This window comes from Ixodes scapularis, unplaced genomic scaffold (genome assembly GCF_016920785.2).
Source record: "Ixodes scapularis isolate PalLabHiFi unplaced genomic scaffold, ASM1692078v2 PGA_scaffold1__304_contigs__length_218370807, whole genome shotgun sequence".
NCBI classification, from domain to species: Eukaryota; Metazoa; Arthropoda; class Arachnida; order Ixodida; family Ixodidae; genus Ixodes; species Ixodes scapularis.
The window spans coordinates 23,670,781-23,789,857 of NW_024609846.1; the positions used below are offsets into that span (position 1 = coordinate 23,670,781).

Genomic DNA, 119,077 nt, shown 5'->3' on the forward strand with positions numbered 1-119,077 from the left:
CCGTGCTCGTGACAGTGTGTCAGAAAAAAACATAGTATAAAAATGTTATCTCCAGTAAAGTACGATTTTTAACCTTTTCTGTGGCTTCACCTGCCAAAAAGTTTTGTTCACACAGATCTCATTATGTGCTCAGCAAACTTATCTGGAACACATGCTAAGCCTACACTGTAAAAAATGGACCGTAAAGTGTTGAAAACTATGGTACTGGACCACACCATTATAGTCATTTGAACAAAGTAAAACATACAAAGTAAAAACAAAAAGGTCGGCCGAGTATTTTGGGACAGTTATGTGGCACTGTTCAACTGACTTTAATCGCGCATATCTAAAGTAAATAAGCAGTTATGCACAGAAAATTTTGTCTGCGGCGAGGTCGGCTGCTCTTGCAACACCTGATGCATTAATATTCGTGACCGTGCTGTCAAAGAAAAGTAAAAAGATGTTATATCTATTTGCATTTTCATTTATATTCCGACATGTCAATTAACTCAAGAACCTTTGTGTTTACGTATGTTTTCTTGTTTTTTATTCGGGTTCCTCAATCAGGGTTGATCCCAACGACATCTGTAAGAACAGATATACGTAGTTTTTTTTTGTTTTTTTTTACAATCTGAGCTTATAATACGCGTTAAAAAATAATGAGGCAATAAATACATAAATTGGCCATTGACTAAAGCTTTTGAAACACTGATCTTTTGAATACGCCTAAGTAGCCTGGCACTTAATCTTGCAAGTTAATAAACCTCCCCCTAATGAACTTCTAAATTCACATAGACACTTTTACCAAACTCATACCAGGCTAAGGACCGAACAGCCATTCACCGAATAACATATTTTGTTAACTTGTAAAATGCAAATAAAGAACGAAAGGGAATATCTGCCAGTTCTCAACTATAGTCGTTTATAAAGCAACACATTATAACATTTTACAATTGTAACGAAGGTTGCTATACAGGGAACCGCATTCAAAACTGTATAATAGATCATTGCTTTTTTTTTTTTCCTCGTTCTGCGCTAATAAATTCCTCTCAAATTAGTTGTCTTTATGTTAAGCAACTTGCCTATCTTGGAATATACACACTGCAATTATTATGTAACAACAATATTCAATCGAGCCACTTTTAACAAGACCTTTACATCTTCGGGATATTGAAAATGTTTAAGTTCAGAATATAGGAACCGTGCGCATCTAATTCAAGCCCCGACCAGGGCGCCCCTAGCGGCAAACGGGTCCATCGCATCGGGGAGCTTCTGCCAGTCGCTGCGTTGGTTGTGCGTTGTAGTGGGTTAGCGTTGTAATTTCTGAGATGGCTATTCCGCACCAAGAAAGCCGCAACAATTGCTGCGTGGTCGGCTGCAACAGTACGTCGAAGATCGCACACGGCACGAAGTACTACATCGTCCCTTCGAAGCCGTACGGCCGTACGAGGCGGAGTATTGGGCGACCTGCAGGTGCGACTTGTGCGTCCATACAGGTTAGTGGCGTTTCTTACCTTTCTGTTCGCGCTTTGTTTAAGCTGCTGACGAATAATACAATTAACTTTTTTCTATTCTAGCGACGATGGAACAGCATCGACACCGACGGCAAACTCTAAAGTATGCGGCAAATACTTCACCGGAATCGAGAAGCGGAGTGCGGTCGCCCCCCTAAGCCTACACTTGGATGTTTCCATCAGCCTACAGGAAGATAGTAGTGGGAATCGCGTAACGGCGCGAAAAAAATCGCCCGGTTATTGTCAAGCTGATTCAGAAATAAACGTACATAATTACCACGGTCCACTCAACGCCAACTACATTTTTTTGCGGGCACGCTTAATTTTGTTGGCGGAGTACGGCGCTCCGTGACATCCACTTGTCCGTCGAAACGGACCTCCTTCACGTCGTACACGCGGCCAGATTCACGAAGGAGTTTTCCCTTCTTCATATTGGTACCACGGAAGAAGCTTTCTAGATTCGTAACCGCCTTAAACCCCGTCGTAATCACCCCGGGAACAGTATCCGCTGTGCTAGCTGTGCTGCTCATCGCCATTGCTTCCCCCGATGATTCCGCACCGGCTACCGAAGAAGTTTTCCGGATTCGTAATCGCCCTCTGTCCTCTGTGGTGTTCGTTGCTATTACTTCCCGATGATTCTGCGCCGACGGCACCGGCTACCGAAGGAACTTTCCGAACTCGTAACTGCCTTAAATTCCTTCGTAATCACGACGGGGACACTGTCTGCCGTGCTGTTCGTCGCCATTGCTCCCCGATACTCCTGCGGCGGCTACCGGTAGGTCGCGGCGAACAATAGGCGACCGCCGCGACACGGCCGGCATGCTCGCTTCCTATATATCTCTACTGGACCCAAAGCTGCACCCTTGGAACTGATTTATATTTTTGTTCTGTAAAAAGTGAAAGTGGAAATAAAAGCCTTGTTATTTTTAATGAACATTTTAAGTCTTTTTGAATGAAGACTAGTCGCCAGTGGCGTCGTGAGGCAGGTACAGTTATTTCTTAGAGTATATAGCTCATCCAAAGTTATAACGGAGACAATGCTATGAAAAGAAAATTATATTTGAATTTTTTAAACGAAAAGTACCACTCATTAAAATATCGTTTGATAGCACGTATTCGCACACTACAAAATATATTTGAGTAAGCGAAGGACAGGAAACACGAAATAAAAAAAATCAGACTTGCTTTTTATTCTACAATATCTCACCATAGCATGCCTCTAGCATTGATAAGAGCTCTCGCTGCACAAGTTTGTATGCAAGCAATGGACATTCTAAAACAAGGAGCTCAGTCTGGAGCCAGTGCTGAAATATATGTTAGAGCAGATGAAGTACACAAAGGAACTAACAAAAGAAAACACTGAATGATGCCAAGAAGCACAAATGAGCTCAATACCTTTGAATAAACTCCAAGGTGATGCAAATCTCTTCTGTGTATGCAATGTTGAAAACGCAGTACGCGCTGAATAGTACAGCCAGTGCGTGGTCGAACATGTGAATTTCGTCCATCACAGTTATTCCATCAATTGAGATCGAGTACATGCTGGCTGTGTAGAAACTTTTCCCTAGAAAAGAAAGGATAAAACAAAGGGCGTGAAGGCAAGTATAAAATGTAGGAAATTGCAGAATTATAATTGTAGTTTAAAATCATTATAAAATTATAGGCAATATTGATTACTTGGGGTTCGGAAAGTGATCAGTGAATGCTCACTGTGAACTAGAATGTATGGGGAGATGGGTGGTGGATCTCGAATCATGTCAGTTACAGACTGGCCTTACTGACAGTCACCATCACAAAATTCTTCCAAATCACCGTGTAAGTGGGACTCGCTGCGAGGCTCGGTAAATACCTGGCCCATAGATTTGTTTTCTAGGGGGTATTTTAGTTCCTCTTTAACGGGGACATGCGGAGCAAGCCGGTCCTTTTGACCACAACTACGTCCTATGTACATACTCACCGTTTCCACACAAGGAAAGTGCTGTCTCAAATATGCAGATTTTATGTGTTCTGGAAGAAATGTGGTAGATTTCAGGTTCGTAACATCATTGTATAATGATGTTATGAACTAAATGATGTTATGAACCTCGACTCAACCAAGCACGTTTTGAAGGCTTTCAGCAAGTTTGCCGACTATGTATTGTTTGTACAAGAAATGCCGACGTTGAAATTCATAAATGGTTTTTTGAACTGTTGATACCGGCATAAGAAGCTTTCCGTTGAACTTCAGGCACACAAAAAAAGAAAAAAAGATCGTATTTTACGGCCGTTCTTTTTTTTTTTTTTTTCCGCAGACAGAGACATTAACACGTCGTAGTTACCATCAGGGGATTGCATCACGTTAACAGAACCGTCTTCATTAGAATCCGCACTAGTCGACCGAGTCAGAGTCCTCAACCTGAAGCGGGTCTACAGGCGATGCGCCGTCGCCCGAGAGACCCGTCACCCGTAAATGCGCCCAGTTCAAATGTGCCGTGAACTATGATTTCACACCTTCTGACAGTTGGAGCACGAACACGAAACCAAAATACCGTCGGTGATGCGACCTTTTAGATGTTTAAGCAAAGCCTCCCTTGTGTGGCACTCCTCTAAGCATGCTGGCAAAGTGCACTGAAAGCTTTCCAAACTCCTCGAAGCAAATCGTACTTACCCTTAGGCGTTCAAATGCCTGTCTTCTCAAAATATGACACCTGAGAGCATCATACGTAACAAACTAGCGACAGCATCCTTCGTCCACACACGGAAGACTTCGAGAGCTGAAAACGTGCTCAACGAATTGCGCAACCAGCAAGCGTGCCTGAACATAAACTACAAATTCTGCAAGTAAACATCTTTTAGGGTGTTGTATTTATGCCACCGTTACACTATCCTTGCCAAGCAAGCAGCAGATTGATAATGAAATACCTGTCTCGAGTATCCAGTTGCCTTCCGCTCCAAATTTTCACGTGCCCAAAATCCGGGAATGCCACGAACGAACGAGGACAAAATGGCGCGGAGACGGGCGGGAAGGCGGGAAAATGAACGGAACGTTCGCTCCTTCCACTTCTTCCCGCGTTGTCCTAACCACAGGTCCTAACCAACGTTGCTTTCTTTTGTCGACGCTCCTAGCTCGTCGCATTGTTGCTCTACTGTTTGTTCTTAAGTCTTTTTTTTTCAGTTAAGGCAGTGACGTTCTGCGTTGGCGCGGACAAAGAAAGGAGGTGAAGAGGCGAGAGGAGGCTCTCTGGGTTCCCGCAGCTTCCGAAGGTCAAGCGTGGTGACCAATTAGCGATGCGCGTCTTTTCTTTCTGTTTTCTTGCTCCATGAAGTTTTGCGTTTCCCTCTCGCTCTTTTTTGCTCGTTTACGGTGCATTTCAGGTAATTCCTCTTCACGGCGTTCTTGCAGTTTTTATTAGCGTGTAGCGCCGTAAATTTGACGGTTATTTTTTACAGTGTACTCTTGGCTTGTTCTATTTTTTTTTTTCAATGTGTGCGTGCATAGCTGGCGCTATGCACGCACACATTGAAAGTTCACATAAATATGCGCAGTTCTCTCATATATAAACTTTTTTCTGCATTCAATATTCCACGAGTGTTCTGCATAAGTTTGACGAGGACTGTACAATCAAGCCTGCAAAATGGCACCCCCCACCCTCCCCTCTCCTTTTCACTAAAGCAATTCCAAGCGTTTTTTTTTTTTTTTTTCGCTTTTCCTAAGCCGGGGTCTGCTCATATATAAAATGAAGGAGACAGTCTGCAAACACGAATCATCGCAATATCCCTGGTTCGAATGCCGCGCGCCAAATCCTTGAACTCACTGCCATGCGGCATTACGCACTCTTTTTGCACCCTTTCAGCCATGGACTCAAACCGCAACTGTAACCGAAACCGAAAGCTATTTAGGAACGAAATTTTTTCTGTAACCGTAATCGAAACAAAACTGCATCTATACGAAAACCTCCGCCTCCAAACCCCGTAGAAAAGTGGCGCTACAATACAAATCCACAATTTTTCTAGCGTCACGGAATAGAAAACATGACGTCGCTGTATCAGCCCACAACAATGAAGACACGGGACATATTCCGGCAGTCCGACGTGCGGACTGCCGGAATGACCTTGGGGGGAGAGGGTTTTCGTAGCATCGGAGAGCGTTGAAAACCGTCGCCTCCGACCGTCGTATTGCGCGGTCGGACGTCGGATCGGACGGTTTCGTCGTACACGGACGGTTTCGTCATACACGTGTTTCGCGCTTCCTTGTTTTTCGCATTTACGTTATGTTTGACTTTGTTTTTCGTTTTCGCATTTACGTTATGTTTGACTTTAACCAACAGCCAAGCTTCCAATTTTATTTCTTTATTCCACTTTGTAGTATTTCACTAGAGTAGGGCTATAGTTCTGCTGGGCGGCGGAGAAAAGCTCACCGCAAAACCGGCAGATGAGGACAAAAGCTTACCGGCCGTTGAGCGGATGCGGAAAAAAGCTCATCGATTTTTTTTTTTTTTTTTTAACTTAGCGGATTTTGCTTTGAGCGTGGCAATTTAACACAATTCGCATTCGTCACTTCATTAAAAATATGTCCTCTTTTTTTTTTTTTATATTCTTGAAGTTCATTGGGCATACAGTATATTACTAATTCCTCAGAAATTGGTAATCACATATTCTGTATATTAATGAAGCCGCAAGTATAAAATCAGAACATTGTACACCGGTAAAAAAGGCAATTTATTGACAACTGACAGTGCACGCCGTCGGTAGCCCTGTCAAATAAAGAGGTTTGTTCCTTGCGAGCTAATATGAATAGCGGTGTGTGAACCGTTTCAGCTCCAAATATTGTGTAGTGCCTAATAGATAAGTAGGTGTTTGTTGATGTAATCAGTGTCGGCTACGCTGTTTTTTTGTTTTTTTTTTTTGTTGTTAATTTCACTAACAAAACTTTAGCTGCGAGAACAGCTTCGTCCTGTCGTGTTTGTTGTCTTCACTCCATTGCCGTTTGAGCCGTTTTAATCATGTATAACGTTTACCAACTCGCCATTTGCTACCTTACAGAATATTGTTGTACTTTACTTATTTTGTAGGAAACAACGATGACCTTACAGAATACTACTTCTTAACTTCTTATATAGGTTACGAGTAACAATTAATGGTGACGGTGTGCAGCTCTGAGGGACATAAGTGGCTCACCGTAGAAGGGCACGATCACGCAAAAAAGGCAACCTGTGGAAACACGAGCACGAACGGCTAGAAAACGTGCATGTCCGTGGAAGAACGAAGCTTATCCTATTTTCAAAGGTTAACAAAAGCTCCAAAGAGAATTTCAGGCACCGCGTTGTTGCGCATGCACTTTCAGATTTTCGGCATTGACAGTTTTGATTTTTAGGTTTAAGCAGACATTATTAAGTTTTCCTTCCTTTTTTCCTTTTTCCACAAAAAACACTCGCCCGAAATTATTAATTTGGGAGCAATATACCCAATAAGCTTAACAAATAATACAAAAAAGACATTTTCTTTTTTACAAATTTGACGTATTTTAATGATAATAAATCGGATTTATGCACGATCCAACAGCCTCCATATAAAAAGAAAAAAAAAAATCGGTGAGCTTTTCTCCGCATTCGCTGGTTTTGCGGTGAGCTTTTCTCCGGTGAGCTTTGTCCGAGATTCAATTCTACTGCTTCCTTCAGTGTGGGCGAAGCCTCTTCTGCCTAAATGGTTCTTTCAGAACCCAGTGGGAACTTTGTGAGGGTTGTTTACAAAAGCCGCGGAACAACAAAGTAGCGATGTTAATTTTTATTTTTTATATATAGAATGCGATATGATCCCCGAGTTGCGGGGAAACATATATGCTTGGCTATCAAACTATAGTATAACGCAAATAGATGTAGTGAACAAGTGTTGGAGCAACGTGTTGGAGCTAGAAACGTGTGTAACTTCTGACCATTTAGACGTTTTTTGAGTTCGTGTTATTGTGAGTGTCCCGTTGTTCGATATCTGTGACTACTTTAAAGTCGTTTATTATAAAACGGCTGTCTATCATTTCAATAAAACAAATTATTAAAGAAACCGGATAGAAAAAAAAAAAAGAAGAAAGAAACGGATTTCAGGAGCGTGTAGCTGGTAACCGAAACCGTAAAAAATTTAAACCGTAAAAAAAACCCAAACGAAACCAATATCAACAGGAATCGTTAACCGTAACCGAAACGCTATATTTTTTTCGGTTTGAGTCCCTGCTTTTAACAAATGGCAGGTGTTCGGTGTGGCCCAGGTACGGATTTATAGGACTGCATCTCATCAACCAGCTAGCCCAGACATACGTTTTATAGGTCAGGGCTTGGTGTGTGTGTGTGTGTGAGTGTGTGTGTGTGTGTCTGTGCGTGTGTGTGTGTGTGGTTGGGGGGTACATAGAGGCGCATAAAAATATAATTAGAAAAGGGGAAATAAATTTAGGTATTATGAAACTCAAGGCGTTATGGAATTACAATAGATACAAAGTGGTTAGGGCATATGAAAAGGAGTCGGTGCAACGTCCGCAGGGGCAAATTTGGGGTCAAAATAAAAGTATTTGCTTAGATAATCCGCCCTTGGCACATAATCCGCACCCCGTGCATTGTTCGCACTTAGTGCCTAGTCCGAATGTAAAAAGTATCATACACAGCACACCTTGACAGATGCCTACTTGTTTTAGCGCGCAAAGAAGCTTTATCGTACATAAATCAACCTTAATATAGTCCGTTACTCATAAAAATCCTTCAGGACTTGTCGCAGTCAAGGATCTAAAAAAAAAAATCAAAGCCTTCCATAGTCCGAACTTGTAGATTTTCCGCATCGGGTGAATTTTTAACTTTTAAACATGTATATAGTTTACCGTCTGGTAAACTTGTACACTCATGTTCCTAATTTTTTTTTTTTCATTGAAATACTGAGGACGTTGCTAAGGAAAAACAGTTGGCCGAATCCACTGTGCTGCTTCGACTGCACAAATATAGTTTGTTGACCAAATAATCACCACCTGACTAAGAACGACGCATCCCGTTTAGGATTTTTTTATCCCACTTAGGCGCGTCGGGGAAGGGGGGCGGCCGCCCCTTCTAAATCCGCCCCTGCAGGTGCGGGGGGGGGGGGGGGGGGGGTTGAAACACCGTAATTCTCTCCCCCGCCTTCCTGGCTTCGCCACTGCTGCTTACTTCCTTGCTTCCTTGTATGCGCGGGGGATCCACAAGGGCAAGATTCTAATTAGAAATATCCCAACAAAAGTTGTCAACTAAAAAAAAAAAAAAGTTTCGTGTTGGCGTTGCGATTGATTTCGGTCCGGTGACACTTTTTGCACTCTCAACTGGAGTGAATCTACATGCAAGTCCTTCCCGCAAAATACCGTCCGTTCGTCATGAGTGTTGGTGGTCGTAATTATGTTAAAAAAGATGCTGCACGGTGCTTTGCCTTCGATCACTCGCCTCTACCTAAAAGACAAGGCCTTCGCGCATGACGTCAATGTTAGTGGCCCTCCGAGTTGCCCGTGGTGGCAAACACGCCGAAGTTCGACGAGAGCAGCGCATCTTGGCGTCGCCTTCATGCTAGCGTCGCGCTCGTTGTGCGAGACACTGCGAGACGCGCTGGCTTCGTTGCTGACGGACTTGTGAATATCACAATTGTAATAACCTTTCTACGTTTAGGCAGGAGGTTTCTTGCCTGGATTGGACTAAGGTGTATGAAAGTGAGGATGCAGAGGAAGCGTACAATGCGTTTTTAAATAAATTCCTGCAGCTATATAGGACGTGCTTCCCATATATATAGATCAGTTAAGTAACCAAAGAAAATTCGCAAGCCATGGATTACTCCAGAGCTGCTATCTATGAAAAGATCGTCTGCTAAAGACGCCGGCTCTCGGCGCCGTATGCTCGTTCGTTGGCGGCAGTTGGCGTCGCGACCGCTTGCGCCATCTCTTGTCTTCCGTGCGAAACGGCGCTGTATTGTTTGAAGACCGGTGGCTTCGCTGCGTTTCCATAGGAGTTAGGCCTTTTTCTTTCTTTACTTTTTTCTCAGGTAAATTCGCTCTCTACAAATTAAAAAAAAGTACCATCTGTGGGCAACGCTGCACAAAGTCGTAGCGAATTTTGCGGTCGATCTAAAGAGCCTGGTCGCTACTTGGGACAAGCTGTGGAAGCCGAGGTGATGCTTGCGTTCTTAGCACCAAAAAATAGTAAAAGCTGTGACGCTGATGACATGCAAATAGGACCAATAAAATACGTGTTATGCATCATATCTCCCTGATCGACGTATATTTTCAATTTGTGCATGCAGGCCGCGGGTTTCCCGCAAAAAATGCAAATCGCAAAAATAAAGGTTTTTTTTTTTTTTTTTTTTTTTTTTTTTACAAAAAGGATTGCAAGAACGTTTTTGGGAATTATAGGCCTATTTCAATCTTATTCGTTTTTTCAAAGGGTTTTGAGAAAATTCTGCTCTCCCGCCGGATGGTGACGTTTGCAAACAAACGATATAATTACTCCGTCGCAATTCGGATTTTGTAAATGCCGCCGGTCTACACAGCTGGCCCTTCTGAAGCAAAAGGAATACGTTTTCCGTAGCTTTGAGGATAAAAAAATAATTATTGGCATTTTCATTGATTTCACGAAAGCCTTTGATTATTTAAACCACGACTTGCTAATAAAGAATCTTGAAAGGTACCGATTTCGCGGACAAGTGTCAGCTATCATTTCATCATATCTTGCTCATCGTAAACAATATGTTCATATCGACGGGTACTTTTCAGATATCCAACCTATCCTGTGCGGCGTTCCACCAGGCAGTATTTTAGGCACTTCGTTGTTCAACTGTTAATGACATCGTGAACGTAGATAAAAATTCCAAATATGTCATCTAACCTGACGATACATGTTTGTTTTCCACAGGTATGTGCTGTCATGACCTAGCACATAGGGCGAATCAAACTCAGCAGAAGTTTAGTAGCTGGAGCCACGCTAAAAAATCAACGCGAGCAAGACTAAGGCTATTTTCTTTCAACCGAAGAATAAAAATGCAGCTATTACAAGAGATATCGTTTTGAATTCGAGAAAAATAGAATATTTGACCAGTTTAAAGATTCTTAGAGTCGCTTTCACGCAACAAATGACTTGGAATAAACATCGAAACCAAAGTTGTTGTTTTTTTTCTACTTTTTTGTATGTATGTGTGTATGTCTGTGGGTGTAGCGGGTACAGCAAGCCTCTAGGCATGGGCAATAGCGTTTTTACTGTCACCCTGGTTTTAGATACCGAATAAAGAATTATTATCTTGATAAAGCTGTCACGTATGATTGGCATAATGTATCGTCACCGCTCTATTTCGCCAAAAAATGCTAAATTGTTAATCTATAACTCGTTATTTCTTATACATATACATTACTGTTACCTCGTCTGGGGAAATACTACAACGGCAAATTCGAACAAACTTATGCTATAAACAAGAAAAAAAAAAAAATACTGCGAATAATATGTAATATATTCTACATGATCACCCTAGTATAGACCTCTGTTCACAAACTTAAATTTAATGCATATTCACAATATCTATAAATATCGATTATGTCTAAGTTATAGGTCTGAAACAAATGTTATCAATCTTAGTGAACTAGCGTCCTTATCACCGAAATTGACAGCATATCGTACTCGTAGCCAAGACGGCTGGGAAGTCCCCACTGCCCAGTTGCAGTACAACCTATGGTGAGCAAACGCTATCCAACGTGCTTCCGACCCTACTCAATTACCTTAACATAATATTTATCCTTCAACACCAACAGTAAAATATATCAGATTTGTTTTCTTGTAGAGTGAATTTGCATAGCAATGACTAGGTAAATATTCAACTCAATGTCCTCATTTATAAGGTGCAGTTCTATCCGTTGAGAATTAATTTAGTGAATGAGACTATAGTATTACATAGTCGTGTTATATATATAAGCCCTTGAATGTGCACTTGTTGCTTTATAGACGCTTTACACACGCGCCAAATTACAGGCGCCATTGCTGACCTTCTCTTGTCTTACCGAAATGCCGAGCAACTGAAACGTAGTTGACGATTTTCTACAAAGGCCGATGCTTTAGAAAAGGACACAGTTGAATCTAATGTGGCAATAATTTGGCCTGCTATGGTAAAGATGAAGTGAAATAAACGAAATAAGAGGAAACAAAAACTAAAGGTCAGTTATGGCGGCGTCCATGCACAGATGCTGCAAAGCGTCTATAGTTATCCGTCTGTTTTGCAATAAAACATTGAAATGTTCTATAGTGAATTATTGACCCGTGTATTTTTTATTTCGTTTGCACAGCTTTTTCCTTCAGTCCCCTTCCATCATACTTGATGGAGAAATATATATTATTATTAACTATACTGTGCAGGCCACGGAGTAGGGAGCCTATCATTGAGATCAGTGGAGCCTACATACTCGCCGACTCCCGGCGAGTATGTAGGCTCCCTAGCCACGGAGGCCTCCTTACCGCCACAGCACTAGCGCCGTCCGCAACAAAAAGTAGTTCTAAACTCTTTTTTTTTTTTTTTTTTTTTAACGGCAATTGAGGTTGCGCGATTTTATTTCTATCGGAACTATGCTACACGACACGGAGGGAAGACAAAAACATGTTTCTTTTCAAAGATACTTCGAATCAAGCCTTTTTTGATAAAAATGTGGCTTTTGAACGACGTTTGAACGAGCGCAGCCCTGTAATCGACCACTTCTGCTCAAAACGTTGTTCTGGCATTAGCACCCGCTACAGATTCGCAGGTAAATTGAGCATGTGGTTGTGTCATGAAGTGTTCCCGAAGAAGTTGATTGGTTTCGCAGCGGACGACTCTTTGCCAGCAGACGACAGCCGCTTCCTGCGGGCCTCACGTTTGGCGCAGTGACACAAACGCTCCCGTGACGTTACGTTCATAGAGTTATCATAATGTACGCTAGAGGTTCAAGTGGCGCTAGTGTGCTGACGCAAATTGAAGCAGACAGCAACCAGTCGAAAATTGACTTCCGGTAATTCATTTCTATGGGAAAAAGTGAGTGAATTTTCTCCCTGCGCTTGATCATAAGAGCAAATATCCCAAATAATTCGTACGTACTATGTACCTTGGAACATTTCTCAGTCAGGCCGACGAAATAATTGGTCAGTCATGGCGTTTTTCTTTCGAATTCATCGCATTAAAAACGGTGCTAAAACGGCTTCGTACGTGTATTCATGTGCACTGTCGGACACTGTTAGCGCGAACGCGGCGTCGGCGATTTCCAGCATGGGGGATATACATGCCAAACGAACGAAGGACATCTGGGAAATGAAGAGCGGCGGCAAGAACTACGCAGTAACACTGGATCAGTAACTCGCAGTGCATGTACGATCAAAATAAATTGAAGGCCACGTAATCTATTCCGATTTTAAATAAGTAAGTATACTAGCTGCTTTATTCTTTCTGCCGTGAGCGAAGCTGCTTGTTCTACGTTGAAAATATCACCCGCGCGCTCGATATCTTTGAGAACAAGTGCGCGATAAAAGCTGCCCGGCAGAGAAAACAATACGAAGAGACACCTTTCATAGCCCACGAACTTTATTCTCTACGTTTTGAAGGTTTTTATCCGCTCATGCACGACGGGATCATTTTCATATAGTGACAGGACTGGCATATTATCAATATACGAGCGTCACCGGAATGCTGGCGAGCCTTGAACACACTCTATATTCGTTTCGATTGTAATTTTGTTTTGAATCGTCGCTTGTTTTTACACACCCGCTGCGGAACACACGTTTGGGACTGAAATGTAGCGAAGTTAAATTTCGTTCACTGATGACGAAAAATGCGCTAACTAAAGCAATTACACTTTTACAGTGTTAATCAAGGTACATGCTATTCGGTACGACCCAAATAACCTAAGTGTTTCGTGTTATTTTCTGGCGAAGAGACAAAATGCACGCGCGTTTTCCCATAGGAATGCACAGGAGCACCGCAAAAGTTGACTGGTTGCTGTCTGCTTCAATTTGCGTCACGGAAGTCGCATAGACACTAGCGCCAGTTGAACCTCTAGCGTACATTATAATAACTCTATGGTTACGTTACGTGCCTCGCTCCTTGGGTCGCGGAAGCCGTAGCCTTCACAGTTCGCCAAGTTATTAGAGGCACTTGTGATGACGTTGGTACCTGGAACGCGTCTCGAACTCATGTGTTTACCGCGCCCAAAAAAGTGGTTCCTCGATTTCCGCCTGATTACGTCATAAAAGTTGCATGCTGTCGCCAGTCGCGATCCTGGCGGCGTCCCAATAGCTGTGGTATATGTGGCAGACGCCTGTTCTGCTGCAGGTCGCTCTTCAGTGTGACAGAGAAGTTGGGACGCCGTGACGACAGCGACACTCGTGTTGTGCTACTCCAAGCTTCTCCATGGCCTTCGTGATCCCGGAACTCGCGCTTCGGGATCTCGGAGGCCATGGCTTCTCTTTAGCATTTCTACGACCAACCGCCAGGATCGCGACTTGCAACAGCATGACAGCATGACACTTCTGCTTCGTTGCCACTTCGGTCTAACTTCGGGACCACTTTTGATGTATGGGCAGCATAGGACGCAAAACACACCTATCGAAAACGGGCTCCAGGCACCGTACACATATACCCATATGTTCCTCGCTCCCACAAGCGTCGCGCGATGTATGATCTCTTTGGCGGTGCCGGCGGTGCGGGGAGTGTTCCACAGAGCCCCGCGGCCCCGCGTTCCAAAAGCCCCTTTTTTTAGGGAGCCTACAGCCTACATACTCGCCGACTCTGTACTTTTTTTTGCTGTAGTGGCGCCATCTCTCGACAAACGTTTTCAACTAATTACATTTTAGAAGTTGAAGTGGTTGTAGAGAATCGAAGTAAACGAAGTTTCACAAAAAGTAATATCAAGCAACATAAAACTTACTAGCGGAAATATTCCAAATAAGGCCGGAAAGATATATTTTTTTTTTGTTCTGGTAGCTGCTTTTCTTCACTGCACGCGAAGCATTCGAAAAAGGCTGGCAACAACAAAGACGCCTCGCCCTTTTTCTTTTTTTTTTTTTTTGTGCGCGCTGCTTGTGCCGTCATTTGCAAAAATAGCTGGCAACCGTGGAGCCGATCAAATGGATCGTTGACATCGCATATTGGATTTTTTCTTTGTTCCGCCGGTACAAGTGTGTAAATAGTTTTGTCTTTGCGTGAGTTGAGCGCGAAAGTTTCTTCGAAGAGGAAGAGTCGACGAGAAGTCTGCCCAAGTCTGGCGGGGACGCTGCACGCGGAGAAGTGAGCCCTAAAAAAAGAAGCGGCGCGGGTAGACTGTGCGGGCGAGCCATCTTGTTTTTTAACGGACCATCACCTTTTTTTTTTTTTTTTTCAAAAATACAAAAAAAGTAATTATCGGCATTTAACGCGTGTGCGAGTCGCGCAAGCTCGCGAGATACGAGTTTTGTGGCGGTACGGACCGGCCTGCAAAAAGTGGTGAAAATTTTTGGCGATGTTTTTTTCTTTTTGTATGTGTTTGCTTTCGGCCACCAGAAGGCCATTTTTTCCAGGCTCCATTCGGCTTTCCTTTCTTGACAGCTGACAGCATTAGGGCAAATTTTTAGGGGTAACGGGGCTGCCCAAAGTTATTTGTGGGCATCCCTGGCCAAACTCGGACTCCGGTGGATCCATGAGAGCGGCGGATCGGCAGGCGGCCCAGCGAAATGAGCAGGTTCTTTTTATTGTTTCCATTTGAAATTTGTTTGTTTGATCGCGTCGGGGCACGGGCGCCCTTTTTTCAAACGGCGTCTGATGGACGGTGTCTGGTGAGGCCTGGTCCTCGTCGGGGTTGATGGAAGGTCGCGCAGAGCCCGGGCGGCCCTTCTCGTGGACTTTAGTAGCCGCAGAGCCTCGTCGCGGGCGCTCTCCCTTTGTCTCGGCCGGGCCGGGGCCGTCGCTCGAGTAGCCGTTCGCGGCAAGATGTAAACAATGGACCCTACCTTCGGTTTCTCATCGGGGCTGCCAACTCAGATTCCGCTCTTCACGTCTGCGCACCGGCTGTTCAACTTCTACAATTTGGAGAAGGAGTCGATGCTCTACGGCGATGGCCCAAGGGAAAACAACGCAACCAATGCCTCCGCTCCCGGTCCCCCTCCGAACGCGCTGTGCGTGGCCAACGCCGGCGGCGCACATCACAGCGGGCACGCGGCCGCAGCAGCCGCGGCCGCAGCCGCCGCCGCGGCCGCGGCCGCCAACAGCGGCAGCGTGCACAGCGTGAGTACGCAGAGCAGCCCCGTGCCGCAGCAGCAGCATCCTCAGCAGCAGCAACAGCAGCCTCAGCAGCAGCAGCCTCAGCAGCAGCAGCAGCAGCAACAGCAGCCTCAGCAGCAGGGAGGCGTCCCGCCGTCGGTGGTAGGTCCGCTACAGCTCGCTCAGCCACAGCCCAAGGCTCCCGCCAAGCGGGGCGAGTTTCCGTGCGAAATATGTGGAAGAGTCTTCACGCAGAAAGGGAATCTGAAGAGTCATATGTACTGTCATTCTGGTGAGAAACCGTACAACTGCGACGTGTGCGGCAAGGGATTCACTCAGAGGTCGAGCTTGGACTACCACCACACGCTGCACCTGGGGGAGAAGCCCTTTGGGTGCGAGGTGTGCGGCAAGCGGTTCACGCAGAAGGGCAACCTCAAGACACACATGAACTCGCACACGGGGGCCCGGCCGTTCCGCTGCGAGATCTGCGGGCGCGGATTCACCCAGAAGGGCAATATGAAGACTCATTTGGCGACCCACTACGGGGAAAAGCCGTACGCGTGCGAGGTGTGCGGCAAGCGGTTCACCCTCAAGGGCAACCTGAAGACCCACGTGATGGCCCACGAGGGCGTCAAGCCCTTTGCCTGCGAGGTGTGCCACAAGAGCTTCTCGCAGAAGCTCAGCCTCGAGTACCACATGAACAGCCACATGGGCCGCAAGCCGTACGCCTGCGAGGTGTGCGGCAAGGGGTTCACCCAGAAGGGCAATATGAAGACTCACATGCGTTCCCACTCGGGCGAGAAGCTTCACACCTGTCAGATCTGCGGCAAGGGGTTCACCCAGAAGGGCAATATGAAGACCCACATGAAGATTCACCTGCGGCCGCCCTCCCTCGACAAGCCCTACTTCTGCGGCATGTGCGGCAAGTCCTTCGTCATGAAGTCCAGTCTCGAGTGCCACATGGCCACCCACGTGCCCAAGAACGGGGCCGCCATAGGCCCCGCGGGGAACCACCCCAGCCACCTGACGCTGGGGCCCAGCCACCTGGCCCTGGGCAGTGCGGCCCAGCAGCCCAGCCACCTGGCCCTGGGCAGCGCGGCCCAGCAGCAGCAGCAGCAACAGCAGCAGCAACAACAACAGCAGCAGCAGCAGCAGCAGCAGCAGCAGGGCTCTCCGGGCAGCCCACCGCCCACCATGGTGCCTCCCCGCAGCCTGACCAACATCCAGGCCAGCATCCAGAGCATGGGGGGCCTCAAGGGCATGATGCAGCAGCAGCCAGGGGCCGGTGGAGGGAGCGGCGCGGCGGGGGCGGGCGGGCCCCCGCAGTCGCAGCAGCAGGGGGTCCCCGCAGCGGGCCCCGGCAACGGCGCGGGCGCCTCGGCCATGTGCGCCATGGGGGGCGCACCCTCGGCCGGCGACAAGCCAACCGTCGTGGTGCCCGGGGGAGCCGTGCTGTCCGCCCTCTGAGCGGTGAGTCCTTCCTCTGGTCTTTTTGAGCCTTCCTGCGGAGGCTGACGTGGCCTGATGCGTCGCATTAGCTGCTTGCCAGACCTTCGTGCGACCTGCACGCCTTGGTTACAGAAAGGCAAGGAAAATAGGTGCTGGTTGGGCCTCGTAGCGCACTCTATGGTAAGGCCTGGGAAACCTATGGTCCGGTAGGACATCATCTCTTGGACATAGTCTCTGGCTGCTGGGTCTGCCTGTCCTGTACTCTGTCTGCAGGCTCTAACGGCTACAAACCTTTAGAGCTTGCCATTGTATAGGGGTACCTAAAACCCTCGGCTCTCCTGAGGAACTGCAGGACTCGTAGGGGCCATGTCCTGGGCCATCAGGTCAGCGAGGGATGGCTTCTGGTGGCAGTATTACAAGAGCTAGTTGCTGCTCGACCTATTTCGTTCTGGGGGACTTGAGAGCCAACACTGCCAAGAGGTAGAGCTTGCATGCAGTTACTGGGAGTGAACAGACTTCAGCAGTGCTTTAGACTCTTGCCACAGGCCCACGTGATGTAGGGGCATCTGCTGTACTGGCAGCCATGCTTGCACCTGACAGTGATGGCATTGGTCCCAGGTTTGGGCCAGTTTTAGCTTGCGGAAGTGTGAACCTTGTTAGGGTGTTCTTCAGCATCTCCTTGGAATAACAAGTGCTGTTTCAAAAGCTTGATGCAAGTGAAGGGGTGGTTTAGGTAAAGTGGACACACTGATATCTGAAATGGATGGGTCAAAGCAGAGCACCATATCTGTATTTTTAGATGTGTCCTTCCGAATGTGTACACTTTGGCAGCTGCTTAGAGAAGAGGGTCCTGTGTACTTTAATCGATAGGGAGGATGGTTCAGGCTTGCTGTGGTAGACTGTCCATGGGTTTGATATTTTACAGTCTTTGCCTTGCCATTTCTAGCAGTACAAAAGGGCCCAGGCATTGTAGCGTACATTTTCACTGAGCAAGCCATGATGGGAGCGGTATTTCCACCTCAGGACCTAGCCTTCGGAGGGTGGAAATTTGGGTTACAGGGTTCACACGAGTCCTTGAAAACACTTTAATTTGAGAACTACATTTTCCAGACCTTGAAAGTCCTGAAATTCCTCGCGGTGCTTTAAAACCCTTCAATTTCCCGATGATAATCAGTTTTTTGTTAACAATAATAGTTTTTTTTTTTCAATAATTAAAGATAATTATTAGTTTTACGTGCATGTTGGCATACATTTCAATATTTCAACGAGAATGTATTCTTAACTGGCACTTTTAAACACATTTAGGAGATGCCTGTTAAAGGGGCCCCTGCAATCGTATTTAAGCATCTACCTTTTTTGTGATTTCCACGTCTCTTGGGGTTCGGGCAAGCCAGCGGGCACGGAGAGAGTAACTAAATATCAGTGCATCATATTTTAACCGGACGACGCGGAAACCTCCTCCACCTACGGGGGCGACCTGCGGTACAGAAAGCGCGCGATATGTGACGTCTTTGGTCCTGGGCTTACTACTGGTCAGAGCCGCTAAGAGCTTCTTTTTAGTCGAAATACGAAATATAACTGGCGCAAACCGTTTCAATTATTTATAAAAGTAGCTTTTGTTCAGTATCTTAGATAAGAAAAGAAACAAATACAGTTTATGAAGTACGGAAACCCGTCGACATGCCCGCCACCAAGTGGTGGAAAAGGCAGTGCATACTAGAAAGGAGTAGTGGGATCAGGCGCCGACACGGAAAGGTCCCGGATGTGCGCAGCAGCGCTGCGGTCGTTTACGGACTGGAGGATCCGACCGACTCTGAGCGTTCCGAAGGCCTTCTGCGAGCAGCTTTGTCTTACGGTTTGGCCGTTTCGCGGTACGGCAGCGTGAAGTGGCTCCCATTCTGAACTGATCTTTACTCCTTGTTCGCTGTCGTTTGTGGCCGATGAAGTGTCATGCCGAATTAGTGTTAGTGCTTTAGTGGCGCCCTCTCGCACCGTCGACACGGAGTGCGGCAGCCGTGAGTGCTCGCTGAGCTCACTACCCCTCTAGTTCACAGCCACTCCAGCGACCAAGGAAGTCATGAAGGGGGTTATTTTTTTGCTTGTTTTTGTAATTTTAATTTGCCTATAACTTTTAAAATAAAGCGAAATTCGAGAAAAGCAAAGTTTCATTAAGTTACTACGTTCAGTGCGCTCAGGTTTGGTGGAAATTAAAAACAAGTAAAGTGCTTGCAGGGCCCCTTTAAGCACCTGGCCACAGTAGTGGCAGTCTGATGGTTCAGGGTCCGGTTTCATCCGTCTGCCATCTTGCAATCTTGTCCCTCGTTCGCCTTGTCCTCTCAAGCACTGTTAGCTAGTTACTCCTGGTTTGTTTGTTCCGCATCTGTTTTACGCTACACATGGTGGGCATAGTTTATTTTGTGCGCGATGCCGGATGTGCAACTACAGACACCGAGAAAGTAGAGGCAGGTGACGTCACCTACAATTGTCATGTCGAACAGCCTAAGGAAAATGGCAAAAATGAAGATGCAGTGATTTCTAAAAATCAACCAGGAAATAAAGGAAAAGCTGCAGTAGCTCTTCTGAACTCTTTACTGGCATCCCTTTGGCATATGCCCCTTTTTTTAGGTATCGTGCCATAAAGAATTTTCGTGGTGCGTTTCAAAAAGTTAATATATTATAAATTTACTAGATAAGTATTGGAAGGAATGCTTGAAGATATCTTTACAGGTCTTTAAAAGTCCTTGAAAACCCTCGAGTTGTTTTTCTTTGAAGCCTGTATGAACCCTGGGTTAATAGAAAACACTATAACTATTAGAAAATATGCAGATGAATGAACAATACTTGATTGAATGGAACAAAGGTAATGAAGCCACCGAAAGACGATCTTTGGCAGAGCCGGGACTCAGAACGTTGCGCTCGCGATGTCTGGTCAGGTATGTTAACCGCTACACCCCTCTGCCTACCCGACCGGATATTTTGGCCCTGCTCTGCCAAAGATTTTGTCTTTCGGTGGTTTCATAAGCTTTGTTACATTCAGTCAAGTAAGGTTCATTCGTCTGCACATTTTTGAATATTTCCTCTTTGGACACCAGTAAGATGAAGTAAAGTTCCTCGTGATATATGAACACACTAAAACCTGTACCCTAAATTAACACCACTGCAGTGAAACGGCTTATTCAACCTGTAAAAAGAGTTGGATTTTTCTTCCTGTGCTTTCGGGTTATTTCACGTTTTCCGGCGAAGTTGGTCGATGCAATGGCTCTTCTGTATAATCTCTAATGGAAGAGTATAGGCAAGTGAAAACTAAATTTCCGATGTGGGAAGCAGCTCGAGGTATCTCGATGCTTCCCGAGACGCAACTTGCCGAGGCTGGCCTACGGCTGGGTCACAAACGATTATCAGAGTTCACTGTGGAGAGCTTTTGGCCGAAAACTGGTTCAGGTTCCCCCACACTGAGGACACATTTTCCGGCAACTTGTTTTGCAGTTGCGTTTGTGGGATGCAAGTGTGTCTTCTGTCGCAGGCTTTCAGACTCTCGAAGCTCTCAAACGGTCCAAATTCTTAGACAAGGCCTTGGGGTGTTAGGAGTGCCAAATCCAGAGCAAATAAATGCAAGTCGTGGACCAATGCGATGAAACAAAGCTGGAACCGTGTCTATTATTTTCATTCATAGTGTTTTATAGCAGTGATACAAGCATCCAAAAATCAGAAAAGTCTAAATGTTTGTCAGAGTTCCCCTTTCCTCTTTTGAAAACACAATGAAAAGGAATTTGACATCTCTCTCTATAAGAAAAAACAATACATCTGTTTAAATTTGTCGGCGAAGCACATTTTGTTTGACCCCTCTTAGTTCCTTTCCTCAGGCTTACTAGCATGTTTCTTCTTATCATAACCGGTACGTCTACATTGTTGCATTTATTTTTACTATCTATAGGTCTTCGTTTTCCGATTAAACCTGATTTTACCTGAAATTTATACGCAAACAAGTTTTGTCATGACCTAGTTTCTTTCTCCTAAGAAAAAAAATGAAATAAAGAGCGCCCTTTTTGTAAGCTGTGCGGGGACATCAAAAGTAAAGGGTACTAACATATAGACGATTTCCAAAGGCACCACCACATTTCAGCTGTGTGTGGTTGTATAAATCACCTCTGCAACCAATTTGGTAGTTTGTTCTTTATTCATATTTATTTTGCTTTGAGCAAAGTAGATAACTAGAAAACTTCTGTGGTGTGAGTATGAAGGGAAAAGAAAGAAATAACAAATTATGTATCGAATTTTGGTCTAAAAATAGAAGCGGTTAATTTCGAACTTCTAACAGTATGCATCTTGTCCATCCGGCTGCTGGGGTTTTGTGGTTTTTTGTTGAGCTTCCCACGTTTGAATGCACTCGCCTCCCCACAGGGTGCTTTGTCGTTGGCTGGTAAATGAGGGTTTCATCGGTTGGAAAAAAAGGTGACGTGACTGCCCATTTGTTGGGAAGGGTGATAGTCTTGGCTGCCTAATTTAAATGACAGCTTTTATGTGTGCCTAGATTTCTATGGAAACAATGGCACGCAAAAGCCCAACAAAATCAACAAAAGTAAAAAAAGTTTGTTGCTCAAACGTGTATTTTTTTTACGCGAGAGTTGGCTGTCTTAGAATTACTCTCGCATTCTTTTCATGAGTCACGTGCGGTGGCGATGCAGAACTCGTTTATTTCAGAGGGAATTAGTTGTGGGCATAGTGAATTCATTAATAAAAGTAGAATTCGTAAATTACGATTTTAATGACCATCGAACACCAAAAAACATTGATGTAAAGGGACGCTCGAGTGCTTTTTGCAGTAGCTTGTTTTTGATGGCATACTGTGTTTATGATGGCATAATAAAAATGCCCAGTTACAGATGTCGAGACATTGTAGTAAACTCTCAGCAATAAAATTACACGGGCGCTATTTTCTCTTCGGCCCCCACCATCTTCTTAAAACTTGACCAATGAAAATTCATTGCAAGGAGATTCCTAACATTACTATTATGGCTCTTTTTAGGCATGTGCATTTTTAAACAAAAACATCAAATCTTTGGATTCAAGGAACGTGATACGGTGATTATGCAAGCAGCAGCAATAAAAAAGGCTCGGTCAAGCCAGTTCATTGTCACCCCTGCCCTTCGGGATATTCACAACTCCAGCGCGCCGCTCGCCCTCAAGCGGACGAACGGAGGAGCGGGGACGGTAGCGGCGGCGGCGGCGCGGAGGCGGTGGCCAGTGGCAGGGACTGTCGGCCTTGATGCGTGAAGCCGTTTTAACGAAAAAAGTTAGCGCGTTAAAATAGGAATTCTTATGCTCCGTCTTGCAGCAGCTTTGCACGAAGGACCGATATGTTTAATTTCATGAGGAACCTTTCGTGAGTCGCATCCGCTGCGGATTTCTAGTCTTGTGCATGACCGCCAGCTCAATCTGTGCTCAACGTGACGGCGGCAAAAGCTCCCACTAATAATGTAGAGCTATATAGTACGGTCTACGGAGTCTATTCTTTGCTATAAGTAGGAGAAAACTCGTTGCGCAACAGTATGTTGAGCAATACAAATCGGAAATGGGTTTGCGTTTTAAGGCTGTTACAAGGAACATGACCATTATTTATTCCAAGCACTTTAAAAAGACAGAATGCCCGTACTTGCTTTCAGGTAATTAAAAAGCAAATAAAGAAATGCTGGAAACATTTTAAGCGCGTCTGTGTTAGCCTGCCGTTCGTGACGAGAGCTTAGAAAGCTCAGTTTTGGCCAGAGGGACCGCAATGTTGTAAACAACACTGTACAAAAAATGTACGGTATATTAAAATATTTATTTTTGATAGAGCAATAAATAAACCCCCTAAACACGCCGATTATGTTAATGGCCAGTTTTTGCATAGCGTACGACACCCTTAAACTTCAGTTGGACGTACCGCGCACTGACGTTCAACCGGCGCTACCAACTTTCACAAGCGCTTGATAGCCGGGTTATGCAGCTTATTAAAATAGCTTAAGTGAGTGTAAATGACTGTAAAAAAAAAAAAAAAAAAAAGTAATCGTTTTTTTTTTTGTTCTACTGCAAAACGTAGTAGCTGTTTTTTTTTTGTTTTTTTTCTGTACTCTTTGATGCATACTTTAGCTGTTTAATATCTTATATTGCGTCGTCATCAAGCATCTTGTGAAAGTTGGGGCCGTCAGTTTGATTACGTGTTACAATACACCAAAGACCAAGACGGTGAGCAGCGAGTTGTGAGGCTGTGACGCGAAGACACCAATAGTGTGAACGCTGCTCTTCCGAAGCTTGACGGTCACCGTTCGCGGCCCTCTTTTTAGAGCACTAATGGCCAGGCAAGGCGCAAACTTATCTTCATCACCCTCAAAAATATTCTGCCACAAACAGTAACGTGGCCGGTTCCTAAAACGGGCTTGCTCACCACAAAGCTTTGCAATTCGAGGTTTCTGCAACCTCTGAATAACAGCATGCTCGTTTTCCTAACGTGCATCGGCATCTCCGTCACCTGTAATAAGATCCCTCCCTAACCGCTCATTCACACTGGAAGCGGATCCGTGTTCGCAAAGCGGTTGCGAACGCGATTGTATAAAGATCCAGTACAATTGCACGCACACCCGATGACATCAAGTGCGCGTGCAATTGTACTGGATCCTTATACAACCGCGTTCGCAACCGCTTTGCGAACATGGATCCGCTTCCAGTGTGAATGAGCGGTAACCGCTTCGCATTTGTAGACAAATAAGTCATTTTTAGCGCGCTGCGTCAGCAAGCAGGCGCACGGGATATCCTGGAGAATCTATCCCCGTCTCTTCCGCCATCTTGGAACTACCGCCCCGCCACCTATAGGGCGTTGGAGTTGCGAATACCTAAATGAAATGGAAAAGAATTAGAGCGGAGCAATTCAGGTTTTGATGCGAGTTATGTGGAAGGAGGGAGAAATGTATTACATGTAATCCGAGGACTAATGTACGTGGACGATATAAGACACGAAGGAGATAATTGTGATGCATTACAGGAAGTAATGCATCAAGGGGACGGCTTGGGCCTGAGTTTTGGTATTGAGAAGTCTGGAGTAATGATGTTCAATAACGAAAACAGGGAATACCCGATAATATGCGGCAATGAAGTAGACTATGGAGAAAAATAGAAATATCTGAAAGTATGGCTCAATGGGAAAAAGAAAACATCTAGAGAAACACAAAAAAAAAATATTTAGAAAAGGGAAAAATTTGAGTAGTTTGAAACTTTATAGTACGTTACAAGTCAAGAAGGTAGCGACAAATGCCCCTCGTAGGGAATCGTATATCCCTCCGCATCCAATAGTGTCCCATCGTTTCTGCGACGTCGCGGCCAACGCGTGAGGAGGGTCTCGCCTTTCTGTACATATTTGCTTTATCTTTCGACTTTGACTTAGCATTGTGGAAGCCACGAGAGGGAGACTAGGGTTTTCCCCCTCTGATGGAAACAAATAGACTTTCGGGGATTAGGTTCCCCCTCTGATGGATACAAAGGCCGCTTTCAGGGGCTCGGTTCCCCCTCCGATGAATACAGAGGTCGCTTTCTTGAAAAGTGGGATCGGAGACAAGTTGGGCATCACTCTGTAGCCAATATCTACCTATTGAAGCGGAACAAGGACCGTTTCCAGTGAACTCTTCTTTCGACTGCGGGCGGATTTGAAACTGGCGCATCATGCTTGTGGGAGGAGAAGCTTCTCCTACCTTAACTTGTAACCGGCTATAGGCATTAGGGAATTATAGTGGATATGAAGTTGACAGAATTATATGTAAAGGAGTAATGGTGCCAGGTTCAATCAGGATTGGAAATTTGACAAAGGAGCGTTGGCAGGTTGGCATTGGGAGCACATAGGAAGACATCAAATGAGGGAGTGCAGGGGGACATGGGCTGGTCATTCTTTGAGAGCAGAGAGGCAATTAGCAAATCGAAATTTGAGGAAAGGTGAACTGTAGCCTGTCTCCCAGTGGGGCCGGTGTTAGGATAGCGTCGACGAGGTCTGATCAGAGGAAAATTGGCGGCTCTTGCGCCAGACGAAGGAGGCGGGGGTGATGTTCTTAGTTTTTTTTTTGCCCAATCCCTCGAAGGTATTCCTGGAGGTATCGCACACTGCCTGGTGATAGTTACAAAAAGGCAGAGGGGAAGTAAATTGGCTTAGGAGGGTGGGGGGAGGAATAATACTTTTGGTTTCGAGGCAAGGTCTGCCGCCTGTCATAGAGGGTACAGCCATTAGCATCCATCCATCCATCCATCCTGCCTTCCTTCAAGAAGAACAGACCGATTGAAATAAACGTCGCTCGTTTTATTCGTTTGCTAAAACATAAGCCGACATGCTACGTCGCGTTGAATTTTCCTAAAGTAGTCTTATTTGGCGCCGAAAAACTCGGGAACGACGACGCGACGAGGCCTAGAGACGTGAAGGTGCCACGACTCGACGAAGACGCTAGGGCAAGGCGAGGTCCAAGAAACGACGAATGAAGGCTCATACGAGGCTTAGATGGCACACTTGGGGCGGCTTCAAACCAAGGGGTGAGTGGTGCAATCCGAAACCAATGGATTCGGCGAAGAAATGCGGGCCATTTCAACTGTAAACCTGAAGTCCGAACAAAAAAAAGGAAAAGGCTCATTGAGATCACTGACGAATCAGAGATATCCTGGCCAGAGAACTTGCGGAGCTGGTTGCGCTAATTGAGCCTCACGCGATGAACGCGGATCTCTCCAAAGAGTACCAAGTTGTTCGGAGAGCCGAGGTCTCGTCACCCTGATGTGAACGAGAATTGGGCATCTCCGGCGTAGAACGTCGTCGGTAATCGGGAACGGCGTGGCACAGAGGGATGTTCAGTTGAGCACCCAGCCCGAATGTCATGCTAGGCAACTTAAGCGGCCACAGCTAGAGCTTCAGAGGAAACAAGTTGCAGTGGCTGCCCTTCTGGAACGATTCAGGCAAGCGATATACAAGAATGACGTGCTGTCGGGCGCGAAAAAAATTCTTGTACCTATGGTCGACGTTGACGGCAAAGGCAGCGTCGTCAATAAGCGGCATCCAGGCCACTAAGCAAAACTACACCTACTTTGTGGAGTTTCTGAAAGAAAGATTTGACTAGCAGGACGTGCCGATTCAAGAACATCTAACTCTGCTCCTGCATCTGCCACCCACGAAAACGCTAAGCGATGGTGGCTTCCTCTGTCGCCTACATGACCACATACACAGGGACATTGCTGGATTGAAAACCCTTGGCATCGGCAGTGACAGCTACGGGCAATGCTTTGTTCTGCTTTGTTTGGCGTGTTGCTTAAGGACTGGACGGTGGAGTTTCACAAGACACATATGAGCAGAAGAGTGCACCTGATGACTTGACTCTCGAGGCTACCTCGGAGTCGCTCCGTTTGGAGTGTGAGAGCCGAGAGAAGGTGTATGACAGTATTGCGCGAGGCCAACCTCAACAACTGAGAAGTCATGGTGCCAAAGAGCGACCGAGCAGCAGCGCCACGCATTGCAGTACAATACAATGATTCCATTGGAAGGAAAAAGGCATCTGTAGTTCAAGGAGAGGTGCTACTGATGTGCGAAATGTGGACATAAAGCTAGAGAACGTAGAAATCTGTCCATTCACTGTGCCAACCGTGGTAGACGTCGCATCACCCTGCTTTCTGACCGATGGCATTTAAATGCCAGCAGCAAGAACGCCGCGCTGTTAGAATCTGCCCAGGTAGGGGGGACGGTCAAGGTTGGAAACAACTTGCTCACTTGTTCAATGGGGGGAGCCAGCACTCGTTCGTCACTGAGCACCTCGCGCGAGAGCTGAAGTTGAAGGTGATCTCTCCGCGTGGCAGAGCAGCTGACGTCGCAAAGAAGAAGCAACGTCTCCTGTGATTGTGGCTGAGAAGCCAATACAGCCACAAAGGACACTGGAGGTTCTAGAGATTGAGGACATCTGTGCCGACTGACTAACCCTACCAGACAGCGTGATCAAGACCAATGGCTTGTCGTCTGGAACTAGCAGGTGTCACCCTTACACCTGCCTGCAGAACTACATAAGTTATTGAAATCTTGGGGGGAGCTGACCACTATTGGAATACTGTGAGCGGTGAAGTCTGTAAGCAGCAGGGATCATTGGTCACAGTGAAGACGGACTTTGGCTGGATGCTGAAGGGTCCAATTCAGCAAGTTGCCTGTGCAGTGTCCTTCATCATTGTGGCCGTCTGGCACACCGGCGTTGTAGAACAGTTGTCAAGCCTTTCGAACAAACTTCTATCCTTTGGCTGGGAGCTAGAGAGCCTCAGAATCTCGGGGAACAACTGTGTGCACAGAAAAAAGAAACAAAAATTAAAAGAAGATTTTCTGTCAGTCAAAGGACGTTGTTAGGCGAACCTTCCTTGGAAGATTTTGGATTGCCCCTGAAGAACGACGAGGCTGTTGCACGACAACGCCTGGGAACTGACAACAGAATGCTAACTCAGTATGGCACGGTAATCTGCAAGTACCTAAAAGAAGGCCTTGCTGAAAGGGTTCCAGAAGCTGAAGTCGGCGACAATGAGAACCGGGTCTACTGCGACGGATTGTCGACAGGTTCAAGCCTCAATCTAGACCTCCTCCAGATGATTCTCAGATTCCGTCAGTCTGCCATTGCCTTTACTGCTGACATAGAGAAATCCTTTTCAGATTGTGGTCAAGTAGGAGAATCGGGATGCCCTCCATTTCGTCTGGTATGCAGGTTCGCCAACAAAGGACGCTGCACGTATAGAGGTGTGGTCCGTGACACGTGTTCCATCTGGCACTTTGAGCAGCCCCTTCATGCTGGCAGTGATTGTCAAGCACCACCTTGCGACGTGTCTGAAGACTTGTCCGCCACTGCGAGTAATCTGGAGAACTGCCTTTACATTGATGGCTCGATTGTCGGTGCCGACATGGTGGAAAGAGTTATGAGCTTCTACGAAGAAGCCCAACTAATTTTGAACTTGGCAGACATGAAGTTGAAGAAGTGGAGCTGAAACAGTGACATGTTGCAACAGCGATTTGGCGAAGGCTTGGAAGTCCTTGCTGGGAGGCCGCTGCATCAGGTGCAGGTGTGACACGGGTTTTGGGACTCAAGTGGGACAGAAAGAAGGACGGAGCTCAAGTATGCCTTAGGAACCACACTGGAGCTTTCACAGTCAATCGCAACAACAAAGCGCATCATCCTGCAGGCTTCAGCAAGGATTTTTGACCCCCCCAGCCTTCTCGGCCCAGTGACGATAACGGCCAAGATGCTGCTTTGAGAACTGTGGACACTTGGACTGAACCGGGATGCACCGCTGCCTCCAAGCTTGAGCCTGAGGTGGAATAACTGGGTCTACGCTCTTCCCCGTCTCAAGAATATCTTGATTCCTCGTCGTTATGCTTCTAACAAAAGGGAAATCGAGCTGCATGTCTTTGTGGATGCGAGTCCCCAGGCCTATGGGGCAGTTGCATACCTACGAAGTGTCAGTGATGATCCGACGACAGTGACGTTCGTTATAGCTAATTGGCACGTTGCGCCCATCAAGTCCCTGCCTCTTCCACGGCTGTAACTGATGGGAACATGGCTAGGTGCTTGAATATGCAACTATTTGAGGGAAGCCCTGGAAACAAATCTTTCTGCAGTAACAATTTGGAGAGACTCCATGGTTGCTCTTTACTGGGTGAAAGAATGAGCTGCTCTGTGGAAGGCTTTCATGGCAAACTGTGTTATTGAGATAGAGCAAAAGACAACCCAGTAACTGGAGATGCTGTCAAGGAGTTGACAGCCTGGCAGACCTGCTAACCCAAGTTGTCCCTCTGCACTCGCTGGAGACTTGTGACCGGTGGTGGAGGGGACAGATGTTGCTGGCACAGTTCCCAACAAACTGGCCTTCTGTGCCCATTGATGCACCGAGTCTAATGGTGGACAATGAAGAAAAGGCTTCAGCCGTAATAGTGAGTTGCACCACTGTGGACACCCCAATGCCTGTTGTAACCGTCGAATGGTTTGGCAAGCTGAATCACCTGCAGCGAGTAGCTGCCTGGGTGCTTCACTTTCTGAGTAAGTGCAGACTCAACAGAAAGATGCAGAGGGCCCTCTCAACACCGAAGAGGTACAGGAGGCCCCTGAAAAATGAGCTACACGTGTGGCTGGGAGGGGCGTGATGTAGAGTTTGGCTTTAACGAATTGACCAGTTGGCAACCCTGGTTTTCGTGCAACTCCTTCAAGGAGAGCAGACCAAACGAAATAAACATCATTAGTTTTGTTATCCAGAAGGATAGGATTGTGGCAAAAAGGTTCTGGGAACACATCAGTGCATAGGGAAAAAAGACCGAGGGGTACCAGCAGACACTAACCACAGAGGAAGGGACAAAGGTAGAGGTGGAAGAGGCAAGAGAATACATTAGACACACAATCGAAGCAGCATTTTCGGAGTTAGAATCAGATCAGGCCGTATTGAATGGTAGCGTCTACACAACACAATAGGAGGACCATAGTGAAGAAGAGGAAATGACCACTGGGGAGTGGGAAAAAGCAGAAGGAAGGGTTCTGACTGGAACTGCGACAGGTCCAGGCGGCACACCAATGAGATTGATAAAAGTTCTAGGCAATACAAGCATATAGAAACTAAGGCAGGTGATTGACCAGATACTTGTGGGAGGAGAGGTACTTAGTGACTGGAAATTGAGCAGGATGAGATTATTATATGAGGGCAAGGGAGACAAAGATAGTATCAAATCATACCGACCAATCACAGTAACCTCAGTAATATACAGGCTAGCTATGCAAATAGTAAAAACAAAGAATGGCCAGAGAGAAAGCAGATTCTAGGGAAGCTTCAAAACGGTTTCAGGATAGATAGACAACTAGATGATGTTGCCTCAGTGCATAGAGATAGCAGTGACAAGTCAAAGGCCATTATGGGTAGCATTTTTAGACATAAAAGGGGCATATGACAATGTGAATAGGGAAACACACTGGAACCAACTGAAGGGATATGGACTAGAGGGAACCATGGTTAAGTTTCTAGAACGGGTGTATACGGAGAATAGGGTGGTTATGAGATGGGAAGCCGAAACTACAAAACCAGCAGCAATAAAAAGAGGTCTTATACAGGGTTGCCATTGTCTCCCCTGCTCTTTATGATATACCTCAGTGAGATGGAAAAAAGGTTAGAACGGTGCAACCTAGGTTTTGACCTGACTTACAGGGAGGAAGGACATAAAGTAAATCAAGTATTGCCAGGGTTAATGTATGCAGACAACATTGTACTCGTATCAGAAAGTTGTGAGAGAATACAGGAAGTGATTAGGATTGGCAGCAGGGAAGGGGACAATTTAGGACTAAAATTTAGTAGGGACAAGTCTGGTATAATGGTTTTCAACGACGAGAAGGGGGAGCCCCTGGAGATTGAGGACAGATTGATAGAACACATAGAAAAGTACAAATATCTGGGAGTATGGTTAAGTGAAGGAAGACTGTATCTAAAAGACCATGAAGATATTGTAATAAAGAAGGGGAAACGAGATTCGGCTATCATGAAACACGGGGTACTATGGAACTATAATAGATATGAAGTCGTTAGGGGTGTATGGAAGGGAGTCATGGTGCCAGGACTGTCACTTGGGAATGCAGTATTGTGTATGAGGTCAGCAATCCAGGCAGGTATAGAGATGCAGCAAAGGAGTGTGGGCAGGTTGGCATTGGGGGCACATGGGAATACACCAAATGAGGGAGTACAGGGGGATATGGGTTGGGCATCTTTCGAGAGTAGAGAAGCAATCAGTAAAGTAAAATTTGAACAAAGACTAGCTGAAATTGAGGGTACACGGTGAGCAGCGAAAGTGTACAAGTATCTATATATGAAAAGTCTAAACACTAAGTGGACAAACCGAACCCGCAAGCTGAGCTTTAAATACATTCAACGAGATGGAGCCGATCAGAGCATATCAGTAGAAAAGGGAGTAAAGGAAACAGAGAGGAAATTGTGGGAAGAGAGAATGCAGGGAAAATCAGCTTTAACAATATACAGGGCACAAAAACAAGAAATAAAGAAGGAACAGCTGTATGATAATTCAGTGGGGAGCTCTTTGTTGTTTGAAGCTAGAACGGGGGTGCTACGAACGAAAACGTGTAGGGCTAAATTCCAGGAAGTAGACACTGTGCGAGTTACGCAACCGCGAAAGGGAAACTTTAGGACATGTAATTTTAAGGTGCACAAGGCTTTGTCCCACCCTCTTGGGGGATTACTATGGATTCGGAGGGGGCACTGGGTTTTCCGGACAAGGATGGACGAATGGATAGGGAAAGAATTGCGGTAACTAAGAGGAGATTGGAAGATTGGTGAAAGAGATCTAGGGAAGGATAAAAAATAAATAAAAATAAGCGAAAAATTCAATTTAAAAGAGGGGGGGGGGGGTTGTTAATAACAAAATTGATACAAATTAAAAAAAAAATGAAAAAAAAAAAAGATGACGAAATGTTAGGCTAGGTGGCGCAAGCTGCCGCCCGTTACCATTACCATCCATCCATCCATCCATTGTTTGCTAAAAACGTAGCTCGATATGCTTCGTCGTGTTTGGTTTCGTTGAAGTCTTATTATGCGCATGGGCCAGGCCCACGGTTGTTTATAGCTCACCTCAAAATGCTGTGCAGTATTGTAGAAAGGAGAAGTGTGTGAACCTAAGAAAAATAACAACAAAACTTTTCTTCTACAAGTGCTTGCACAAATGAGGCATTATGTAGAGCTGCACTGTCTTTCCCACACTTTTGATGTGCTCCCCTTTGACTTCAGATGAAGGGCTTTCAGCTGTTCTAAAAGGGTTTTTAATAGGGCTATTGAGAAAATGTATGTGGAAGCATCCGTCTTGTAATTGGCAATTGCTTGTGCTTCACTGTAGCACCTGCATTCCTGTTCTGGGCGACATGCGAGGTATGAGCACTTTGTAGCTTTCATTCTGTTTGTGAGGTGCCGTTCCTCTCATATTTATAGTTTTGAGTGTATTTCAAACCTGGCTGGTGTAGCTAAACTTCATTGCACTGGCAGTGTGTTGTCAGTATTGTGGGGCTAGTGGCACACAGAAGGCAGTATTGACTGTCTATAGAAGTGGCACATAGAAGGCAGTATTGACTGTCTGTATTGATTGACTGTTGACGATTGACTGATATTTCAGTGGAGTGCTTCCTTTTTACCTCTTGTTGGTTTGCAACATCCACAAAAGACGAGAAATGTTAAAAAAGAAAAGCTTAATCGTTAACTTTTGCTAGTAACTTCATTTGAGGCTGGGTGGTATTGACATCACATTTGTCTGGAAGTTATTTTAGAACAGGAAAAAACAAACAGTCTGAAATTTTAAGGTTTGTTTAGGGTAGTCCAGAGCCGTATATTTGGAGAGTTTGGCCAGTGGGTGTGGCGACAAAGGCGCCGGAGAGGAGAAAAGTGAAGGAAAGGGAGGAGAGCACCGAAGGAGCAAGAAAGAAAGAAGGGAGTAAAGAGGAGACGACCGCCATTTTGACGCAACACTGCCGGCGCGGAGCACTGCTGAGGCTACGCGTCGTCTGCTACAGGCTTATTTCTTTTTCACCTGACTCGAAGTTTGCGTTCAAACGTGCAGCTGTTTCGTCCAGTACTCGATGACAGCTCTCCTCTTCTGATGGGTGGAAAGGTCCTAAAGGGTGGTGCGGGATGCGATCGGCCCGGGCTTTCAGGGGACGGAAGAGGGGTCGCTCTTGAGCCATTAGGGGTATGAGACTGGTAGAGGGGACTCCAGGAGTTGAAAAAGGGGAGTATGACTCGGGGCACACCCCCTAAATGAGAGACGAATAGAGCGGGGGACCTGTCCGCAGTTGGGATCGCTCGTAGGGAGCACGTATGCAAGCACAGATTGAGATTTCTGCACAATTTGTGCCAGGCTGCTCACCTTGGTGCAGCATGCTACATTTAACCAAAACTGAAGGAGTTTGCACCAACATTGTGTGAGCAATTGCGTTTTTTGCCTTGTCAAACTGACAACACGGACCCCCACTGCAATGCTAGATCGTTGTGCAGACGTACCAAAAAAAAAAAGATTTTTCTAGACTCAATTTTTTTAAACTGTGTTCAGTTTTGACAATGACAGTGCTCTGAAGTTTTGCAATAGTCTCATTTGTTTGCTGGGCTAGTCAGCCTCGTCGAGTGTGCTTCTCCTTGGGTACTGGGGCACTGTGGAGAAGTGACACTCCGGTCTGCACTGCTTGTACCAAGTGTTGCGTCTTTTGCGTAAAATTTGACATCAAAACACTCAACCATAGAAAAATGAAACCTGGTGAATGTTGACATTAATCCGGTTTTCATTTTTACTTTGCAGTCAACACTGTGGCCTTTACGAAAGAGCATGTTAGACTGTAACGTCCTGACAAGCTGTGTGAATTTTTGTTTTTGTTCATTTGAGTTTTAGGGAAGGATACCTGTGTATAGGGATTTCTAAATCCCCTTGACAAAGTATAGCTGGGCTTTCCTACAAGTTTAATATTTACGTCAAGTTTAATATTTACCCAGAGCACCGAATTCCATTCAGTCCGGAAGCCAATCCCGCAAAATCCAGTTCTGATTGGCTGGTTTAGCTCGTGGCGGAAGTTACCTGTCGGCGATTTTGTGGATTGGCCCAAAACAACAAAAAAACATATGATATGCTTTTGCGTTTCCGCATCTATGGGGGGTATGCATGTTAGGAGTTAGGACCGGATGGAAGGTGCGTTTGTTTTCTCTAGCTTTCTTTTTTTTATATCAAGGAGCCGCTGATCCGGTTCGCCAAAGAAGATTGCCGGCTCGTTTGCTCACTCTGGTTATGCTGGTGCTGTGTTTCAAACTCTATGCTTCAGATGCTAAACCTAACACTCAACTTCGATGTGTTTCGTGGCGACTCTACGCTTCACTTGCTATACCTAACACTCAACTTGATGTGTTTTGAGGCAATAAAGAAAGACAAGTAAGTGGGGAGCAAGTCACTTACTGCTCAAAACGGAGGAGAGAACTTCAATAAAGAAAAAAAACAGCGTCGCCGCAGGCCAGGAACTTGGACTGAAGGACTCGCTCAAGAGCGAATGCCACACTGTACGCACTTCGCTTTGACCGCACAGGGCAGCCCAGTATTGGGGATCGTGACTGCTGTTCTGCGACTCAGTCGGAAGGCTTGTTCACCCATGTGCATCCGAGTACAATTGAGAGAGACACGACCGCTTTTTAAGCCTTTTACGATGGCGTAGGACCTGCTCCACAGCATCTGGTCGTACGCTGTCAAAGGGGCTTAAAAACCAATCTTGTTTTTCTTGTTCGTGGTCGGTAGCAAGTATGTGAACGGGCCTTGAAACGAAACTTGGGGGTTTCGATACTCTGGAAATATTTGTTGACTCTAGTGTACACCTTTGACTGTTAGAGGGCATTGTCAACAGGTACTATTTTCATAAAATTAACGAGCTTTAGTGGCCAACAACTGGAAGCTTGGAGATGCCCTTAGAAAATTTTGATGTGTTTTTTTTTATTTCGAAAGCATATTTATCACCTACATTATGGTTTCATATCTTAACTTTGTCTACATGTAGGTGCACATAATTAAGTGATGAATGATTCATTTTTTTTTATATATGAATAACATATCTTTAGTGACAAGACATTCAACTTAACACTCAAAATTATTCTAGTATATTTCTACTTAGTTTACCGTTGATTTCATAACTCATATTGCCATTTGCATGGGCTCGTTTTATGTACTTCATCTATTGCTTCTCAAAAGTAGCTTCTGCAATGGGGTGCTTTTAGGCAGAGCTAACCAGGCGGATGAGTGCTTGGAACAATTAAACTGCCTTGCTATGACATGGAAGCTTAGTGAATGGTTGCACATAAGTGAGGGAGGCAGGGCATTCTCTTTTAGCTGGACAGGCAACAGATAAACTTCATCCTAGTATTTACAGCTGAATGCATGAGAATGAAGTATGTACACGGTTCTCCGCATAGGTCACATTCGCTGCCCCAAACGTTGCTCCAAAGGACCAATCGCATCGCAACAATTGAAATGAAGGGCAGTTTTTGACGGGGGAAACATTCCCCATAAAGCGGTATTCACACATAGAAGGAATCAGCGGAGGGACCCGCGTGACTTCGGCTGCGGGTGCAATTCCCTCCTCAGCCTTGTCTATCGCATTGACGAGGTGCCGAAGGGAAGGATGTCTGTGTTTACAGTCTAATTTAGCGGTTCACTCATGACGCCATAGCAGACGAATTTGGTGGTTTCTATTACACTTGACACCAAAGCGTTTAACGACAGAATGTCGTTCAAATGAAAATGATCTGCCAAGGGAGGAATATGCCCCCGGGCACAATTCCCCCTTGCCTCTGCCATGACAAAGCCGACGTCGCAACACAAAAGTTTGACGTTTTCGGTCCGGGCAGAAATCCCCGCGATTCCTCTCTCGCGTGGATAGTGCTTTGTTATTGAACGGTTGATGCCGCGACTTTTTTGGGACTGGCGGGCGGAGTGGGTGAGAAAAGTACCCCCCCCTGAGGTCCCTTCCGGTGTTGCAGGTGCGGCTGGGACCCCCGCGTGGCCAGGCCGCCTTCCCGTACCACGAGACCCCAGCACCCCCGGCCCCCACTCCCCTTCCCCGAACCCGCCCAATGTCGTCGGCCGACGCGTCGTCGTCGCCCTGGGGACTCCGCGCCGGTTCAGCTGTCTTGTAGCCGGGCGCCAGGAGAAAACTGCGTTTGTAACCGCACTGGCTCGCGTTCGAGTGTAAACCCTTTCCAAGAGCAACAAAAACGAGCAGAGAAAAAGAAGAGGCGGGCACCCGCAAGGGGGTGCCCGCGTCGCACCCGCCGGCCGGTGGCGCCGGCGGCACTCCCGTGTTTTCGGATTCAACTACCTCGCTGTCTCAGCCTACCTCTCGGTCGCTCTCTCGCAGTCCTTTCGTTTCCTTTCTCTCTCTCTCGACCTCGTTTGAAACGTCGGGAGCGGTCGCTCGGCCTACGTGGCATCCGTCCGGGGGAACTTCTTCGTACGACGGCTACGACCTAGTCGTACGGGATGACCGGGCCCCTCTGGCACCGCGCTTTTCATTGGAGGATCCTCGGTCGGATGTGGCATCGTGCCGCATGACTTTGGCCGGACCTGCTCCGGGACGAGGGTTTTGCGGCCATCGCACGAAAGATCATGGAGCTCGCGACGCTGAGGCGGTCCACGACCAGCCTGCGCAACGTCGCCTCTCCCGGAGTGCACGGTGGCTCGTTCCTTCTTCGTACCTCCCCTCCCTCTCACTCTCTCTCTCTCTCCTCATGCCTTCCCCTCGTTCTCTTGGGCAAGGTCTTTTTGTTTTTTTTCTCTCTCCGGTGACATTCCCCCCATCCGACCTCCTCGGTGCAGGATTTTTCCTTCACCGTTGCGGTTCTTTCCCCGTTTCCTCGCCGCCTTGCCCGTGCGCGCCAGAGGCACCTTTTGTTTTTACGGGCATTGGGAGTTGTTGGTCAGTGCCTTTGGGGAGAGAAGAGGAGGTTTTTTGTAACTACAGCTGTTTGAAGGGTGCAAACTAAGCCGCCAGGTCGGCCTAACAAAAACATTGCGAGGCGGTGACGCCGTCGCCCATTCGTTTAGATTTGGGGCGGGATAATCGTTAGTGGATGTTTGGAGGGGTGAAGTCTAGTTACAGGATCGCGTTAGTTGCCCTACTTGGGAAGTGGGTTTTGGAACGAGGGTAGAACTTGAAAGTCTTAAGAAAGAGTCTGGGGGACACGCTTCTCTGCCCCCGTCTGCTCCTCCCGTGTGTCGCCTCCCAAATGAGAGAGAGAGGCCACGCTTAGCGTCGCGACGTCGTCGTCGGCTCCTTCGGGCGACACCCTCTCCCCTTTCTTCCCCTTCTCCACCCTCTTTACTCCCGACGTCGAGGCAACTTCTTGCAAGAGAGCAGCACATCCGCAGGAGGGATTGTTGTTGCATGGTACGGCTTGATCCGCGATATCTGCGAAGACGAAGAATACTCTCCCACAAGGACTCGGACCTAGATGAAGCAGGAGACGCAAAAATAAGTGACTGAAGCTGAGTGGCTAAGATGAAGAGCGGAATTGATGAGAAACCCAAGGAGGTTTTTTTGTTTTTTTTTCTGTAAGAGCAGACTCTCGTCGACGTCGCCCGTGAACGCGGGTGTCGTCGCAGCGTTGTTGTCAAGTGACACGTGAATGTAGTACGTTTTTTTTATGCATTTCTTTTGGAAAGTGTTGTTTATGGTCATTGTGGGGGATGCAGTTTGCAGAGTGCGTGAGAGTGCATGTCGTATCCTCGCTTTCTTTCTTTCCGCCGGCTGTGTTTCTGCCGCTGATCCTCTTTGTCGGCTGTTTCTCACCGCGCTTTTCAGTAAATTTTAAATGTTGGTGTTAAGCATTACTTCAGTGCCCTTCCTGTATTTGTTTTTGCTCGAAAAATATTTGATTGATGTAATTTTTGTCATACTTTCTGTCATTTCAAACTAAATAGTCCCCATTTTCTTGTATTACATACTTAAAAATTTCAAAATGTTGACGAGATCTGTGCACGAGGAATTCTACCAAAGGCCCCTTTGTCGCATCCCCCAGTTTCTCTCGGTGGCACTCCAATGTGGCCCCCTTCACGTGCGTGCCGCAGTATGATCCCATACCATTCACACTCCCAATTGCTCCTCCGCTTTCTTTCTGTCTCTCCCCCGCCCGTTCCCGAGTGCACGCAGACATGCAGACCACAAGACACGTACAGATGGAACCGTGTTTTCCTTTGGGTGTTTGTGAAGTGAGTGAGACACAGACGGACCGGTTGGTGTCCCCACCCCCCCCTGCCCCACCACCCCGCCCCCAGAGCCCCGAGCCACACCCGGCGGCAACCCGGACCTCGCCCCCGGGTTCGCCAACGGATGGCTTCGCACGAGGAAGACGAAGAGGCCGGCCCTACGTCGACGTGGTCGAGCGACTGACGCGCAGGACTGCTAAGAAACCCCTTTTTTTCGTCCCCGATCCCCCTTCCCCCGATTCATACGTCTGTAGATGGAAACGCGTGAACGACTGAAGATCACGGAGCGTTGAGGTCGTCCCCAGGGACCCAGCGGGGTGGCCGAGGGTGACGGGGCGCGCCGCCCCACACTGCCGAGCCGGTGCGTTGGACTCTCTGTGGGCACGGCGGCGCGTCCCCCGGCGAAGACAGACACACACACAGTTGCAGACGAGACACCAGCACAGACGAGAGCGTGTTTTTTCTTGGAGGGCAGCTGCATCCCCCGTGAGAGTGTGTGTGTGTGTAGGTGCACGGCCAGAGCGTTTGGTTCGCCCAGGGCATTCCTGCACTGCCCTCATCCCTGGCGTGTGCTCTGTATTTTCTCGAGCCTCTTGTTTTTTTTTTTCCTTTTTCTCTCTCTTTGGGGCCTCTCTTTTTTTTTTTTTTTTGTAAAACGGCCGTCTAAAACTTGTCTTTGTTTTTCCCCCACGTTGGGATGCACATTTGTACGCTCTAGCTATGTTCGCATTTGTTTTTTGTCTTGCCTGGTGTGTGCGTGCGTAGGACGTGTTGTTTCTGGTGTACCAGTCGATGCATTGAGAGAACTTTGTACGATCTGACGTCGCATGTCTGTCCTGACCTGTTGCCTTTTTTTTTTCGATCGCCAAATTGTTTTGCGTGTGGTCTCGGATGCACCACTCGAAGGAGGGAGAGGTCTGTGGCACATTTTTTTTTCACCGAACCTCGGGGAGCTAGGTATATATATGTGTATACAAAAGAAGAGTACAGAAACCCGTAGAATGAAAATTAGCGTACTGGAAAGGCATTAGGACTGTAGCTGTCTGACTGTGAAGATTGTGGCTTGGCCCCCGACTTACTATGCAAGACACTGTCTGCAGGGTGTGTGTGTGTGCTTCCACAGCTTGGAAAGCCGCCCGGTACGGGCTGTCCCCAGTCCCACCAACGTGCACTGCTTTTTTTGTTTTTCTTCCACTGTAGTTGTCATCCATTTTGTTTTGATTGGACGCAGTTGCCACGTAAATTACCTTTTCTGAGACGCAAGGTCGTCCCTTTGTGTTTGATTGAAGCCCCTAACCCGACCCTGTTTAGCGTAGCCATGTCCAAGGCTCGATAGCACGTGGGCTTGCGTCGAAGTGTCGTTGGTCCCGCGTGGCACCTACCAGAGTTCCTCTGCCCTTCCCCGGTGGTCTGGCCCCTGCACAGACCCCTTCTTCGGCCCCCCAGCGCTTCCCACCACCCGTGAGAAGAACAAGATCCGGCTAACCCGGGCCGACGCTCGGCCTCATGCCGAGCGCACCACCCGCCGAGTCGTCGCGTGGCTTCCCGCCACCCGTCTCCCGGCCTGCCACCGAAAAACATAGTCGTCGACAGCTGCAACAGCTACTAAAAAACTTCAAACCGAGGACTCACAAAGAAACGTGAACACTGTCGTCGCAGCGGTGGGCACGTTTTGTTTCTCGCACGGCGGAGGGGCGGTTTGCTCGCATCGGGACTCGTATTGGAAACGGTGGGGATGCGCAGCCCCACCTCGTGTAGTCGGATTGCGGAAGGAATCACGAAAAGACCGGCGGCAAAAAGAAGCGGGAAACTATTGACTATTGGGAGCGGAACAATGCGGATTGTGCGGTTTTTTTCTTTGCGATTTGTCGGGTTTATGGAGCAGGCCCGAGCCGGAGCCCTCCCCTTCCCAGGTGGCTCGGTCGACGTGCGGCACGCCGGAGTCTGCGAGGGACATCGTGGACGGTCGACAGTGCTGTGCGGTGCGGGCGCCCTCTGGTGGTGGTGGGGGGGAAACTTCGGTTGTCGGTGCCCCAGGCAAAAAAACGGGATTTGGTGCGGCGTTCAGCGGGGCACTGCGCGTGCCCCCTCACAAAACGGAAAGAAAGTTGTGCGGCAGCAACGAGCGAACCCCCCTCCCCGGACTCGACTGCATTCGGGTCTCTCTTTACGACTTGCTTCTCTCTCCTTCCCGGTCTGAGAAAACAACAACAACCCCCGCGTGGTTGGTGGCGTGTCGTCGCTTGTCACCTCGTGTGTGGTGTACATAACTTTTTAAACTGCTGTCTGTGTTTTTGGGTTTTTTTTTTCGTTTTGGCTTTTTATTTATAGGGAAGGGGGCAGGAGGTGGCCTCTGTGTGCCCCTCCTCCCCTTCGTCCCGTTCATTTGGCCCCTCCCCCGCAAAGTGGGGGGGAAGGCGGGCGTCTGCCGAGGGTGTACATACAGTGCCAGCAAAGTGCGTGTTGCTCCGGTTTCTTCTCTCTGCGCTTCGCTCCCCACCTCGCTCTCTCATCTGCGGGTCCCTCCGCCGCATCCCGGTTTTTTCTTCCATCCCCCACTTCCTAGAAGTGCCGCCTCTCCCCTCCTTTTCCCATTTTGCTACGTCCTTGTAAAGAGAGAAAAAAAATCAGTTGTGGTTTCTTCATGTACGCATCTATCATTCCATCTCTCATCTCATTGCAACGGTTCCTCCGGAGTTCTGCGGCAGTTTCGCGAGGGACGGCCCAGCCGCTTTTGTTTTGGCTAGGTTTGGAATCCTTTCGAGCGTCTGCCTCCTTCTGGGTTTACTTCTTTTTTTCTTTTGTCCTCTATTTGAAAACCAGTTTTCTTTGTTCACCCCTCCGTTTTCCTTCTAGGAAAAGCTAGACTTCAGTCGACACCTTTTTTGTTGCTGGCCCCTTTTGAAGCGAATTGTTGACTCTCTCTGTCTGGCAACTGGACTTGACACCGTCTTTACACCTGACACCAGTTACTGTATTTTTGCTCCATAGTATCTTGTTAAATTTCCTTTTAATTGCCGGTACATTTTTTTTTCCCCTCTAGTTTTTGATCATCCGCATGTGTGCATGTGACTCAAGTGATCGGTACAGTGTTGCACGTTGCCGCCTCTCCGGCACCGTAGTTCCTGCCGTTGCGTTCTCGACGAGCGATCTCCTCGAGCTCCAGTGTAAAGCTCTCGTTTTAATTGTTTTTTACTCGCGTCGATAAGTTTTTATGGCCAGTTGGAGCAAGTCTCGTGGGATCTTGGGCGTTTAGGGTTATCAGGCCGTAAGTCGCTTTCGAAGTGTGCTCGAGGTCTATGGAAATTTGGTTTCCGATTTATTCGGCGAGCAGGTTAGTGGCAAATCGCCTTTGAGAGACCTCGTCTGCATCTGGACGCAACTGTTCTTGGGCAAAGCCTCGAATTCTCGCGTCGATGAATTTGGACAATTGGGTGTTTCAGATAGCCCCGCTTTCTACGAGCCACTCTGACGTTTGTTACCATCGTTTCTCGACGTACCTTTTTCGGAGAGCGGTGTCGAGTGTTCCATCTAGCGGAGGAGGAAAAGGGAAAAAGGGCGTCCATTTTTTTTTACCAGTAGCTGGTAGCGTTGTGCAAGTACGTCCATCATGCGCTGCGTTTTACCACTTTACCATGGTATGCGAGGTTTTTCTTGTTTTCTTTCTCGGGTACCTGCAGACCTTCAATCATGTGTGAATGTGCAAGCGCATCCTCATAATGGCCCCCCTCCTTCCCCGTCTCCACTACCACCCTCCAGGCATTGCTCCTTCCTTTTTTTTTTTTGATTTCAAGAGAAAAAAATGTTAGAATGTCCCTTTTCATTCTGTTCTAGTGCGTTCATCAGCTTTTGCCACCCCATCTCTCGTTTGCTCCTCTGCTTTTGGCACCATCTCGTCTCTCGAACAGTGCGCAGTAACGTTCCTGTCGTTTTGCCCAAGTGCGTTTTTAACATCCCCCTTTCGAGAAACCCTCCCGGAGGCAGAGAGAATGACGACTACGACGGAATTGAAAACGGCACAAAAAAAAAAGCAAAACAGTGCGAAAAAGTAAAAAAAAAAGAAAAGGAGAGGTGGTCCGCAGAGCGCCGCCTGGCAACGCGCAACTCTCTTCTTAAAGACGGTAGGCTGGTTATGTCCCCCCATATCTCGTAGTTTTTAACGCTGTTGATGTGCGTGTGTCAGGAATTTTTAGGAGAAAAAAAAGTAATCGGTACGTGTATAATCACCTGTTTGTCGATGTGGCTGCCAGGTAGATAGAAGGCCAAGCCGCCAAAAAACAAAAAAATCTTTCTTTCTTTTTTTTTTTTTGCAGCGTGGTGGTGTTTTTGCAGGGACCAGGAGGCATTGACTGCACAGGATGCAAATTGTGGAGAAGGAGGGTTGGGATTGAACGAGGGAAACGTTGCGATTGGTCGTAAGCTACGGACGGAGCGTCGTTGGCGCAAGCTTGGCAGGCAGCTACCTTCTGTCTAGCTGGCAGCGAAGGAAAACCATTAGTGTCCGATGCAAAGTGTATTCATGCGAATAGTGTAACCTCATCTGTTTTTTTCTCTGTTTTTCGAATTACCAATAAAATCATACGAGTGGCGTCCGTAGCCCCGAGTGGCGTTTGTTTTTTTGGGCCGAGGTGGTGCATCTGAGGCTTGGCTTGCTCCAACAAGAACCCGAAGAAACTTGGGATGTACTGCAACGTGGCAGGGCCTCTTCCAAACGCCCTAGCACGTGCACGTTGCCTTTTGTCGTGCTTTGGGTGCACGCTCGAGGCTCAAGAAACGCCCCAGCTTCGTCGCAGCTGAAGCTCCTTCCCGACGTCCTCATCTTGTCCATCACCCCGGTAGTTCTATTGAACTCGACGTTTTAATGCTCCACTTTTTGCAGATGTTCAGAAACTGAAGACGGGAACGAGGGCAAACGAAACCCGGATTTCTCGGCATTTGCACAATTTACTGGAACATACTGGTGACAAAATCGTGAATGCTAAAGCATTAACTGTCCTATGGAGCGAGCCGACGTCGTCAACTTTGAAGCCGTGCCAGACAGCACCTAAACTCCTTCCTCAAAGTGAAGCTGGCTCTCAGCTTTGAAATCACACGAAAAGTCTAGCCAAACGACACCTAGTTTCCCCGATCCCAAAGGAGCGGAGTGAAGCTTCAGTTCCATTGGCTGGTGCGTGTCATACTTTCCAGGAACGAGGCTCCCATTGGCCACTGCGTGTCAGTTTCAACGACCACCACCCCATGGCGCTGAGTGTCCGCACTGGTAACTCCACAAAGCGTCCAAGGTCCGAGCGTGCACTCTGCTGTCGACGCAAATACGCCGCAGACGAAATAAGGGAGCGGAAGAATGACATGCATGCTATTTCATTCACAACTCATAAAAAGTGCTTAGGTGTACCTCGAGCCTCTTCCCCCCCCCCGTTATTTGAAACGTTAAAAAAAAAAAAAAAAAAGTTTTGATATGGGTGGTAAGGAAGTGTAGTCTGCTGCATTTAGGCAACATTGTCGCAAAATATTGGATATGCTCAAGTTCAGTCGACCTGTAGACCTCTGTTAATCTCCAGGACAGTTAATTGATTGATCAGACAAATGAGTACATAGCGCTGAAATGCTTCCTCTCTTTGTACGCATTATGTATTTGTACAAAAACAAAGTTGACTGGTAAGTGTATAGCTCCATGTGCACTCATTAAATGTAAAAACCTTGCATGATTAGATGCATGTGCAATCATGTAAGGTTTTTAGGTACGTATGCGTAGTAACTGCCTCTGGAAATGCAACGCGCAAGAAAGGTACATGCATTGTAAATCTAGCAGATGATTCAGTATTGTTTATTAAGCGGCGCCAGCTCAACTCTAGTAGATTTGCCGAATTTTGAGCGCTCCACCACCTAGCATGTGCAATTTCGCTCGACTAAACAATTCAATTAAATACAGCAACAATAAAAGCGCTCCGCGCCGGCCGTTTCACAATAGACATGTACTCGACCAACAAATTCCACCACGGAAATTTATATTTTTTTAGAATTTGTTTAGCCGTGGGTTTTAACTGATAAAATTTGGTAAGTATGGCTAGGGTGACGGCCCCTCTTTCCAAACCGCAAATTAATAAGAGTTAAATACGAAACAGTTAAATTAGAAAGTGCACCGACTGGATGTGTCTAGTTAATTCAACACATTTCGGGAGAAATAAAAAAAAAAGTATCAATCTTTAGTGTTGTGTGACTGTATCATCAAATATTTCTCAATTTCCAATCGTTTGTCTAGCCAAGGCGTTCAAATCGCCCAATAACAGTATTCGTTTTAGTCAATTAGCTGAACTTCCTAGTTTCGCAAGTGCAACGGTAGCGTTTGCGTTTTTATGCGCGTGGTTTCACCCTGAAAGCTTGCTTTCCCTCTTCGCGACAGAGTAATGCGGGGAAACGTCCCTGCTGGCAAAGCACCTTTCGGGAGATTTTATTCCCATCAAGAACTTAACAAAAAAGCACAATACCTTTTGTGTGGGTTTTAAACTTCTCGAGTAAAAATCGATCCGCGCGTCCCTAATCACAATTTCTTAAAAAAATAAAAAAAAAAAAAAAATAAGACGGAATAGTCTAGCGTTTTGTGGAAATAAATTACAACACCAAACAGGTCCTTGTGACTACGCATTAACGCACCAGTCCAGGAGAATATTGATGGAATACAGTTCACCTGCACCCCAAGCGTTCCAATGTGTGGGCGCACCAGACGGAAGAAAGCGGTGCGAAGCACACGGCGGATTGACTTCAACCGTCCGCGAGCTCCCGTCCTCGCAAACGGAACAACGACCGAACGACAACAACCGGAACTCCTGCCGGAAAACGAAAGCAGACGCCTACGAACGCAGCGCATTCGGTGTCGCCTCCTGGTGTCGACTGTGAGAAGCGCGTCTCGCTCGCTTACTCGTGTGCATCCCTCCGTCGGTCCGCCGTGGACGAGGAAAAAATAAAAAAATAAAAATAAATATCGCGAGTTCTTGAGGGTTTCGGCGAACGTCATCGGTAACATCGGTGTGGGGCCGTCGCTTGGCGCAGTTGTCCCCCACCCCCTGGTCGCGTTATGAGGGCGTCCCAGCGAGGCACGGGCTCGCCGTCGCCCTGAGCCGCAGCGTACGCGGCTCCCCGCCGTTGCGCTCCGCAGCGGCCTTGCCCGGTCCGCCGTGCTGCTGTGGGGAGTACCAACTCGGTGGACTGAAACCGCTTAGGCCTACGCGTCAAAATGGCCGACCTCGAAGCCGTGCTGGCCGATGTCAGCTACCTCATGGCCATGGAAAAAAGCAAGTCCACCCCGGCGGCGCGGGCCAGCAAGAAGATCGTCCTACCGGATCCCAGGTGAGCGGTCCCCTCTTGGTCGCGGGCGCGGAAGTCGCCACCGCCGCCGCGCACTGCGACGGGTGCGTCGCACTCCCGGAGTCGGACGATCGGCGATACGTTTTTTTTTTTTGAATCCCCCGTTACTTGACTAGTTTGATTTAGTTCTTCCACCGTCGCACCCTGGGTGTTTTTGTCCTTCTAAAGAAGGAGGAATTCATTATGAAGCTTCGCTCGGGCTGTGTTTATTCGGGAATCGGTGGAGCTCAGGATGAGACGAGAGCTCGCGAAGTGTGTCCGCTGCGATGGGTCCGCCTGCTCGTCTTCCGGTAGTGGACTCCGGTGGAGTTCGCGACGAACTGCGAGTCCGTGTGCACTCGTGCTGAGAGCCCACGCGCATGTTTCCGTCGTCGTTCACCACAACCGTCGCTACTAAAAAAAAAAAAAAAAAATTAAAAAACAAAAAAACACGCACCATAGGGGCGCGCACTGTTTTTTTTTTCCTTCGTCTTTTTTCTTTTTGTTTTACGCAGCTTTTAGACGCTGGGCCGTGTCCAAGGTCCAGCCCACGTCCAAGCCCCTCTGCAGGTGCATGCACTTGCAGTTTTTCTCACTCGCGAATAACACCCCCCCCCCCCCCCCCCCCCCCCCAACCTCCTTCTTTTGCTTAAATATAAAAAGAAAAAAAAGAAAGAAACCAAACATATGAGGGAGGAAATAATCCCTTTGGATACTTCACGTTTGTTTGCTTTTCCGGATCACTATATTTTTTTTTTGTTCCTCCTTTCCTTTTCCGGAAAATGGTCGGTAGCTTCGCTAACGTTCATTCTCGCGTATTTTGATTCTTTCCTTTTTTTTTTTTTATCGTAAAAATAAATTTGGGAACGGAGGCGTGCTTTGGCGCAGCGTAATCCATTTGTTCAACAGCGCGAATGCCTCTCAATCGGGTGGGAAGGGTCGACTGGACTTGTCAGCTCCGTGGCCCCAACTCCGCTTGGCCCTGGCTCGCGGCCGCGGTCGACTATCCTCCTTCTGCTCAGCGTTTTGTTTTCTTTTTCTTCGCCCCCCCCTCCACTCGCCGTCTTTTCTGGACCGCCCTTTCTTGGCCCGTCAGCACCGAGAAGCGAAAGCCCAAGGAGGTAAAGAGCCCGAAACCGACCGTTTCCGAACGCGCCACTGGTCCGCGCCGCCTCGCCGCATTCGGTGTTGTCATTCAAACAATCACCCGGTTCGCATTTGCGATAACCGTGCACCGCATAAGTACGCACGGAACGCCAGTCGAGCGCGCGCCACACCTCAAGCGTAACCTTTGTCCTACGCTCTGTTCCGTACAGCGTATCCATTGTCGAAGATTAAAAATAAGAAAGACGGCGCTTCATTCATTTTACGCACCTGACTCGGAGCGCGGTGCTGATTCAGTCTGCTTACTAACAGCTAGCCCCACCTCCGTGCCGCACCTCAGCCGTAACCTTTGTTTAAAAACAAAAACAAAAAAAAAAAAACTTGTGCTGCGTAGCGCATATCTGTTGTCGGCGCAGGAATAAAAAAGAGCGCTCCATTCATTCCAGGCGCCTGACTCGACATGCCGATTCAGTTTAAACTCATGTTATTCACGGCCAGGCACGTCACACCACAGCTGCGAATTGGTGCGGAAAACGAAACTCGACAAAAGATAACGGTACTGGACGAGACGTGGCATACTTTACGTAGGAATCAAGTGAAGATGAGATTTACGCTATCCACGACAACATTACTCGTACATTTTGTGAATACGTGTCCGACGTCATGTTGCACCTGCGCGCAGTGATGAGAACACCTCCATGCAAGCAGTTTAGAAATATTTCTGTTTGTCTTTACTTCTTCACTACGTGTGAACGACCCATCTGAGGCAAGCATATTGCAGCAGCACCTGTGTTGTGCAAGCTACTTTTTATCTTCTTGTTCTGTTCTCAGACAGCACGTTCCTCACTTCTAGAGAAACGATTGTACTCAAAGCTTTGAAAATTCACGCAGGCAGTTCAAAGAGAAACGATATCCTGGAGATACATTTCATTGCCAAATTTTTGTTAACGTTATATATAAACTGAACCAGTTTCAGTGGTTTGTGCTTCCTTTTATCATCTGTTTACGTTCTGGAAATTTGAAACAATAGCATATCATCTGTCCTAAGCTTCGAATTCAACCCTCTTTGTTGTTTTGTTATCTAAAAGTTGGCAGAATAGGTAAACCAAGCTTGCCGCCCTGTCGTTTCATAATTGACACTAAAATAAGAATTGTGATTTCCACAAACAGGCTTCTGTCTGTTTCTTCCTTTTCTTACGAAACGCTCCATCTGAGTAATATCTCTTTGTAGAATTTCGTAAACAACTTTTGATTTCGTTGACTTCCAGTGCTGTCGCACCAGGCCACTGCAGGGGTTGTGCCACGATTTTTTAAGCCGGTTTTTTGAAAAAGAGAAGGAAATACATTATCTGCCTCTATTTCTGAACTTGCACAGTGCTAGTATGCTTGTGTGTAAACTTCAAACAACTAAAGATAAGCCCTGTGCACCTCATCCTCCTTCGGAAACTCTTTCTAATAATAATAACCGTAACATAATGACCACAGTTAGTAATTTCGGTTCTGAAGTACCCAAGGAAATAGGAGCGACGAGCCAGTGGAAATTGCAAAAAGGTCTTGGGGTTACAGTCTGGCGCACACCGCACGCCGAGAAACAAGAGCCAGGAGAGCGCTCAAGATGAAGTTGTCAGCGTAAAGGTTACAATGCATGAGAGGAAAAGGTTGATGGCAGCTGTCAGCAAAAGATCAGCTCTGAATTGGGCTATTGCTGCGTAGGCAACAAAGTTTGAATTTGTTTGTGCATTTAGGTTTGAAGACTGCGAATATGATCAGATTGTAGGCATCAAATCTGTTATTAACAGTAATATACACTTGTCTGGCATCAAGATACTGCTGGCAGGGGAGAAGTTTGATAAGGGGCAGCAAGGGCTTGTGGAGCGGAATAACATTGCAGTTAGTTTTTACAGCCCTGGAAGACGTTATGAAGCATGGTATTTGGTACCGGCAATATTCGTTATATTCAGTTCTGAAGGGACTTAAAAACAAAATTGATGGTCCACTTCACGAAGCTCCTACAGTCAGTAATAAAATGTAACATTTATTCATTGGCATTCTCATAATTTTTTAATGACCTGTTTGATTACCCTTCAATTGGCTTAGGTTACCGAAATATTTATTTGCTAGAAAAAACAACTTCCCTCGGTAAAGTCGTGAACACGATCCTCCTCAGTTTCGACGTCGGCACATTTGAAAATGTTTTCGTCGTCACTGATGCAGCAGCTTTTCGCTGCTACGTCTTAACATTTGTGAGAATAACAAGGGTTTTGTCTACTGCTGGCATAGGCTAATACAGGCACGTAGCCAGGGGGGAGGAGGCCCATGGGGCCCGGGCCCGCCCCCCCCCCCGAAATCTTCCGTTTTGCTGGGACCTCCCCCTCCCCCTCATACAGCATTTTGTCATGGGCGGGCCCCCCCCCCCCCCCCCCCCCCCCCCCCCCCCCGAAACGAAATCCTGGCTACGTGCCTGGGCTAATATAATGGGATCTGACAGTGTACCTTTCTCGGGCATGAAAAGGTCAAGTGTTACCCTGTCATCATTGACTGTCTTCTATTTCGTAGCCTGTGCTATCTGCCGATTTGAGTGAAAGTTTCAGGCTTTGTTGATGAATAGACTTTACATAGAATTTTTTTTCCTAAATAGCAAACTAATGAGCCGCCAATGAAAAAAAGTACCCTTTACATGAAATTTTGCATTTTATTTTGTATTTTCATTCTTTTAGGAGTGCATATGCTTGCTTAGTTTAAAAATTAGAACAGCGCAAGGACACGGACAAGAACAAGAAGGTAGACAAACAAGGCACAGTCACGGTTCTTGTTCGTGTCCTTGCGCTGTTTTAATTTTAATTCATGAAATACCAACTAGCCCAAACTACTACATTAGTCAAGTTCATTGCTTAGTTTGTTCATAATATTTGCCAGCCTATTTATATGTCAGTTGTACATGAGTCTCTGATTGCATTCTTAACTGATAATTTCATGTCAAGAATTATTTCACCCTGTTAGCCAAAAAGCAAAAATCTAGAAAGGTATTAATTTGTCACGAAACAAATATGAGCGAATATTCCCTTTCAGTCTCAGTAATGCGGAGCAGAATAGTCGACGCCATTTCATCTGGTTACCACCTCTGTCTCCTTTTATTGCTGTTTTCCATTGTCTGCCACCAAAATCAGTCGTCTCTGCCACCAAAATAAATTTTAAAAAGTTTTGTGTTAAGGGGGACACTACCCAGAAAAGTCAACTTCTGTACCGCTTGCTTGATTTCAATCAAATTTGCGGTGGAAGTTTATATGAGTGGCAAGACCATCCCTGCCACATTTCATTCTCCTATGTCAATTCTGAAACTTGTTACGAATGTTACAATATGGAAGTCAATGTGTTTGCTTAGAAAAAAGCTATTGTTTTAAAATAAAATAAAGGATGGTGATTTTTAGGTGTAATGTAGTCGTAGGAATACCCATAGCACATACCTAGCTAGTTATTTTGCTATATTGCATTGCTTTTCATAGGTAAAACTCCATAAGAAGATAAAAAGTTTTTTGTCATGGCACATTTTTTTAACTGTAGTTTTTTTTTTTTTTTTTTTAACTCTTAAAGTAGAAAAACTAACCAGCCAGGCATGTTCCTCACAAAGTTCTGTCCCAGAAAACCACTGAAGAATAATCCTCAACTATGTAATAGGAAAACAACAGTTTTCCTAAAGTGGAATTTATGCCGAAAAGTGCAATGGAGAAAAATGCATTCAAAGTGCTCCAACCCCTTCCTTTTCTTTAGCATTGGTGGACCGAAAATAATTTATAAAAATTAACTATGCAGTGTAAACTAACGAAACTTTCTGGGAACACTCTCTAGATGTTGGTGGATGTGAATATGGCATTTTTTTTCAAAATCAACTTTTTTTGCAGAAATTGTTTTTTTTTTTTGGATAGTGTCCCCCCCTTAATTTTAGGTTTGCTTTTTAAATAAAGATGTTTGAAAGGCATCAGTACTGCCAAGAGCCATGGTAGCATATCCCCATTAAATGCCTGCGGTGAAGGGGGAGAGGTTTGCACCTCAGCACCACAGATGCAGTTGAGCCTGGTAGGCAACCTCCTGCGGAAGCCTCAGATTGTAACGTTTCGCTGAGTTAACCGCTCGATCCCGACCCCTGCACGTGAAAGGACGCCGCGGGGAGAGGTCGGCCAACGCGGCTGTTTCATTTTCCGACGTTGCGGCTACTCCCGCCCATGCAGACAACGAAGCCGCACTTTCAGACGCTCGCTCTGAAACTTAACACGTGGAGTGACCGCAGTGTTACCTCACTCAAACCGGGTGTTCGCCTCTGCGTCTCGGGGCAATGGTAAGCGCTGGCCGGGATCGCAGACCCTCCTCCCCTTTTTACGGCCCTCGGGTGTGACACAATAAAGGGGTAGGCCACCCGGTCGTAAAGCGGGAATGGCCCTGGAGACACCTCCTTCTGCTTCCGTTGACCCCCCCGAAGTAAATAATTGATAAGCGCTTGGAGTGTTTTACTGTTCCCCGCTCTTTAAGGCTCCCGGCCTGTCCTCTACGTTTGATGCGTCCTACTCTCTTTCCCTCCCTATCGATGCTTCCAATTTGGCCGCGTGGAATCGCAAGATGTTGGCATCAAGTGGGATATTTATTGCGGCTGTGAAAGTCGCTCTGATTGAGTTGCAGTCAAGGTTACTTGAGCTGAAATATTGTTAAGTTACAAGTAGAGTTCTGCATTTAGCGTGTCAAGTAGCTAGACACATTACCTACTAAATAAAGACTAGCGCAAAATACTGAGTAAGCACCCACTTAGAATTTGAAGATAATTGCAAAAAAATGGGCATGGGCACATGTTAGGTCATCAGTTTCACATATATATATATATGTACGGTACATGTTTTTTTCATATGTTTCAAAATTTGGGGGTGGGAGCTTGGTGTGGAATGGGCGGATGCATAGCATTCTATGGTATGTTACATTCAAGTTACACATTAATATATGCTGTGGTGTTGAGGTGCGCTGCAATTCCTGGCCAATAGTTTGGTCGATTTTGGAAAGATGTTGGCTCTTTTCCGTTTCGCTTCGGCACGCTGCTTTGCTGGAGAGCGTGTTAGGTTGTGGCAACACATTGTGCTGATGCTGAGTGTAATTCGACGCGAGTTTGTTGTATTTGTCAACCAATCTTTTGAGAAGCAACTGTAGCTGAACCAAATTCAAGTTACGTCTGGAATTATCAGAAAGTTACAGCTAGTTACTGAAAGTTCATCGTAATTTTGGTGGTACAGTTGAACCTAGATTTAACGAAGTCACCGGGACCCGCTAATTATTTCGTTAAATCGGCAACTACGTAAAATCGAGGAAGGGAGACCTCGCGCATAGGCTGTGCGGGGAATCCGAATTTGTTCGTTAAAACGGGAAATTCATAAAATCGGGCTTCGTTAAATCGAGGTTCAACTGTATACCTAATTACATATATTATATCTATGCCTAGCAAGAGTGAAGTGTTTCTCAATTGTTAAGAAGAAAACTAGAGCCTTTTTTTTTGTTTTATTGGTTTCTTGCCACACACCTGTGACAGTCACAGTTTTACTTGCGCCTTTTGCTTAGGTAGTTTTGTCGTAATTTAAGTTTCCGCCAGCTGTTATACTCTCTCACGCGAACAAACAATTTCCAAAAAAGTTGTGTATTTCTTTTTTTTTTTTTTCTCTGTAGGCAGCTTACATGATGTAGAGCTGACCCATGTTTCATACATTGTCTCATTACGGTCGGTTTCATACATGGCTTGCCCTGACGTCACATCACATACCATGTAAGAGAGAGATTGAAGCTGGCTTTTGTTGGGATTTTGGGTGATGCGTTAATCTTCTATAATTTTCTGGGAGGAGAATAGCGGCGTCTGTGCAAATCTGGGAGACACAAAAGAGGGTCCTGGTAAAAGGGGAGCTCCTCCTTCCCCTCTTTTCTGGTGGTCATCGAAGCGATCTGTGGATGATGTCACGTGCAAGCCATGTACACTTTCATATATTGTCTCATTACGGTCGGTTTCATACTTGCATCGTTGCAGGCCATCAGTGTGCTTATCTGCTGCGGAAATAAACCTTCGTTAACTTAGCCTTTTGCTGTAACTCCTGCCACACGCCTATTCTACCTCGGGTGCAATTATGCCCATTTGCACCGCATAATTGTAGGGAAAATAAACACTTGACCTGACTGAAAGCGCTGCTCTATTTTCTGGACTATAGCCTGCACTCATTATATAGTCCGCAAAACCGATTTCAACTTAAAAAAAAAAAAGAAGAAAAAAAGATCTTTTTTAGATAATTTTTACCTGGCGTATAGTCAGTCCGCAGGCGCAAATTCCGGTTGAGCGCAAGGGAAACAGTGGGGCAATATCACCTTGTTTCATTGTTCCCTTGAAACAGAAAATGAAAGCCCGGAACCAACGACTTTGTGTATGGTCCGCACCTTGTTTATAATCCGCACAGCATAAAATATCAACCTTTAGAAAAAACAAACCATGTATAGTCCACACAGCACAAAATATTGACTCTTAAAGATGTGTAGTTTGCATACTATATACCTAGATAGAAACGTTTTTCGGTCAGAAATAACAACCAGAACAACCAATACTTTAGCATAAAAAACAGTGTCAGATCCTTTTATCCACCCATTTTTCGTAGGTGAAAGCCAGCTCATTGCGTTTGTTGACTGAGTATTAACTGAATATTGCATGTCCGTGTTCACAACATTTGAGATAATAATGTATATATCTATGTTTCATTTCTAAGTTTACGTGTTTTGCATAATACTTACTTCTGTAGTAACTATGACTTACACTGATATCTGCGATATTGTACTGATATTAATATGCAGTGCAGTATGTGGCATATCTTTTCGTTCATGTTTTTATCCAACTGTATTGCCCCCTTTCCCCCCATGTAATGCTGAAAGGCCTTTGAAACATTTTGAATAAATAAAAATAAACAAAAATGGAAGTTTAGAAGAGCCAGTTTGAATGTCACTGCTTTTTATTTGCTAGCTTTATTAGTGGAACTCTGACTACTACTACTGTGAAAGCTGTTACGTCGGCCGATTTATTTGTACTAATCGCTCGCACCTTTAAAAGTCTGATCGTCCAGTGCCGCGATATATTATAAATAGAGTTCTTAGTTTTCGGATGAAACCCGATTGATTGCATTCTTTGATTATAAAGAATGCAATTGAAATGGGGCTATAAATAAAGGATGGGAACCTCTCTCGTGCTACGCAGAGAGGCACAGAGGCACGGATGCCGAAAAAGCAGCTGGAAAACAGGATTGACGTTAGACATACCATCACGCTCCACTCTCCCGTATCTTATTTCGCCTGCTCCTAGATTAATTACTCGCCTTCTCATTTTTGTTTTCGAAGTGTAGGTGCACCATCTGTCTGCCTAGTAAGTGCATGTATGATGGGTAACCGACATCTCTTTTTTTTTCATCAATTAAACCCGTTATAGAAGTGGCTTCTAGGAAGGCACGTGGGAAGGCGGGGCTCTCATGGCTCTGTTTAGGCGTTTCTCCGGATTTTTTAGGTTTGTTTGGCTAAAATGTATTTCAGCTTAAGTGCGAGCAACGGAGAAGCCACAAGAATGAGCGCAATGCCTTGAGTAGGCCCGCTATGTATGTTCGCACGCTTGTGGATTTGAAGCGTTGCTCGAGACACCGTGCTTTATAGCTCTTGCTTTCACTGTTATTAGTACAAACCATGTGTTTTATGTCGAGAATGACCAAAAAGGTGTTTGCTCGGTTATCTTGCCCAATCCGACTTCTTGCGTTGTAACTTTAGTAGCTGCAGGGAGCTACGCAAGGGGTAGGTTCCTAGCTTCGTCGAGTTGCAAGTAAAGCGCACGTGATTAAAAATCTGTCTTTACGTGCCGTCGGCACTCGGCCTTGTGTCTATCATTCCCACCGACATTTGGATTGCCTGGATCGGAAAAGCCCGTCTGAGAGTCTGCCGGTCTGTTCGCTCTGCGTCTCTTGCGGCCTTGCTTCTTTGTTGTCCAGGCTTTACCCAAATTGTCGGCGTGCGTTCAGATGCCGGAACTGCCGGCGAGAAGGGGGCCGTGGGCCTCGCGCGGGGGCAGTCATTAGGACGTGGCGTAACTTCCTTGCCCCGAGTAATGCCGGCCTCTGACCGATGAACGAGCATCTGCCATGGTCGGACACGGAGAGCCGAATTGGCGACCCACGAAGGAGGAAGCATTTTGTTCCCTCCTTCCTGGAGTGTGTCCCAATGATTCGAAGCTTGGCAAAGACCCTTGGCACGCTTGTGGCAGGGTGGACTATCAGCCTTTCATTTTCAAACCGCCATGTTGTTTTTTAACATATCTTGGAGAGACTTTATGGCGCCCTGTGTGAAAGGGGGAGGTGCATTTAAGGAGACCAGTGATCCACCATTTTCACTCATTTCCCTTTGTAGAGCATTTGGTGGAATGCGTATGCTGCAGGACGTCGGACAACGAAGCTAGGTTCCGGTGGCTCCGGCGACCATAACCAAGCTCCCGAGTGGGCGCTTTTGTGCCCATCGTGGATCGTCTTCGGTGTCCACTAGGGATGCAAAACTATTGGCCTCGAGATCGATCTGGAGGTGGCGTTACTATCGCACTATCATCATCATCATCAAAGCGGGTATAGAAGCATGGTTGCCCCATAGACTCTCCATGTTCGTGCGCGAGGCGGCGTAGATTCTTGCGTTTATTTTTTCGCACAATATCGGTGGGAAAACAATTTTAGTGGAAAATGGTGCGGTACCGTTCGCTGCTTCTGTGAAGATTGAATTGTGTTACCAGCATACAACCTAAATTTAGCTAAACGCTTGCGTGGATACGTTGTCTGCTCTAGGCGGACGTTGGCAAGCATGGATCACCACGACGGATTCCTGTTTCCGGGCAAGCTGCACTATTTATGCTAAATATTTGTTTCTTTCGAAATAGATGTATCGATTCATCTGCATGGGAACTCAATAAAACAATTAATTCCAACTCAGATAACACAGTACAGGTACTATGGGCTGTGAAATCGCAGGTTCTATGCATTTTTGTGTTTGCAACTTTTAGCTTTTGCTGTAATAGAAATATTTAGCATGAAGGGAAGTTAGTGCTCTATCGGAAATTACGGTGCTATTGAGTTCTGCTGCAGCCAATGTTTCCCTCTACTGTGCCATGGTGTGGGTAAGTTTTTCGGAGTAGGAACAATTCTACTATGTTGCGATGAGGAGAGAGTGTCTCTTCTAGTTACGATCCAGAAACTGTTCGTTGGCAATACAAGTGAAACAAACTATTCTAATATATTTGCCGTAAGTGGAAGAAGCGGGTGTAACCGAACAACGCAGTAGCGTACGTGTTATTAGATGCCTTTCTCGGTTGTATGAGTTCACCCACTTCAATTTTTTTGGTGAGGGCCACGGATGTCAAAATGCTAACATTGTAAATTTCTGACTAAATAATCTTCTATTCAAACATAGTAGGTCCTGCAACTCTAGCAAATGACCCGCACCACGACACAGACTGCATCGGCCGCAGCGACACTCTTTTACTGATCAAGGCTAGCGACTCTCACTAGACTTTCCGATCACCCTCCACCCTCACCTAATGCATATTGGGACTGGGCAGTTCATCGAATAACTTTCAGATTATTCAAGTAATGCTTTAATTGCGATTTCTTTTTTTGGCATTGAATTGGAAAATTGTGTTAGAGAAAGTCTGAAAAAAGTAAAAAAAAAAATCTGCTTTAATATTTCTGATTTTTTTATTTCATTTAGAACACAATCTTGCATGGTAAACCACTTCAGCATGCTTGTGATTGTCATCGAGGGTGATTATACTGTTTAAATAATAACTTAAAAATGAAAAGGCTTCGCATATTCATATTTCTGTAGGCGTCGCAATGTGAAGTTTAAAATGGGAATGCAATGTGCCATTTATGACATAGTAAAAATACTTAAAAAAAGTGTATTTTATTGTTTTTTATGCAGAAGCGCAAGTGAAAAGTCAGCTAACGGATGTATCAATTGATTAGTCTATTAAAGGGTAGCGATCAGTCGGATTAATTTTTTAATCCAATTACAACTCCAATCAACATTCAATGTTTTATGAAAGCTATGGTTTGTGCGAGATTACAAAAAAATGTGGGACCAGCGGTTGTATACAAACCACACCACTAAGATTATGGAAGCATACGACTTAAATAGTAATCACTTTACTGAATTTCCACGCATGTGAAACAATACAACACAACCTTTAGTAGGAAGAAACAACAAAAACAACAAGCCTAATGAGGAGGGCTCATCCCAGCCGGAAACGGGCTTTCATGCTTCTGGATGTGCGCCCGTAGCAGACGGTGCACAGCGGTATCCCCGCTTTTGCATATTTCCAATTTCAGCCGCACAGTGGCAACACGATTCAACATCGAGGCAAATAGAGGAGCAGACCTTATTCATATTTGTGCTGCCATCTATAGGAAACGTTAGAAGCAGTGTTCAACCTGCCTCAAAGATTTTGGCACGCCATCTTTGTTTTGAGACGCAATGGGAGGTAGCTCGGAATGTGATGCATCTAGATTGCCTTGACGCATCACGTTACTTAAAGCGTTCCTTGTCAATCTGAGCGCCTCTGATACAGCATTCATATTGGAATTCTAAAATTTGCTGATCTGCACAAATCTTTTAATGTAAAATTCCCTCTTTTGGGCTTTTTTCGTGGTGCAAAATGTTTCCTTATATCTCCAGGCTTATGTCAATTCTGACCCCTGTACCCCTGCCGAACACTAGCGCCTTGTACAGTGAAATCGTGAAGCTGCGCCTCTGTATAATGAATTAAGAAATTTGTGGAATGCATCTTTTAAGTTCTTTTGTTTAAAAATACTTTTCGCTAGTTTGGAACTAAGAGATTCAACAAACGCTTCATGATTGTATACTGTGATAGATAACAGACCTTGTGAAATGTCAGCATGCAAGAATTAGTCTTTTCTTAAACCAATGGTCACCGCAATTTTGAAACTCCTCGTCCAGAATTGGGTCGAAATGCAGATGAAGAGGCCGCCATCTTTGAGGCTGGCAGCCGGGCATTTTCGACATGAGCCGATAGGCGGCGTTAAAAATGCTTAAGGTCTTGATTTTTCATAACTATAGATAATGTTGGAAAAACTATTGATGGACAACTGTCGGTAGTACTATTGACACTTGGCCCTCAGTTGGCTATCATTGCTATTGATAATCAACTAGAAAGCTATCAAATGCTAAAAAAAAAAAAATGAAAGCAAAACAAAAAAAGAGAATGACGGACATGTACGGGTTTATTAATTGTGTGTTAACTACCGTAAAATACTGAGCATCCGCCCGTTCCACAACAAGTGCCCACCCCTCGATTTTGTAGCATTCGAAAAATACACAAAGAACTTATCATGTAAGGGAGTGCCCATCCCCAGCTTTACATGATTATCTCCAAATTTTGAGTGGGCATTTGCTAGGGTATATTGTTCGAAAACCACTTAGTTACAGAATTATTGAACGTCGACTAAAAGAAACCTATGGATATGGAGTTTTGTCAAGTTGTAATATATCTATTGGAGTAATTAAAAATTTGTACCTTGCCTGCTTTTTTTTTTTTCTTCTGTTGACCTTTTTTTGGGTTAGCCTAAACTCACTTTTGGGTTATCCTAAACTACCCTAGATATCCCAACTGAGTACTCTGTTGAAGTGAGGGATGAACTTCAGTTTGCAAGTTTCAATTATTATTGATAGCATTTGAATTGTTCTGCTTCAAATGTATAAGAATTTAAAATAATTTTATGAGTTTATATTTTAACATTTTTATTTTTACTCAGTCGGTTCCACCCGTTGTAATTAAGTGTCCGACCAAACGAGTTGATGGTGAAGTGTGATTTCTGTTGACCTCATTGTTGGTACTTGAGTTTTTAGAACCCCTAGAGATTTACGACAGTCCTTGGAATTTCGCTGAAACACAGAGGCTTCCAATTATAAACTATGAATTTTACTATTAAAAGTTTTATGACGGTCGTCTACCAATAATATACTATTGATAGTGGTACCAATAACTTTGTGATAGTTGACTATCTAGAGCACTAGCTATATTTTGTTTTCTTCACCATTCATAGTTACGCTTAGCTTCCACTACTGATAGTACCATAGATTATTTCTCGTTACTAGTGCCCAGGCTGATGCAACGAAACCTTCCTCTCTCTCTCTCCTCTGGATGAGCGCAAAGAGAGGAAGAAAAGATGACCATACGCTCTAAAACTGTTGTTTTTTTTTCACAGAAAAAGGTGAAAGGTTGGGAACAAACATACGTGGATTTAGGGCAACTACGCACATCAACCAAGCGCAACGAAGGAAGCCACACCAAACTATGCACATTTCGGTACACATTGAAAAAACACCCACAGTCTGCACGCACCTGACAGCCAGGAAAGTGCAATACACCTGAGGTCTAGGCGACTGTTGCGATCGGTACCTGGGGACAACCTTCTGTGGCATTTCTGGAGATAGGAAAGGTGTGCTCAACTTTCATCAGCTCTCAAGCATGCGCTACTGTGAGTGCATGGCCTCAGAAAGTTGTCCCCAAATATGTTGAGCACGCAGAGTGAAAGCAGATGCTCTGAGCAGGGCACCCAAACCGCCGTCGGTACCAGCAGGCTGAGAAACGGCTCTCGGCCACTGGCCACATTTCCGGGGTCGTCGTGGGGCAAGACTTTGACGTCCTTCGGCGGCAGCAAAGCGCCGTTTCCCTCGCCCCAGTTTACGATTTCTGCTCTCTGAGTTTGATGGCGGATATTGAAGAGCGGCACCGGTGCCTTGCCGGATGTTTTATGAGGGTTGCTGCAAGAATAATGCAACATCTTTTTTGGGGGCCCTGAGGGAGGAGGGAGGTTTTTATTTGAGGGCTGTTTATGCTATCGGGGTAGGGGGAATCTTTTAATATCTTTGGGGGGTGGTAGCAGGAGGGGGTGGATATTGAATGGCGCTTCGAAAGTTTGAGAGTTGATTGAGGCTTGTTTGGTTGTCTCTCGCTACGCTCAATGTGCTGTGCGCAGTGGTCAGTTGCGAGTTTGGGAAATGTTTAGTTCTGCGTGGGACATCTACGGAGCTTGGGTGACTGCTGACGATGTGCCTAGTTTTTTTTTTTTTTTTACTAAAACATGGCCAGTAAGGGCTTGGCTTTTAATAGAGAGATACTCACGGTTCAAAAGAGGGCGATTTTCTATGGGAGGACGGCGGGTCGAAAACCTAACAAGGGACGGCAGTTCTGGGGTGGGCATGAAAAATTATGATGTCGCACAAAGGTCACAATTTCGCCGGTGAAATGTAGGTGCATCCGGTTTGATACTCCGAAAATTAATATGAATTTTGGCGTGTCAATAGCTCTGCAACTCCAGTCAATTTAATTTAATTTGGGATTATGACTGTTCCTAGCTAAACCAGTGTCCCTAAATTACGAGGCACAATATATTTTTTTTTCTTCAATATTTTCTGTAGTTTTATAAATATAACGGATCAAAGTTTGGTTTCGGGTGTCTACCAGCAAAAGCAAAACTATCTGCTAGAGGGATGGCAACACTGATCATCAACCCTACGGCTGCGACGTGATGTCATTGTGGTACGCGGTACAGCCAAGCAACCGCAGCTCCATCGCTACGCGACGTCACAAGGGTCACCGCCCAGTGTGCCTTGGCTGATAGCTAACCCACTTGCCGCCCGCTAAAGAGCAGCTGGTCGCATCATTAAACTCGTTTTTAGTGGAGTACGCTGCTTCACTTCGGCGCAATATTTCAGCTGTGATCACATTTTGTTCCTCTAAAGCAATACCAGCCATTTACTTTTGTTTCGTTTCTGACCGGAGTTTCCCCAGAAGAAAATATTTGCAGAGTTACATTCACATACTCGCTTTGTAATCGTGCAATGTCCCCATTCGCTTAAAAAAAATAATTCAGTGATCGAGCCCTGAAAAATAGTTTTTTGGAAACGCAATCATACACTACAGCCGTTTTAATTTGTTTACACTACCTATTTATTTATTTTTTAAAATTATTTTCGGTCCTCTGATGCTAAAGAAAAGGTAGAGGTTTGAGCACCTTGAATGCGTTTTTCTCATTTTTCCTCTTTGGCATAAATTTCACTTTAGGAAAACTATCGTTTGGTGACCGGAAAAAAGGAAAGGCTCACTCATTGTTTTTTCTAACTGGAATTTAACGTGCAATGCAACTGTGGCAGTGTTTTTTTTACTTTGCTGGTGTCTTTTTAAAAAAGGTTAAGATTTTGTCGACAACATAAAAAGCAAAAAATTTATTTGATTTTTCGGTGCAATGTTAGCATAAAATAATTTACTTTATGGAAATTTTGTTTGCACAGTTGCACTCTCCAAGCATTCTGCTGCAGATCTAGTGAAGAAAAATGTTAGATATTACATTAGTTCTCCAACAATAGTTTTTCTAAACTATGTCAGTGTGTTCCTTATAGTGCCTATATATTTATTTACGGTATAGGCTGTAAATTTAATTCAGTTTAAAGGGGTACTCTGGTGTTTTCTTTATATTCCCCAATTTGCCTGATAATTTGCTAAATGCACCAACAAACATTGCTGAAATAATAACCAGAATAGTGGGCAAAATTTTTTCATTTTTTTTTTCAAAGTTATTGAATTTATAATTGGGTTGTGTGTGTGTTTATACAGCCTAGAACTTGGTCTGCCTCACAGGGGCGACGAGTCTCCCAGCTGTAGATGAGAAATTTAGCCAGTGCGGTACAGCCGCTAGCCTGGGGTTTTTAACGTGCACCACGCAGTAGTGATACACGAACGCACGCCGGTACGATGCTCATCCAGATCGAAACGGGCAGGGGTGGGGCTCGAACCCAGGATCTTCGGGTTCTGCAGCGCGAGCTTTCGCTCCACGTGCTCCGAGCTGGTGTATTGAATTTATAATTTAGCTACTTGCCGTGTTTTTCAAAGGAAGTTTCTACTGGCAACAATAAAAAAAAGTGTCAGGGGAAGGCAGTTGCTCATTCTTTGGTCTGTAGGGTTTGTTCCCAAGTGATTACAAGCAGTTTTATGGTGTCAAATGAATGCTTTGGAAGCTTGCTTCTGGCAGCACACAAAATTTTGAGACTGCCTGCTCAATGCAAGTTTGCCCCCCCCCCCCCCCGTCACGCCACTGAAAAGATTGGGTATATTAAATGTTGGTTTTGGCATCATTTTCACTCGCAGATTTCATGGTAACTATTCTGAATATTGTGATACTCAATAACATAGCGTAAAGGGTAAAGGTCGGTGATTCCAAAAATATAGTCAGTTGTGGTAGCAAAAAAAATCGTCTGAGTACCCCTTTAAGTTGAAGGCTCAAAAGATGACCCTTTTAGGTATTGTCCTCCCTTAAGCGTACTGGTGTATACAATTCATTGCCTAAAGATACAAGATTTCCGAGAGTGTACAAAACGAGGCTCGTATTCTGGAAAATAGCAGTACCGTCGCGTTCAACCAAAGCCAACAATCTTGTAATGCGTTAGGGGTCGGTGCTGAATAAACAGTGTTTAGGAACAGTGCGTGCTTCGGCTGTTCATACTCTCGTTCATCTCATTACTGGGGGGAGGGGGACAGTGCTTCTCTATAGTTTGCATAAGAACTTGTCTTTCCACCGCTACAACCGCAGCCACTCGAAAGTGAAACACCTGCAAATTGAGAATGATACTCGCGTTGCATTCTGCAACGTCTGCTTGCTAGTGCGTGAAGCGAGGAATTTATATTAGAGATGTTGCAAAGGTGATTCAGCTTTTGCACACAAAGAAGCAAAAGCCGGTTGTGTATGCGGGTGGAAACTTGGGGAGAGGAGGAGATGAGAGTGCGCGGGGACGTCGGAACACCAAGCTCTGGTTGGAATGAGCAAAGCAAGCTGCCTTTGTCCATACTCACTCTTCAAAGGCATTCAGAGAGAGAGAGAGACAACTAGCTCCGAGTCTACCCACTAGACGTTCCATCCAACGCTTGGTGTTTATGTCCCCGCACACTGTTGTCTCTCCCTCTCCTCCAGTTTCTACTCGCATAGTAGAGACGCCCACCCGTTTCAACGCTCCCTCAACTACTCGGGCGTTTGTGGTCGCAGGTGGCCGACGTGCATCTTGTGCGGCTCTGGATTTTCATCCGAGTTCTGAGTGCAGCGAGATGTTTGCAAGATGAACAAAGTTACTCGCAAAACACTGCCTATACTTTTTTTTTTGTTAATTTCCCGTTTTTCAACAAGGCACTCGTTGGAACAAAATTATGCCCATCTGTAGCCGGCATCTACATGTGCGTTTTGTTTCGAAATTCATTCATTCTGTCGTTAATTTGGTGCACACCGAAGGCGTTGTCTGTGCGTCGCAGCAGCATTGCAGTTTGAGTGCAAAAGTTATTGCTTAAAACTAAAAACACGATTGCTTAAAGGGTTGCTGAACTGAAGTTTGGATTTCGCAACATAAGGCAGCAGGAGTGTTGAACGGGAAGCTACAAACTCGGAAGCATCACTCCTACATCAATCTTTTCAAACAGATGGCCATATTTTTGGAAAAGAAGCACGCGACCAAGCGAGGGATTCTCTTTGAACAATTGAGAATGAGGGGAAGTGGCCTTGCCTCTCTCCTCCTCGCTTCGGTTCACCTGCTCGATGAAACGAAGCAAAGAGGAGAAGAAATGAGAATCGCGACGTCGCATGTCTCGTTGGCCATGTTCAGTCGCGCACTTCTTTTCCAAAATTACGGCCATCCGTTAGGGACATCGCTGTATGAGTGACGTTTTTGGGTTTTTGCAGCGTCCCGCCTATCGTTCCAGCCTTGTTTAGTGAGCTCCAAATTTCGGTTGAGCATCCCTTTAAAACTGAAGCACAAAGTGTAACATATTACTCGTACAAACACACTACACACCGGTAACTACAAAGCCATCGAGACTGCCAAGAAGCTGCTAAAATCGTGGCTGTTCCAGCGAACGTCTGCTGTTACCGCGTGCTAAAGAAAAGAAATGAGCAAAACAGTGAGAAAGTGTCGGAGGCTAAAGACCAAAACATGGGCCGTCTGCTTTGCTCATGCTGTACGTGCACCTGCGTGGCCTTCCCGTCCTTCTGCAGTTGTGTCACATGCCGGCTCTGCCAAATCGCCGCGTCATCCATTGTGTTTCTGGTTTGACCTTTTGCACGCCCCGCGTTGAGCCGCGCCGCTTCTCTTTGCACTGCGTACGGTTGGTGGCAACTTGATCGGAGTACATTTTCAGAATTGTATGCATCACAGTCTGTTCAGTTCATTGGTGAAAAGAATTCGGCTTCCTTTTGGCCCAGTCAATGGCAAGCTGTACGTTGTCGGCAATGGGAAACTTTGAGGAACGAAAGAGACGGCCAAATGCTCAGTGCTGACCACGGAAAACATTTGCGAGGAGTTCTCAATCTGTATTTTAAAGGGCCACATGCCTTTAGTGGAAAATTGTTTTCTCTTTTTTTTTTACTTTTTGTGTTTTCTAAAAGAAATTGTTTTGAACGATAGAAGCCTTGTATTTGTTTTGGATTTTTCAGTTTTTTTTGCAAGTCTGGCTTTTTTTTTTTGTTGGTGGCACAATATACTGCTGTACACTATAGTACCGTTTTTTCGGGTTGGCATTGTTAAGTAAGTAAATAAATTATAAATAAACAAACCCCGTGCTTGCGAGCAAGCTTGGACTCTGGCGTTGTCACATATTTATGAGTTGATGTTAGCTTGTGTCGAACTGTTTTATCGGGGATTAAGGATTTTAAACGAATGCTCTCACTTTATTATTACGTACCATCTAGGCACCAATAATTATGAGACTGAGCTGCAGCACTTTCTTGGGGTGTGCTTGAAGCTGCTGGCAATATTGCCACGCACGTTGCTGAGGGAATGCGTGCGTGGCTGAATGGTTAGTGTGCTTGACTGTTGCGCGGAAGGTCTAGGTTTATTTCCAGCCAGCGGAATGTCCTTTTATTTATTCTTTCAACTTGACGTTCTCATAAGTTCGAGAACATTCTCGTCTGATCGAGTTCCAAATATTCTATGTGCCGAAAGTTCCACGCCGAATGTTCCAGAGACCCACGAGAGTACATAAGGGACTCCGCATGGCGAGCGGAGTCAGTCTCGCTCCAGCGCTTAATCATGCTGTTACGCTGACTTTGACGCCCGCGACGCTCTGTTGTAATCTTCTGTTTCCTCTTTGTTTTGGGCACAGTTTGGGCACAAGTTTGCCCCATTAAACGTTTCAGTTTCCTCAGTTATTCCTCGTTCGTCATCTCGTCATCCGTGACAGTATTGTTCTGTTTTATGACTGACACAATCTGGGGGCCCTATAAGGATACTCCACACTGTATCATAGATAAGGAAAGTAGTACCTGTTCAAGTAGTACCAGATAAGGCTGTGATACAGCGCCCCCTTTTTTTTATGTCTCCAGGCACATTGTGTGCCTCCTTCGTGGAAGAGTATTGGCATTTCAGTTTTAATATTTCACACTTATCTTTTTATTTTTTTTTAGTAGATCTGCAGACCGCATGGGTCCAGGCAGGATAGGCAAAAAAAGAAATCACACATACATTAACCATGACAATTAGTGCCGCAATCACAAGGCAAACATCACTATGTGACGCTGCATGTATACTGGCTTCACACTCATGCACACACAAAACAAGAAACTTCACTATCAAATTAGCTTACATGATATTCACAGCATTGTAAATGTATGACACTTATAAATCTTAATCTTGTACAGAAATATTGATATACACACACAAAAAGCACAACAGGCAAATAGTAAAAATTTTTTTTTTTTTTCTATATGCTTAAAAATTAGACAATGCTTTCCAATGATGTTGCAAAATCTGCAAAAGAAAATAAATTACAAAGCAATAAATTCCCATCACTTACAGTTTGAGGGAATTATGAAAACTTAAATATATTAGTATGCGCAAAATAGGAAGTTAGAGTATTCCTGATTATGTCTTGTTGATGTTGTAGAAAGTTGGCTGAAATACAAACCGGGATTTAGGGGGACTTGATTATTAACGAGCTTATGAAGGAAAATTAGTGGAGCTATCTTACGTCAATGCTAAAGGGTCGTTATTTTACGTGTTTGCCTTAACAAGGGACGTGCAAAAAAAATATAATCTGTGCAATTATATTTTTCATAGATGAAACGAATGGCTCATCTTTAAACCATGATGTAGAAAACCCGAGACTGTGGTAAAAGCTGAGAAACTTGGTCGAAGAAGAAAGACAGTGGAAAGTAGTTCCAAGAAGTTTCTTAAAATATGAAGTTTTTTTGTTTTTTTTAATGGTTGTAAGTGAACGTGCTATGAGTCATTTTGCGGGCAGGGGTTCAGTTGGAAGTCCTATCAGTTCTCGTTTAGATGAAGCGCAGCCTTTCCATACTCGGGCTGGAAGGGAAGGGGGTCCGTGTGTTGGTTTTGTTGTGTTTGTTTTGTTTAAGGTCCTAAGCTTTCAGTTTGGGATTGAGGTCACCGTTTACGTTTGAGGTGAAGACCAGTGTGGGTAGGATTGTATAGATAACAAAGGTTGACCTTGTGACGTCGGTGGTTGGTGGTTAGTTTTTGGATATATAAGACATTGAGGAAATAGATGCAGTAGCTGAGTTTAAGACGTTTTTTTCCCCTGTCTTTCTTCTTGACCAAGTTTCTCTGCTTTTACCACAGTCTCGGGTTTTCTACATCATGATCAATATCCACCAGCTTGCCTGCGCACTCACTGTTTTTTCATCTTGAAATTTTCTCTAAAATCTCTGTTTTTTGGTAAATGGATTCCACACTATGAAACAATATTCTAACTTTGGTCAACTGAGTGGATTGAGGGTTAGGCGAGTAATTTGACGTTTGGAAAGGTGTCATTAAGTTCATTTTGAACCAGACCGAGCTTGCAGAAGGCTGCTGAAGAACCGTCGTTGACATGATTTGACCAACTCAAAGTTTTGTCGATTGTGACTCCGTGGTGTTTGAAGGGATCGGCTTCAGAAATGGGAATATGAAGTATGCGGTAAGAGAACAGGAAAGGCTTCTTTTTAGTAGTAATAACAAGCAAGGCTGTCCTATAAACGTTAAACTTCACGTTCCATTTGTTGCACCAGTCTTGAATTGTACCGAGAGTTGAATCTAGCAAATTTTGATCAGAAATTGAAGTTATATCTTTAAATAAGACACAATCGTCTACAAATAACCTAATACTCGCAGATGGGTCTATGATATCCACAATGTCATTTACATAAATTAAAAAGATTAGTGGTCCCAAGACGCTTCCTTGGGGCTTCCTTGATGTTACACTTAACATCTCCGAACAACAACCCGCTATTTCTACAAACTGCTTGCGACGTAGTAAGTGGAAACAAACCCACTTCATGGTTTCTGGGGGAAGCCCGATACCATGTAGTTTTGAAGTTTTCTATAAGGAACTCGGTCAAGTGCTTTACTGAGGTCCAAAAAAATAACATAGACCTGGCTGGTTTTGTCTAGTACTCTTACAAATTCATGAATGGTAGATAGTAATGGGGTGGTGGTTGAAAAGCCTTTGATGGATCCGTGTTGAAACCCTGACAGTATGCTGTTTGCGCATAAATATTCTGTAATGGCATTACCAACAATATGCTCGTGCAGCTTGCAACACATACATGTTAACGAGATGGGCCAGTAATTGCTCAGTGATAAGGTGTCCCCTTTCTTAAAAACAGGTACAAGTCATTCGGTAATACACCAGAAGAAAAAGAAACTGAAGATCACAGTCAAGAGTTTTGCCAAAATTTCTGCTTAACGGTGCAAGTAGGCATTCGGTATGCTGTCTGGACCGCACAAAGCTTTCACTTGTATATGTTTAGCAACATTAAATAAACGCCTCGATAACATATAAAGTCAGTGTTCGAAAAAGAAGAGTCATTGTACTCGGGAGGATCAGGGTAAGAACAAAAACGGACTGAAAGTATGCATTGAAATGCTGAGCAATTTCATCATGATCGGAAGTGAAAACGTCATTCACTTTAATCTGATCGACTGACTTTCTTGTATTACCAAGGTACCTCCAAAATTTCTCAAGGTCATTCTTTATAAAATTAGGAAGCATAGTAGAAAAATGGTAACTCCACACTCTCTGAACATGCATCTTCAATTGATTCTGTGATTCTGGAAGTCTACAATCGTTTCTGACCTTCCCTCTCTTCAAATGTTTAATTCTACGCTTTACGTCAATGATCAATCTATTAATCGTGGATTTTTTGGAGCGCAGCTCTTAGGTGCCCGTTTCTGGCTTAAGCGGCGTCGCCGTCGCCGCGCGGTGCATTATGGGTAAATTTCTCCGCTAAATTTAGCGGAAAAATTTCCCCGCTAAATCTAGCGGTAAAATTTTGTGACCTTCAGTACCCTTCCCTCCTCCTCCTCAAGAGCTGCACTCTAATTCGGCGTTACAGGGAGATGTAAACGGCTTTCATTTTTTTTTTTCAACGCACTTACATACATTGGGAACGAACACATTAAGCAGTAACTGCAGGCTGTAGTGAATTTATGCCAAAGGACATTAACGTCAGAGTCATGAAAGCTGTCAAGTTAATTTTCTAAATAATTGGTGATGCAATGATCGTTAAATTGAGAAAAATCTTTGACAATTTTTACTTTATCTTTCTTGTTGGTTGATTGATTCATTAAATAACAACGGAAATTAATGAGTTTGTGGTCAAACAGTTTGTGTTCAACTGAAACTGAAAATTCAGTAAAACTTTGACTGATAAAAGCAATGTCTAAAATAGAACCACTTGACCCGTGCTGATGTGTGACCTCACTGACGACCTATAGATGGTCATACATAATCATAGTATCGAAAATAATTTCAGTTTTCACATGAGCCAGATGACCATTTAGTCCAGTTGATATCGGGGAGGTTGAAATCACCAACAAGTAAAATTTTATTGTTACAATGTGGAGACATGATAATATAATATATGTGAAAGTTCAACAGGGGAGTTGGAGTGTGTGGTTATAATCATAGAGATTTAATTAAAGGGAACATTGCGTGTTTTTGTTTTTTGCAGAAGCATAATTGAGAGGCTCCATACGCACATGTATTTTCTGCAAGGTGCTGGATTTCTTTTTAATTTTTTTTTTTGTGCATTGCAACTGTGCATTTTGCAACAGTGAACATAAAACATTTTTATAGAAATTGATAGGCGTAAATTGGTGGGATGTTGAGCCAGAAGTTGGATTCGGTGCCCAGCATAAAATTGATGAAGTTAACTGAGCAGAACGAGCCAACGAAGCTTAATATTGCGGCGAACGTGTGCCAAAAGGCCCTTAGGTGGTCTACATTAATCCTCAGTTCTTCGCTGGGAAATTCCAGATGCTTTTCGTTGGTTTGGAGCATAAACTCCCAAAATTTACACTAGAAAAACAAAATAAAAATGCTGAAAGATGTCCACACAATTGAAGAATCTGTCTCTGCTCGTTTATTTTCTTGTTGCTAATCGTCCAACGAGCTGCTGAGATGTGTTTAAAGGGAGTTGTTGACTGAACTTCAGAACCGTGCCATTTGAGTTGTCATCAGGACCAAACTATTTTGATCCCGACACGAACTAGATACTCTGTGCCGTGGCTACGAACATTGTCAAACGCAAGACAGCAAGCGTTTGCTCGGGCGGCACTCGTTTCGTTTTGACGCATCGGCGGGAGGACGTCGGATCCTTGCCAGGATTTGAGCGCGACAGCGTCGCCTCATATCAGAATATGGCGCCGTAAGCTCAGTTGACCTCGCAGTAGTATATTTGCCGTTTTTCTGGGGTGCCATTTAGCTCGGAACCTTTTCTTGCGTTGGAGCGAGGTTGGATCGGCGTGGTAACCTTTCTGCCAGAGTGTGCATCAGGTGTCCTTTCCTTTGTCTCGTTTCAGTGTGCGGAGCGTGATGCACAAACACCTCGAGAAGATGGGAGAGGTCACGTTTGACAAGATCTTCAACCAGAAGTTAGGTGAGGCATGGGACTCGACCTGGCCCCTCTGATTGTCCCCTCTGAATCGGCTCCCTGTTGGCCCTGTGTGGAACGCACAACCTATCTGAGCTTGGGTCTTTCTTATTTGGCCGTTTGTTTTTAAGGCAACATCCGCGTGGGTTTCTGTTGCGGTACTCGACGGAAATATCAGCCCGTCTTTTTTGGGCATCTGCCCTTCGCGCGTAAATCTTTGTGCTCGAAAAAGGCTTTTGCGTTTATGGCTTTGCTGGTCTGGATCGGCTAGCGCGGACTGAATGCCCTGCACGAGTGTGGGAGATAATGGTCGGGTATAGTTTTACTAAGTACAGTTAATAATTTGATGGGGTTCCGTAGAAAATGAGAATTCTGAACAACGTTCTTCTTTGTTCTTGCTTATTAGTATGTGGGTTTCAAGCTGCCTCTATTCTTGTTTTCACCTCAAGAAATGTAGCGAAAAAGAGTTTGGCTCCTCACGGAACATTATTAATTTCTTTCTTTTAACAAGAATTAAGATATATGTAGGTGTATTTTAGATTAGATGTACGCTATCTTAACAAGACTTCTGCCAGGAGCATCTGATATCCAAATCTTGTTAGAACTACTTCGCACGGCAAATGAACGATGCGCAAAACTTGCTTTTTTCTCAAGAGGAAAACGACAATGTTGCTTTTATTTATTAACTTTTTTTATGAAACTTTGTCCCATATTGTCTTCCTTCGCAGTTCAGTACCCCGTAGCATCGTGCCTTACAGTGCATATCCGAAACATCAAACTTTTCTTTTTAATTTTGAAACATTTTAGTGATAGTTAGAAACGTGCAATATTGTAGACACGTTGCCTATACACTAGCCTCCAATTGCAAACGTCATTACACTGCGTTCGCGAGATCAGCCGCATTATTCGTCTTAAATTATTGACCCGTACGAACGTGCCGACAATGTGCGTGTAGTTCTAACTTAATGTGCACGCAGAAAGGGTTGTACGAGGGGATTTTCGTTGTTTCATCTTGCTTCATTCGACAATCATTTGTCGGTCCAGGCTTTTGCATTGGTGTATCATGCAACGATTGGGTAATGTGCCTTTGGCGATCAAAAGGTATCTGGGGAATTTAGTAATAAGATTCTACTTCATTTTTGTCTCGCTCGAGTCCTGAACGTGTGCTAGTTACGACTTCACACTCGCTTCAGTAGCGCGACTTTGAACGCTCATCACGACCCCTTGTTGTGTGGCCTCTGTTTCCAGGCTACCTGTTATTCAAGGATTTCTGCGACAACGTCTGCGACGAGCAGGTGCCGCAGCTAAGTTTCTACGAGGAGGTGAGCGTCTCTCACACCTGTTTGGGGCAAGCATGGCATTGTTGTATGGGGTTCCGCGAACGTTCTAATTTTCAAATCGTTGTTTCAAATATTGTGCTCTCTGATATTCGCTTCGAGATGAACTGCAATATTAATGTTTTTTCGGTGCGTCGATCACGGTGGGTTAGCCCCGTTGAACGCACTTGTCACCGAATGCCGAAGCACCGTGGAGAGGCAATGCCCACAGAAGCAAGCTCCGCGGCTGTTGCTTCTCCGCAGCGGTGCTCGGTGAAAAGCACGCTCTATGGGGCTGACCCGCCGGGATCAACAACACTTTGAGAGTGCAAATATTGCAGTCGCGTGCCCGGGAGGAACGCGTGCTTTCAAGGCGGGGCGTTGTGTACCTGGCGTATTTAATCCTTTAAGTGCCTGGGACGAGCTGGGCTCGTCGGCTGGTTTTTGGCTAAAAATGCCACGGACGAGTTCAGCTCGTCCAGTGGTTTTTTCAGTAGCCCTCAATTCCACGGACGAGCTAGGCTCATCCGAGTAGTTTGCGGCGCTGATCATAGATGGCAACACTCGTTTTAGTTGGCGCATTTTGTTTTTTTCGCCGCCGCTGATTTTTGCGCAATAAAATTTTGAAATTTTATCTGTATTACTAGAGGAATAAAACTTCCAAATAAAAAATTATGGCACTTTTAGGTTACTTTCAAAAAAAAAAAAAGGGGGGCACTTAAAGGGGTACTTCAGTGATTTTTTCATGGTCGCTGATTTGCCTCAAAATTGGTTTAACGCACCAATAGACATGGCTCTACGAGTTCCCGAAGTATTGTGTGAAAAGAAACAAAATTTGCAAAGTTCTTGAATTTTCGAATTTCGTTTTTATTGTGTTTCTTAAACCGGGAGCCCCTACTGGCAACATTGAAGTGTTACGACAGAAATGGTACGAAGTGGGCAGTAAGCAGCAGTAAGCCACGTTCCCAACTGATTACAAGATGTTCGATGGTGGGAAAAGAATGTTTGGTAACTGATTCACAGAGAAGCATGCAAAAAACGCTCGAAATACTCTGTTTAAAACTACATGCACGACCTGAAAGTCTGTACCATGTGTGACGTCACGCCACCGAAGAGCGCGCAAAAATTTGAATGTTGGTTTTGGCATCACCTTCATTTACGGTTTTCTCAATTGCTATACTGAATTTCGAGAAAATAAATAGCATATTGTGATGGCTAAAGTCCCGGTAGCTTGAAAGTGCTATTTGTTTAGGTAGCTGAAAAAATGGTTAAGAAACCCTTGAAAAGAATTTTATTAACAATCTGGTAATGACATGCGTGTTAAAAAATTAATCTGACGCGAAAAACAATAAAGGTTTACAGCAATATTGATGACGCGAGACGCAATTTAGTCGGTAGTCAGCTCCTTTTCACTTCTTTTCTTTCTTGGCATTTCGGGCGCGTGGAGGAGAGGTGGATCGGCTTTGCCTTCACGTTGAGGTGGAAAGAGCGGATTACCATTCCGTAACGTCGGGGACTGCACGCAGATTTTAAAATAAATCTCTCGTCGTCAATATTGCTCTGAAAAATTAATTTTTTTTGCGTAAACTATTTCTTGGCACTCGAAGAAACTGATACTTTGTGAACGTTTGTGTATTTTCTGCGCTAAAAGTTTCAAAATTAGACTGTGGCTGTTGTGCATGCAGGAATATATACTAGGCAGAAATGACTTCACAACCTGCATTCATAATTTATTATTGTCTTTTCTTCTTTTTCCTCAAATTTAAAATTTCAGAAAGGATATTTGGTTATAAGCTGGGCATCACACTGGGTTTAATTTCATGTCAAATGCAGCATTTAGTCGCCATTCCAATCTAGGCATTGACCTTTCTGAGTCTAGTCCATAAATATAGTAAGATTAAAATTAACTTGGCTTAGAAATGGACAAGTGGAAGCTTGGGAACAACCATCACGAGTTCCGCTGGGTTTTCGTTTAATCTGGTGCAGTAGTCAAAGGCTTGGAGAAACTATTCATTATTCAAACTCAAAATCCCTTATTCGCACATGCCTAGTTGTAAAACTAGCCGTTTGTTTTACTCTGCCATTTCGACTGCTGGTTCGTCTATGTTGCATAACTTCCCTTACCCGTACACCGCAGGATAGAAATCTGCTCTTAGCGAGCGAAGCAACATTTTCCTCGCAGATGTATTTCTGTGCTCATATTGACCTTGAGAAATTCCAGAAAAAAAGCTACCAAAAATTGTTCATTTTTTTTTTTTTTTTAATTTTTAAATACTGTTTGGAGGTAGATATTGGCCCCCTGCATTACGGCCATTATTTTTCTGGTTGGTTTTTAGGGCATAGCAAATCTTTGCAACATCAGAAACCGGTCGTATCCGCTGACTGAAAATGCTTTTGGCTTCGCCGCCGCATGGGATTTCGAAACACACGTCTTTTGAACTTCTTAGATTTCTATTTGAGAAGTATATATACATATATATATTTATTGTGGGTTTGTCCCATTCGGAGTGTTAAGTTAACTTGTCTGTATTAAAAGTAAATTAAAGGGGCCCTGCAATGACTTTTTACTAATTTTTAAATTGCACCGAACCTGAGCGCACTGAACGTAGTAACTTAATGAAACTTTTCTTTTCTCGAAATTCCCTTTATTTTAGAAGTTATAGGCAAATTAAAATTACAAAAACAAGCAAAAAAAAAACCTCCCCATGACATCCTTGGTTGCTTGAGAGTGGCCGTGAACTAGAGGAAGGGTAGTGAGCTCATCTAACGCTCACGGCTGCCGCACTCCGAGTTGACGGCGCGAGAGGGCGCCACTAAAGCATGTTCTCGATATGCTGTATGCAGCGGGCAGCCAGAGCGGCTCTCATTGCATTTGCTGCGCGATTAAAGGCTAATTCGGCATGACACTTCATTGGCCACAAACGACAGCAAACTCGGGGTAAAGATCAGTTCAGAATGGGAGCTACTTTGCGCTGCCACACCGCGAAGCGGCCAAAACGCAAGACAAAGCTTCTCGCCGAAGGCCTTCGGGACGCTCGGAGCCGGTCGGATGCTCCTGCCCAAACGACCGCAGCGCCGCCGCGAACATCAGGGACCTTTCCGTGTCGGCGTCTGATCCCACTATTCTTTTCTAGTATGCGCCGCCTTTTCCACCGCTTGGTGGCGGGTATGTCAACGGGTCATTTCTTGTTTCCGTACGTTATGAACTGCATTCGTTTCTTTTTTGATCAAAAATACTGAACAAAAACTACTTTTATAAATAATTAAAACGGTTCGCGCCACTTATATTTTGTATTTCGACTAAAAAGAAGCTTTTAGCGGCTCTGACCAGTAGTAAGCCCAGGACCAAACACGTCAGATTTTGCGCGCTTTCGGTACCGTGGGTCGCCCCCGTCGGTGGAGGAGGTTTCCGCGTCGTCCGGTTAAAATATGACGCACTGATATTTAGTTACTCTCCCCGTGCCTGCTGGCTTGACCGAACCCCAAGAGACGTGGAAACCACAAAAAAGGTGGACGCTTAAATATGATTGCAGGGCCCCTTTAAGTACATGACTGCAGGAGCCCTTTTATGTGCTAAGAATAGAGGAGACTGTTTAAAGGTAAAGGTATAGAAAAATAATGCAAGAGCCGAAATAAGGCTGTGAAAAAGGAACAATAGCCGTAGCGGGTTGGTGTGCTCCTCTACATTGGTTTCACTCCATAGAAATAAAACCAACAAGCAAAACATTTCTGAAAAAAAAAAAAAAAAAAAAAAAAAAACTTGTTTACATTTTTTTGGGGGGGGGGGGGGGAGGGATTTGGAAAATTTAAGGTGCTTAATCATTATGTATTTCCTTTTCCTTTCACAAATATTTCAACATAATAAATATCAACCAGGCTTTTTTTTTTTTTTTTTCTTTCTTTTCCAACATCACTAGGCAGTAACAAATTGTGTAAGAAGTAGACGTCAGCAGTGTGTAGGAGAATGGCAGAAGGGCTAAACACAACTAGAAAGGGGCCGAAAGGCGTGGGAACTTCGGTGGTTTCTGTAACCGCGTTCGTCCCTTTTCGTAGCCGGGGGATCTCCGTTGTACAGGAAGGTAACAAACCGAGTCTGTCTTAAGGGCGTCGGGTTCCCCCACCCCCCCGTCAGCAGTCGGACAAAGACAAAGCACTCTTTGTTTGCTTTTTTTACGAGCCGGTTCGGATTGCAAAGAAGATTGATGATTGTTTTCCGCTTTCCAAGCAATCGGATATTCAGTCAGCTGCCACCCTTTGGGGAGGGGGGGATGGAAAAAGAGACGGTAAACACTGGACTGAGGTTTTCGTAACATGCCGTGGGTTTTCCTAATTATCATGCGGTTAAATATTGATTTTCCGTTAGGTTTTGAGTGTCATTTTAAGTTTTTGTTTTCCTTTTTTGGGGGGGGGGAAGGGGGGACTGTATTTTTACGGTTTACACATTGGAAGTCTATTTGTGGGCCAGCTGACATTAGAACTTTCCTGTAACAACTCCTCGTAGCCACATCTCTGTGAACTGTTTCTCTACGCATAGTGTGGGGGAGCCATTGGAATCGTAGATGCCTTGAAGCCAGATGTTGCTCGATGCAAAGTCTTTGTCACAAAAGCATGATACATCTTTCCCAAGTGTAACTGTGCCCCTGCTTTTGTGAATGGGCAGTAATTGGACGTAGAACTATGTCTCCCTTTGCGCTTGGAAGGGGTGCAAAGTTGACAAGTCAGTGTCACGAAAACTTGGTCACGCAAGTGACGTTGCACAGATAACACCGGGCAGTGCGCACGCGCGTCCCTTTTTATCTGCTGGCTTGCTCGTTTGCTCGCTTCAATATGACACGCTCCTGTCTGATTAAAGCTGCGATAGACACCGCTCCGGCAGCCGGGATTTCACAATCTTCGCTCATCGCTCTGGACAGCGGCCGAGCTCGCGTGCTCTGTGGCACGGGCAATTCATGCGACTCTTTCGCGGGACTGGGCGTAGCGTTAGAAACAATCGCATGCAATTCCGCACATGTGTCCCAGAGACGGTGGTGCGGGGGCTGCACGTTTTGCTTACTTGACTTTGAGCCATGGGCATTCGCTTCTGACCCACCCGACATCGTCGTGAGGCAGGGGTCCAGGGACATTTCTTCAGCTGCGGCCGTAGTTCTGCGCAAAATTTATGCGGCATAGTAAACCTATGCACCGACCAATTTTTTCTGTTGTCCAGAGTCAGTAACGTCAAACAACAAAAATATATATATATTTTTTTACAAAAAGCTGTAAGGAACTTTTAAAATAGGTATGGTCTAACGAATATGTTCTGGAAAACACAGCTGGGTCGTGCCAAAGGAGGCGTTCTGGGGAAACTGCCATGCTGAAGGAGGCGCAGCAGTTTTTTCATGTCTGGCATGTGTACGAAAAACTTCATTTGAATAAAGAAGAAGCCTCTGAGCTCCAAGAAAAAAATTCTTTTGTGAAAAAATTAATTTTGTTTTTGTTGATATTATGCTCTAAATTTATGTAATTTGCATGAAACCTATGTATTTAAGAAAATCATTGTAAAAAGACGATTGCTTATCACACTAATTTATGTGGGCGCCTAATTGCTTAATAATATGCCTTAGCTAGCTCTAAAGTTAAAATATTGAAAGACACCATTTTGAGTCCAATTAGGAGCCGAAAAACAAAAAAAGACATTTTTTTTATTTTTTAGTCATCTTAGATTTGGGTATTAGCTACAAACTTTTTTATTTGTTCTTTTAAGACCGATAATTGAATTGCTTGCATTAACTTTTCAAAGCCTCGTTTTGTTGCATTTTAATTAAATGTCAAAATTTCCAGTTTAGGCAGAAACGGCCATATTGAGAGCCATAAAAAGCAATGTGGGCAGTAGTGCCCCGAACTTTCGGAATAGCAAGAAATTAAATTCACCTCATCTGTATAACATATAAAAAACAAATTAGAAAAGTACTTTTTTTTTTTTGTTGCGGAGAAATTATTTTTTAAAGATGAGCCTCTCCAACCATGCCTCCAGGCACGCGCCTCATAGGCGACGCACGCCGGTGTTCGCCAGTGAGGCGTCAACAATCTGAGACGCCAATACAAGGTCTTCGACGCTCTTCTGAAAACATGTTTTATTCGGTTGAAGTAGACATCATCCTGGCTTCTGTTATGAATAACAAAACATGTTTATTGACTGAACGTGCAATCCAGCGTGGCCTGCAACCTAAATGTCAGTGGCCAGCAGCACCTTGCGCTGCTTCATATAGGAAGGGCGATCGATGTGCCCCCTGGTGTCTACCCAGGCGCGCAGCGGTAACTGCCGGCTGCAGCATCTTTTCCCCCGAAAATTCTGATGTCAAGGAGAAAACCGCCGCATGGCTCGGAGATTGTCGCAGCACACGGATGCCGGGAGGAACGCTGTCTGCATGGCTGTTGGACGCCACTCTTGACAACCCCAGAGCGATGTCAGCCTTCTGCACAATGGGCATCCCAAGGAGCTGTCTCATCCGCCTCTTCCAGATGTCGCACCTTCACCGGCGGCAGCCGCGGCTCCATAACGTCGGCCTCTGTTGTGGGTTGAACTACTGTCTCGTTGACCCGATGCCGCAAATGGTCTTCATGGCAGTACCGCACTGTACTATCTAGCCGCCGCACCTCTGTTGATAATGCACTGATAGCCGGGCCGACAACCGCAGGCACCCAACGAGGTCCTGGTGGAAAGTTCCTTGCCGAAACAGGATCCCCTGGTTGTGGCACTGGTTCCCTCCTGGCTGACCAGTCGCTGAGCACCTTCTGCTGCAGCTGATGAAACTAGACCTTGCTCCGAAGGTCTGTTGTAGCAGCTTCAATGCAGTTTTCAAGCACAGACCCACGAGCAGTTCTGCTGGAGCGCGTATGCAAACAGCACTCTAGCTATCCGACACTCAAAATCTCCTGGTTGAGTCTCCTTCAACTTTTTTTTTACCGTCTAAACTACCCTCTTGGCGGCACCGTTAAATGCTAGATGATATGGAGGAACAAGAATCTGCCGCACTTCATAACGAGCCAGAAATTGTGCAGAAAGCTTGTGAATGCAGGACCATTGTCGCTCTCAACCACATCTGGCAGTCCATAGACTGTGAATATCGACTGCAGACACGAAACTGCAGCCCCTTTTGAAGGGAACTACACATGGACCACCTCCACCCATTTAGAGTAAGCATCTACCAGTACCAAAAAGCACACCCCCCAAAATGGACGCCCAAAATCCACGTGGAGCCGGGACCGAGGCCGGCTAGGAAACAGCCACGGAATTTACTGCACGACCCTTGGAGCCTCGCGACGTACACCCGCTGGCAATATGAAGGTGAACACCTTACCTGGTTTCTAGCCTGTGTTACGGCTCCCTAAAGCTATAATAATTCTCAACGTTTCAAATGGTACGTGGCTTGGGGGTCTGAACTTTGCATTCTAGCCCTCTTCTAAAATAGAGCTTGTTCCAAAACTTGCAGGAGCATCAAAAACAAGAAGAGGGCTTCCATATCGCTCACGGGTGTACCTGGCAGATTGCACACATTCTCACCCTGGTCACAATGTCCCCATCAATGCCTGGCCACCATACACGACTTCGGCCCACCAGCTTCATTTTCTCAACCCCCGGGTGGCTCTCGTGCAGCAGATCCAAATCTCGTCCGCAGCGATGCTGGCACAACCACACGACTTCCCTGCAGCACCAGTTTTTGCATTTACTCGACATCAATAGACCCTTTCCGAAACTCAGTCTGGCCACTTTGATCACTATCATCATCATCTGAAAAATGGCATATGTGCCATACCAATGGCGGCTTTCTATTTACTGATGACGGAACATGTTGAAGATACTTCTAAGCTGAGGATTCGAGGCCTATACATTTTAGACGTTAGTATGTTACAAAACCAGAATTGAATGCAAGCGCTGCGTAAGTGTTCATTTCTCTAATTCGAGCCCAGTGAACCTGTTAGTGGCACTAAATCGACTTTGAAACCCCTTGACTTGTAGAACTTTGTCAATGCGTCTGTCTGGGTTGGCGCTTCGTTCTGACTGATTGCATCGTTGTGGGAATCGACACTGGAAGAGATGATCCAGAAAAACCTGTATAGCAAAAAGTTTATTTTTGTCTGCCGTTGACATGCAAAAGTAACGGTGCCCGATAAAATACTGCAGGCTACAGGTTCATTGCCGCCATTCGTATGGCAAAAGTTGAACCGCCATTTCAGCCACCAGATGGCTCTGAATTTTGGAAAGGGTCCATATTGCGCGCAAAAAGAGTGCCACATGCCCTGCCCACAATGACGCTTAGAAGAGCGTCATTGTGGGCAGTCGTTTCCATGAAGTCATCACTACCTCGGCAGCGCTTTCTTGGTGGATGTGATAATGAACTTCAGTACATCTCGGTTCTACCGAAATACATTTAAGTTCAATGGGGAAGCGACGTCACTGTTATCATTTTTCATCCGTGAAGAGCTATCCGGTCTGAATTGTTTTTATATCTGAACACACGACAGGACAATGCCGACGCGCAGTATGCATTCCCACACTCGTGAAGCAGACGATGCAGGCTTGCGTTCGTCGGCAGTTACCTGGGCAGAAGGCCAGATCTCCTCCACCAGCGGCTCTGGATTTTCTTTCACTTCACTTCAACCTTGCGCCAGCGTCTCGGACTGTTGATGCCTCGCTGGCGAAAACCTGCATGTGGCGCCTAAGAGACGAGTACCTGGAGGCATGGTCGGAGAGGCTCATCTTTAAAATATAATTTCTCAGCAACAAGAAGTACTTTTCTAATTTTTTCATTGGTTAAACAGACGAGGTGAATGGAACTTTTGGCTATTTCGAAAGTTCCGGACACCGCTGCCGACATTGCTTTTTATGGCTCTCAATGTGCCCTTTTCTGCATAAACTGGGGGTTTTGGCATTTAATTAAAACGGAACAAAATGGGGCTTTGAAGATTTAGTACAAGCAATTCAATTATTAGTCCTAAGAGAATGAAGAAAAGGAATGTATTGTAGCTTACACCCAAATTCAGGTCGACTAAAAAAAATACAGGAATCTCGTAAAGTTCCTTCTTTCTGGAGCCCCTATTTGAACTCAAAATGGCATCTTTCAATATTTATACCTTAATGTAAGATAGGGCATATTATTAACTAATTAGGTGCCCACCTAAATTTGTGTGATAAACAACCTTCCTTTTTTTTTTTTTCAGAATGTTTTTTTGTTTTTTTTTAATACGTAGGTTTTATGCAATTTCCAGAAATTTAGAGCATGGTATCAGCAAAAATAAAATTAATGTTTTTTGCAAAAATAACACATTTTTTTCTTTAGTTCTAAGGCTTTTTTATCCAAGTTATTTTTTATGTACATATCCCAGACATGAAAAAAATGTCCCTTTGCCTTGGGATGACCCAGCCGAGGAAACGGGTGGATATTTAGGACGTTGAAAGTGTTGCAGTTAGTTTTGGTGGTCTGCATGCAGGGGAGATCCAGAACTCCGTTTTGGGGGAAAGCAGGAAAATTTGTAAGGATACTAGTCTCCCATTCTTTCTCTGTACTGGGGGGTCCACCCATGTCAAATTGCCCTTTGAGGAGGGGGGGGGGGTCGACTTTGTTTGTTGGGGGAGGGGGGCAATCCCCCCCCCCCCCCCCCCCCTTTGGATCTGCCCCTGTCTGTATGTTCTCTGCAGCTCAGTCGTATGAGCAGGCTCACTGGGATGGTATGGCCGCATTGGTTGACAATGGCCGAGCTGATTTGCAACGAGAATTTTTTTCGAGAAACAGAACAAACAGAAAATTAGCAGTTTATTTTATTTGTGGCAGCGCCCTTGAAGTTACATTCAAAGAGGTCTGGACGTTATAATTTGTGCGTGTTGCATATGATACCACGAAAAGAGTGACTCGGTGCCACTTTTTAAAGTTTAATGTGAACTTTTAGTTTGTGGGAAAACAAAAGTTTGTGTGAAAACAAAAGCTTGTGTGAAAACAAAATTCTTATATCCACATCCTGCCAGTATTCCCGTTTGCGTATATACGGGTTAATGCCAAGCATCTCCCCCTTACCAGTCGCTACAATTCTTGTGAGATTGAGAGTGGTTGACCGGTTAGTAGATTCGTCAACTCGGTCACATCTGTTAGCTAAGTTGTCACTGGGTCAACTTGCTTTCTAGTGCGATGCCTGGACCGGTGTGTTTAGCGTCCTATCCTGTACATACATCAAAAGTTCCCAAGTGGCAAAAAATGAATCCGCAAAAGCCAGTGTGTCATGCCGTTGGATGTCGTGGTTGGTAGAAGTTGGGCATAGAAGTTCCGGGAAAGAAGCACGAAAGAATGTGAACGTCGCCGTCGTCACGTTGTCCCGACTCTCGGCTGCCGGAGCTTCTGTAAACCGTTGAACGAAAGAGCGATCCGCAGCAGAACAGGCATCCGCCGCGTTCGCCGCCGCGTTCGCCGCCGTTGCTACGGCAGCGCCAGGATTGCAGCGGAAATCGAGGGAGCATTTCCTTTGGATGCGGTAAAGGCGCGGGGGGCACGCGTTCCCTACACCGTACCTTTTAGCGGGGCAACGGGTTCGCCCTTTCGTTAGCCGTTCCGCGCAGCGTTCTAAGGCAGCGTCCGTCGTCCCCGCAGATCAAGCGCTACGAGAAGTTGGAGACGGCGGAGGAGAGGAGGACGGCAGCACGGGAGATCTACGACAACTACATTATGAAGGAGCTGCTCTCGCACACGCACGTGAGTCGGAGCGGCCCAGATGTCCTCTTCTTCCGCACACGGCCCTTCTTTGTCCGAACCTGGTCTTTCTCTTCCGTTGCAGAATTACTCGCTCGAGTCCGTAGGCCACGTCCAGAAGTTTCTCATGAGGAACGAGGTTCCAGTTAATTTATTTCAGGTGAGCATTCTGAGGGCGTCTAAAGTCGCCGACGGGACGGGAACGGCGGGGAGGTTCTTCGATTGTCCTGCCTCGGGCGCAAGCTTCCTACCTCGGACGACGCTCGGACGTCTCATGACCCCCGAGCGTACACGTGCAGCCGGAGTGTGACGGAGGAGGACGAGCTGGAGGCTGGGCGTCCGAGAGAGGCACCCTACCGTTCCCGTCCTGTTTGCGACCGTGGTCTCGATGAAGCCCGTATGTTGGAGCTGGCGTGACAGGATCCCCAATCGGATCCTACGATTGTTTTTTGTAAATGGCGTAAAAGGTCCTGTAGTAGACGTGTAGAGCACCCAAATCCTTTCAGTCGTTCGTAGCTTCTATAGTCGGTTGCAACTCAAGGAAAAAGGACGAGGGAGAGGCAGGCCGGGGAAGAGGAAACAGACGGATTGTTGCAGAAGAGAGGGGGAAACCTCCTCCTTTCTTTAGCGTTCAGTCTGCTTCCTCCTCCCCTTCCTTTCTTTCCCTCACCCTACTTTCTTGAGTTGCAGTGGACTATAGTGAAATTTTTTCGGGGTTTCAGCCAAGCATGGACGCACGACCACACGAGTCGGATACTATGTTACTCTCAATAAGGTCCATGAGCCTTTGCGTCGCTCTATTGCAAGAACGTTGAGGGGAGGGTGGGAGGGAAGGGGTTTGCTCGCCTGTCATTCTAAGCGCATGGGTCTTTCTCGGTATTAAAAAAACCTGAATTCCCACGCTACGCTCACCGTTGCTTGTGATGAGACTGTGTGTTCCTCTTTTTGCAGCCTTACATTGAGGAAATCTTCAGCCTCTTACGGGACGACATTTTTAGGAAGTTTATCGAAAGGTGAGTGTTAGGAGGCCGCCGCGACGATTTGGCCCTGTGCTCACCGCTTGCTTCTCCGCAGTGAAAAGTACACAAGGTTTTGCCAGTGGAAAAACCTCGAGCTTAATATTCAGGTGAGTCCATCATCCTTTGCGCTTTGCTTGCCTGGTGAAGGAGTGCGATTACTAGCTGCAAACGAATAGGGCTGGAACCATAGTTATCGGCAAAAGAAGATAGGGTATAGATTAAGCCTCTGTAATGTTTTTTTTAAAGCATGAAATGCTTTTTAATGCTACCCCCCCAATCCCAAAATTTGGTCAGTCTTTCCGTGCGCGTATTTTGTCGGAAATTTAGCGGGGAAAGTGGCGTCGCGTCTTGTGGCGTTAGCGTCTTGTGGCCAAAATATAAAATAAGCTTCCCCGCTAAATTTAACGAGAATTTAATGTCACGTGACCTATACACGAGTTCACTTGCCCGCTAAATTTGGCTGGAAAATTCACGTCTTGCGCATTAATGCAGTTTCATGCATTAGAAGACTTCAAAGCTCAAGGTCACTGCCAATTATTTTATTCAAGATGTTTACCGGGGATTGCATTCGTCTTTTTGGGTGATCGTTTGGGCCATTTAAGACAAAAGACGTTCCACACAACGAGTTATTTATCCATTTTGTTTCTTTCTCCAGTTGACAATGAATGACTTCAGCGTGCACCGGATAATCGGACGCGGTGGTTTTGGCGAGGTGTACGGCTGCCGGAAAGCCGACACGGGGAAAATGTGAGTCGGGGCCAGAGCGTTTGTTTCGTGTCGGCTCGCGCCACTCCCGAGCACGAGTCGCACGGGATTGAGGTGCTGCGACTCACGTGCGCACGTTGGCAGGTATGCGATGAAGTGTCTGGACAAGAAGCGGATCAAGATGAAGGTGGGCGAGACACTAGCCCTCAACGAGAGGATTATGCTGTCGCTCGTCAGTACAGGGGTGAGTGCTCCCATTCATTTTGCCGGTTGGAAGATGGCGATGTGCCAGGCTCGACAGAAACTTGTATACATCGCTTTGCTGTCGAAGGTGCTTTTGATTGTTTTCTGCCATAAAAGTCAAATTAAAGAAATCCTTATAACAATGAATGAAATTTCATTGTTAAACCTTGCAGCAACTCATAAACTCTAGGAGCTACAGATAAATTCGCTGTGCCCAAAGTTTTTTTTAAAAATTCATTTTTTTTTTTTTTTTTTTCATTTTTATTTGCAGTAATTATGTGCATGTGCACGGTTCGTTACGATACGTGATGACCATGTGAAGGAGAAACCTTGCTAGCTGGGGATAAAATGTTCCAGATGTGTACCCATGAATTTTGTGAAACACGAGTTAATAACAATTGCAACCATATCTTTTTTTCTTTTTTTTAGGCACTTGACACCACAGACATTTAAAAAATTCTTGGCAGGCATATTCCATTTCGGGAAGAAGCGTGCGTTGCAGTAATCTTTTAAGTACATTATTCTCTTTATTATGCTCCAAGAGTGAGAAAACTATGGTATATTCACATAACAAAAGTGCCCATGGGAGTAATATAGAACTCAAATAGAAACTAAAAGTTCACTTGGATGGATTTGCAAGCTTTGGTCTTTCACCTAAGAGTATCACATCTCTGATGGGACATCATTCTTGTGTGTCTTGTAGGAGGACTGCCCTTTCATTGTGTGCATGACCTATGCGTTCCAAACACCAGACAAACTGTGTTTCATCCTGGACCTCATGAACGGTGAGTGTCCAGCTCACCCAGAGCTTCGACGTTTTTCTTTTTACTATGCAATGCCCATTTCATTGGAAACGCTGGTAAGCTAGCAACAGCATTGAAGTGCCGGTTCTTCCAATGCATCCCGCACTTGCGTATCGCATCTTCCATCGCTTTCGTGGGAAGTCGCAAGTCCTAAGTAAATATGGGATGATTGCTTTTTATAGAAACCTTTCTCACAAAATCGCCTCGCGGCTGCACTCGTCACTTCAAGAAACAAAAAAATAAGTTTTGTTCGTAACTCCTACTCTCTGCAAAGTACCTACGTTCTTATAAGATTTGGTGGTTAGAGAAAAACCTTTGCATTTGAAGCTTATACTTTTAAATAAAATAACTGATGCTAAATATGCATACTAGTATTCTAATTGATAACATAAAAGGAGAAATCAGTAATATTTCACAAGAAACCAAGCTTTTTTTTTTTAATCTATTGTAGAATATTACGCATCCGCCCATTCCACACTAAGCGCCCATTCCCAAATTTGTAAAGGCTCGTTCACACTCTTGCAACCGAGTACGACCGAGAGAGACCAGACCGGTTTTTAATCCTCTTAAGACGTCTTAGGACCATCTCCACAGCAGCGTGCCAGGTCCTAAGAAGTCGCAAGGTGATTAAAAACCGATCTTGTCTCTCTCGGTCGTACTCGGTTGCAAGAGTGTGAACGAGCCTTAAGATTTGAGAAGATATGCACAGTACATTGATATGTAAAATTGATAACCAGACAAGCGTCAATCCCCCATTTTTTTCTTCGATTATCGATAAATATTGAGTGGGCACTTGCTTGGTATTATGCAGTAAGTTCTTGAAAGCAAGTCCAAGAAATTCCTAGAAATTGGCGATTAAATGTTCAACAGAATGACATGCAGCTCCTTGTGAATGTGTTTTTGAGTGGTTGATTTATCCACTCAAACTAATTAATTTTGCCACAATCAATCGTATGAAATATTTTCTTTTTCTCAAATATGATGAGGCAGTTTAGGGAAACCTTTGAGAGGAAGGAGAAATTATTGCTGAGTATAGTTTCAGTTTGTCTTAGAAAGACATGCAGGAGACTTCTTTATTGTGGTAAAATTTTCTGCTCTCTGGATTTTGATTTTGTCCATTCTTTGCGGCTCATCAGGATATGTTAGAGCTTGTTGTCAAGTTATTGATTTTGGAAAGATTCCTCCTCTGAGCACAACATGAAAAAGCGTCCCCCCTACCAACTGTTGGTTTGTCCAGTTCCCAAGAGAGCACCATACACAACAGCCAGTCTTGCAAACACCACTGGGCAAAGTGAACGATTCTGCGTGCACTCTCGTAGTGACTCGTCTCGAAATCTTCCGAGCTTGGACCGAAGGGGCCGGCGTCGAAGTTACAATAGGTGCATCCCGTGTTGCAGGGGGTGACTTGCACTACCACCTCTCTCAGCACGGAGTGTTCACGGAGCAAGAGATGCGCTTCTACGCCGCTGAAGTTATCCTGGGGCTGGAGCACATGCACCGGAGATATGTGGTCTACCGAGACCTCAAGGTTGTCTCTTTTCTTTCTCTCTCTCTCCTTCCATTGTGCAATTCGTTGCCCGATGACAGGCTTTGTGTCGTGGCCTTCCGTACTGTGCATCTGTCCCGGCGTTGGTCGGTGTGCCTATTGACACGGGTGTCTACCAACAGTGAATATTTGCGAATATGGGTGCATTTTAGGCTCCGCTTCACCGTATGTTTGGCTGCTGAGGACACTATCACGCACTATTAGTAAAAAATAAATATGGCTCGCATTTGCCGATACATTGCAACACTGGTGGCTGTGTTCCGTGACCACAGCAGATAAGGACTCTGGGCAGGCACGTAGCCAGGATTTTGGTTCGGGGGGGCCCGCCCATGACAAAATGCTGTATGAGGGGGAGGGGGGAGAGGAGGCCCCAGCAAAACGGAAGACTTCGGGGGGAAGGGGGGAGGGGCCGGGCCCGTGGGCCTCCCCCCTGGCTACGTGCCTGACTCTGGGGAGAAGCTGTGAGTCTCTTGCTCATAAACTCTTGAAAACTCTTGGAAACATTTTTTTATCAAAAAAAAAAGTGGGATGGCATGCATCAGGGACACCTCAATTGTACTTTGTGCAAATGAATTTCAATTTTAGAGCGCAGCTCTTGGGCGCCCGTTTCGGGCTTGAGCGGCGTCGCCGTCGGCATAACCATGAGGTCACGTGACCTCCCCCAGGTCACGTCACCTCCATAGGTCACGTGACCCCCCCCCCCCCCAGGTCACGTGACCTGGGGGGGTCACGTGATGCATGCCGATGACGTCATCAGTGACGTCACTGATGGCGTCATCGGCATCCGCATCGCCATCGTCATCTTCACTGATGACGTCATCGGCATCCGCATCGTCATTGTCATCGTCCCTGATGACGTCATCAGTGACGTCACTGATGACGTCATCAGCACCCGCATCGTCATCGTCACTGATGACGTCATCGGCATCCGCATCATCGTCACTGATGACATCACTAGTGATGATGACGTCATCGTCACGTGACCTCGGTGACGTCACGTGGCCCCCGTGAGGTCACGTGACCCTTGTGAGGCGACGGCGACGCCGCTCGAAGGAAGGAGTAGCAGACAGGATGAGGAGGTGAGGAGGGAGGAGGGGCATACCCTCCCATCGGTACCCTTCCCATCCTCCTCCTCAAGAGCTGCGCTCTAATTCAGCGTTACAGGGAGTTGTAAATGGCTTACATTTTTTTGCGTGATCGGATACCGGCTTGATAGCGGCATGTGTTACCTCTTTGCATATGTATGCAAAGAGGCAACACTTTTCCCTGAGTAAAAATAGTTAAAAAAGTTAGCGCTTGTCCTGTTTACTGCTTGTCCCTATCTTTTTTGTGCTATTTTGAACGTAGCACGTGACTACGCTTTTTGCGCGTCACGTCGCGTCCTCTCGGAAGTAACGGGAAACTTTCGAAGCCTTGGAATGGCTCGATGGCTCGTGGCATCCACTGCGGCTGGTCGTAACATGAAACGGAGTGGGGCAGCCATCGACAGGAAATATGTGGGTTCTTAGTCGGATCAGAAAGGTATACTTGGCTAAAGTGTCGGGAGAGTTTGTAGAAATTTGAGAAGAAAAGTGTTACTTTGTCCCACGATTTCTGTGGCATGCGCATGTTTGGTGAACCCAAACCCAGCTTTTCGACGTAGCGGTAGTAGTTCTGTCAAACGTTCAGGAGTTGTACGAGCAAGAATCTAGTTCTTTTTGAGCTCGCGCGATGTCACCATCTGCAGTAGTAAATTGCACGATACCCTTAGCGCGAACGAATGATCACCATTTTCTTTTGGTTTTTCTCTTTGAATCAAAAGGCTGTCATCAAAACTACTCCGTTTCATCCGTTCAGAGTGCTGGATTGACTGGGATGGCTCATAGTGTCCACTGGGGTCCGTTGTAAGGCGAAACAGAATAATGTTTTGAATGCATAATTGGGACTCTAACCCGAGCAATAAAAATTGTCGCGAACCAACACACTTTCAAACTAAAATGGAAAAAAAAAAAGAAGTGCCAATGACGCGTTCGTACTAAGAGGGTTGCACAGTGTGCATTGTTTTTGTCCCTACTAATGGTTCCGGACGCACCCTCTCTTAAAATTAGGATTTTTTCTCTCTTCACCAGATGTGCGTCGCTTTATATATCTTAATTAAAATAAAACGATTGATCGCTTGACTAACCTGTCAATCGATTGCCATTTGTCTCCAGCCGGCCAACATCCTGCTGGACGAGCACGGCCATGTGCGGATATCGGACCTGGGCCTGGCCTGCGACTTCTCCAAAAAGAAGCCCCACGCCAGCGTGTGAGTGGACGGCCGGCATTCTACGACGTTTCCCTCTAAAGAGCCGCGTTACAGCAGTGCCCGGATTGCGTCACCGATCGGCGCGTTTACCGCGTCCAAAAAGGGAGTCTCGATTTCCACCTGACGACGTCGCGTCGTCGCTGGACGCGATCCCGGTAGCGTCGCAGCAGCAGTGGTGGACATGGCAGATGCCTGTTCTGCTGCAGATTGCTCTTCAGCTCGACAGTTTAAGGAAGCCTTAGCAGTCGGTAGTTGGGACGACGCGAGGACGGCGACACTCGCGTTGGCTCACGCTTTTTACCGGAACTTCTAACGGCAACTGCCAGGACCGTAATGTCCAACGGCACGACACCCCGGCTTCCGCGACGCCATTCGTCGCCACTTGGAGACCATCGTTGACGTATGAGCAGGATAGGATGCTAAACACGCGGGTCGCAGACACTTTCCGGGGTGCCGTAGCGTTACGGACGGATCAATCGTTGCCGGCACGGAACAAGCCTGCTTTCCCGAAGGGCGTTGCTTCGAAGAATATTCCTGTACTGTGAAAACCGGGTCTCGTTTGTTGCGCCGTACCGGGTGCGAGCTGCTGAGACGAGCTCGTGTTCGACTATCCGGGACTGCCAAGCTTTATCTGGGAGTTCTGCTCGTGCCAGAGGGAGCAACCGTGAGGTCAAAGTCAACTTGGGAGGGGGTTTTACGTGGCAAACCGACGAAGGGCATCTGGCTCGCCCTGGTGGAGGACAAGATTACTTTCGACCGCCCAACGCGTTGCCAAAGTCTCGGCTACGTGGCACCTTCTCCACAGGGAGCCTCCGTTAAATTGCTGGTCACCTCGGCCGAGAGCTGGTACGGAAGACTTTCAAGCAAAGGGGAATATTGCGCAAGTTACCGAGCTGCACAAAACGACAACGGCATTCCTGATGAGCAAAAAAAACAAAAAAAACTTTCCTGTTTCTAGCTGCCTCGGCGTCTTCAAAACAACTAGAAACTGTTTTTTTTTTTTGCTCGTCGGGAATGTTGTTATTGTTTTGTGCAACTCGGTAGCTTCTTGGAATGCACTATGTTCCTCTTTGCTAGAGTCCCTTCTGTCCGACTCTCGGCTAAAGACTGGCTCGCTTTTGTAGCATGTCGTTTCCCACTTTTTTTTTATCGTAGGGACCGAGTGCAATGAAAGCAATTTTCCGCAGTTTATGACAATACATGTTCTGCGAAGTGTTGCAAAGCAGTGCTAACAATTTTAACAAAAATTTTGAAATTGCACGAGAAAAAACTTTAATTACGCTCCTCTCGTGAGACGAGCTCATCGAAAACAGCAAACTCCTAGCGTCTTCGCCGCCGCTCGCCGCTGGGATGTAGCCGTGCTGTACGCTTATCCGCCCAGCGGGAAATTCGTGTCTGAAATATTTCTGAGTATTTTATTTCGACTTGCCGAGAGTGCGAACCAAGATGTCTCGCGTGACCCCCCCTACGAACGCATTGCCGCCGTGTCCCGGGGCCCAGGAGAGAACCGTGCGACGTTCCTTGCAGGGGTACACACGGCTACATGGCACCCGAGGTGCTGTCCAAGGGCACGGCGTACGACTCGAGTGCTGACTGGTTTTCCCTCGGGTGCATGCTCTACAAGCTGCTCAAAGGGTGAGCCCCCACTTACTCTTATTACTCCTGCCTTGCTCGCCGTGCCTCGCAAATCTTTTTTTCCTTGGTACGTTCAATGTGCAAGTGCTGTCACATCCCGTTTGTTTTGTTTCCCGCTCGGGCTGTTCGTAGAATCGGTTATTTGGGACATAGAGTCAGATTCAAAGAATGTTAGTCACGTTGGTCTTGGACCCTAGCCACCGGGGATGCGAGGGCATTAAAATTGGGTTAGCATTTGATATAGAGTGTTCTGCCGTCATCTAAAATCTTTGCTTGCGATTATTTTTGGCGGTCGTGGCTGTTTTCAAGCAGATGCTTCCTTCTTATGTTGCAGTCTTCTTCCCTATCGCGCAGCCTTTCCAGGATTCCGTATCCGAGCAAGAGCTCATTATTTTCTCCCTTTTGGGGAGCTACGGACGAACTGCGAGGAACAAATTCTAATGCTTGTCTCTTCTTCTAGGCACAGCCCGTTCCGGCAACACAAGACGAAAGACAAGCACGAGATTGACCGAATGACCTTGACCATGGTAGGTCATTCTTTGCAGTTCTCGTACAGATCTGATATGCAGTTGTGGCAGTCACGGTTTACGAGGAGGCTTTCCGTCCCAGGAAACGCCATGCAGCTAGGATTACTGGCTAGTGAGAGACACGCATTTGGTCGTGCTTTTTTTTTTTTACTTGTACGAACAACCTCCGGGATTGCGACGTTTGACAGCGTGGCACTCCGGCTTTTGCGGCGTCGTTTGTTGCCACGTGGGGACCGCATTCGATGCACGGGCGGAACAGGACGCCAAAGGCACCAGCCGGAGACGTCTTCCGAGCACTGTGCTAGGACTGCAAATGGCGAGACTGGCTCTCTCTTTGTAATGCAGAGTAGAGTGAAAGAGTGTGAGGGAAAGAATGCAACCCGGGTAGACTTCGAGAGATTTTGGTGGAGTGCATACCGTATTTACATGAATGTAGGTCAACCCATTTTTCAATTTTTGAAAATCTGACTTATACTCGAACTCAAGCATTCCACCGCCATCAAGAATGAGACAGTCGCGATATGAAAAACACTTAGACTTGTTACGAGTTCAGCCGGCTGTACCTGTAGCATTGCGCCATTCCGTGCGCTCATTTTACAAGATTTTTTTTTTTTTTTTTCTTCACGCGAACGAGTGTTTTTGATAGTGATTTGCAAATACGGCGCATGGCGCACCTTGCTCCTGGGGTCCTGGGGGTGGCAGCAGCACTTAATGTAAGAGCCACTCCGGAATGGACCCTCGCATCGTTTGAACGAGTGTCACCATCGTGCTGGTGTGCCAACCACGTCTCTCCGTATTGACACGCGTGATCTGGGCAGGTTCGGTTTCCGGTGCTCGTTTATGGCCATTCATCCAAAAGCAACCAACAACTGCGCTTCTGGACTCAAGTGTGACCTGTTGGAGCGGGTAGTGCTCCAGTGGTGTCTGGAACGGCGCAGGATCTTAACTGCAACGGCAAACTAAGAGGTTTCCGCGGGCCAAAGTCTGCATAGGTCTGCTTTGCCTTCCGGAGTTGGAGGTCGGGCTTGTAACGGTACGTCACAGAAATGCGCGATCGATCCCTACCTGTGAGGTGCGACACGATCATTGAGCAAGCACGGAAGATGCGGTTGATGCGGTTATTTGCGAATTGCGCGATTTTGTTGGACGACACCGACGGCGTGCTTTGAGAACGTAACAGCGATGGCGACGGGAATGACAGCACCGGTGCAAACAAATCATAGTCTCTAGTCGTGGACGAAGTAAGAACGTCGGAGAGCAGCTTTAGTTGTTCCACTTCCAGCTTGAGTGTCTTAGCTTTGGTAACGATTGGGCATTTCGTGCCTCTCATGCGTGCATGCGCAGCCAAAGCACGCCAGAAGGCGTCGTGCACACAGTGGAGGCCGGGTTTTTGAAACGTGCGCCCTGCCGTTCATACATGTTTTCCGGAAAATGCACCTCTAAAGTATTTTTTTTTACATGCATTCTGTGTGTGGGGCAGGGGGTTTACCTATGACTTACAATAGTGTAAATACTGTATTTGCTTGAATATAACGCAAGAGCAAATTTTAATGCGCTCAAAAAAATAAACATTATAACACGATTTGAGGTTTCATAAATTTACCGCACTCGGGGGCATAGCACAAGTGAAAAGGCAATGGAAATCAAAGACATATCAGTTTATGTTTTGACTGTACTCATCCTGACTGCTCAGGTCCTTCCGTTTGCAATCCACTTGGTGACTTCACAGATCTGCAGCAGCACAAAGCTACTGTGTGGTACTATATTTGTTAGAATATAAGTCAACCTTTTTTTTTTTTCGGAAATGTTGTCAAAAATTCAGGGTCAACCTATAATCGGGACCAAAAAATTTCAACCTACATTCGCGGCCAAATTGTGGAGCAGAAACTAAGAAATGATCAGGCAGAAAAAAGAGTGCTGGTCCTGACAGAGGGTCATACTCATTCTTGTTCTGGTCCCTCCGCATAAACAAATACCTCGTGTTGCACGATTGTGTAAACACGGTCGGTGCTCTTGGCTTGTGTTGACTTGATTTGGCCTGGCTTGACTTGGCTCGAATTGGCCAGTGCCCGCATTCCCGCGTGGCGCACTGCATTTCTGCCCCGTGCTTTCGGGATATGTTGTACAAACACAGAAGGGATAAAAATGCTTTTTATGTTTTCCATTCCCCCTTCACGTGGCCCAATAGCTAATAAATAAATTCCCTCCCACACTCCCCCTTTTCCCACCCGATCTCCTGCATTGAACCGGAGGAACGATTTTCTCCAGACTTTCGCACCTCGTGGCTGAACTCAATTCCGAATATAACGCGAAGTGCGTTTTGGAGCACGTAATTTCGAGAAAAAAAGCTCGTTATATTTGTGCAAATACCGTATGGTACTTCTTCTGCCGTCTTTGCGGTTGGTGTACAGCGAATTACTAGTTTTACTTTTTTTTTTAGCTTAATTATAATCTCGCAATTCGGTGGCTCTCGAAATGCTGTTGCGTTTTGAAATCTATCTCCGAGGCCCAGTGCGGCCCGCCCTGACTGCGAGTCGCGCTGACTGTTGTCTGCACTCTCCCCTTCCAGAATGTGGAGCTCCCCGAAAGCTTTTCGGCTGAGCTGAAACTGCTTCTCGAGGGACTGCTGCAACGGGACGTGGACAAGCGACTCGGCTGCCGGGGACAGGGGTCAGTATTGCGGCTGCACTCGCTACCTGGTCGTTCCAGGGAGCCCCTCCCAAATGTCGGACATCGGGAAGCTTTAGTGCTCGAGACCTACACTTTGTTTCAGCCTATCACGAACCGTGGCGCACGTCTCCGACTGGCGCGGTCCTCAAATGTGGTCCCTCGATTGCTGTTCGAGGACGTCGGAGAAGCGTCGTGCCGCCGTTAAGTGCGGTTTTGACAGTGGCACGGCAGCAAAAGCGGATGTTCGACTGTTGCACGGACCGTCGCTCTCTGTTCGACAGTCCGTGCAAGCTTCGGCAGCCAAGGATTGGGACGCCGCGATGACGACGGCACTCGCGTTCGCTCGTCCTTTTTTGCTGCAACTTCCACGACCAACCGCCAGGATTGCGACGTCCGACGTCGTTCGTTGACACTCTGGGACAACTTTTGTTGCATGGGCGGGAAGCCAAGCACACTGGTCGAAGCTTTCGCTGTTTTACATCCAAAGCTGCAGGTCACCGGGTCTAATCACGAGCCAGGTGAAGATTAGAGTCATATCACTCTGGTACACGCAACATTGCGCCGCTCTGACAGAACATTGCACCAGTCTGACATGTTTTAGACGCTTGTGGGGGGGTAGTCTTTTTGTTTGTTTTTAATGCGAAAGCATTAACTGGTCCCTTGGAGCGAGCCAGCTTCATCGGCTTCAAACGGCCCCTTAAATCCTTTCTCCAAGTGCAGCCAGCTACCAGCTATGAAACCATGAGAAAAGCCTGACAACGGCGCCTAGTTTCCCCGATCCCAAAGGAGCGGAGTGAAGCTTAGGTCCTATTGGCTGGCGTGTGTTGACGAGACTCCCATTGGCCGCTGCATCAGTTTCAACGACCGCTCACCCCATGGCGCTCCGTGTCCGTCGGCACGCCGTTACCAAGGAGAGTCCATGGTCAGCGCGCCCAGGAGAGCGCGCGCGCTGACCGGCGACGAAAAGTATGCAGCAGATGAAATAATTGAGTGGACGAACCGCTTGCATGCTTTCGCATTCACAACTCGTAAAAAGTGCTTAGGTGTACCTCGAGGCTTTTTTAATTTACTTTTTGGGTATGATATTTTTAGTGAGAGATTCGTCCAAACATTTTAGGCTTGTTACCTTGCATACGTATTAAGGGGGAACACTGGTTTTGGAGCTTTTTTTTTCTTATTTTATAACCAAACTCAATGAAACTGCACAAGCTTGTTCAGCTTTTTGTGCTGATTTCATATATCTGGTAATTTCTTCATTCAGTAGAATTGCCCTGAAGATAATTAAAACTTGCCTGCCTTTGTTTGGAGGAATGATAGGGAAAAACCTGCTCAACAAAATACCCTTTTTGACACATGGCCAGGTACTACGAAGTGTAAAGAATACAACGTTGGAAGTACTTTTAAGATAAACCCACTATTAGTGATTTTACAACATATTGAAGTTCAGTGCAAAATGCATGGCTAACAAGTAAGAAAACAAAAGATCAAATAAAAAATTTTCTTGACTTATACTAAAAAATCTGCTCTCAACATTGTATGCTTCACAGATTTAGCAACACATTTCAAGAAAGGTTATATTTCTGACTGCTGTAGGTGCTGAGATATCCCTCCTGCAAATTTTTCACAATTCCGAAAATTGTGTTACGTGAAAACAATGCTTTAGAGTCAACTTTAATGCACATTCAGCCCACATAGACACTATAAATTGATTTATAGCTTGAATGTTAATCCACGAAATTAGAAGCATGGTAGATTCAAAAGAACAACAGCCATTGCCGTTTTCAAAAGACTGCAGTTCTAGGAAGTTTTTGGGTTCAAAGACCCATGTCCCCCCTTAAGAAAAATCTTTTATCACCATGGTTTCTAAAATGCTTCCTTAGGTGTTTGCTGTTGATGAGAAAGCGTTTAATTAATAAGCTTTTATATCCCAAACAAAGGGGTCAAAATGACTGAGGAATCTTGTAGGGAGTGGCAGTAAGGCTCTTCTGACTGGGTTTGGGTCAAACCAAACTGAAGCTACATAGAGCTATTTGTATTGTACGTCACCATACCACGTGCTCTGTGACGATTCGTAGCCCGATTTTAGGTTAGGAGCTACATTACAACAAACAAAAGAGCATTGTTTGCGAGGTACCTCGAAGCCACTTTGGCACGGCATCGCTCGCGAGTCGACCCGTTGCAAGAGCAGGAGCCGAAGCTTTGACGCCCGTCTGCTCTCTGTGCCGACGACCCCTCTCTCTTTGTGGGCAGGGCGGAAGAAGTGAAGAGCCACTCGTTCTTCGGGGGCATGGACTGGCAGCTAGTGTACCTGCAGAAGTACCCGCCTCCCCTGATACCCCCAAGGGGGGAGGTGAACGCCGCAGATGCCTTCGACATCGGCTCCTTCGACGAGGAGGACACCAAGGGGATCAAGGTGGGTCGGAAAGGCGGCCACTGCACGCTCTGGTCTTCCTTCCTGGCACTCGTCTCTCCACAGTCATTGGCTTTAGCACATGCCCGTTGCCTTTTGCCAGGCTTTGGCCACTCTTGCGACCATCTGTCACCCAAGGCAGAAAGCTTGCGCCGGAGGTCGGAGGCGGAGCATCTCTGCTCGATTCTTAGCCCGTCACCGGGCGTAGTATAGTAGCTTCTAGCCCCACTGCCAACAAAGATTCGCAGTCTAGACGACAATATGTTTTGCTGTTTACATTTCGCCTCTTCTTTGTGTTGTCCAACCTATCGCTACTGTCGGCAATCCATCCTCTTTCTTCTTTTTTTACTACATCATATCACGAGACATCGTGTGAGATGGCTTTCCTTTCATAGTGCTACGCTTACCGCCGAACTCTGCAGACGAGATTTTAAAAGTCTGGGAGACAACATCCTGAGAGTGCAATGTTTCCATCTAGTTTGTTGTTTCTTGTTTAGTTTACATCGTACGATTCATCTTGCAAGCGTAAAACACATTAGCAGTGGTGGAACTTGCGTTGAATTGCGCCAGAATGAACAACCTGCTACATGCTGCTCCAAAGGCTGTATTTGTAAACAATTTGCACCATGTCCGTGCCAAAAGGGAGCTGTTCTCGAAGAGGAAACTGAAAGTGTCTGGCACGTGGCATTGTGGGCGACGCCACTGAAAATGAAGAAAGTACAGTTGTTTTTTTTCGAATGCCTAAGTAGCATGTGCAAAAAGTAGGGTTGCGCGAATATGCATTGGGGATTTATGAATCCCCTCAACTCGGTATGGGTGGGCTCCTTTATATTTTAATTTTACGTAAAATCTGTTATTGACATACCATCCCACTGTAGGTATTGAACTTTTTGAGGCCACAGTCTATAAATATATCTAGATTAAATTTAACAGAGCTAATAAGTGGGATATTAGAAGCTTGAAAACAACCTTTGTGAGTTCAGCTGAATTTTTGTTTAGGCATGGTGTAACAGTAATGAAAGGTGCAGAGAAATGTGCTGCAACTATTCAATATTTGATTAAAAAAATATTTGGCCAAAACCACTGTTCGCTTTGAGTTTGCACCCAAAAGCAATTATTCGCACGAGCCTAAAGAAGAGTCGTCAGTTTTTGTGCAAACAGTGCTCACATTGATCGCAATGACTAGCTAGCGCTATTAATTGTGATCGGTTAGAGTAGCTATGTGCTCCGCTTAGCTGCTTTATGAACAGTAGCAGGTGGAATACGAGCGAGAGCAGTGTGATACAAACTTTATAATTTGCAAACACATTTTTACATCAAACAGACCAAGGTGCCACATGTACTCTTAATAGGTTAATTGAGACATCTGCAAAATTACCGCCATATGATCGTTCAGTAAATATCTGTAGTGGCCAGGTCCTTTGTAGGTATGACACTTTATATAGTCTTCCAACGCTTCAACAACTGCAGTTTTGAAAGTGAGAGATTCTCACTTTCAAAGATATTGTATAAAATTTTCTGACATAAAAGCTCAAAATTGTCTGCTCGAAAAGTGAGAATCTCTGCTCCAAAACCCGTTTTTTCCCTGATACAAGAGCTGCCCTAAGTCACCACTTGTCAGTTCCACCACTGCATTAGCAATGTTTCAGGTTTGAAACGGATAAAAGCTTCCATTTTTAAGCTGACGTGGCAGCCACTTTTTGAAGAGGTCTCCAGGATTCCTCTCTCATTGAAAGTGGCAACACTGGCTACCCGCACTGGAAGTTGCGAAAGCATTTTTGTGTTGGGTTCTGAGGAGTCGAGCGTGCTCATTGGGCCGTCCGAGTGGAGTAAACGGGCGGCGCACGCGCAGCTGTTGGAGGCGGACCAGGAGCTGTACAAGAACTTCCCGGTGGTGATCTCCGAACGGTGGCAGCAGGAGATTGCCGAGACGGTCTTTGAGACGGTCAACCTGGAGGCGGACAAGCTGGAGCAGAAGAAGAAGACCAAGATGAAGATGAAGTTCCAGGACGAGAAAGGTGACCCTCTCTCCTTCCTCTCTTGGGGTGACGGGAGGCCCTTAGCCTCCTTAGATAAACAGGAAGTTTGAGTGAATCCAGGGTGTAACCGTAATGAGTTGAACAGCTCTGACGTAGCCTCTATCCTTGGGAGTCAAGTGCCGTATTTTCCGCTGTATAAGTCGCGTTTTTTTTTGTTTTTTTTTTTCAAACATTTTTTTGGTGCAACTTATACAATGACGCAACTTATATAAGATTTTTTTTTTTTTTTTTTTTTCGAGGTGCGAGGCCATTTTTTTAATTTGCCGCGCGACATAGTTTGTAGAGCACCATAACTATGTAGCCATAGTTGGTGTTTCCCCCTCCAGGAGGCACTGCTGTTGCCGCACTATTTTGACTCGGAATGCGAGATATTTTAATTTTTATGGTTCCCCGAAGCGGCTCAATGTGGATAGGTAAGACGGTGAGAATAAAACTTTTACAGCGTGTTATTGATGTTGCCTAGTTCAGCCATGGTTACGTATTCTTTTGCTTCCGTCCAGTAACACTGAAAAGTAAGTGGGCTGGTATACACGCATTGCAGAATATTTTCTCATGTCTTCCTCAGTTTCCGTTTGATGAGCAGTTTTTTTGTGCCATGCTTCAGCCTTGTTGCTACATGTAAAAGGAAGGATTGTGCCTAGCCGATCTTTTAGGGGTACTAAAAAAAAGTATGTCAAGGTTTATCTTTCTGCTTCCGCATCGATGCTCGCGTCGTCACCGGGACTTGGCCTAGGCTAGGCCTAGTGCTCCAAAGCTTCATTCGCGAGTGTCTAGCTCCTTAAACTTTCGTTCGCTCGGCATGCATTTGCTCGAATAAAGTCGACTACCCTCTCATTTTGCACATTTTACGTCCTTTTGCTGCGAAACACTCCATTGCCTCCACTAGACAGCACCATACTATGGGCATTTCTCACGAGTCGAAATGCGCATCAAACAGTATGTGCGATCCAGCAATTGCGTAAACTAAAGAACTCATCGTGTGAACCGTGCAAAGAGGTGCGACATATACCATCTTTTCCATGAAAACGGCTCAGTATACGGATGTGCGACTTATACAAGGGTGCGACTTATAGTCCGGAAAACACGGTAATTCATTTGCGGCCTCCTTTCTTCTTTTTTTCTCTCTCTCCACTTTCTACATTCTTGGCCAACCAGAACATTTGGCCTACAGCAAAACCCCGAGAAATAGCCCACCTAAAATAGGAAGCAAATCAGGTGAAAGTGAAAAATTTGGGAATGCATGAAGAAAAAAAAAAAAAAAAAAGTTTAAAAAATGCTAGTTTTAGATATTGTGACCTGCAAAACTTGCAATTGCAGGGAGTGGGCGATGAACCAAAGACGATCTTCCCAGCCAGCAATGCTCTCATCTTCTGTCTTTGCAAAGTAACACTATTTCTGTCGAGGTCATCATTGACCAGAGCCCTGCAATTACTAGAAGTGAGCTATCTTTTGGTAGCTTTAAAAAAAAAAAAAAATGGGGCATCTCCCGAGATATTACCTTATTTTTTTTTCCCGACGCATTTTTTTTTTTGCGGTTGCAAGATGTAAATAAAAATTAAAAAAAACAAAGCTCTTGGCTCGCCATGATTGGTGTTTCCCCTCTCCCCACTTTCCTCCTTTCCAGCATTTGCTCTGCTAAGATGGAAAGAGTCGAGGGCTTTGTGGTGGAGGGGCTTGTCTACTTTCCGTAGCCTGCAACAAACTGAATGCTGTGGCGACTGGCTCGGATTAAAATATAATTTAAACGTTTGAATCGGGGACTTTATAGTTCTGCTTGACAGACAGGACCGCCGTCAGAGTTACTTTCTAGTAACCGAAACTAGTTTGGACCACTCAGTTTTTGCCCGAGACAATGTTGCAGCGGGACTTTTGTGGCCGTTTCAGAGTCGGACTGCATCATCCACGGCTACGTCAAGAAGCTGGGGGGGCCGTTTGCGTCCGCGTTCCAGACGCGCTACGGCAAGCTTTACCCCAACCGGCTCGAGCTTCACACGGAATCCGGTAGTGCCAAGCCTGAGGTGGGTGCTACGCCGACTTTACCAATCGCTCGTTGCAGCAGTTCCTCGTTTATACCGTTGAGTCGAGGTATCTCAAAAACACTGGCTAGCTCCGAAGTCTTTTTTTTTTTGCATGAAATGAGTCCTCGTAGGATGAGTTCCTCATTGCCTATCTCAAACAATTTTAAAAGCGGGGCTTGGCTGCCCAAACAATCCTGCTGATGCTGGCAGGGACTGTGTCCTAAAGCTTCTTGAAAGCCTCAACATGACTTAGAGTTGTCAAAAAAAAAAAAAAACGCTAGAAAATATAGATAGCCATTGCTGTGCCAAAGATGAGCCCGACTTGTGTTGCAAGTGAGAGGGCAGGCATTTGCAAGACTCTGGATTGCGTGAGCACGTAGTCAGCAGGACGGTCTTGCAGAACCAGCAGCTCATGCTGGCAAGGTTCTTTTGCGTGCTCGACCAACATGGACAAACATCTGGTGCTGTGTGGTCGGAGAGTACCAAATTTTCTAAAATATAAAGTTTTTTTTTCTTGAATTGCGCATTCCAGAACACGTTTTGCATTGCGTTTGAAATGAATATCAGCCACGAGGTGTGTGAGTCCGGAAAAAGCCATCCCTCCGACTTAATGTGAGAGATTGTGTGCGGAAGGAAACGGAGGTATGGAGAGAGAAGTTATAAGTTTTTGCATCTCATGAATGAAGAAATAGAGAATTTAGAAAACTTCCTTCATCATTTTCACGTTTGTACTTTGCACGTGCAAGAACACTGTGTGCTATGCTGGAGTGTGGGACACCCACTGATCTTTATGTCTATTTGCTGGGTCGCGTTTGACCAGCTCCGCCTATGAACGGGAATGCGGCCACAGTCGGCCATCTTTTTGGTAGAGTTATATTATCACTAGCCATCATAGTAATATGGCAGACAGCGCGATGGAGGCAGGCTGTCATAAAATAGCCGTGGATCTAGTACACTGTACCGTAGGTGATATTTCGTGCTTGATTGAAGTTGTTCGGCAAAGCAGATTTTTGAAACCCGGCGTGAACGGTAGCCTCATCTTTGAGGACCCGGCGAACGTTCTATGAAAGCGTAGCACCAGGGGAAAGCAGCGCAGCTCGAAAGCAGACTCCGTACCGGCGTCTGCTTTCGATGCGACTTTCGATGCGTGCTGTGCTGCTTTTCCCCGGTGCTGCGATTTCGTGAAACTTTCACCGGGTCCTCAAAGATCGGGCTACCGTTCACGCCGGGTTTCAAAAACATGTTTCGTCAAACAATTTTAGTTAAACGAAATATCACCCACGCTATTTTGATGGCAGCCTGCCACCACAACTGCCACAACGCTGTCTGCCATGGATGGATGATAGTGGCTGCAGCAGTTGTACCTTGGCTAGAGGTGATATAAATAACTCTACCAAAAAGATGGCCGCCAGTGGCCGCATTCGCGTAGCGGGCAAACACAACCCAGTAATTGTCATAGAGATCAGTGGGGACACCGACCAACTTGAGCGAAGCCAGGCTAAGTCGAAATACAAGGGACCCTCGCCCATGTTTATGCAGTTATGAAAGGCGAGGGTGTTTGTTTATGCAGAGGGTCCATAGCAAGGGCAAAAACAGCTTTCTTTGTTCTGCCCGTGCATTTTTTTTAATTCCTGCTCGAGTGTTCCGGCATTCCAGCATTGGTGCTTCCGCTTCGTGGCTTCATATACCAGTATACCAGCCAACTTGACAAATATACTGTGGTTCAAACGGGATGGCTCGTTGACAAAGAGCTCAGGCGGAAGAGAAACTAGGAGACAGGCGTATCTCCGAAGTTGGAAATGCAACAGTCGGAAGGAGCTGAGCAATAACGACGGGTGCAGTCAGAACGTATGCTAATATTTTCCCGATTTTCCTCCCCTTTTCACTTCTCTTTTGATTGCGGTATCTTTACACGGCCTCGGTTCATGTTATGATAGTATTTACCGTAAAATACCGGGCAAGCGCCCACTCAAAATTTAGAGATAATCGCTAGGGGTGTGCGAATACTCGAATATACGAATTCGAATCGAATAGAAAGTTCCCGAATAATTCGATTCGCGAATCGAATTCCTAGTATTCGGTCACTCGAATATTCGATATATTCGGCCAAAGATGCGCGGTCGGCGCGGAGCTGACAAAAAAGCCGTTTTTTCTCCCGATGTAAGCGCCGTGATATTAGACAGACCATGCGAGAAACACCTCTTGGTCCTACCATTCCACAAAAATCTAACGCGCAGGTTAGAAAAAAGAAAATTAACGAACGCCACGAACTTTATAGCACGCGGATTTACTCACGCTCATGACACAATCTTCCCTTGAATCACAACCGAAACAGAGAAGCCGGAATTCCGCGCCATGCCTAATTCTTTTCACGAGTAAAGCCCCTCGTTTCAAATTGAACCGCCGATGTAGAACACACTTGCCGCATTCACAGAAATCGGCGGCTGCACGATCACACAAAGAAAACTATGTTAACCAAGCCGATAAAACCAGCCAAGTTATCGTCGTCGTTCTTTTGGAGCCGCAAGCGCCGAAAGCCGCAAATTCTGATTCGGAACGAAACACAAGGGAAGAGTAGTGTGCCTAGATTTGAGAGGCGAGAAGGTGACGAAAAGACGAAAGCCTCGATCGGGATCGGGCAGGCAGGCGTCGTCGCTCTTTTGTTTGCTCGCCCTCTTTCCACGCGACAACACAACACATGCGCACTTACGACCAATCTGCGCTGGAGCCGTCTCCGTAATTTCAGTTTCGCTTGCTCTCTCTTTTAAATCAAGGCTCTCTAAAACAGGATAGATACGACGGAAAAATGGATGCATAGCGGCAGTCAGACGGTGACTTGCGCCACCTAACCACGTTTTGTTTTCTTGCTTCAGATTATATTGTTTAAGCCTGTTTACTCAGATTTAACACCTATCTGTTTATTTATGGGAAATAAAATCCCCGGTGTCCTTTTTCTTCCTTAAAATGGAGACCAAATATTGCAAAATGCCCCTTTTCTGCGATACACAAATATAAAAAAAAAGTCGCGGTGTTAGGTTGTGCTTTCAACGAGAGAAAAAAGGCACGCGTGGCTGTAACTTTTTTTTTTTTTTCTGTGTGTGACGTTTAGGGTAGATAGATTATGTTTGCGCCATAAAATTGGATCTTTAGTGCCCAACGTCCAACTGCAACTGCATTTTTTTTTTCACCAGAACTTTTTTACATTTTTGCTATTGTTCTGTACAAGATGCATATTCTACACCAGGCGCACACTCTGCACATATATAGTCTCATTTGCAGCACACTTTGAAAAATTCCAACAAATAAAATTACTATTCGATATTCGATTCGATATTCGGCTTTTTTTTCTTGATTCGATTCGGTATGCGATTCGAGAACTACTATTCGGCATTCGCACACCCCTAATAATCGCGAAAAAATGGGGGATGGGCGCTTGTCCAATCATCAATTCTACATATAAATGCAGTGTGCATATTTTTTCATATCTTGGAAATTTGAATATGGGCGCTTAATGTGGAATGGGCGGATGTGCGGTATTGTACGGTATATCTTTTTCTTTTTAAGAGCTTCAAAACCTGTCCTTTTATTATATTCGTGCAAATATGCTACTATCATCGACAGTTTGCGTGGTAATAGTAATTATATTTATTTTTAAGAGCTGTTAAACATGCCCTCGCATTCTGTTCATTATGTTAATGATAATAATGATTACGGGTTCCCCTTTGTCCTGGCACAGCTCATCTTCATGGACCAGATGGAAGATGTGTGCCCAGACTACGTCCAGGTGAAAGGGGAGCAGTGCATAGTGGTGAAGATGAAGGGGGACACCAAGGTGGTGATCACCAACTCGGACGAGATCGGCCTCAAGGAGTGGCTGTTGTCGCTACGCTCGACCCTCAAGGACTCCCAGGAGCTGCTCTCGTCCATGGCCAAGAAGGCCGGCAAGATCTACGGTACCACGGACAACCGGAACAACTTGATGGGGCCCGGGGGCGGCGGTGCCAACTCGCCCGCGCCGCACCGCAACGGCAACTGAAGCACCAACCCTTCCTCCCCGAGGCATTTCCAACGGAGGGCGGAACAAATCTCGCCCCCCTTTTTTTAGAGTTAACTTATTGCGGGTGGCAACCAAGGTCACAGCGGGGGTTGTCCCGCCGCTCCACTGCCCCTCTTTTGGGAAGGCCCGCCTCTCGCTCTCCCCTCTTTGTTATGAATCTGCTGGTCAGAAGCGTACGAGGGGAGGTCGTTCCTTTCTCGCCGCTTCGAGATCGGCGTTCCCTCGTGTCATTGTGCGTCCGTCAACGAACCGTTTGTTCCCCGTCTGGAGGCAAACTCTCTTCCTCACCCCGCTCCGACGCCCTTCGCACTTTTCCACGACAGTCACGTGCCATGTCCGGGTTTCTTGCGCCCTCACCGCCATTTCCTTTTATGACCTGTCCCCACGTGCTTTTTGCTTTGTTTTTTTTACAGCACCATTACCTGTACATGCATGTAAATAGGGTGTGTACATAAGGTGACCACACTGAGGGAGGGAGACCAAACAATGTGTGCATGCTTGTGTGTGTGCATGTGTAAATAGGTGTGCGAGGAATTGCCGTGCAATTGTGTCTGCATGTCTCCCGACCGCCCGGAGGCGCGACTGTTGTCTTCGATCGTGTCATGCTGTGGTCCCCGTGGGAAAGAGCCAGAGTCCTTTAAGACTCGAGCAGTTGCGCCTGTCTCTGCGGTTGCGCAACCTCCCCGTGTGCGTCTCGTGTGGTGGGGCGGGTGGGGCCGTCCCTCGGAGAAGGGACCTTTTGTAGGGTGGACCCTTTTGCAGCAGCTTAGAAGCTAGTATGCACACAGCAAAGTATACATAGCCTATATCTATTCTTTCCAGGGGTTGGGGAAGGCTCGGGACACGTTGCCCTCACATCCGCGGTCTTGTGGCCGCCTTCCTCGGCAAGGAAATGTTAACTGTGATAGCAACTCTTAGCAGTCCAATTCCATGTGTCACCGTCGCTGCCATAGGAACCTTGGTGGTGGTGATGCTAAATGAAAGCCAGCTTCGGGCACTCTACATTTCCTGGGTTCTTTGGCCGAGGCCACATCTAACTTGTCGGGTCCCGGTGGCCGGATCCCGGTGGCCGGGTCCCGGTGGCCGGGTCCCGGTGGCCGGGTCCCGGTGGCCGGGTCCCGGTGGCCGGGTCCCGGTGGCCGGGTCCCGGTGGCCGGGTCCCGGTGGCCGGGTCCCGGTGGCCGGGTCCCGGTGGCCGGGTCCCGGTGGCCGGGTCCCGGTGGCCGGGTCCCGGTGGCCGGGTCCCAGTGGCCGGGTCCCAGTGGCCGGGTCCCAGTGGCCGGGTCCCAGAGGCCGGGTTCTGGCATCCGGGTTTGGAGTTCTGGTGGCCAGCTTCCAGCAGCCGGGTTCCCAGTTTCTGGTTGCTGGGTCCCATTGGTCGTGTCCCAGTGGCCGGATTCTAGGTCGCTGGGCCCCCGTCGCCGGGTTCAGAGTCTCGGCGACCAAGTTCTGGGTGGACGGGTCCCGGTGGCCGGGTTCGAGGGGTTGGGCCTGACTTGCCAGGGTCCTGGACAGTTGACAGTGCAGTAAATGAGGGGGAACCATCAATGACCATATTAGACAATTCTTAGAAATCATGTCTTGCGTTAGCAAAATTTTAAGCCTGACCGCCAAACAAGCTGTTTTAGATTTTGAAATAATTTGGGACACCTGAGGATATTACCACTGTTGCCATTGCTATTCAAGTAAGACTTTCTAGCCTCGTTTTGGAGACTATAGATGTTCTTTTTCTAAGGTGCACTAACAAGGTGATGAAAGATGGCGTGGAAGAAGGTAAGGGCAGGGTAGGACTTCTGTATTGCTGTACAGGAGACATGCTCCAAATGTTCGGTCAGTTGCCTTCCTCGACAAAAGCCGAAGGTGGCACGTGCCTGTCTCAAGGGCCCGAATTGAGGAACATTGCATTAAATGGATTGCAGCGGTTGATTTGGAACCTATTCGGAACAATAGGCACTCTTCCAAATTTAATTGATCTGGGCGATTGCACTTGACCCATGCCGAATCTGGTGGTCACTCCGGCAAGTCTGGCCCAGCCGTACAAACTGAGCTTGGGGAAAGTTGCCACAATCAAGGACGTGGCACCGCATTGTTGAGCGCTGTGTTTGTCCCACGTGTCTGTCGTGGATCGAAGGTCTCTGTCTGCCACCGCATTACTATTGCCGATGTAGTGCCGCGCGTGGCGGGGACTCGTAGGCCGCCTCCGAGGTGATTCTGCGGAGGCGGCAAACGGCATGGGCGGTGAAATTGCTGTTGCCGCTCTCTCTGCATCAAACGTTGCGAGCTTGAGTGAGTGGCGGCAGCTTGCGTGTTGCCCCAGTCTGCAAACTGCCCGGAACATCGCTCCTGCATCGACTCTCTCCATTGTGCTACATGCAGCTCGTGCTTTTGTGGGATTGGTTGGCTTTGGTTGCTTTTCCCCTCTCTTCGCCGCCGTCGGAGGCTGCTTGCGTCCACACCACAGAATCTAAGGCAGAATTTATCTCAGGCAATTTGGTGAAGAGGACCTCACCGCATTTGTTTACGATGGCGGTTGCCCCAGAGTGTAGAGAAAGCAAACCAAATAGAGAGCGTTAGTGTGAATGTCAAATGCAGTTTCTCAGGTCTGGCGGGCTTTCTGTTTTCCGTCTTTCAATATTCTGACGTTCGTTGCCTCCATTCTCAAGCCTTTTTTTTTTCACTTGGTGCATTCCATATGGTTTCTCCACATTTCCTTTGTCGCATCGTCATCTGCTTTTCGGCAGGCGGTAGAGGTATCGCAGTTCAGTTGCATGGCCGGTTTCGGGTTTGCGTGGTCACCCTCCGCCCCCTCGCCCACCCCTCTGCCTTCGACCTCGGCAGCTCTACTCAGTTATGCAATCTCACGGCGCTTCTAATGCGCAGCCCCGCTCCACCTCCCCGCTTTCTTGGAGCGGCCGGTCGCTGCAGCGGCAGTACACGCATACCCGTCTGTCGCGCTCCCTCGTTGCGGGTCGGTCGACCGTGGGTTGGGTCATAGGTTGTAGTACCTGAACCTAAACACGTGCAGGCATGTGTGTCGGTGTGTGCATAATGTGTCTGGTGATGTACATACGCACAGTGCATGTAACCTCGTCCTACGTTTTCTCGTTCGTTTTGGTTCCACTCGCAGGTTGTTTTTTTTTGTTTTTGTTTTTTGCGACGGGGGTGGGGGCGGCGGTTGGTTTCACATGCATTTGTCTCTGCCACGCGATTCCATCTCCTGTTCTGTACGTGTGCCCACTTTTGCCGAGGGATTCCGACGACTTTTTTGGCGTTCTGCCTCTAAACTCTAGGTAGTTTTCTGTTGGGTTGTTTTAAGCTTTTCTGCACCATTCTTTATTGACGGGGGAGTGAGGGGGGACTCGGGGGTTGGGGGGGGAGGGGGGGAGGCAACTGCTGCTGCCACGGGATTACAAACCACACCCTAGGCTAGACCTTTCTTAACGGCTCGCGATCCTAGACTTGCCACGGTAAACACGTGAGCTACTGCACTCTTAGGGAAAACACAAAAGCAATCAGTACCTCAAGGGCAGCGTACGACGACGACGCATCGTTTCGTGCGATGCACGTGGCCGTCTACTTCGACGTTGTACAAAAGAGGAGGCGGTTTCGGTCTGAGTGCGCCGTAGCACGCGGCGACACCGCCGCAAGGCGGGCAGTTGCGTCGTGTGCTAATGCGGCCGGTCCTGCACCGTTTGGCGTAGCTTAAGAGTTCGGGGCACGTGCGCAAGCGTTGGCAAACGACTCGCGCGTTAGCATTTGTACTTTCCACAGGAACGGGGGTTCCGATGCAACTTATACGAGATAAAAAGAAAAAGAAACTTGTCCTACACTCGCCACTTATAGACTAGTAAGGAAAAGCACTTTGCTCCAAAGTGAGCATCGCCTAAGTTTTTTTACATCGACGTTTCGTGCCGGTCACGTGTCTGACGAGGCACGTAGGGCACCGTTGAAAGTTTCTGTTGTTTTTGGACACCTCAATATGTTTTCGGCGGACCATCTGCGACGAGTCACTTCCTTTCTTCAAAGTGTGTCGCCGCTTACGGCGGCCGTGCGCCAGGCGCGAACCGGACCCCCATCGAGTTCTTCCGAGCTGCGTTCCCGTCGGCCATTCTGTCGCTTCCCCGGTGTCTGTGCGCATGCGAAACGGACGGGTGACTTGCATTTTTCCTCCCCGCGCATCCTCATCTCGTGGGCGTCATGGCCCACCCATCCACGAGCAGAATCTAGTCTCGCTTCCTTTTTGTAACCTTTTGAAGATGGCCTTTTCGTGTTTTTTTTTTTTTTTATAGGCGGGCTAGGCAAAGGGGGGGTCCTTTACGTGTCGTGTACAGAACTGTAGAGCCGCGTGGCCGGTGTATTTATAACGAGAGTCCCCGGTCGGTCCCTTCCTTGTTTTTACCGCATTCTTCATTGTTTTTTTTTTTTTTTGTTAATTGCTGTATTAAGTGTTATTTCTGCAGCCTCGGTTGTGCTCGCAAGTGTAGCTGTCATATAGGTTGTTTTTTATATAAGTTATTTTTTATGTTTTAGGAATGTAGATACTTGAATAAAAGACACCCCTGAAATGAGTTTGCTGGCTACTCGTCTTTTCGTCAATTTGTGTGGAATTCGAAAAGGTGATCGTTTTTCTGACATTAATGGCTTTATTTGGTACCTGCACTAGAATCGAACAACATGCATTCACCGACTATTCACCAACTACTTCCTTCACAGTGCAAGTACAGAGCACGCGAGTGATCGCTGATGCTTACCAATTTTCGGGAGGCACTCACTCGATCGTATTACATTATAGCGAACGCCCACATTTCACCGATTGACACTTTAGCGAATAGTCGGATGCCGTGAAGCGGCATTTTCGGGTGGGCCAATTAGGTTCACGTTTTTGTTATGAGCCACCGCAGACTGTCGCCGCGAAGCGGCGTAAGCGCAGTGCGGCGGATGGCTTAACACGCGACCCCGTTATTCGCTAAAACGTCGATTCGCTCGAATGTCGCTGTTCGCTGAAACGTGATTCGCTCGTGATATGGACCCCCAATTTTTGTTCTCAAAGGAATGACTGTGGTCAAAGCTACTATGATAGTATGGTTGAACCTGCACATTCAGCGCATCAAGCTGGATTTGGGTGTTCACTGCTTGAGCACAATACAGAAAAATGACAGTCATGGTTATGCTGTGGAGTTTTCATCAGGGATGATGATTGAACCTGTACTCTGTTGCAGGTTGAGAAAAGCAGGGCAAGCGCTTCCCGCAAAGGCAGATTGAATGTGGGAGGAGGTAAGCCTAAGTCCACTTGCCTCCTTTCCAGCATTCACACTGCTAAAAGGGAAAGAGTGGAGGGCTTTGCAGGAGGAGGAGTAGTAATAAAGGCTCAAAAAGAAAAAACATTGTGTTTTTAACAATTTTTTTCACATAGCAAAAAATAAAAAAGAGACTCAGTTATATAAATTATTAACAAGCCTATTATGCAAATTTCTGTAACATAATGTAAAATTGCCATTAAACAGTTTAGGTGAAAGATTAAGCACTAGTATACCAGATTAGATTTGTTAGTCCATAAAGAGAAACTGCAATGACTGAGCAAGGGAGAAAATGGTAGGAAATGCAAGCGCTTGTGGTTCGTCTCCTGGCTCTATACATTGTCGGACTGTTTGCTTTGCCCTCGAAGCATACACCAAATGGAGCGTTTTGTTCTGCTGTTCAGTATGAATTGTGCAGCATTATAACTATAAATGCTTAAAATATAAAAAAAAAAAAAAAAAATGGACGCATCTTTATGTGGTGAATGATGTTGATTGGGGCGAAGCTATGGTGGTGCTGATGATACTGATTTTATTGTTCATAGGTAGTGCTGATGGTGCTGATTTTTTTAGAGCGCAGCTCTTAGGTGCCCGTTTCCGGCTTGAGCGGCGTCGCCGTCGCCGTCGCCGTCGGAGTAACCGCGCGGTGCATTATGGGTAAATTTTCCCGAAGGAACCCGAGGTCCTCCTGAGGTCCTTCGGGAGGACCTCGGGTTCCTTCGGGAGGACCTAGGGGAGGGTGGGGTCACATGACGATGACGTCATCAATGACGATGACGATGGCGATGCGGATGCCAATGACTTCATCGGCATCCGTATCGTCATCATCACTGATGATGTCATCGTCACGTGACCCCCCCAGGACCTCGGGTTCCTTCGGGAGGACCTCGGAAGCACCTCGGGTTTCTTCGGGAGGACCTCGGGTTCCTTCGGGAGGACCTCGGAAGGACCTCGGGTTCCTTCGGGAGGACCTCGGGAGGACCTCGGGTTCCTTCGGGAGGACTTAGGGGGGGGGGGGTCACGTGACGATGACGTCATCAGTGACGATGACGTCATCAGTGACGTCATCATTACTGATGACGTCATCGTCACGTGACCCCCCAGGTCACGTGACCCCTCCCCCCGAGGTCACGTGATCTCCCAGGTCACGTGACCCCCCCCCCCTTCCGAGGTCAACTGATCCCCCCAGTACCCTTCCCTCCTCCTCCTCAAGGGCTGCGCTCAAATTCGGCGTTACAGGGAGTTGTAAACGGCTTTCATTTTTTATTGCTCATAGGTAGTGCCGAGTTCGGGGTTGCGTTTCGACTTCATTATTACTGCTTTATGGTCGGTGAAATGCAGAGCCAGTGGTTCTCCTAGCGGATCAGCTTGGATCTGCTAGAAGCCGTGGGAATGCATCTCCTCCGCTTAAGTCAACGGTCCATGTTAGAAAGAGAATTTGTGGTATGGAACGTGGTTATATGTGCATTTGAGCGTTTGACACCAGCGCCTTCTTGTCTATAAACGTTGAGCCAATGCATGCAAAGTTTAACACTACGCATTTGACCGCAGCGCCCTCTCCTGTATAGACGTTGGGCGGCTACATGCAACGTTGGAGTTTAGCGTGGAGAAAGAAGAAGACGCCGTTCCGAGTGGACGTGTTTTCATGTTCTCCGCCGAAAGTTCCAAATCGGCTTCTGGCCGAGTTATTCCGTCCACATCTGAATCTTCTTCTGCCAACAGTATGGATACGTACCGTATTCTGATGCCCCGTTTGCCTTCAGGTAACGTCGTTCTCAATTCTTTGTTCCTTCACGCGGACATGGCTGCCCGACCATATCGTGCCCCGGATTTTAGAGATGCCATCTGTTCTATTATTGACCCAAAAGATATTATAAGTCTCGGACAATACCAGATGTCACACGTGTGGATGATCACGTGCACAAATGCTCTAGCAAAGGCCAAACTGGCCTCACGCGAGGAGCTTACCGTAAAAGGGAAGAGATGTCTCGTCATCGATCCCGAAACGAAAGACGTCAAGCTTAAGTTGATGTGGCTGCCGAGCCACATCGAGGATCGAAGAGTTGTGGAAGCGTTTCAACCATACGGAAAGGTGATCTCCATCGAGAGAGAAAAATGGAGGGTCCCAGGGATGGAAACTATGGAAACCATGAATAGACACGTAACGCTGTCGCTAGCAGAAGGCGTGTCCTCCTCCAAGATTCCCTACCTTCTGATGGTCTTCGGATGTCAGTGTTTCGTAATCCTGCCGGGCAGACCTCCGCTCTGTCTCCGGTGTAACAGGGTTGGCCATATTCGCCGCTTCTGTCGGATACCGCGATGCTCGGACTGCGGACGCTTCGGACATTCCCCAGAAGACTGCGTACTTACGTACGCAGATAAATTGAAGCAAGGAACTACTCGTGGGGAAGAAACATCGACGGAGCTCCTCATGGACGTCAGCAAAGTGGTTGAGCCCACGGGTGAGATCCCTCCTCCCGCTGATTATGAGGGCAAACCAGCTACTGACCAGTCACCTCCTGAGCCTGAAATAGAAACACAAGAAGAGTCTGGCCAAAAGGTTCCACCTACCCCTGGCGTGTTGGTGTGCTCGGGTTCCTCCCCGACGTGCGAAGTGTCGCCTGACTTTCCGCCCTTGCCTCAGGTACCCGTAGACGAAAGCACCCTACCCACGACCCACAGCACAACTCAGGACACGACCGACAACGACTCCCGTGACACGACCCTCGAAAAACCAACCTTGACTGCGCCTGAAGAAAACGACGTGCAGGAAATACCATCCTGGAGCCTGGTTCACCAGGAACCACGTAAGGATGACACGCCTGGTGACGGCTCATTTGCTCGATCAAAGCTCCTTGATCGAAAGCAGGGAGGCAAGCGCCAAAAGCCTTACACCAAACATGGAACAGGTTCCACATCGTCTAAAAGCATCCCTGTGACCGATCATCCCCAACCATAGACTGTCATGAGAAATAGATAGAAACACAAGACCCAAAAGATATTATAAGTCTCGGACAATACCCTTCCACTTCGAGTGGCCACCCTAAATGTTAGAGGTTTAAAGTCTAAAAGAAAACAGCATCAACTTCTCCAGCTTTTACACCACCAACAGATAGACATCCTTGCTGTGCAGGAAACTAAGCTTTCAGAAGAACATGAGACCGATGTTGCCTTGGAACCTTTCCTGGCCGATTTTGAAATGTGTGTAAGCCATGCTTGCGGCACCTCAGCAGGATGCTTTCTGTTCCTGAAGAAAGCTAGAGACTTTTCCTTCATTTCCCTGACCATTGATCAGGAGGGGCGCTTCATTTCCTGTGACTTAAAGTATGACGGCGAGGATTGGCGGTTTATGTGTGTGTATGCGCCTAATACAGTATCGGTGAGGAATGTGTTTTTTTCTTTCGTTGCTCATCATTTGGTAACAGACAGGAATATTATTCTTTTTGGAGATTTCGACTGTGTATGCAATATCCGAGATCGTGCGCAGCCGACGTCAAGGTATGATTCAAGCGCAACTCTGCTGGGATCAATCGTTGCAGACAACAATCTTGTAGACATTGGTGACCACAAAAATGGAGACTTGCATTACACACACTTTCAAAATTCAGCACATGCTCGCCTTGACAGAATTTACGTTCGCGGAGAATTATTCGCTAAAATTAGTGATTATAATGTAAAACCTATTTTCTTTTCTGATCACTGTCTGGTGTCAACATGTATTGGGGAGAGAAAACTGTCATCTTTTCGCCCCCAATGGAAACTTTGGAAATTTAATGTCACACTCTTATCAGAGAAACGTTTCTCTATTCGCATTCCGGATATTCTCTCATCTGTGCTATGTCTCCCGATGCTTTCCATCTTTGCTAAGTGGGATATGTTTAAACAAGACGTAAAGAACTGGGCTATAGAGTATTCTAGTCTTCTTGCGTTTGAACGAAAGGAAGACCGACGAAGACTACTTAACGCACTTACTACATATATGAGCTCGAATCTTTGCGTCCAGGAACTTGCACAGAGGACATTAATATAACCAAAGCACAGCTACAGCGATATGATGCAGAGAAGTACAGAGGAGCAGTCATTCGTTCGCGATCGGAGAGGTTTCTGCTACAGGAACCCCCTTCGCGGCGATCTTTAAATGACGAAAGACAGTACGCGCTATCAAAACAAATCCTAGCGATTGACCACGAGGACACTACCGTGTCTGATACCCCCGCATCTTAGACGTCTTTCTTGAACATTACAACAACCTCTTCGGTAAAATAATATCAGCAGGAGACGAGAGAGGCGTAGAAGAGTTGCTTTCACTTTTACCAGTCTTATCAGAGGAAGAAAGAACTATGATAGACGGTGACCTAACATTAGAAGTGCGAAATGCCATAAACGCACTACCCGCGAACAAGACACCTGGTCCTGATGGTCTGGGTGCAGAGTTCTATAAAACATTTATTGACTTATTAGCTCCAGTGCTGCTTGATGTATTCCGCGTCGGATATAAAGAAAAAATGCTTCCGCCTACCTTTTACCAAGGTCACACTGTCTTAATACCAAAGAGCAAAGACGAAGCAGTGTTGAGAAAAGCTGCAGGCTACAGACCAATATCATTATGTAACGTTGACTACAAAATATTTGCAAAATTACTCACCGAAAGAATTCACGTGGTAGCTCACAACTTAATTGGAGAACACCAGACTTGCGGAATACGGGAGAGAACGATTCAGACTAATGTGCACATTGCCAGGTCTGTACTCGACTGTGACTGAAGGCAATGACCAAGTTGCATTAGTACAAATCGATCTTTCAAAGGCTTTTGATAGAGTCAGCCATTCATTTTTGTTTCAAGTCCTTGCCCACCTCAATATCGGAGACACCATCCTCTCCGGCGTTAAATTATGTTATAAGGACTGCTCCACCAGGATCATAGTTAATAACATTCTCTCCGAACCGATTGCTATTAGGTCTTCAGTAAGACAAGGATGTCCTCTATCTCCACTCCTGTTTGCCTTATACTTGGAACCGCTTTGCCTGAGCGTGCTGACAAACCTCAATATTCGTGGGTACCAATATTGTTTCTCCGAAGTGAAGTTGTTGGCTTATGCCGATGACGTTACCTTTTTTTGTGCCGACAAAGACAGTGTAGAAGAAGCTCTACGCGTAACACAGAAATTTTGCACAGTCACCGGTGCGTCGGTCAATAATGATAAGTCCAGCGGATTTTGGCTAGGCATGTGGGGAACCACACCATCCAAATTTGCAGGGATCCACTGGAATCAGCCATCAATAAAATACCTTGGCGTACCCCTAGATCAGGCCAGGAACAGTGGGCCATATTGGACGTCAGTTGCCACAAACATTAAACGGAAAATAGATGCCTGGAGGGTGCGAAATCTATCCATCTTTACTAAGGCTGCCGTGTGCAATATTTTCCTTACGTCTAAACTTATGTACGTGTTACAAGTCCTCCACTGTGCCCGCCCACGTATACAAGCGTTCCATCGACTTTTCGCGACTTTCATTTGGAGTTCCTCGTGGGAACGGATGAGACGAGACAATTTATTCCTCCCCCTTGAGTGTGGAGGGTTGGGTCTTGCTCACTTATTTGTCCGTCAACTTGTATCTAGATTATTTTTCTTTAGGAATATCAGACATCCGCTACTGGCCTCGCTAGTTCAGACGAAGCTTGCGCCGCATTTGCCCTTTTTGATTGTTTCAACGACGGATGACGTTTCGTGTGTTCTAAGAGGATTTTGGAAAGAAGTTGTAGACACGTTGTTTTTAAATGTCCGGTTTTCTTTGGAATACTTGTTTAGTGTTTCTAGAAAATGTTTGTCTCAGGCCTTAGTTGAAAATTTTTTCACACTACCGATTTATAGATCAAGGTTTAAAGACAGCCCTGGACAGGATGTTTTGAAAAGAGTTAAAAAGATGTGTGTATCGCCTACTGCAAAAACATTTTTCTTTCAATTACACACTTCCACACTTCCGGTTAAAGCGTGGCTACAGGAAAGAGGGTTTTTCGTTCCATGGTCTATTAACTGTCGATTATGCAACAAACCGGAAACCATTGAGCACTGCTTCATATACTGTAATGACGCAGTGTATTTTTGGGACGTTCTCCAACGAACACTGAAAAAGGATATCGACTTCACCGACCACAGTATACGATTTCTCCTCGTTGAACAACATGAAGTTGTCCCTTACGATTTATTTATGCTTCTTGGGCTGCATAGTTTGTGGAAGTGCCGGATGATCGACAGAAATGCCGAACAGCCCCGTACGACCAGATCGCTTTTCATTGAAGAGGTAGCGAAAGTGCGGAGTGTGTACGAGGCCCGCCCACCGGTGCCAGATTGGTTTAGCCTCTTTGACGCGTGCTTAAACCTACCGCACTTTTAGATTGTGTAAATATGTAAATATCGCCGTTTATGCGTTGGGTGAATGGTAAATTCTAGCCAATGTAACCTTTTACTTTGTACAGAACTGCTAAAGATGTGTGTTTGTCGCCCCACGTGATTCACGTGCGCGTGTGTGAGATTCTGGTGACTGGTGGCCTGTGCCTGTGCTCCATTGGTTAGCATGTGTGGGCGGGACTCTACGTGCCATGGCGTGTGAGGTAGACTGTGACTTTTGGACCTTTTGTGTTGTTTGTGTGTGTACTGTTGGACTTGGCTGAATAGCTATTAGCAAATTTCCATTTATTAAAGAAAAAAAAAAAAAAAATTGGAGTTTAGCGTAGTGGTTAAGATGTCTGCCTCGTAAGCAAGCGGTCCCAAGTTCGAACCCCCGTCCGGGTGTATGGTTTTTTTTTAAAGTGGGCCGATCCCGGAGGCAGTACTATCGATGTGTGCACGGACGCCGGACAAGGCTAGACCCTAAGGAGCTTCGCCCCTAAAACAGAAAAACTTTCAGCCTTTCCACTCTGGTGAAGATGGAAGACCAGCGAAGCTGTACTATGATGGGACGACCTCAAGCACGACTTCTTGGACGACCTCAAGGACGCCGCCTAGGGGACAACGTCTAGGACGACCTCAAGGACAACTAGGACGACCTCAGGGACGACGTCTAAAACGACCTCAAGGACGACGCCTAAGATGACCTCGGGGACGAAGTTTAGGACTACCTCGAGGACGTCTACAACAACCTCAAGGATGACTTCTAGTGTTTGTGAATGGGGCCAGCTGAACATGAAAAACACAGGAAAAAAAATATAACATTCGCACCGCTGGACTAGCAACATTTAATGATGCCTATTTTTCCTTTTTTGCTAATCCTTTATTCCGTTTTTTTTTTTTCTTTACACTAACTTAGATTTTCTAAATCTTTACACTTGATTTACGGAATTTCTTTTCCTTAAATGCATTGACCTTTCTGCTGTTGGAATGCTCTCATCCCTTCTCTTCTGTCTTCTTTAAGCGGTCTTCCTCTTCTTCTACCTTTGCCTGGAACTCATGTCTTTCCGCAGGAAAACCTCTAAGTTGTGTAGTGCAACGGAAGGGGCACTAACACAGTCCTCGCCTTTTTCTTTGATGGCTAGGGCTTCCAGTAGTTCACAGGCAAGTTGATATTTATGTCGCCCCACAATGTTTACGTTGCACAACGTTGCCTCGCATTGGCATGCACGACGATGGGCTGCAAGGTGTCCTGCTGCTGTCAAGTTTCGTAGAGATGTGGCATGTTCCCTGGTTCTATCATTAATACAGCGTCCTGTCGGCCCAATATAACACCTTCCACATGTTAATGGAATGTTATAAATGACTTCTTTTTGACATTGGGTGTACCTTGTTTTGTGTGCGGTGTTACATGCTTCTTGGTGCCTACGTTGGTTTTCCTTTACCCTGCCGCACATTGAATACCCCTTGTTCGGCGCAGAGCTTATCACTTGGACCTCTTGCCGGCCTGCAATCTTTTTTAGCCGGTGAGTGATGCCATGGAGGTATGGTGCTACCACTATGGAATTTACAGTCTTTTTCTTTGTTGTTCGCTCGATGCCTTCCTGTCCGTGCTTCAGCTTCTGGGAGATCTTTTCGCATATTGATACCAGTAGTGTTTCCGGATACCCAGCATCAAGTAGCCTGGATATCTGAGTGTAAAAACTCTTCTGGATCTGTTGTCCACATGACAGATGTTAGTGCCGTGGTGGCGACCCCACTTTTCACGTTCTTTGAGTGTCCGAATTCGAACGGAAGAAACCCTTTGCAGGACCAAGCTTGGTATCGCCATTGTCGCGCATGCCAATGCGAGGCAACGTTGTGCATCATAAACATTGTGGGGCGACATAAAGATCAACTCGCCCGTGAACTACTGGAAGGCCTAGCCATCGAAAAAAAAAGGCGAGGACTGTGTTAGTGCCTCTTCCGTTGCACTACACAACTCGGAGAAGATTTTCCTGCGGAGTGACATGAGTTTCAGACAAAGGTAGAAGAAGAGGAAGACCGCTTAAAGAAGACAGAAGAAAAGGGATGAGAACATTCCAACAGCAGAAAGGTGTTACATTGCAGCCTAAGTAAAGCCAGGTAAGAGACACAATCCAAAGAACAGTTTATGAAAGGAACATAATGGCTTTTTACAGATGGCTGCTCGAGCCAACTCCGCGAGATCCCTCCCCGAGTTTGTTGTTGATGATTATATGGCCTCGTGGATATATACAGCATTTCTCCCCCCTAAAGATCTAAACGCTCAGGAGGTCGTCGTTGTCTGGTCGATCTTCTGAGAATCGGCACTGGTTAGGTGGTCCCTTGGTCATTTGCTGCACTCGAGCGCGTAGCAGGTATAAGATCTAGTCGCAGGCTGGCCCGTTGGCGACGGAACTCGTGTCCGGAGCTGATCAGCATGCCGCCACTGCTCCCCTTGTGAAGTATCCACCGTTGCCATCCGGGCACCCTCGGACAACCGGGTGACTCCAGGAACCCAGCGATGTCCTATGCCAAAATTGCGTGACCACACGGTCCTGCCAGCAAATTAAGGACGACTGCTGCTATTGGACGGGCGTGAGTGCGAGTGTTCTGGAAGACAGCAGTCAATCCGGGACCGAATGCGGTAGCCGAGTAACAGCTCGGATGGACACTTCCCATCTTTTGTGGGGGTCCTCCGGTAGCAGATGAGAAATCTGCCAGGGCAAGCCTTGTTCTAAGATTGCCAGGCAATACTTTGTGAATGCCCTCCTTAACTGTGTGCACCGCACGCTCGGCTAGTCCGTTTGACTGCGGATGGTATGGAGCCGTAGTCAGGTGCTGTACGTGGTTGTCTTGCAAAAACTTTAAAAACAGCGCTGGTAAACTGTGGTCCATTATCTGACACCAACGTTCTTGGCAGCCCGAATTGCACAAAAATAACGCGGAGTGCTCCCACTGTGGTCTCGGCCGATGCCGTCTTCATCGGTACTGCCTCTATCCACCTGGTGCCTGAGTCGACTACAATTAGTATCATCTTACCCTCCAGCGGACCAGCATAGTCTACATGAAGGCGTGACCACAGTTGGTTGGTGTTTAACCAACTGATGGGAACTTCAGCTGGGGGCATTGGAGACGCCTGGATGCAAGTCTCGCACCTTCTTACAAGATCTTCGATGTCTTGATTGACTCCAGGGTACCAGAAGACGGTTCAAGCCACGTTTTTCATGGCTGACATTCCTGGATGGGTGTCATGGAGGGCCAATAACATCCATCCGGCTTGGGGCAGAAGCACTCAATGTCCACAGTAGACAAGGTCGTGACTGCCAGCCAGTTCATTTCTCTTGTTGAAAATGGGCTGAAACCTCTTCTCTGTCTCAGCAAGGTGCCCTGGCCACCCCTGCTGAATCCAGATCTTCACTTGATGGATCGACTGGTCTTGCTCTGTCATGTCTGCTAGCTGCCTAGTTGTTAAGACACCAACATCCAGACTCTGGGTGTACAACATGTATTCCGCGGGCTCGCCATTGCTGTGACACGCGGCGTCTCAAAAACTGGCAGCCGACTAAGGGCATCAGCATTGGCATTGTCCTTCCCCTGGCGATACAGCAGATGGTACTGGAAGGATCCGAGAAGTAAGGCCCGGGCCAGCGCTGGATTCTTGCCACAGCCATTTGTGGTGATGCCTTGTCTGGGTGAAACTAACCTGTCGGAGGTTTGTGGTCTGTGACAACTGTGAACTTATGTCCATACAAATAATCTCGGAACCATGACACTCCAAAGACTAGAGCAAAGGCCTCTTCCTCAAGCTGTGAATAGTTCTGTTTGGCCGGCGTTAGTGTCCTCGACCGAAAACCAATTGGATAATCTGTGCCATTGGTGCAATGTGACAACCCCTTTTGGAGAGGCGTCGCACTCCAACTTCAAGGGCTTGTTTGGGTGGAAATGCACTAGAAACCGTGCGGTCTCCAACGCCTTGTATAAAAATTCAAAAGCGCTAACACCAAGGAAAAGAAGA

The 119,077-nt window shown here is 46.3% G+C and overlaps 3 protein-coding genes across 5 annotated transcripts; all 3 read left to right on the forward strand.

Moving 5' to 3' along the window:
• Positions 1 to 14,507: 14,507 nt before the first annotated feature.
• LOC8033792 (zinc finger protein 260) lies at positions 14,508 to 42,522 on the forward strand. Its single transcript, XM_029970345.3, has 2 exons — positions 14,508 to 17,168; positions 35,703 to 42,522. The coding sequence occupies exon 1, from the start codon at positions 15,438 to 15,440 to the stop codon at positions 17,163 to 17,165; it is 1,728 nt and encodes a 575-aa protein (XP_029826205.2). The 5' UTR covers positions 14,508 to 15,437; the 3' UTR covers positions 17,166 to 17,168; positions 35,703 to 42,522.
• A 2,287-nt stretch (positions 42,523 to 44,809) lies between these two features.
• Positions 44,810 to 104,488, forward strand: LOC8033785 (G protein-coupled receptor kinase 1). Of its 3 annotated transcripts, none has more exons than XM_029970357.4 (19): positions 44,810 to 45,273; positions 69,310 to 69,386; positions 70,629 to 70,702; positions 81,316 to 81,417; positions 81,500 to 81,574; positions 82,366 to 82,427; positions 82,489 to 82,540; positions 83,089 to 83,180; positions 83,283 to 83,382; positions 84,085 to 84,166; positions 85,582 to 85,712; positions 87,923 to 88,017; positions 89,545 to 89,652; positions 90,113 to 90,179; positions 92,749 to 92,849; positions 95,100 to 95,262; positions 97,112 to 97,277; positions 99,183 to 99,316; positions 103,053 to 104,488. In XM_029970357.4, exons 1-19 carry the CDS (start codon positions 45,161 to 45,163, stop codon positions 103,350 to 103,352), a joined length of 2,094 nt encoding a protein of 697 aa, XP_029826217.1. In that variant the 5' UTR covers positions 44,810 to 45,160; the 3' UTR covers positions 103,353 to 104,488. The 3 variants fall into 3 exon arrangements, with proteins under 3 accessions (XP_029826217.1, XP_029826219.1, XP_029826218.3); XM_029970359.4 differs by lacking the exon at positions 44,810 to 45,273 and adding an exon at positions 55,011 to 55,028; XM_029970358.4 differs by lacking the exon at positions 44,810 to 45,273 and adding an exon at positions 58,630 to 58,777.
• Positions 104,489 to 113,881: 9,393 nt separating this feature from the next.
• LOC121836030 lies at positions 113,882 to 115,066 on the forward strand. The gene has a single exon (XM_042290656.1). It carries the CDS (start codon positions 113,897 to 113,899, stop codon positions 115,064 to 115,066), a length of 1,170 nt encoding a protein of 389 aa, XP_042146590.1. The 5' UTR covers positions 113,882 to 113,896.
• The last annotated feature ends 4,011 nt before the right edge of the window (positions 115,067 to 119,077 follow it).

What these genes read in the sequence shown, in the direction of transcription:
- LOC8033792 (XM_029970345.3), top strand. Translation starts at nt 15,438, where the DNA reads ATGGACCCTACCTTCGGTTTCTCATCGGGGCTGCCAACTCAGATTCCG.
- LOC8033785 (XM_029970358.4), top strand. Translation starts at nt 58,638, where the DNA reads ATGACCATACGCTCTAAAACTGTTGTTTTTTTTTCACAGAAAAAGGTG. An exon ending in ACCGAATGACCTTGACCATG is followed by an intron (nt 90,180 to 92,748) that starts GTAGGTCATTCT and finishes CTCCCCTTCCAG; the next exon opens with AATGTGGAGCTCCCCGAAAG. An exon ending in AGGACACCAAGGGGATCAAG is followed by an intron (nt 95,263 to 97,111) that starts GTGGGTCGGAAA and finishes GCGCACGCGCAG; the next exon opens with CTGTTGGAGGCGGACCAGGA.
- LOC121836030 (XM_042290656.1), top strand. Translation starts at nt 113,897, where the DNA reads ATGTGGGGAACCACACCATCCAAATTTGCAGGGATCCACTGGAATCAG.